Here is a 138,190-nt window from a genome sequence, read left to right on the forward strand (position 1 = left end):
GGTTCAATCCCAGGACCCTGGGATCATGACCCGAGCTGAAGGCAGAGGCTTTAACTCACTGAGCCACCCAGGTGCCCCTATAAAGAACTTCTTAAACTCAACACCCAAAGCACAAATAATCCAATCAAGAAATGGGCAGAAGACATGAACAGACATTTCTCCAAGACAGACATCCAAATGGCCAATAGATAAGTGAAAAAGTGCTCAACATCACTCGACATCAGGGAAATACATATCAAAACCACAATGAGATACCACCTCACACCAGTCAGAATGGCTAAAATTAACAAGTCAAGAAATGACAGGTGTTGGTGAGGACATGGAGAAAAGGGAACCCTCCTATATTGTTAATGGAAAGCAAGCTGGTGCAGCCAGTCTAGTAAACAGTATGAAGCTTCCTCAAAAAGTTGAAAAAAGAGCTACTGTATGACCTAGCAATCACACTACTGGGTATTTACTCAAAAGAAACAAATGTAGTGATCTAAAGGGGCACGTGTACCCCAGTGTTTATAGCAGCAATGCCCTCAATAGCCAAACTATGGAAAGAGCCCAGATGTCCAACAACAGATGAATGGATAAAGAAGATGAGGTATAGATATACAATGGAATACTACTCAGCCATCAAAAAAGTGAAATTGTGCCATTTGCAACAACATGGATGGAACTAGAGGGTATTATGCTAAGCGAAATAAGTCAATCAAAGAAAGACAATTATCATATGATCTCTCTGATATGAGGAATCTGAGAAACAAAACAGAATATAGGGGAAGAGGAAAAAATAAAACAAGACAAAAGCAGAGAGGGAGACAAACCATAAGAGACTCTTAATTATGGGAAACAAACTGAGGGTTGCTGGAGGGGAGCGGGTAACTGGGTGATGGACATTAAGGAGGGCACGTGATGTCAATTGCCAAACTATGGAAAGAACCTAGATGTCCATCAACAGATGAATGGATAAAGATGTGGTATATATATAAAGGGAATACTATGCAGCCATCAAAAGAAATGAAATCTTGCCATTTGCGACGACGTGGATGGAACTAGAGGGTATTATGCCTAGCAAAATAAGTCAATTGGAGAAAGACAATTATCATATGATCTCCCCGATATGAGGAAGTAGAGAGACAACGTGGGGGGTTTGGGGGGCAGGAAAAGAATAAATGAAACAAGATGGGATCAGGAGGGAGACAAACCATAAGAGACTCTTAATGTCACAAAACAAACTGAGGGTGGCTGGGGGGAGGGGGGTAGGGAGAGAGTGGTGGGGTTATGGACACTGGGGAGGGTATGTGCTATGGTGAGTGCTGTGAAGTGTGTAAACCTGGCGATTCACAGACCTGTACCCCTGGGGCTAATAATACATTATATGTTTATAAAAAAATTAATAATAAAAAAAAGAAGCACTAGGTACCTGGGTGGAGCAGAAAGCCAAGACTGAACTTGGGAACCGTAAAAATTAATAGAAAATTATATCTGAATACAGTTTATTTGAATAGTATAGCACAAAATAAAAATACCATGGTGGTTAAAAAAAAAAAAAGAAAGGAGGGCACGTGATGTAATGAGCACTGGGTGTTATGTAAGACTGATGAATCACTGACCTCTGCCTCTGAAACCAATAATACCTTATATGTTAATTAATTGAATTTGATTTTTTTTTTTTTAAGTACATTCAGTGGCGCCTTGGTGGCTTAGTCGGTTAAGTGCCTGACTCTTGGTTTCGGCTCAGGCTGTGATCTCCTGGTGATGAGATCATGTCTCAGATCAGGCTCCATGCTCAGCGCAGAGCCTGCCAGAGATTCTCTTTCCCTCTGCCCCTCCCCCTGCAAAATAAAGAAATAAAATGAAATCTTTAAAAAGCACGTTCAAAGGACAAATCCTATGTGATTCCACGTATACGAGGGCCCCTAGAGTCAGATTCAATGAGGTGGAAAGTCAGATGGTGGGTGCGGGGGGATGGGGAGGAAGAATGGGGAGTTATGGTGTTTCAAGGGGACAAGGTTTCAGTCTGGGAAGATGGAAAGTTCTGGAGAGGGATGGTGGTGAGGCTTGCACCAAATTGTGAATGTGCTTCATGCCACCGAATTGTGCACTTAAAAATGGCTAAGGGTGGGTGGATGGGGGCACCTGGTGGCTCAGTGGGTTGAGCCTCTGCCTTCGGCTCAGGTCATTGTCTCGGGGTCCTCGGAGCCAGCCCTGCATCAGGCTCTCTGCTCAGCAGGAAGTCTGCTTCCCCCTCTCCCTCTCCCTGCCTCTTTGCCTACTTGTGATCTCTCTCTCTGTCAAATACATTCTAAAAAAAATTTTTTTTAAAAGATTTTATTCAGGGGTGCCTGGGTGGCTCAGTGAGTTAGAGCCTCTACCTTCAGCTCAGGTCATGATCCCAGCATCCTGGGATCGAGCCCCGCATCGGGCTTTCTGCTCAGCACGGAGCCTGCTTCCCCCTCTCTCTGCCTGCCTTTCTGCCTACTTGTGGTCTCTGTCTTTCAAATAAATAAATAAAAATAAAATATTAAAAAAAAAAGATTTTATTCATTTATTTGACAGAGATCACAGGTAGGCAGAGAGGCAGGCAGAGAGAGAGGAGGAAGCAGGCTCCCCGCTGAGCAGAGAGCCATGGGGCTCGATCCCAGGACTCTGGGATCATGACCTGAGCCGAAGGCAGAGGCTTTAACCTACTGAGCCACCCAGGCACCCCAATTCTAATTTTTTTTTAAATGGCTAAGGGGCAAATGTCATTTTATGTCCATTCACCACAATTTTTTTTAAAAACTAAAGTGCAAAGAAGCAATTTTCACATGCTTTATCTGCCAGCTTGGACCTCGCTGGGTCCTGAAAGTGAGCAGAGCCGGCAGGTGCAGCCAGCCCCGCCTCCCGGAGGCCCGGATGTCCCAGTGGGGACCAGAGTATCCCTCCTGGCAGCGCCCACTGCAGAGCCAGGCTCTCGCCACCCCATGCGGGGGCTCAGTCCCTCTTCATTGCTTCTGCCCACCCCACACCCAAGCAAGGGTTCCCGGACGGACAGTGTGTGCACATTCCGGGGAGATGGGAAAGGGATCTCACGGAAGCCATTACTGCATGCAGTGTGTCCACGCTATGCTCATGACAGTGACCTCTGGATAAAATCTATGAGGGTGTGAGTGAGTGTGTGTGTGTGTGAAAGAGAAAGAGAGAGATGACTCCCATGAGGTGCTGAACATGGTGCTTTAAACACTGTTTTTAGAATTATATCATGATTCCTGAACTTGAACATCAGCTTCCTGCTAAACTACACCTGTTTCCTCCCCTGTCGCCACTCCTGCCCCCAGGCTGCTCAGAACAGCAGCGCCAGCCCGAGCCCCCGAATGCTGGCGGCTCCCGCTCCCCTGGCGTCCTCGGTCCTCCATGGCCTCTCCAGTCCCAGGGGAGATGCTCAGCAGAACCAGTCGCCCTCTGAGAAGGAAGGCAGGAGCAGGTGCTCCTCACCCAGGGCCCCAGGGGCAAGACCAGGCTTGCAGCTGTGGGGGAAGACGGTTGAGCTGTGGATGCCAACCACAGCAGGACAGTTGGCCAATGGCCCGCTGGGAGAGAGCCCCCTGGAGTAACAGCCATGGGCCTTGGAGAGAAGGTTCAGGCAGAGGACCAGGCCACTTGGGCCACGGAACACTGGGATACCCACTGCCAGCAAGAAAGACTGGGGGCTCCTCCAGGGAGCTCAAGGCTGCAGGTCCTTTGACTCTGAGGGCAAATGAGGCCAGGGACAGGTCAGGTGGGCTCTGAGGCCCCCTGGGGGCAGAGCCCTGGCCCCAAGTCATGCTGGCCCCTGCTGCTGCTGGGCTTGGCTGTGGGCACCCAGGGCCGGCTGCCCCCAACGACAGTAGCCCCACCGAACAGCACCCCAGAGCCCAGAGCCCCAGCAGGAAGCAGCTCTCGGAGCCTGTGGGACAGGTAAGGGACTGAGTGAGTCATGGGGGTGAGGGAGGAGAGCGTCTTTGCAGCCAGAACTGGGCCTGGGACACTGAGCGGCTATGAGGGGGACAAGAAAGACGAGGAAAAAGAATCAGTGAGAAGAGAGGCAGCCTGGACAGACTCTGGCTTTATTTAAAGTGTTGACATTTTATCCAGGGTATAGTTGTTTGCATTTTTTTTTACTATTGCATTAAAATATTATTTATCTTATTTATTGCACTTTCTGGCACTCCGAAATTTTGCACCCAAGGCTAGCGGCTCACTCACCTCACTTTGGTCTTCTGGGTAGGGAAGAAATAGGAGGCAGGGGCAGGATATCCATGTGGGTGGTGGGCGCTATGGCTGTGCCAGGGTGCCCAGGCCACTTCCTTTACGCTGATGAGTCACCTCCTTGTCCTTCTCCTGCTGGGCAGGAGCCACCCCCTGGAGCACTAGGGTGCAGGCTCCAGTCGATGCTTCCTACCTCAGAGTGGGCCTTCCCTGCTGTCCCCAGGTCACTGGACCCTCCGCCAAGCATCTTCAGCCAGAGCCGCCTCCTGCAACCCACCCCCTAAGAACTCAAGCCACCCAGGGTGCAATCTCCTCCATGGGAAAGGCCCCCGAGAGGGTCTTTTGGGGGGCCACGGTCAGCCCCCACTTGCTGATTGAACCCAGCCCCCACCTCTCATGTATGGTTGGGAAGTCCCTGGACAAAGTGCCAAGCGTCTGGGTCCGTTCACGATAACGGGTGACACAACAGCACCTTCATTGTGGGCACTAATCCCTTTAGGGGCAGAATGTCCCTGAACAGCCCCACAAGGCACAGCCCACTGTTATCCCCATTTTAGGGGATGAGGTCCAGAGAGCTAAGGGGATCTGCTCAGTGTCATACAGCTGGTGCAGACTCCAACACTCAAATCCAATGGCCTGCAGCTGTTCCCACCCCGATCTCCTAACTTGGGGGGCTGACATGTCTGCTCCTCGAAGTCCCAGCCGCCTACCCTGCAAAGCGATGGGTCCCAATTGGGTGAGGGCCTTGTAGTCTGACACCCACCCCAGGGATGCTGGTGTCATCGTGGTGAAGGGCTAGAAGAGGATGAGATGTGTCTGTTCTGTACTAGCAGGCCAGCCATGGAGGGTGGGTCAGCACCTGTGGGGGTCGGGCAAGGACTGGGATCTCAGCATCCGGCAGGGTCCAGGGAAACACAAAGAGAGAGATGGAGCCCCATGCAGGGTCAGGCCTTGTGCTGGGGCCAGGATCCCAGGGGAGGAAGATTTGGCCCCAGCTCAAGGTCCCTCGGGAGAGGGGCAGGTGAAACAGTAACCACACACAAGGACGGTGGCAAAGGGGTACCAGCACAGAACGCCCGAGAAGCTCCCAGTGGTCTGCAGGGCTGGAAGGAGTGGGCACTGGGGCCAAGATGGTCTGAGAAAAAGCCAAACAGGTGACCAGTGCCTGACCTGGCGGACCCACCTCAGAGAACAGATTTCATCTGGGGCATCCTGGGGAATGTTTGCAAGGAAAGGACATGACCAGACTTGGGTGATTGAGGGTGGGAATCCGGGGCTAGAAAGACTTGGAGAAGTGTGTGGCGGGTTCCCTGGCAGAGTGCACAGGTCCTTGGAGATTGAGGAGGTGGGAGTAACAGGAAAGGGAGGAGCCAGGATGTCCCCCTGGGTTTTTTGCTAGCCAGTTAATGGAACGCTGCGACAGCACCAGTGTGTCCTGTATCTTAACAAAATGGTCCAAGAGAAGGGGTGTCTGCAAGGCCTTGGTCTCGCCCAAGGAGGTCCACTCACTTTCCTGACACTCAGGGCCGGTGGATATAGAGAGAATGGGCCCAAAACAAGGGGCTCACGTGCCATCTTGAGGACAGACCGATAGACCATTTTAGAGCAGTAAGGTGGGAGGAGGGAAATGACCAAGCTGGTTTCACAGATAAAACGCTGTTGGCCAGTGATGGGATGTCTCCAGGCAAAGGAAGTAGCCAAGGCTGAGAGGAGAGTGAGGTGCGCAGGCCATGTCAGAGATTGGGGGAGGGGAGAGGGAGACTGGTGGCAGACCGCAGGGGGTTTCACGCACTGGTGCTTTTTCCTGAGGTCCTTGAGGGACTTACGTAGGAGACTCGCAGAGTCAGATTTGTGTCTTGGGAAAATGGCTCCGGATTTTTTGACGTCAGATTAGAGCTGCAGAGAGAGGGCTGTCCACACAATGACCAAGCTCACCTGTGAAACTGGCAAGTGAATTTAAAGTGATGGTGCCAGAGGGTTGACGGAGGAGGACTGGGCATTCTCATGGATGGTCAGTGGGAGACGAAATTCTTGGAACAATGACACCATGTGTCAAAATTCATAAAAACCTGCATTCCTTTTAACCAAGTAATTCCACTCCTAGAAATTTATCTTGAGGAAATAATGAGAATTTGAGCTAAATATTGTATGTGTGTTTAGAGGAAAAAGTAGAAACACCCTCAAAGTCCAACGATAAGAGAAGGTAAAATTAACTGTGGCATATCATGGAAGAGAATAATAAACGATATATAGAGATAGAGATATAGAGATAGGTATTTGGTGGCTATAATAACATATTAAAGATTTCTATTTTTATTTTACTTTAATTTATACAGAGTAAAATTCCCTGTTTTTGGTATAGTAGCTGTAAATTTTAATAAAATCATAGAGTCATGTAACTAGCACTACAATCAAGATAGAGAACATTTCCATCACCCCCCAAAATTTCCATGTTTCCTTTTGGTAATCAGTCCCTTTCTGGGCCCCAACCATGGCAACCACTGATCTCTCTGTGACCCTATAGTTTTGCCTTTTCCAAACTATCATATACATGGAATAGTACAGTATATAACCTTTTCATAAATTAAACTTTTTATTTTGAAATCATTGTAGATTCACATGTAGTTGTAAGAAACAACGCAGGGGCCCCAGGTCCCCTTCACCTGGTTTCCCCCAAAGCCACCCAGGCACCCCAATTCTCTCTGTGTTTTGTATTTGTCAGTCTGGTAAACATTTCTCAAAGCTGTTAAACTTTGAAGAACCAGCTTTTGGTTTTACTGGTTCTCTTTATTGTTTTTTACTCTCTAATTCATTTATTTCTACTCTAATCATTATTATTTCCTTCCTTCTGCAAGCTTTGGAATTAACTTGCTCTTCTTTTTCTATTTCCTTAAGGTAGACTTAAGTTATTGGTTTGAAATCTTTCTTCTTTTTTTTTTTTTTTAAAGATTTTTAAATTTATTTATTTGACAGACAGAGATCACAAGTAGGCAGAGAGGCAGGCAGAGAGAGAGAGGAGGAAGCAGGCTCCCTGCTGAGCAGAGAGCCCGATGTGGGGCTCCATCCCAGGACCCTGAGATCATGACCTGAGCCGAAGGCAGAGGCTTTAACCCACTGAGCCATCCGGTGCCCCTCTTTCTTCTTTTTTAATAGAGACATTTTTATAGCTATAAATTTTCCTTAGAGCAGCCCTGTCACTGAATCCCATAGGTTTTAATGTGTTAGGTTTTCTTTTCATTCATCTCAAAGTATCTTTTAATTTCACTTGTAGTTTCTTCTTTGACCCATTGATAACTTAAGACCGTGTTGTTTATTATTTTAACTACTCTAAATACCTCATATAAGTGGAATCATGTGGTATTTGTGCACCAGCATGACACAAGAGTTCCAATTTCTCGACATCCTTACCAACAATAGTTTCCCAGTTTTTTTTTAAAGATTTTATTTATTTATTTGACAGACAGAGATCACAATTAGGTAGAGAGAGGCAGGCGGGGGGGGGGGTGAAATGCAGGCTCTCCACTGAGCAGAGAGCTGGATGTGGGGCTCCACCCCAGGACCCTGGGATCATGACCTGAGCCGAAGGCAGAGCCTTTAACCCACTAAGCCACCCAGGCACCCCCCTAGTTTGTTTGTTTGTTTGTTTGTTTTTAAAGATTTTATTTATTTATTTGACAGAGAGACCACAAGAAGGCAGAGAGGCAGGCAGAGAGAGGGGGATGGGGGGAAGCAGGCTCCCCGAGAAGCAGAGAGCCCGATGCAGGGCTAGATCCCAGGACGCTGAGATCACGACCCGAGCCGAAGGCAGAAGCCCAACCCGCTAAGCCACCCAGGCGCCCCCTTAGTTTGTTTTTTTAATAGTAGCCATCCCAATGAGTGTGAGGTGGTGTCTCATTGTAGTCTTAATTTGCATTTACCTAATGACTAATAATATTGAGTATCTTTCATGTGCTTATTGACCATTTGTATATCTTCTTTGGAGAAATGCCTGTTCAAGTCCTTTGCTCATTTTTGAATTGGGTTGCTTGTTTTTTTCTTGAGTTTTAAGAGTTCCCTATATATTCTAGATATTAACCTTTCATTACATATATGATTTGCAAATATCTTCTTTCATTCTGTGGGTTGCTTTTTTACCCTGCGGATACCATCATTTAATATACAAAATTTTGAATTTTTCATGAAGTCCAGCTTGTCTAGTTTTTCTTTTGTTGCCTGTGCCTTCAGTGTCTTATCCAAGAAATCACTGCCAATCCAATGTTGTAAAACTTTTGGCCTATGTTTTCTTCTAAGAATGTTATTGTTTTAGCTCTTATATTTATGTCTTGCATTCATTTTGAGTTCATTTTTGTCTCTGATGTTAGGTAAGAGTCCAACTTCATTCTTCTGCATGTGAATATCTATGTTTCCCAGTACCATTTGTTGAAAAGACTGTCCTTCCCCCATTGAATGGTCTTGGCACCCTTGTCAAAAATCATTTGATTTTATGCATGAGAGTTTATTTCTGGGCTCTCTGTTCTATTTATTCCATTGGTCTGTATTTACGTCAATACCACACTTTCTTGATTATTGTAGATTTATAGTAAGTCTCAAAGTCTTATACTGTCATTTCTCTGACTTTGCTCTTTCCTTTCAATATGTTGAAAGGAAATGTTAATCAGTTTGCCAATATCAACAAAATAATTTGCTGGGAATTTGATTAGGATTGCATTGAAGCTACAGATTTGGCTTGAGGGTTGAGTAGTGAGAGCACTCATGGTCACATGTGACAAGATGAAGACAGAAAAAGAGCTGGGTTGGGGGAACAGTGGTCAGTCTCATTTGGGTATGGTGAATTTGAGATTCCTGTTGAACATCCAGCTGAAGATGGTCAGTAGCAATTTAGGAAGAGTCAAGGAGAGGGTTTGGAGCTGAAATAGACTCAAGCCTCACCAAATGGGCAGTAGTGGGAATCCACAATGTAGGAAGATGGCAAAGAAGGAGGACCCAGGGTGCTGGTCAGGGAGTCAGCTGTCATGCATGGGCAGGGGTGAAAGGGAGGTCAGGGGAGGAGAATGGGAGGTCTCAGGTACCAACAGGAAGAGAGTCACTGAAAAGAGAGGCTGACTCTATGTTGCATCCTGTAAAGACATAATGTACAGCAGGAATTGGGAAAATACCAGGAAGAGGGCCTTGTTAGCCTTGACCTGAGAATTTTCAGGGAGAGATGAAGATGAAAGCCAGGGAGGCCCTCCATGTCTCAGGATATGAAACAGTGCCTGGAGCTACTGTTGGATGGATAGATGGGTAAGTGGATGGTTGGTTGGAAGGATGATAGATGGATGAACACATGGATAGGTGGACAGAAAAACAGTGGTCTGAGAGATCAGAGAAAAAACTTCATCAAAGAAGTGGGACTGCATTGTGCCTTGATGTGTAGAGAAAAAGTGGGGGGTCTTCACATGGGAGAACTATGAGTCAGGAATGTCCCAGCCCCAGATCAACCAGTAGGCCCAGAGAGGAAGCCACCTGGCTGGACCATGGGAAATTTTAGGAGAGGAACCCGTGGAAGCTCTATGTGAGGCTCAGCGATTTACTGAACACTTACTCCATGCAGTGTCACCATCAGCACTGAGGATTAGGAGATGACCAGGACAGCCTTGGAAAGGGGAGAAATATAAAAGGCATGGGTGGCATCTACCTCAATCAGGGGGTTGGGCATGGGGACACCTCTGGGCTGTGGGGTCATCCAGGTGTGTCACAGCCTCTAGGAGGCTGACTGCCCAGCCCCACTGCTACAGCCTTATGCCCATCACAGGTTCCTATTCTGGCCTGGGCCCCATGGGGCAGGCCCCAGGTGCTGGCCCGGTGGGTTTTGGCCCGAAACTCAGTCACCCTGGTATGTTTTCAGTGACGGAACCCAGCTCACCGTCCTAGGTAAGTGGCTCTCACATTTCTCACATTTCCCCACCCCTCTGTTGTCTTGGGAAAGTTAGTTTTCTTTGGGGGCTGCTTCCTGTCCACTCTCCCAACCTTAAGAACAGAGCCCCTAGCAGGTCTGTGGGATCTGGGGGAAGTGGATTGGCCTGAGGGAACCAGCAGGAAGGACCCAATGGTACAAACATTTACCTTTAGAATCTGACAGTTGAATGTGTTCAGATTCCAGGGGCCTAGGCTGGCGGGGGGGGGGGGGTGGTTATCCAAAAATGGAGGCTCCTTCCCTCCTTCCAGGGCAGACAGCTGTGTGGGGTCTGAGGCTGGTCCTGACTAGGGGTCGTGGGGCAGCCTTACATAGAGTCCCTTCGGGTCTTGGCCAAGGGCTTAATAACATCCAGGCTAGGAGGGCCACATAGGAGACTGGGGACATGGCTGGGGCTTGTGAATCCAGCCTCTGGGGACACAGAGGGGCAGTCTGAGGGGAAGCCCATGGGAGGGGGACAGGACAGTCTGGTTTGCTCTAGGCTGAAGTGCTGAGGACCTCTGCTAGGCCACGAGGACACAGGCACAGAGACACGAGTGATGCAGGCCAGGGTGACCAGAAACACAGCCCTCCTAGGACATTGGTCAGAAAGGAGCAGGTCCCATGGGGCAGAGCCTTACCAGTCCCTGGAGCCCCATAACCCTCAGGTGTCTCACCTGTCCAATGGCTGGCCTCCTGTTGGAAGGCAGGGACAGAGCCGTTCCTGAGAGTGACAGGGTCTCCATGCCCCACTGGGCGCAGGCCTCAGGACCTCCCCACACACCATCAGAGCTGTCCTGGCAGGCTGGGTAGGGGACTCCAGTTCACAGGGCAAGTATCTGGATCTGGAAAAATGAAGTGATATGGGGGCCAGATGCTGGCCTGCAGAAGAAACTGAGGCCGCAGAAGCACTTCTCTCACATCTGGGAGAGGTGACATGGCAGAGCTGCTGGGAGCCTCAGGGGCTGCCTGCTGTCCAGGGCTGGAGTCGAAAGGAGGGTCTCATGGTAGACCAGCATGGACACCATGGGAACAGTCACAGAGGCTGTAGGTAAGGGAAGGGCCGCCCAACACTTTGACTCTGCCTGCATCTTTCACTCTCCCTTCTGTCCACATAGGTCAGCCCAAGTCCACACCCTTGGTCACGCTCTTCCTGACATTCTCTGAGATCACAGCCAACAAGGCCACCCTGGTGTGCCTCATCAGTGACTTCTACCCCAGCAGCATGACGGTGGCCTGGAAGGCAGATGGCAGCCCCATCACCCAGGGCGTGGAGACCACCAAGCCCTCCAAACAGAGCAACAACAAGTACGTGGCCAGCAGCTACCTGAGCCTGTCGCCTGACAAGTGGAAATCTCACAGCAGCTTCAGCTGCCTGGTCACGCACGAGGGCAAAACCGTGGAGAAGAAGGTGGTCCCTTCACAGTGCCCTTAGGTCCCCGACACCCTCCCCTACCCAGCGGGGCCTGGAGCCACAGGACCTCCAGGACGATCTACCCTCCCCCCAGAGTCATCCCAGCCCTTCTCCCTGTATCCAGTCAATAAAATGCTCTTTATTCAATCAGAAATTGTGCTCTCAGCTCATTGCGTTTCAAACACTTGGTGTCCTCAAATGTGAACACGATTCTTTTCACCCCACGGGAAAGGAGTCAACAGAGGCATTGTCACGTTTCTGGGAGGGGAACTTTCACTCTCACCCAGAATCGCCAGAGAATATTCCAGAACAGGAGATACCAACAGCAAAACCAAGATAGGCCATCCTCCACCATGTCTCCATGCTTACTTTTCTTGCATGGACCACATCGGTCACCACCAGTACCAAAGCTCACTGCTTCTGGTTCCCTGTGGACTCTTGGATAACATCTGAGCTCCTCCCTGGACCTAGGGCCTTGCCATCAGGGACTAGCTCCTTTCTGAGATGTCCACTCTCCTTTCTTTATGCCCCCCTCATTGCCATGTTTTGGCTGGTTTTCTACCCCATATACATATTTCCTATTGTCAGCCTAGAGCATTCACCCTTCCTTAGGTTACCCCCTGCTCCTGCCTCCCCAGGAACACTGTCCTGTGCCCTACCTACAGATGTCTCTGTTGCACTCAGTACTGGACCCTCAGTCCCTGGACCCTAGTCACTCAATCCCACACTGCGACTGAGAACTCCTCCTCCTCCCACATGTGTCATCGGGTCCCAGCTGTATTCAGGGTCCCTGGGAGGCGGGGACACCTTAGAGTCCAATCCACCACTGACCCCACCACAAGCACTGAACCAAAATGTCCATGGGTAGTCACTGTGGCCGTGAGTTCAACGTCAAGTTTACATTCTGGATTGTGTGCTGGACAACTGTGAACCATGAGCCGGCTCACCTTCTTAGGAGTTGGCAATGGGCCCTGAGAACCAGGAAGACTGCTGTGCTAGGAGCTAGCTCAGGACCTCGGGACCCAGCTCCATGTCCCACAGACAGACTGGACACGTGCACACGCACGGTCAGGTCGCATGCACACGCTAGTACACATGCATGCCTGCTATTGCACACATGGCCAGGCTGGGCACATGTCTAGGATGTGTGGTGGCATCCAGAAGCCTCCATGGGCCTCCGCTCAGCCAAGGACACAGGCCCCATCATGTCTGTGGTGGAAACAGGTGTGTCGGCTCTGCCAGGTGGCATTCGCCAAGTAAGCAGAGCCACACACAGAGCTCCTTCCAGGAAGCTACCTGGGATGGGATATGTCACTCAGACACTCCCCACTGCCCCTCCATGGCTCAGGACGGAGGGAAGCTCACCCCCCAAGGACCTGAGGATGTGGGTGGGGAGGGAGCCCCCTCTCAAGCTCCCATGGGCCAGACCAGCCCCCACAAGGAGGATGCTAGACCTTGAGCTTCCCAAGCAGCTGCAGGTGGGCCTGGATTTGGGGAGGCGGCCGTGTGCTGCCAGGGGCGACAGAGGGTTTGTGTTCCAGGCTATGTTACCATGTGATGTGTTCAGCGGAGGGACCCAGGCGACTGTGCTCTCTCTCTCTTTGGGAATCAAAGTGAAATTTTGACTTGAATTTCTCTCCTTTCCATTCAGTCTAGGACTGGGATCTAAATACTCTGGCATTCTGGAAACTTCACCTTTTTGTCTGGCCATCTCACCCCCTGTAGCCTATTCCCACTCTGCAGCACCTGGTGGGGACAGGATGGGCCAGTTCCCGTGACCCCTTCCTGCCCTCGTCGCTGGGACTCAGATCTGCTTCTCCAGTTGACCATCCTCGCTGGCCTCTGGGATAGAAGGAATCTTCAGTTTTCCCTATGGGGTAGTTTCAATTTTACCCAGAATAGCCAAAAGAATATTCCAGGATAGAATACAGGCCAGCAGGACAGGACAGCTCACCTTCTGCTCCTTCCCTATGCTTACCATTCTTGTGTGGGCCATGTCCCACCCCGAGCGGTCTCCGGGCTAATGGCTAAGCTCCTCCCTGGAATCCTGGGGTCTCACTGGCTGGGAAGGGAGGAGAGCCTGAAAGACAGACACCATGTTAAAGACAGAAGGACCAAGCTGGACAGACAGAAACCCTGCATGAAGACACTAGGGAGAGTTACCTGGGGGAGATCTCAGGCAGACCAATGCTGGAGGACAGATGGATTTCTCAAGGATCTCTAAGGGCTCAAGGCTGATGCAAGCCAGGAACAGGGCAGCTCAGGGGTCGGATGGCTCAGGGGTGGGATGAGGAAAGGTTAACTTGCAGAGGGACCGAGACTAAAGAGAGGGTGCCAGGGCTCCCCCAGCTGAGGCACTGGGATGCTCCCGACAGGCCTGGAGGGCTTTTTCCAAGGCTCACGCCTGTCATCCCCAGCCCTGCTCCAGGCACCCAATTAGCTCTCAATAAAATGTCCTTTTGTCAATCAGAAATCATGCTCTCTGCTAATTTCTTTGGGTCTCATATTTGATTAGCAGCCTCTCCAGGATTCTCAGGGTGATGTGCACGAGATTGAGGTAGGAAAGTAGCCCAAGAGGAGCGGCCCACACTCTCCTTGGGGCATCTCTCGGGATATGAGGAGTCTGGTCACTAGAACCTCTGTCTCTCTGTCCTCTTCTTCTACCATTCCTCCTCCAGCACAGAACCATGCCCATTTCCAGCTATCTCTCTGGTCGGAGGGGCCATGGCTGTGACCTCCGGATAAGCTCTTCCTCCCTGACCTTGTGGGGACCCTCTACACCCTGGTGTCCTCTCTTTCCTCAGCCTGGAAACCCTGCTCTGACCTGGGCCCCCTCTGCTCCTGGCCCTTGTACCCCTATGCACTCCTCCCCCCACCCCACCCAGCTCTGCTTCTGTTCACTTCACCCCCTCCCCATCGCTCCCTCAGGCTGGACCACCCATAGGGTCCAGGACACTGCAGTAGTTCGGCTTCACAGGCTCTTGAATCTGGGGGTCACTTGGATTCCTCACCGGATGTAGGTTCAGAGATGTAAGAGGAATAGGAGGAAGCCAGGAAGAAAGTGTTGCACATAAGGCCTGCTGGGAGGTTTGGGCACCTGCAAAAGCTCTGAGCTTCCCAGAAACCAGTGCAAGGAGGGAAATAGGTGCCCCCCCAATTTCTCTGCTGGAGGGAAACCAGTGTCTCAATGCCGAGGCCAGGTATCTGACCTGTTTCACCCGAGACCTCTCCAGGGATGGGACTCCGGCTCGGACACGCACACAGATAACCATCCAGCAGCCTCAGGTTACAGCAATGACCTTGAGGACGATTCCGCTGCCTCTGCATGGGGAACCCCCTGTGTTCCTGTCTCCATTATTGCCAGGTCACCATAGTCTGGTGGGGCAGTTACAGTCCCTTAATTTGGCCCAGTGCATCCCTGCCAGGCAAGCTTCTGCCCCTGGACCCAGAATGGACCCTTGGCGCCAAGTCCCAGTGCCCCACACCCACTGCAGGCCCAACCCATACCCACTCTGCCTGTTGGCCCCTTGGCTACTCCGGGCCTATGAGCCACTCCCCCAATTGTGCCCCAGCTTTGCCAAAGAAAGATGGGGTAGGGCCCAGGTGTGAGGTTCAGAAAGTCACCTGCCATCTTCTGGGGGCCAGGAGAGGCATCGCTTATTCAGAATTCTCTCCACTCAACCCTGGAAGTCACTGGGAAAAGCACGGTCCATCTGGGGACGTTCTGGGTGGCACCATGGGGTTCTGGGGGCCTGGGGTTCCAGATAACCTCGGACATGACGGGTGGTGAATAGACCCGGCCCCAGCACCCACAGCCCTTCATGTTGGGCCCCTGGGCTCCCGCTCCCGCCTGCATTCTGGGGGGTTAAAGGGAGATGGGCCAGGTGTGTCACTGTGGGAGGTGGCCACGGATGAGTTGACAGTGATCCCTTGGCTGAGTACTGCTTGAGGCTCGTGTTTGACCTCATGTGATGCACCGAGCAGCCCGGAAGGCAAGTACCCATACCCCACACCTGACAGGGAGACTGAGGCTTCCCGAGCGCTGGCGGCCTGCCGAGCTCTTTCTCTGGTCAGGTGGTCAGAGTCACAGAGATGATGGGCACCCAGGCCTCTCCCTCACCCCAAGGTCACCCTCTTTCCTGGAGAAGTCACAACTATGCCAGGCCAGGAGAAGATGCTGAACACACAGACCCTGTCTATCTCTAGAGATCAGAGATACCCTTAAGGCTCTGTGGGGTGGGAGGATCGGGGCTCCTCGGCTCTCTGGTCTCAGAACTGGAACATGCTGAGTGTGGCAGCAGGGGTGTCCCTGTGCATGAGTGGGGGTGGGGTGTGTGTGTGTGTGTGTGTGTGTCAGCGTCTGGAGCTGCAGGTATGACCACCTGTGAGTGTGGGGTGTGGGTTTGTGCCTATCCCTTTGCACCTCACGGACAACTTCCTAGGGACAGGGTCAGTCAGTCACCACAGGGCCTCTCTGGACCACAGCCACGGACCCAGGGGTCTCCTACCTACTCCCCGGCTTCTGCTAGGCCTGCAGCCTCAGGGAGGCACTGGTCCCTTCCTGACCCTCTCCAGAGGCCTCCTCCCTCTGACTCTCAAGTTCCCAGGGCAGGCTCCACGCTCTTGTCCTCTCAGCAAGGGGACGTCTCAGCAGGCCCATGAACCCTCCAGCATGCTGAGTGTGAGCTCCCCCGGAGGCCTGAGATTGGAGGATGTCAGAGCCTGTCAGCCGGCCCCTCGAGGGCCACAGTCTCCTGAACAAAGCAGGGGCAGGTGTTGTGTGCCCATTTCACAGATGAGAGAGCCGAGGCTCTGATAATGGGCCGGGGGGCTTGGGGTGCAGCCTGGGGTCACAAGGTGAGTTCCTGCTGTCCTTGCCCCTCAGGCTCTTTCCTCAGCTCCACTCTCCTATGTGACATGTCACACATTCACTCACACCCTCCTTTATTCAACAATCCCTCAGTGAGCACTGCTGTGGGCCAGGGCTGGCAGCAAGGAGATGAGAAAGAGCTCATGGCCAGGGACAGCCATGGAGACCACTGCTGACCCCACTCTCATCCTCGAGCCCCTGGATCAGCTCTCAGCCCAGGGAGCATCTGATGAACCTCAAGCTTCTTCCTGCTCACATAGAATAAGACGGAACCAACAGAAATGCGTGCTGAGTGCCCGCAGCGGCCGTCACTGGCCACTATTCTGGGCACGTCACCGTCCCTCATGGACCCTTGACGTCCCTGTTAGGACTGTCATAGCCCATTTCACTGAAGGTCACTGCGCATGAGGGTTGCACTGGGGCTGCCCTGCCCAGGTAAGAGCAGGGTCATCCCTCCCTGGAAGGAGTGATGGCCCTGGGGCACCAGGCAGGCAAGTCCATGCAGGATGGAGAAGAGGGACAGGTCCTGGGAGGGGGGCTTGACCTGGCCCTGCCTGCCTAGTTGTAGGACCCAGGGCAGTCCCGTCACTAGGGGTCTCTTTCCTCTGGAGGCCTGGGCTGAAAGACAGGACCAGGACTGAGTCAGATGGGGGAAGGAAGCTGTCACTTCCTTCTCAGCCCAAAAGACAGAGCCCAGAATAGCCTCAGGCTGGGGAGGGTAGAGGATCAGTTGGTCACCTGGGACCACAGCAACCAAATTCTGTTTGGCCGGGAATGCCACAAGTGATGGCCTCCCCCAGAGCATCTAGGCTCAGGGAAGGCTCTGGGTGAAGGGGAGGAACCTGCGTCCTGGATTTCCCTGGACATTCCCAGTTCAGGCCTGTGTCCCGGTGTGGTTTTTTTTTTTTAAGATTTTATTTATTTATTTAGCAGAGAGATAGCACAAGTAGGCAGGGAGTAGGGGAGTCTGGGGGTCATGCACAGTAAGCAAATGTGGTCTGGCGACAGCAACAACTTCTGTAACCTCAAAACAGGGCCTGGGAGCTAAACCCCCAGGGCTGGAAGGACAGAGGTAGGAAGAGCATCCTGGGGGGTGCAGCATGAGCAAAGGTGCAGAGGGGAACAGTAGCACCCCTCAGCTGGTGCTCTCCAGTTCCACTGAAGCCCCCTGACCCCTCCACCTTGAAGACCCCAACCTCCTGTCTCCCATGCCACCTGGCCTGCCATCCTGTTCACCACCCAGAAAGCCCTTGGATTCTGTGCCATGTGGTTGGGTCCTGCCCTGGGGAGGAAGGAGAATCAGACACAGTGACCACTGGGCAGAGAAGGGACACGCCAAGGATGCTGGGAAACAGGCCGGGGCAGGGTCCCAGGGGCATGCGGGAGTTCTCTGGGGTGGAGGAGTGGTCAGTGCCGTAGGTCAGGGACAGACGGGGCAAGAGACAGAACATGTATGCTGAGCCCAGCTGGTGGGCTGGAGTGTCCAGAGCCCAGGAGCCTAGCAGAGGGGCAGGGGCAGAGCCCTGAAGGCCTCAGCACTGACTAGAGCTTTGGTTGCAAAAGCAACTGATCCCTGAGACCCTAATGAGTGGCTTATTGTTCCTGTAGCACTTATGAAACATGGGGCACATGGTATTCAGCTGAGCCCCTCAGGGATTCTGTGAGGCTGCCAGCCAGAATCATCGTCCCATTTCACCAGTAGGGAAACTGAGGCTCAAAAGGGTTAATATCCCAGAGTGAGCCGGAGCAGCTCCTGTGACTCCCAGCCTGGGGCCTCCCATCTGATGGATGGGGAAACTGAGGCCAGCAGAGGACGGGGCCCGCCTGAGCTCACACAGGGGTGCTCTGTGTGGAGAGCTGCCCTCTGCCAGGCACCAGACATGCTCACATGCGGTGACTCCCTCTATCACTCTGCAGCCCCAACTCCCTCTCAGGGTGCAGAAAGGAGGCCCAAGTGTGGATGTCAGGCTGAGCCAGGAGTGCAGACCCCAGTGACAGTCTCTCTGACCCATGGGTGAGAGGAGGGAAGGCCAGAAGGCAAAAGGCCTCAGGGAGACTCTGCAGTGGGAGCCCAGCTCCAGGGTCAGGCAGGCAGGGGTCCCCACCCACACACAAGCCTTCTCCGCCCTTGACCTTGGGTGATTTGCATCCCCTCTGTGGGCCTCAGTTTCCTCCTCTGTACAAGGGGGAGATAATTCGCCTCTTCCCCACAGGGTCGGTGTGGGGATTTGAGACGATGTCTGTGGTGTCCCTGACCCATGGTGACCCTCATTAACCACCAACAATTGCTGTCATCTCCTGGGCTCTTGCCCAAGGGACACCTCTGACATGCTGTGTGACCCTGGGCAAGTTGCTTCCCCTTTCTGCACCCTAGCCTTCCCCTCTGCTCAAGGACAACTGGGTGAGAGGTTCCAAGGGCCAGCCTGCTAGGAAACCATAAGATTCCTAAATGAAGGCATTGGTTAAGGAGGCCCTGGGCCTGCCAGGACCCTGAGGCCTGAAGCAGAATGGAGGTGGGCCAAGTTGCCTTCCCCAACTCTGATGGCTTTGCAGGCCACCTTGGGAACCCCCAGGCTAAAGTTAATCCTAACTTTGACCTAAACTAGAACTCAAAGTGATAAATGGGGAGCAGTATGGGGAAGAGAAACTGAGCCCGTGGTCAGTGGGGCATGGGACAGGTGACAAACAGAGCCAGGTGCGGCCCAGGAAGGGGACAGGGCAGACTGAGGGCTAGAGCTAAATGTTAGTGCTGCTCATAGCAGGGAGGAACAGAGCCCTCCCCCTACGCCTAGCCTCCTCCCCCACCACTCCCGTGCCTGGTGCTACCCCCTGGCTGCCTCCCTGGGCTCCAATCTGAATCCTGGAATCCTGGAGGTCCGGACGCCAGGGACTCTGACCTTCTCCTTCCAGGACCTTCATGGACAAAGGAAAAACTGCTGCCCCCATGGGGTGCAGCCAGCCCTTCCTGGATGTGCAGACACTATCTCATCCTTGGCTCAGTACCTGGGAACCACAAGGCTCCCAGTAAACAGTGTGAATGAGGGAAGGAAGGCAGAGATGGGTGAGTAGATAGATGTGTGTGTGGGTGAGTGATTGATGGATGTGCGGGTGGATGAATGGATGGTCGGTGGGTGGGTGTGTGAACAGATGGAGAGACGGGTGGGTGGCTGATGGATGTGCGGGTGGTTGGGGGGTGTGTGGGTGGATTAATGAATAGGTAGATGAGCGTGTGGGTTGGATTGGTGGGTTCATGGATAGGTTAGTTATTGGATGGGTGAATGGATGGACAATAGTTGGGTGGGTGGGTAGATCTCAACCATGAGAAACACAGACACTTGGTGCCTGGCAGCTCTGTGCCTGAACCCAACACTTGGGTTCTGATGCTGATGCTGACTTGAGGCTGACCTTGGCATTGTCATTACCCTAATGTCTCTAAGCCTTGTCCCCTCACAGGCAACCAAGATGTGGGTCAGTACCTGCCCTGCACACCTCACCAGCCCAGCTGCTGGGAAGTCAACTGAAAGGACAGACAGGCACGAAGGTGCTTTAAGATCCCTAGAGGGCTTCCCAGGAGCACTCTCAGTTTGGAAGGACCTTGCAGGTCACTGAGTTGATCCCCTGGAGTTGGATCACAGCTTGTGGGAAGACCCCGAGCTTGGAGCCCAGACAGACCTGGGTTCTAGTCCTGACTCCACCACTTTCCAAATGCATGACCTTGTACAGGTGACTGAGACCATATACTGGTTCCAAACAAAGTAGACTTTGGGACAAAAATTATTACAAGAGACAAAAAAAAATATTATATATTGATGAAAGGGTCAATTGGCAAAAAAAATATAACAATTAACATATACATATCTTACTGCAGAGCCCAAAATCTATGAAGTGAGAACTGATAGAACTGAAGGGAGAAATAAACAATTCTGCAATTATAAAATTATAAATTCTACAACTATACTTGGAGAATTCTATGCTCCACTATCAATAATGGATAGAAGGGGGGCTCCTGGGTGGCTCAGTGGGTTGGGCCTCTGCCTTCGGCTCAGGTCATGATCCCAGAGTCCTGGGATCGAGCCCCACATCGGGCTCTCTGCTCAGCAGGGAGCCTGCTTCCTCCTCTCTCTGCCTGCCTCTCTGCCTACTTGTAATCTCTGTCTGTCAAATAAAATAAATAAAATCTTTAAAAAAAATAATGGATAGAAGGTCTAGACAGGATTAATAAGAACATAGAGGAGTGGAGCTGAACTGAGTCACCTGGGTGACTCAGTTCATTAAGTGTCCAGCTCTTGATTTTGGCTCAGGTCATGATCTCAGGGTAGTTAGATGAAGCCCCACATCAGGCTGCACGCTGGGCATGGAGCCTACTTAAGATTCTCTCTCCCCCTCCTCTCCTTTCTCTCTTAAAAAAAAAAATAGGGGAACTACATAACAATATAAAACACATCTAATAAGACATATCTAATAACTACAAACCTCACAAAAATGTATAGAACATTCCATCTGACAATAGAACACACAATTTTCTCAAGTGCACATGGAACATTCTCCAGAATAGACTGTTAGCTATAAAATAAATCTCACTAATTTAAAAGAATTAAATCAATACAAAGTATCTTCTCTAACTTCCTTGGAATAAAACTAGAGATAAATAATAGAGGACATTTTGTGAATTCACAGCTATGTGGAAAGTGAACAACACACTCCTAAGTCATCAATGGGTCAAAGAAAAAAAAAATCACAGCTGATATTGAAAATATTTTGGGACGAATAAAAATAAAGCCTAAGCTGAGATCATGACCTGAGCCGAAACCAAGATTCGGTTGCTTAACTGACTGGGCCACCCAGGCACCCCAGTCATTTGTATTTCTATGCATTAGCAATGAGCAAACAAAAAAAGGAAATTAAGACAATTCCATTTACAACAACATCAGAAAGGACAAAATACTTAGGAAAACTATGAAATGTTGCTGAAAGAAATTTAAAAAGACCTACTAAATAAATGGAAAGACATTCCAACGCATCTGGTCACAGACTGGCAACTTGCTCTTGTCAAGACGGCAACACTACCCAAATCGCTCTGCAGGTTTAACAACCCTACCCAAATCCCAGTGGCCTTGTCCGCTATGGAAATGGAAAAGCTGATCCTGAAACTCATATGGAAATGCAAGGACCCTGAAAGGCCCCCCCCCCAAAAAAAAAAGAAAGAAAGAAAAAAGAAAAAGAAAAAGAAATCTTGAAAAAGAAGAACAAAGATGGAGGGCTCACACCTTCCAATCTCAAAGCTTATTAAAAGCTACAGGAAACAATACCATGCAGTATTGGCCCAAGGATCAAGGCAATGGAGTTGAGAGTCTGGAAAGAAAACCACACCTGTGGCCAGCTGATTGTTTTCCAATACTTCACCTTAGAGCAGTTTTAGGCTCACAGCAAAACTGAGAGGAAGGTGCAGACGTTTCCCACTTGCCCCCTCCCTGTCACACGCAGTACCTCCACTGTGACTACCTCCCCGCCCCCCTACCTCCACCCCTGCCCCCGAGCGGTAATGGGCTCTCAATGTCATGGCCTTGTTACCCAAAGCCCGCAGTCCACACTAAAGCTCCCTTTTGGTGTCGTGCCTTCAAAGGTTTGGGAGTCAGGGGCGCCTGGGTGGCTCAGTTGGTTAAGCCTCTGCCTTCAGCTCAGGCCATGATCCCAGGGTCCTGGGATGGAGCCCTGCATTGTGCTCCCTGCTCAACAGGAAGCCTGCTTCTCCGTCTCCCACTCCCCTGCTTCTCCTTCTACTTCTCACTCGCTGTGTCTCTCTCTGTCAAGTAAATAAATAAAAATAAAATCTTAAAAAAAAAAAAAAAGGTTTGGGAGTCAGCCAAAGGACCTGGAGGAACTAATCTTGGGAGGAAAGAACCAGGCCTGGGGAGATATTTCTCTCTTACCTCGGGGCCATCCTGGCACAAAGGTTTGGGGTCCCTCTGGGGCCCCAGAACTTCAGGCCCAGGTGGAGGCAATCGAGTGTGTTGAGCTCAGCTCAGCACGAGGGAGAATCACCTTATTTGTTTTCTGAGTTTCTTTTAAAATACAGTTTATTCATCTTGGCCTTTAGTTTAAAAATAACAACAGCTCAGTCAAGTAATGTAGAAAGTACAGAAAAGCAAACAGGAGAAAAAAATTCACCCCTCATCCTTCACCCAGAAGAGCCACTGCTGATGTTGTGATGTACTTTCTCTGTTCTAACCGTGCACTAGAAGGACCATGACGCCTGTTCAGAAAATATATCTGTGAACTTTGAAAAGTAGTAACAAAATCACTATTACGTCCCACCTACAAATCAGAATGTGCCCAGGACCTCAGCAGTCCCTGGGTCAACCGTCCCATTACTCCTTCCCGCAGTGTCATGTCTCTGTGCCCTTGAACCACTTCTCAGCTTCGCCTGGCTTTGAACTTCCCAGAGATCTAGTGAGACTGCGTGTGTTTTCTCTCTCTCTCTCTTTCTTTCTCTCTCTCTCTCTCTCTCTCTCCACAGCGTCTCTGCTCTCCAGCCCGTTGCTGTGATGAGGATCCTTTGTTCGGCTGAGCTGGTGCAGAGGAGCCACCACCTGGTCACACCTGGTCCTGGGCGACACTGGGCAGGTGTGCCCGAGCTCCAGAGCCAGCCACAGACACCTGTGGAGCCCGGAGTGAGGCTTTCTCTGGGGCCCTGGCACTGGACATTTTCATTTATTCTCTTTTTAAAATGGAGACAGCTTAGGGTTTGTTTGTTTTTTGTGGTTTTTTTTTTTTCCTGATTACAAAAAGAAATTTAAGGATTCTTTTAAAAAAGAAAACAGAGGGAAGCCTGGGTGGCTTAGCTGCTTAAGCGTCTCCTTCCGCTGAAGTCATGATCCTGGGATCCTGGCATCAAGTCCCTGGTAGGGCTCCCTGCTCAGCATGGATTCTGCTTCTTCCTCTGCCCCTCCCCCTGCTCATGCTCTCTCCCCCTCTTCAAATAAATAAATAAAATCTTTTCAGAAATTAAAAAAGTAAGCAGCAGAAAAGTATAAAGAATTGGCCAGCACAGCCTGGAAATTGTGCTGGTCTTATCAGGTGTACTTCCTTCCAGACCTGACCTTGCATTTCACACAGACAACAATTAGACGGTAGATGATAGATGACAGATGATGGACAAGAGATGATAGACAGATGATAGGTGATTGATAGACAATAGACGAGAGCTAGATGGAGACCTTCTTTTGTCACCAAACAGCACAGCCACAGAGGGGTGGGGAAACTGGGCGTGCATCACCCTTGTGAGCGGGAGGCTCTAATGACACTCAGGCAGCCTGTCTTGGGTCCCACCAGTGCCACCATTCCATACAAGACGCATCCAACGCCCTGGCCTCCTTCCCTGTGCACCAGACCCACCACAGACCTCGGGTTGACCATCACCACATGGATAGAAGGTCATGCCTGTCTAACCCTTTGGAATCATGTTATAGACCGACTTCCAGAAAGGCAGCACATACCTCCCACCCATCCCTCAGAGCCTGGAAGTCTTGCCTAGATCCTGAGGAAGGTACAGCTGGGGCGTGGACAGAGACACACCTGAGGACACTGTCCTCCCACCAGTCCCACTCTGATCTCAGCTCTTCCCTGAGTCAGGGGGCAGAGGGGGCTCTGAGACCTCTTTCCAGTTCCTTGGGGCACCCGCCATGGGGTAACCCCTCCTCAGGAGGTCTCGGACCCCTCTCCCCAGTGATTACTCTGTGTCTCATTGGCAGGACCGAGCTCCAGGTAGGAGGAGAAGGCTCAGGGCTGTGAGCTCGGCCTCTGGCTGGTCTCAGGGGGCTGGGAGGGTATGAATGCTGGAATGGGGGGCTGTGGGCCAGGAGCTGTGGAACCCACATGCATGGGGCTCCGGGAAGGCACAGAGGCCCTGCTGGTGGTCCCCATAGTCAGGACCCAAGGAAGGGACTTGGTCCCCTCTGCCCCAGATAACACACAGCCCCTCCGTTTCTGAGGCCAGAGGCCCATCTGGCCTTCTTGGGGCAGCTGCCCTTGATGTGGAGGTTGGAGGGGAGACCTCCAGCATCAGGGCCTGGTGCCTCCATCCTGGTAGGGAAGGGTATTAGAGCCTGGGCTGACCTTAGAGACTGGGTTCCACATACCCATCTTTCTCAGGAGAAACTGAGGCCCACAGCGGGCGAAGGGCTTGCCTGGGCCCCACTATGAGCCTGGCTACCAGCCCCAAAGCCCTGTGCTCTCTCTCACATGGTGCTGGTATGTCCTTGGCCCTGAAAGCACCGCCCCCTCACTCCACTGGGCTCCAGCTCTGTGACCTGTACCCTATGACTCAGCATTGCTTCTGGACTGTGGAACTGAAGACATTTAAGCACATCCTGGCTCAGCTGGCACTTGTCATTGGGTAAATCAGTAAAGAGAAACCTCACTAAAGCAGACTTCAGAGGATAAAGGAGAGGCTGGAACCAAGAACCCTACTACTCAATGTCAATTTCAGGAAGCATGGTCAGTTACAGATCTCCGCAGAAAAATCATCAATGGAAAAGAATAATCAATTACAGGCCCCAAAAGGACCAGACTTACCTTGAATCTTCTGTAAGAAATCCACTACCTCTGCAACTCAGCCAACCAGATACCATCTTCAGCCTCCTCTCTGCCACTCCTCCTTTCAGGCCTGGGGGAGCAGAGTGAGCCCACTCCCCCACACCCAACATCCCAGGTCCCTTTTGACAGGCCAGCCCTACCCTCCTAGCACTGCCCCAGCCCAAGGAGTCTCAGGTCCATGCCTGAGAGAGGAGTTTGGGCCTATCAGGAGTTGATGGCCCAGCGGTCAGGAGCCCCAGCCAGGAGGTCACCGTGCACAACACAGAAACGTCACCCACACAGGGACATCACCACCTCCCCTGGCTATTCTCCACGTGCTGCACAGTGTCCCAGATACATTCCTGGCCAAGACATCCCAAGGGTCTCTGTACAGTGTCCTCTCTCTCTCTCACACTCTTACACACACACACACACACACACACACACACACACACACACACACACACACAAACACACACACACATCCCAGTTCCCAGGATCCCGCCAGAACTCAGAGGCTGGGCCTTCTCCCAGGCAGGAGCTGGAGCAGTAGAGCTGGCTGTCTCTTACCCCTCACTCCCTCACACACAGGGTGCACAGCCTACCATGTGGGAAGAAGGGACGGGGAAGAGGAATTTCCAGACCAGAGGGACCCTGAGAGGGGTCTCCTCCATGCTAGATGGGGTGGGGCACCACAGAAATACCAAGAACGCTGACACAGATGTGGTACACACAGAAACATCAAATTTTAACCTGTGGTCAACCAACTCAGATCTTTCCCTAAGAGAAGAAAAACAACTAGTCGGGGCACCTGGGCTCAGTTGGTTAAGTGGCTGCCCTCAGTTCAGGTCATGATCTCAGGGTCCTAGGATCAAGCCCCACGTTATCAGGCTTGCTGCTCAGTGGGGGGCCTGTTTCTCCCTCTCCTTCTGTCCCTCCTCCCACTTCTCTCTCTCTCTCTCTCAAAATAAATAAATAAATAAAATATTTTTTAAAAAAGAAAGAAAAACAATTGGTCAAACTGGACTCCCTTCGTTCCTGCCCTTGCCCCATAGTCCCATGCTTTCCCTACTTTCCAGGAAGAAACCCAACATCTTTCAATCTTCAAGTAGAAGGTGATCTTCTCTGAAGCCTTGCCTGCTATAGGGCCTGGACATGGCTGTGGCCTCAGAGACCACATCCCAGAGCAAAGTTCCAGTGAGTGGCAGAGGCCAGAACAAACAACATGTTCTACTGTAATATGTGGCATGATGAGTTCCTTAAAGAAAGGAAGGGGTTAAGAGGGAGAGAGTGACAACTGTTGGTTTAGATGGATGGTCAGAAGAGGCCACTCCTGAAGAAAGTGAGAGGACCAGCCCAAGTAGGCGACTAGGGAAGGGTGCTCCCTACAGAAGGAACAGTAAGTACAAAGGCCCTGGGGTGAGGTGTACCTGACAAATTGCAGGAACAGCCAGGAGGCCAGTGTGGCCCCATCCAGGGAAGAGCAGGAGGCAGGAGAGGGAGCCAGTGTGTCCCTGGAGCCCTGCAGTTTATGCTGAGCGCCTTGCATTTTACTCCAGGTTCTCAAATGTACCCGAACATCACAGGGCCATATCTTGCTCCTTCTAACTTCGTACACAGATAAGGACTGAGCAGGATGGCTCCGTGTGTGAATAGATAGCACAGTACTGGCCATCCCGGTAGATGGATGAACACTGGGGCCGTTCTGGTTCCTCCTCCACAAACACTGGCCCGGGGAACCCTGGCGGGTCTTCCGTGCACACACCAGCGCTTCTGGGGGGCACATACCAGACCTGGAACCGCAGGAGCCGAGGGCCTCTGTATTCCTGCAACTGCAGGGACATGGGGCATCTATGGTCACTTTTACTTTGAGCTGCAGCTGGCTCTCATTTGCAGCTCAGAGACAGGCCACAGCCCGGGTCCCCATGTTCCCGCCCTTCCTTGGATTGTTGACGCTCACAGGTCGCTGCCCCCACGGTGAGCATCCCCCCGCGGCACTGGGAACCCTGATAAATCCCCCTGGCATCAATCGGAGGTCACTAAACCCCCCGATCCTGGTCCCCATTCTCCCCGCCTAGTATGACCCTGGACTCTCGAGCCTCAGTTCCCGTGGCGTCACTCGGAGGTCCCGAGCCCACCCCACCGTCCTGGTCTCCGCTTGTTTCTGTCCGTGCCCGCGCGAGCCCTTCCCTGCTCTTCTAACGATAGGTCAGAGACTCCTGGTGGCCGAGGAGGGTGAGGCGAGTCCCGGAGCCCAGGCGAGTTCCGTGGATAGGAATATGTTTCAGTCATGGTTTGAATGATTTCTCACTAGGCTGATACTTGCCCTTGCAGACAGGCTGCTGCTTTTTCTGCAGCTAAATTCTTTTAGAAAGGTTATCCCTGGGACGCCTGGGTGGCTCAGTCAGTTAGACATCTGCCTTTAGCTCAGGTCATGATCCCAGGGTGCTGGGATCTAGTCCCACATCGGGCTCCCTGCTCAGCGAGGAGTCTGTTGCTCCCCCTGCTTGTGCTCGCTCTCTCTCTGACAAATAAGTTAATAAAATCTTAAAAAAAAAAAAAAAAGATTTTGCCTATTGGGGGAATGCCCCTAGAACTTCATGGTAACCATGGAACCCATTTTACTGACCAGGTGCTTCAACAAGTGGTATGGCCAGTTTTACCACACTTCCACCGTGCAGACCATCCTCAATCCTCACAGTTAGCTGAACACACTAATGGCACTGTTAAGACACGACTAGCCAAATTTGTAGAGACAAATACACGTACAAATTTGTGGAGACAAATACAAATACATGGCCGAAAACATTGCCATTGGACCTTTTAAATCTCAGATCTACCCCCTTTGGAACGTGTAGACTCTCACCGTTTGATATAATCCTGGGACCTCAAATGCACTTGGCACCAGTCTCCTTGACCCACAATTGATAAAAGAGATCTATTTCGGTATTGTAAAGGTTTAGTTGCTTCTATTAAAAATAACCGTACTTCGGTAGAACAGTCTTTTCACTGTGCACTCCCAAGAGATGAAGTTCTTAACCAGCGTGACTTGCAGGCTGGGGATTTTGTCTGTTGGAAAAGACACCTCCGGAAAGACTCTTCAACCTTGCCAGAAAGGTCCTTATCAGGTAATGCGAGCCATCCCTCATGCCACCAAACTCCAGGGAACAGACTCTTGGATTCACGTGACATGTAAAGAAAGCACCAAACCTTCTCTGAACCTGCACAGCATCTGGTGACCTAGAATTGAAGCAGACGACATCTGACGAGACCACTTTGCCAAGATATCCAGACCAGGCCTGTTAGAAGGTTCCAGATTCGCAGAAGTTTCTTTTTTCAACTGGACCGTTGAATGACTCTGGATTCTTATCCAGGTTCATGGTTTCTGAGTTTATTAGACTGTATCATGGATAATACATTCCGTTCCAGTTTGAGATAACAGTACTGTTCTAAAATGTCCTCCAAATTTTGCTGTTTTGCGAAAAATTCATCCGCTATTGCTTCACGTTTGTGCCTGCATTACATCATCTCAAACGCACTTGATTAATTGCAAGAAAGCGTGCTTTTGCAGTATTCATTATTTTGCTTTCATGGCTGCTTTAAGTGGGGACTTCCAAGAGGCATATGTGACGCCAAGTTTGCCTCTACAAGGGGAACTTTTCTCCCTTAAGTTGAAATAAGTGCCAACAAATATATTTAGTTGGTTGCTTTCAGACCTAGGACTCGGGAGTTTAAAACCTTTGGCTCATGATGCAATTTGGAATTGTCTGTGACTTTTGATTCTGTACTTGTTGGCTGTCAAACCTTTGTAAAAATGGTTTACCCAAAGGAGGAGATGGTCTCCAGGGCTTAGGATCTCGGTAAGTATGGACTACAGATGGGAAGTGCCTGAGAGTTCTCTTGCTTCCCCTCCTTGTTACCCGAACATGGTCTCAGTAGGTTTCCAATCGGTACAATTTCTCTCCAACGTGACACATGACATCCAGGAAAGGACTTTCCTGGCACCAGGGGACAAAAGGCCAATGAATTTAAGAAAATCTGACTTTTGGTCAGCAATGCTTTCAGAGAAAGATCTTGATCAAAAAGAAGGAAATGGGATAATTGGTAAAGGGAAAACCTCGCTGAGATGGAGTTGGGAAGCCAGAAGAGGGAAGCTCTGGTGCCATACCACTTGATCAAAAGTTGTCAATTACAGGGGTGCCAGGTGGCTCAGTCGTTAAGCATCTGCCTTCTGCTCAGGTCATGATCCCAGGGTCCTGGGATGGAGCCCAGCATCAGGATCCCTGCTCAGTGGGAAGCCTGCTTCTCCCTCTCCCACTCCCCCTGCTTGTACTCACTCTTTCTGTCAAATAAATAAATAAAATCTTTTTTAAAAAGTTGTCAATTACAGATTTTTCTCCCCCACCCCCAAAGAAGAATCCTCAGTAGGAAAGAATCATCAATCACAGGCCCACAGGAAAAGACATACATTTCACACAAAAAATCAACTACCCCAGCAACTCAAGCAGTGAAAAACGGCCATCACCTTGAGCTCTTGCCTTTCTCCAATGGACTTTCATTTAAAACAGTCCTTCCCAACTTCCTCTTTCTTTTCCATGAAATAATGTTCCTCTGCTTTGTTTGGTGGACTAGCCTATGATTTTTGCCATAACTTACTTGTGCCGAATTACAGTTCTCTGCTCTACATAATGCCATTTTTGCTGGTAAAATAACAGTGACTGCCTTATTTTGAAGGTCAACAAATTAAAGTGGCAAAAACAGGTTTTATACAGGCACTACTGCAATAGGGGCAAAGAGACTTAGTATAGAGAGAAGTTCAATTCAAACACAGCATTGGCAAGAGAGCATTTGTTGCCAAAGAGCGGGGTGAGGGGCAGTGGATGGAAGATTACTAAGAGGGGACACCATGGGTAAGGAGGATTCTGGCTAACCCGACCTAACCCAGATTCTTTGCTGAAGACAAGCTAGGGCGATCAGACTTCGCCTGGGGGATGGCGGAGGAGGGGGAACACAGTCAATATCAAAGCTGAGGGATTCTGGTAAAACTAACTTCGGAGGGTTCTTGCTAAAAAAAAAAAAGATTTTATTTTTTTTAAAGGTTTTATTTATTTGACAGAGAATACAAGCAGGCAGAGAGGCAGGCAGAGAGAGAGAGAGAGAGGAAGGGAAGCAGGCTCCCTGCTGAGCAGAGAGCCTGGTGTGGGGCTCGATACCAGGACCCTGGGATCATGACCTGAGCCAAAGGCAGAGGCTTTAACCCACAGAGCCACCCAGGTGCCCCTAAAAAACAGATTTTAGATGAAGTGGCCTGGGTGGCTCCGTCAGTTAAGTGTCCGACTCTTGATCTCACCTTGGGTCTTGGTCTCAGGGCCTTGAGTTCAAGCCCGGTGTTGGGCTCCATGCTAGGTGTAGACCCTACTTAAAACAAAACAAAACAAAACAAAAAAACAGATTTTAGAAGGAAATGTACACATGGGCCTAGGCGAAGGTTCATGAGCCTGACTACAGTTTTAATACATCTAGTTTTAGATTGTAGGGAAAAGGAGGGAGGGCTGTTACAATGCCTACACAGGCACCTGGCTGGCTCTGTTGATTGAACAGGCAAATCTTGATCTCGGGGTTGTGAGTTCAAGCCCTACGTTGGATATAGAGATAACTTAAAAAATAAAATCTTCAAAGTAGGGGCACCTGGTTGCTCAGTCAGTTAAGCATCTGACTCTTGATTTTGGCTCAGGTACTGATCTCATGGTTGTGAGAGCAAGCCCCATGTTGGGCTCCATGCTAGACATGGAACCTGGTTGAGATTTCTATCTCTGCCCCTCCCCCCACCCACCTCCCTCTCCCCCACGTGCCTGCTCTCTCTCTGTCTTTAAAAATAACTGAATAGACTGATGACTCACAGACCTGTACCCCTGAAACAAATAATACATTGTACGTTAATAAATAAAATAGAATAAAAAATTTAAAATTGAATAAAATCTTAAAAGTAGATAAGTAAACAAATGCATGTATGTTCATGTAGAAGCAAGAAAGAAATGCTGGGAACTACTGTTTTCTGTGCCGGTTCGCTGGCTGCAGCTGGTGCTTATTGCTTCCACTGCCCGTTCTGTATTCCCTTGGCCTTCGCCAAGCAACTCAGCAGGCCTGGCTACCTTGTCCAGTGCAGTAATCCAAATCTCCTTTCTGGAGGATCTAGGACATGAGCCCTTCTGACCGAGGGAGGCAGGAGTATTTGGCATGAACCGTCCTCTCAGGATGAAGGTACCCTGAGGCCCTCGGAGCTCCACATTCCTCCCAGCTCCCAATACTGACAGGCTGATCACCCACGCCTGTTGTGCCCTGGCGTGAGATGCCCACAGTGGCCAAGGGGGCGGTCTCTTACTGTGTCCTTGGAAAAAGCATGCTTCTCTTGGGAACAAAAGCTTCTCAACTAGCAGAGCCTGAAGTTGTGTGTATGGGAAACACATCTTGCTGCTGGCGTCCCAGCCTGTAAATCCTGGCTAGGGGGTGAAGCGGCCCCACTTTCTCTGCTACACGTTTTTGGGTTCCAAGCATCATTGTGCTGTATTCCAAGAACATAATCTGTACTTCGGCCTAGCCCAGCATGTGTGCACTTTTTTTCCATGTGTCCTTGGAAAGAATGTGTGTTCTGCACTTGGCATGCTCTGCTCCATGGATGGCTGTGAGGTCAACTGTCTTGTTCAAGTCCTCTCTAGACTTTTTCATTCACAGCCCTCTTCTTCTATAAGTTACTGGTAGAGATGTGTAAAAATCTAGTAGCACCCGTGCATGTAGTAAGAGCCTCCAGGCTTGGCCTCCTGTGACCCCAGACCTGGAGGTGGGCTTCCCCCACAGAGGTCTGGCTTCAGACCAGTGGGCATGGCTGAAGCAAAAGGGAGAGGAGATGGTGTGAAGAGGCGGGAGGGGAGGCAGCTACTGGACATCCCATAGGCTGGGGAGCACCTGGCCTGTGAGCCAGCTCCTTCTTCCAGTAGCTCTATGGGACAGGCTCCTGGCGCCCCCTGGTGGCCTCTTGCTTCACATCTGATACTTAGCCTCTGGAAAGCACTGAGGTCTCAGACAAGGGGACCCCCCTGTTGCCCCAGCCCAGTTCTCCTCTGTCCCCGTGAATTGGCAGGTCTCTTCATCTCCCTCCCTTTCACTCCCCTGCTCCAGGTACTCTGGGGAAACAGACCCTTGCCCGCATTCTCAACATCGGTACCTGAGAACACAAAACACTAAGGTCTCCCGTTACAATCTTGAAACGGACTCCAGGCTCTTCACTTTACTCTATGGACCAGCTTTCCCTCAAGAGTCCTGCTGGGCCCTGGCTCCATCACACTGGAAAGAAACCAAGGACGAGGTGAGCTTCAGTCACTGTAAGGATCTGAGAGCTCTGGCTATCTTGGGCAGGGGCCAGGCTGTGGAGGGTGAGGGCTCAGGCAAAACTGTAGTTGGGGTTGCCCGGGGGGCTTGCAAAGTCAATTTTAGGAGATATGTAAATATGCCAGGTCTTGAGATGATGTGAAAGTGTCACCGTGAGACACAGAGGAGGACAGTCACCCTATCTTGGACCCATTGTCTCTTTTCATTCTCCACTGAGGTGTTGGCCCTCACCCTGAACATGGCCTTCTTCCCTGGTCCAGCTGCACCTAACACCTACAGTACAGCACAGAACCAGGAAGGGCGCAGTGGGGGAACCTGGCCTTCTCAGAGTAGCTAACCCTGGAGAAAGATGCCCCATCTTCAGCCCATGTTCTTTCTGTGGGTGGCAGACAACAGTCCCCTGAAGGGCACCCTTTCTCTCTTCCTGCCAGAGGAAGGCATGTTTGGGAACATAGGGTTCAGCGTGGCGGGGGCATGGAGGGCCTGGGTGAGGACGAAGGGTCACATCTGGAAGGGCCTACAGGCTGGCCTCAACAGAGGTTTACATAGAAACCAACAGGGGTTGGGGTGCCTGGGTGGCTCAGTGGGTTAAAGCCTCTGCCTTCGGCTCAGGTCGTGATCTCAGGGTCCTAGGATCGAACCCCTCATCAGACTCTCTGCTTAGCAGGGAGCCTGCTTCCTCCTCTCTCTCTGCCTGCCTCTCTGCATACTTGTGATCTCTGTCAAATAAATAAATAAAATCTTTAAAAAAGAAAGAAAGAAAGAAAGAAAGAAAGAAAGAAACCAACAGGGGTGTTTGAGGAAGGGAGCGACCCCACCCAACTGAGTCAGAATGATTACTCGGACACGGAGTGGAAGTCAGGTCAGTGATGGGAGGCCCTGCAGTGGGCTGGCGGTGGACAGCAGCAGCCCTGAGTAGGAGCAATCAAGTGACAGGAGGAGGTGGCTTTGAGAGAGTAAGGCCCAGACTTGGGGTGGGGAAGAGTGAATGAGAAGGCAGGAGAGGAGGTGGTGTCTGGCTCTTGGCTTGAGATCAGCAAGTCTGGAGAGAAGAACAGGTGAATGTGTGCTGAAAAAAAAAACCCTTGCTATGCACAACAGGCAGGAGTAAGTCCCCTTCACACAGCACAGGCTCCAGTCTCCAGCCCACCTTGAGACATGGTGGCAGGTCCCTTCCCTCCAGGACTCGGGTTAAAAGGAAGATGGACAGAGAGGGAGGCCCCTATAGGGGAACACCCAAGATGGGCCATCAGAGGGAGGGAGAGGCATTGGGCTTTATTTATAAGACCCACAAACCCCTACCAGCCTCCAGGAAGGCAACTGTGCCCCCTTTCTACCCCCAGCACAAGCCTAGGACAGCTCTTTACTTTTGGGGGTGCCTGCAGTCCTGGGAGAAGACCCACACAGAACCACACAAGGGGCCACTTCCTTTTCCAAGAGGCAATGTGAGAGTTACATAAGGAGCATTATTACTTGGCTGTTTGTGACTCACTCTCACTTCAGGGATTCCAGGACCTGGAAGACCTAAGTGAGGTCCAGAAGGCAGAAACAGTGGTGCTTCCAGTGATCTCCAGGGAGAAGGTGAAGCCTGGCTAAGGGTGTTGGCAAAGGGAAGCAGGGACTGAAAGACACTTCACTTAGGGGAACTCTGGTAACAACATTTCACGTGTTTGCAGGCAGCCACCAGAAGGCACTTCTAGACCTCAGAAGGCAGGCAACCCCAGGGGGGAGGCCGTGGACCCTGGACAGTCTTCAGTATGTGCTCCCCACCAGCATTCTGAGTGTGTGCATGGTAGGCATGGTCCACGTCCTGACACCCCAATTCCACACTCACCAGGCAGCCTTCTGATGCAGTGGCCTGGGTCATTAGATACTGAAGATGGGGCTGTCTGACAAGAAAAGGGCTTCTCTTTCCCCATCCCCAGTAATTCTGTGCATTGGCATTCTGGCAAATATATATATCCACCTTGTGTGACATTGGCGAACGTCCACTTGTCCCCAAGGGCTGAGCAGCTCCGAGCGGACAGAAAATACTTGGTTTTCACTTTGGACTGTGGTGACTAAACCACTTGCCACCTGAAAAGTCCTGCCAAGAGCTGCCCAAGGCTGCAGCAGAACCTCCAGAATTCTCCCTTCCCACGGCTGCTGGGGCGATCTGACAGCAAGGCACCTCATTTATGCTACAGTCATGGCCTCTGTTTCCCCACTTGCCACAGGAGGGGCCGAGTGACCATATTCTCGAGCCTCTGCAATTGTGACAGTGCTTCCCCCTACCACCACAGGAGAAGGGGAAGGGGGAAGGCTGACCAGGGAAGTCACCTGGGACAGACAGGTGATGGGGGTGGAGGTTATGCAATCAGGGTTCCCGCTTCTCATCCAGATGACTATACACGTTGACTTGGGGAGTGTGGGGAGGGATCTGTGAGGTCTAATTCTTTGCTACATCTGGCAATTTTTTTCTAAAAAGTAAGCAACAATGTACCATTCCATGTTATGTTGAAAGAACTTTGGGAGTGAGAATCGAAAATTGAAATATTTCAATCCTCTTCGCCCCCAGTTTGCCATGCAAGTTTGTATGTCTGACTCCTCTGAGTTCCACAGGGCTGTGAGGGGGCATCAGCCAGGAGCGCTGCAGCCAGAGGCTGACTTCAAGAGTGGGCTCAGGACAGAGCCTGGCATTGACCAAGGCAGGAAGGAGCAGGTGTGCCCAACGACAGACCCTCAGGATCCCCAGAAATAATACTCCACACGTGGTGAATAACTCCTAGAGATGGGGCTTAAATGAGCATGGCCTCTTCTGGGTTAAGTGAGTTCATCTATATAAAAACATAAGCATGAAGATATCTTGCATAAAAAGAAAAAGAATTATAGAATCAGAAAATAAAATCCAACACTTTGCTGTTTATAAGTTATACAGCAAAATATACACACAAATTTTGAAAATAAAACGCTGAGTGAAAGTAACTCTCATGCAGATGCAAACTGAAAAAAGCAAGGGGCTTCAATTATGGTATCTGGAAAAGAAAAATGTAAGCTAGAAGCATTCAAAGAGGCAAAGAGGGCAGAGAAAGGCACAATTTTTCAACATAGTACTATTAAATATATATGCTCCAAATATCCTGGTACTTACTTAGTGATACCCTATTTCTCAAAAAGGATTTGAGGAAACTGCAGATCACATCTAACATTGCAACAACGAACATAAAATAGAAACAACTGAAGTGAAACAGAAATAACAAAGTAAAAAACACAAAATCAGACTATGATCTGATCGTGTCAGTGAGTGCTCCTAACTGTTTTGGGGCTCACAGAGCCTTTCCAGAATGTGGGAAATGCTACATGTCCCCCCACCCCCCGACCCTGAACAATCCATTCATGTTCATAACCCCCAGCTTTGTTCCACCCCCTATGCCGACTCTACAATAGACCTGCGCGCCCCTGGACTCCTGGGCCGTCTGCAGACCCCAGGTTAAGAAATGTAAAGTAAACAACAGAGAAAGTATGAACTTGAATAAAGTAATTTAAAAACAAGTTAACAAATAGAACGGATGGAGTACAAACCCATTTCTTGAGAGTACACAAATGCTTTATAAAAACCGATCATATCTTCAGGCCCAGCGTTGTTCTATGAACACTTAGAAATGTTGATATCACAGCACAGTAAGAAAGAATGGCAATGACCTATGCACTCATCACTTGGAAGTACAGAAAAAATAACAACCTTTGGGCCAAAAGGCAATTCCTCATATAACAAGAACTTGCATGTGTCAAGTTGAAAGAGTGCAGAAAAAGCTCTAAGAAAAAAGTCCTAGACCAGAGTACCTGCATTTACTAGAAACGTTAAAAATATGATTAGCTACAGCTAAATAAATTCAGAAATATAAAATATGAAGTTAAAAAAAAAGAGCAGACAATACATACACTTGGACAAAACCATCCAATTAGTGAACAAAACCGAAAACCGAAGCTTTATAACACTCAACATCCACCATAAGAAGGAAAAAAAAAAGTAAGACAAACAAAAACAACAACTAAATCCAAGGACAATTAAAATATTACCAGGATGTTCTCTTGTAATACTATACTGTTCCAGAACCTAAATAAATTGAAGGATTTGAAAATATATAAAATGGTGCGGGAATGCGAACAGAAGGGACTAGGTCCTGCTCAGTCTTTGAAAAGTACCTGGTTCCACCATGGTTATGGGAGAATCTGTCCACCCTTCCGAAAAGGGGGTCTCAATGTTACATAAATTGTCAAGAGGAAGGAGAAGACAGGGGTCAGGGGATGAGGAGGAGGAAAAAGTGCATATCCTAAAATGCAAGAAGGGCATAAAATGAGCTAAGGGAAGCCGGGAGACAAGGGAGCATCCAGGCAGGGTGGCCTGAAGCCCCTGTGGTCTGTCCCAAAGGAGCAAGCCAGATCGGCTGAAATGGAGGCTTATTCACAGAACAGCCCCTGAGGGTTGGTTTTAAGGAGAGTGGTGGCATGTGCAAAAAGATGCTTTAGGAAAATCAATTTGGCTGGGGCGTGCAGAAGCACACGGAGAGACATCAAAGGTAGGAAACTGATGACTGCCAGGCGAGACAGGCCTGGCCAAGGCGAGGCCAAATGGGGGTGCCAAGGAGGTAGATCTTGGAGGGGGGGCTGCTGTTCCACCCACGCTGAGCAGGGGTCTCAGTTCTCTCTGCACTTTTAGTAAGTGACTGCAGACCCTCAGTGCAGGCCACCTGCAGACAATAGGTGGGGCCAGCTGGTCAGGCTGGTCTAGCTGGTGGTACGGTAGGTTCCAGGAGACCCGGGTGCTGGCTCGAGGTTTCACACATTCATGCAACAGAGAAGAGCTGGACAGGAGCAGCTGCTGTCCCCATGGCTGGGACGCCCGCTGTCATCCCCCCAGCTGGAGACCTGGCCTTTTAAAGTCTCCAGCCTGCCAAGCTCCACTTACTAAGTAACCATTACTTGTCCATTTGTATTCATCAAAACAATACATGACTGCCAAGCTGAGCTTCTGATGAGCTGAAACAGCCAGTTTTCCCATGACAGGGGGTCATGGGATCCCAGTCATAAACTTTTGGAAAACTTCAGAATCGCTCAGACTGGCACTGAGGAGCCTGGGGGAAGGCAGTACCAAAGAGATCCCGGTGGACACACGAAGGCCCAAGGACCAGGGCCAGACACCTCTCAACCAGCCAGACACGGTGCGGCCCGTGCCAATTCCTGGCAGAAGGGAGGCGTGGGGACTGAGACAGAATGGCCACCTTCAAATTCTGCTCATGCCAAGCACATCTGGGAGACGCTGGGGTCTCATGATGCCCAGCATAGGGCTCACACCCTGGCTACGTTCTAGAACATTCTAATCACCTAGGGAGCTTTAAAAACACACCACTGTCTGAGCCCCACCTCTGGGGATGCCAACCAAATTGGTCTAGGCAGGCAGCAGGCAATGGTACTTTTTGAGCAAAGCCTGAGGAGAGGAGAGAAGCATGGGGATGCAGGCCGCACAGACCACACTGCTGCTGGGGAGAGCTTCAGGATGGCATCTGGAAAGGGTCCCTGTGTGGGAGGTGGCCCCACAGGGCACCCACAGCCCCGGGGGCAGGCTGGAGGGGGTGAGGGAAAGCCTGAGCCCTGGTTCAATGAGAGGGTGGGCTGCAGGCCCTGGCATCCAGGGAACCAGCAGGGGTGCCTCTCCGGCCTTTAGGAAATAGATCTCTGGGTAGGGCAAGGGTCCCTCTGAGTCTCCATCCTCAACTGCCAGTTGCCAAAGCACTTCCTGGCTGGTTTCATTCTGAACAGGAGTCAGCCAGGTCCCAATAGCCCCATCTCACAGACTGAGAAACAGAGCCTTGGAGCTTCCTCAAGGTCACACAAGTAGGAGGAACGGAACTGGGATCTGAACTGGGACCTCTGACTGAATGGCCATGCTTCCCACGTCCCCCAGCACTGCAGAGCCACTGGACCAGAAACCGGCCATGGGGCCGACCGAGGCACGCTGTGGTCTGGGGAGCCCTAGGTCTTGTGGAGAGGTTATAACTGGAGGGCACTAATGCCTTAGGCCAGGCTGAGTCAAAGCCAAGGTCAAATGTCCTCTGGCCTACAGGACCAAACCTCTACGGTCCTATGAAAAGAGCCATCCGCCAGAAACTATTCTTATTCTAACCCAGAACAGGGATCAAGAGACCATGCCAGGGGCTTGCCACCCTCTTCCCCAACCCCAGAATGAGTCCTTTCAGACCCTCCCTTTCTTCTGTAACCTGTTGTTGGTTGTCCCCAGCAATGCTCAAGCCAGGTGGAAGATTCCATTTTGCTGTTAACCTATCTACTTCCGGATTCATTTTTCTTTAGCAGATTTGGACTGTGAGCATAGTTCTGTCTTCTCAAAGTGCCAGACAGCAGCTGACGTTAGAGAGTCCATCTGACATTTTTGTGTTTCACTCAACTTTCTCCCTCTGTTTATTCTTCTGGATTTTGACAAAGGCAAAGAGATGGCAAAACCCAATCTCCCAGGCTTGGGAGTCAAATGTGAATGACTTCAAGGCCAGGTCTCTTTTGGGGTGTGCCTCTGTTTCAGGGGCCTTCCCATTACTCCACCCTCCCTGCCACTCAGTAAACCGGCTGCGTGTGGGGCGCCCAGGGGTCCATGAGGGGGCCTGGCTGCTAGCATGTGTGGCCAGAAGCGCTGGGGGTGGCACATTTCCATCTGGCCCTGGGATCAGGGAGGTGGGCAGGGTCTTCCAGACAAGGCGATGGGGTGTGGGTTCCATCTGGGAAAGGGTCTCAAGCTTTGGTGTGAGTTCCTCCTTCTAGAGCTTCTCCCCAGCATGGATTTTCTGATGCCGAATAAGGTGTGAGCTTCCCCTGAAGGACTTGCCACATTTGTTACACTCGTAGGGCTTCTCTCTGGTGTGGGTTTTATAGTGCTCAATAAGGGCTGACCTGTGCCGGAAGGCTTTGCCACACTCGTTGCATGCGTAAGGTTTTTTTCCGGTGTGGATTCTCTGGTGCTGAATGAGGGCAGAGCTGTGGCAGAAGGCCTTCCCACACTGGCCACACTCATAGGGCTTCTCCCCAGTGTGGATGCGCTGGTGCTCAATGAGGGAGGAGCTCTGGCTGAAAGCTTTCCCACACTTATGGCATTTGTAGGGTTTTTCACCGGTGTGGGTCTTACGATGTTCAATGAGGTTGGAGCTCTGGCTGAAGGCCTTCCCACACTCTTCACATTTGTAAGGTTTCTTCCCAGTGTGAATCCTCTGGTGCCGAATGAGGTGGGACCTGTGACAAAAGGCTTTTCCACAGAGATCGCATTCGTGAGGTTTCTTGAGCGTGTGGATTTTCCGATGCTGGCTCAGGCCGGAGCTCTGGTTGAAGGATTTCCCACATTCCTTACACTGATAAGGTTTCTCCCCTGTATGGATTCTCTCGTGTTTTCTGAGACTTGAGCTCCGGCTGAAATCCTTCCCACATTCCCTACACTCGTATGGTCTCTTTCCAGTGTGGGTTTTCTGGTGTTGCGTGAGGGCTGAGCTCTGGCGAAAGGCTTTTCCGCATTCCCGACATTCATAGGGCTTCTCCCCAGTGTGGATGATCTGATGTCTGAGAAGGTGTGAGCTCTGGCTGAAGGCCTTCCCACACTCACAGCACTCATAGGGCTTCTCCCCAGTGTGAATCACCAGGTGCCTGAGGAGGTGTGAGCTCTGGCTGAAGGCCTTCCCACATTCCCGACATGCATAGGGTTTTGCGGGTGGTACAGTTCTGTGAGGCTCGTTAGGTCCTGAGTGTGCCCTGTTCGCCTTCTCACAATTGTGTTTACTGGGTTCCTCTCCACTGTGGATTATCTGACACATACTAAGGTCTGATTTCTGGAAGAAGGTTGGGCTGAAGATGTCATCATCCTGGGGTCTGTTCACCGGGGGGGTACTCTGATGCTGAACAGGGCTTGAGCATAGGCTGAAATTGCCCTCATAATCGTCATGTTCCTCGTCTTGCTCCCCAAGAGGGATCTCCTTATAAATAACAGCCATTTGCTCTAAACCTCTTTCCTGAAGAAAAGGGTCCCCCAGGTCCTCCTCTGGGAAGAGTCCTTGCTGCATCTCTAAGCTGTCCCCAAACACAAAGGTCTCACCAAACTTGGCTGCTGGGGGAACCTCCATTGTGAATCTAGTGTCACCCCCAATGGCTGTATTTCTTGAAAATCGTCTTCTTAAGGGCACTTACTGTTCTCCCAATCTGAGAAGAAAACAAGGGACATTGTCAAGTCTGCAGATCAGGCACCTAGGACGTACCTCCTGCCTATGCCAGAATCTATCGTGGACCAAACGAAATAGGTATGAGATCCAAGCTGGCCCTTGAGATGATCCCCACTGAGTTAGAGAAAAGTCTGATTTATCAGAAACACTACAAAGAAGATGAACAGAATCAAGTGCTATACCATGGGATCTAGAATCTAAAGACTGAAGGTGTTCAGAAAGGTAGACAAGAACAGAAGTGGAGCCACTGTGGAAAGGGGGCAAGGTTCTGGCTAATGGAGGATCTTGACGATGGCAGTTTTTGAGAGAGTACAAACTTCCCTCCTCTACTAGGTTAGCTGCAGCCCCTCCAATCAGGTGCCCAAGCCACAACCCTGGGAGTCAGCCTAGATCTTCCCCCTCTCTCACCCCATACGTCTAGTCTGTCCATTTCCTGAGGCTCTATTAAGGGGTCTCTGTCTCTCTGTCAGTCTGCAGCTCAGGCCTCATGCAATTCCCCAGGATCACTTCAATGCTCACCTCCCAAATGACCACCGACCCCCAGCTTCTACTCCTCCCTCAAGTCTGTTCTCTACCTTGACACCAGCATCAAATACCCCAAACACAGGCCCAATCATCTGCCTCAGGATCTCGCGGCAGCCAAAAGCCTTCACAAAGCCCTTCACGCCAGCCCCAGCTCCAGCCTCTCCTTCCACATAGCCCTAGCTGCTGCTTCATCCTCCTAACAGGTTCCCCTCCCGTCTCAGATCGCCACTGGCTCATCTTCCCAGACTCAGTCTTAGTATCTCTTTTTCTGCACCCTAAGTCTAGTGATCTCAGGCTCACGGACCTGCACAGCTCGGTGCATGTGTCCATCAAAGCACTCACAACCCTGGATAGCAAACATGCTGCCTGAGAGCTCCCTGGGGGCAAGTACTGTGCTCCTTCAACATGAAGCCCCCAGGCCCGAGCACAACAGGACAATCTCCACACACAGTGGTTGCATAAATACATGACTGAATGGAAGAAAAGTCATGTTTTGGGGCACCTGGGTGGCTCAGTGGGTTAAGCCTCTGCCTTCGGCTCAGGTCATGATCCCAGGGTCCTGGGATCAAGCCCCGCATCGGGCTCTCTGCTCGGCAGGGAGCTTGCTTCCCTTCCTCTCTCTCTGCCTGCCTCTCTGCCTCCTTGTGATCTCTGTCTGTTAAATAAATAAATAATAAAAAAAATCTTAAAAAAAAATTCATGTTTTCCTGCTAGAACTGATGGCTACACTTTTTGGGGGGGGGCACAGAACTCTATTCAAATAAATCATCTGGGAGATACAAATAAATAAAAGATAAAAGCAGAGGTGCTCCAGTTAATGGGGGTTGTTTTCATAGGGACATGGACGGATCCCGGAACACCCCCCATTCCACTGTGGTAGCCTCCGAGAGAGTCTCTGGGGACCTCATTCAGAAATTGCTGTGCAAGGGGCTCCCAGGTGGCTCAGTGAGTTAACCCCCTGTCTTCAGCTCAGGTCATGATCTCGGGGTCCTGGGATCGAGCCCCGCATCGGGCTCTCTGCTCGGCAGGGAGCTTGCTTCCCTTCCTCTCTCTCTGCCTGCCCCTCTGCCTATTTGTGATCTCTCTTTCTGTCAAATAAATAAAAAATAAAATCTTAAAAAAAAAAAACAGAAATTGCTGTGCAAGCTGAAGGGAAACCCCAGGAATCATGATAATGATAATAGCTCATGTTTATTGAGCATCTACTATGTGCTAGGCACTACTAGACCTTCTATAAGTACATGTGCATTTAATCCTCACAATTCTATATACAAAGGTACTATTAGCAGTACACTTAAGTGTAGACAAGCAGCTCAAAAACACACTAAATTAATCAGCATAGTCGCAATGGAACTCATTCCTATTTGGAAAGGATTTTTTTTTTTATGAATAATCAGGCGGTACGAAGGCCAGGTGTGGAAAAAAAGCACACAACTGAAGTATTCTCAAAAATTCTTTGATCACTTAACTCCCCTTCCTCTCTTCTTCAGCAGCCAGAATCTACCATCCTTCAGGTTCTCTAGATTGATCTCATTGGGTCTAACAACCCACCGATTTCATCCTGGCTCTCCACTTCTAGTCCACCCTTCCCTGTCTAGCTTAGACTCTATTGTGGATTGAACCATAGACTCTGACCAGCATCACGTTCCTCACCTCCTTGCCCTGCTGCAACCAGCCGCCAAATACCAAAGCTCTCCGTCAATTCCTCCTAAGATGTTAAATGTTGCCAAAGAAAATCATAGGACTGTGTACTGCACCGAGACAAATTTCAAGTTTCCAATTCCAGCTGGGACTTCAGCATCTTCAGCTCTTCCATCCAGTGACCTCCTTATGGCCAATCCCTCTCTGCTCAGACCTCACTTTCCCACCCCTTTTGGCAGTGCTCACCAAAAGCTCCCGTCTCAAAACCCTTCATTTCAGAAGTTGCAAATTGGCAGCCTGAGGATCCTGCCACAGACGCGTTTTGTTTGGCTCGGGAAAGAGTTGGAACCTTTTCTTTTTGTTTGACTTAGCTGCCAATACTGGAAACTCTGTAGGTTTCAGGCTTTCTCTTGAAGACCTGGAAGATGTGATAAAACGGGTCTACCCTGTCATTAAACCCACCTTGCATACCTAAACGCCTCAAGATTTTGAGCCCCCCATCCCCTTTCCCACCTCCTTCTTTACTCCCTTCATTTCTGAAAGTTCTTCCCCCCACCCCCCGTTTTAAAGCTCTCCGATCCCTTTTTCTTGGCATCTGTGATTACAACTCTTCTTCCACCCACCTGTTAAATCCTGATGTTTCCAAGGTTCCCTCCTTAGGGGTTTCCCATTCCCACTATAGACCACCTACATGCTGAAGTCTCCACGCTGTTTACAAAGTTGGCGATCCTTTATCTGTCCTCAACAATGTCTTAAATATTTTGGGACCGAAGATCCCAAGGTCTGGAACCCCAACTTCCCACCTCTCTCGGGGCCTTCCTTGGCTCCTCCTGTATCCGTCACCCTATACTTCGGGGAGCCCTCGGGGCCTGGGCACCCGGGAAACCCTCGGTCCGGTCAGGGTTTCCTGGCTGGAGGCCCGCGGGCGGCTGCGGACACGCACACGCCGCTGGAGCGGCGACGCGGAGCCCCTACAGGCTTCCCACCGATGGGGGACGCCCACACCCAGGGCCACCGGAGGGACAGGTGGTCACACTGGCTGACGCGGAGCCACTCACCTGGGCCGGGGCGTGGCCGCTCACCTGGGCCGGGGCGGGGCCGCGGGCGGGCGGGGCGGGGCCGCACCAGAGCTGCTCCAACCCGCGGCCGACCCGGCCTCGCTCAGAGGCAGCTGCTGACGCGGAGCCCGCGGCGGCCTGAGAGCCCGGAGCCCCGCCCCCCACCCGCGGGCACTTCCGGGACCGCTCTAGGCCGCGTGGAGGTTCCTACGTCTCGGTGCTCCTGCGGCACCTGGCGTTCGCGCGCTTAGGCGCCACGATTCTAGGCTCTAGGACTGGGACTGGTGGTCTCTGGGCGATTCCCAGAACAAATCCTGGCCTTGGGGGGAGACAGCTGGTTAGCAGTTGGCGGGAGTGCAGAAGAGGCAACTGAGGCCAGGAAGGGCGGGCGGGCGGGCGGGCGTAGAGCCGCAGGCAGGCGGCCAAGTTCCCGCTGCACTTGCCCTGGGGGTGGGGGCGAGCCGGAGGCCACGCGGGCGGCGGGGGTCTTCGGGAGAAGGGAAGGGGTTCCTAGAGCTGTGGAGCCTGTCACCCCGCGCAGGCCCAGGGGTCCTGCATGATTCACCCTTCCTGGGTAACCCTGGTCCTGCCTGCCGAGCTGGTACCAGCAGAGACAGACGAGAAGGGGCCGAGTGAGGGCCCAGGAGACAGCTGGGAGTGGAGGCTGGACCGTGGAGACCCGGAACTCCAGTGCATGTGAGGGATGACCTCCAGACATAGGCGGCTCTTAAAGGAACCAGGAGGGAAGAACAGCGTGTTTTTGAAGCCCGCTCCAACACCTCCCAACCCCCACCATACACCCAGACGCTCAGCTCCGCTTCTAATAAGGATTGCTCCCCCACCCAGTGCCCCCCACTCGGCCCAGTTGCTCAGGTACAGCCTCCCCCGCCTGTGGGAGAACTGGTCAGGGAGAGGGGCACAGGTCTACCACTGGTGACCAGTAGAACACACATTCCTAATGGGAGAGATGCTGCCCAGGGGCACCTGGGTGGCTCAGTCAGTTAAGCGGCTGCCTTCAGCTCAGGTCATGATGCCAGGGTCGTGGGATAGGGTCCCACATCAGACTCCCTGCTCAGCGGGGAGTCTGCTGCTTCCTCTTCCTCTGCCTGCTGCTCTGCCTACTTGTGATCTCTTTCTGTCAAATAAATAAATAAAAACACTTAGAAAGATAGAGATGCTGCCACCTGCAATGAGCACCCTCTGGCTCTGGGGTGCCTCCGAGTGGCCCCACCCCACATACATACTCATACCTCCTCCATGCCCCATCAAGGAGTAAGCAGGGGCTCCATAAGGACCCAGTCCAGCCACCCCTTGAGCGCTGAACCACAACCAGCCATGCAGAGCTAGGAGCAGCAAGAGCTGGTTCCTTTTTCTCTTCCTCCAGCTCCTCAGGTCACAGGAAGCCCAGGCCACCAGTCTAAGCCCCTTGGGGACCAGTGGAGAGGCTGGACCCCACCCCAAGGATCTCAGGTGCTTCCTCTTATGTAACAATCCCCAGAATCCCTACCCCCACACTCCCAGTCACTTTTTCAGCAGGAATTTCATGGCCCTCAGAATTGTTACTGTTCATGTGTTTGATATTATTTTTTTTACATGTTTAATATTGTTAACCCGTTTTACAGAGGAGAAAATTCAAGGTTTAGAGAAAGAGGGGGGCCCAAGATCAGAGCGCAGGAATGAGAGGCAGACAAGAAGCACTCAGCCCACGCTCCACCCCTAGGATGTGTAAGCCACAGAGCAGTAATAATCTGCGTCGTCCTCAGGCTGCACGGGGCTGATGGTCAGGATGCAGGCATTGTGAGCGGCGTCTGTGGCTGCCGAGAAGCGGTCAGGGATGTCAGGGGGCCGGTGGTAGTCGTCCTCTGAGCGGTAGTAGAGGAGGTATCGGGGGGCACTGCCTGCCCGTTGCTGATACCAAGACACGCCATACTCCCCGATGGTGGCATGGCGGGGGCTGAGCATGCAGGAGAGTTGGGCCACTTGGCCTGGAAAGACCAGCAGTGCATCTGGCTGGGGCAAGACTGGCTGAGAGACTGAGAGAGAGAGAGACTCATGGGCTCCTTTCTTCCTGTCCCCAGCTCACAAAGGCTTGGTCTCTCTCCAAGGAGACTCTGACTCCCGAAAGGCTCATAGACCCGTGCATAGAATTGAGATGGCTGGGGCACAAAGCTGACAACCCCCAAGTCCTCATTTGTGCTATGTTCCCAAGAATCTGTGTTCAGTTGAGCACCTAGAGTTCAGAGTGTGGGACTGGTGGCCTCTGGGTCCTTCTCTGCCAGCCCCCATTCCTTACCCCTCAGTCACACTGGCTCTTCCGGACTCTGGCTACTGCCACCACCCAGAAGCCTCCTGGGCTGTCCCATCCATCAGGTCAACCTCAGACAACTGGCTGCTGGGAATCTTGTCAAGGATAGTTTGTCTTTGAGGCCCTTGGGGTAGCTTCCCACGTGAAAAACTAAAAAGGTGACCGACCAATTCCAATCTCTTCTAAGACCCCAAAGAATCAGAATCTGAAGGGATCCTAACAATCTGCTTGTTCCCCATTCACAAATGGGGAAACTGAGGCCCACACCGAGAAGTGACATGCCCCGGGTCTAGGGTAGAATTATTTGTAGCCAGTTCTCCCCTCCACCTTAATGCCCCTTCTAGAACCCTCCCACTGCCCACATCGATTTGCTTCCTTGCAGGGGCCTTCTGGAGCCCGTGCCACCCCCCACCCGACCCCAGGTGAGCCAGGCCTGGGGGAGCTCACCAGACAGGAGTGTCCCAGTCAGAAGGAGGGCCAGATGCCAGCAGGCCATGGCCAGAGGCAGGGAGGCAGACAGGAGTTGCTCTGTTGGGAGTGTCCCAGGTGCTTCAGAGCACATGCAGGGGAAGCCCCTGGACCATGACAAGGCATGCAAATCAGCCCATTGACTGGGGGTGGGGGCATGGGGGTACAGTGGCTAGGGCCCAACGGCGGGCCCTATCTTCTCAAATGTGGATGGCCTGGCCCCACAGGGCCTCCTGAGAACAGAAATCAACACATACACGTGCAATTACAGTGGGTAGATGCTTTTTTATTGAGGTGTAACTCACGTAGGGTAAGGTGCACAGATTTTAAGTGTATGCCTTGATGATTTTCTTAATATTTTAATTTATTTTAGAGAGAGAGAATAGGGGAGGAGCAGGGGGAGAAGGAGAAGCAGACTCTATGCTGAGCGTGGAGCCTGACGTGGGGCTCGATCCCATGACCCTGAAACCATCACCTGAGCCTCAACCAAGGGTCAGATACTTGACCGACTGTACTACCCAGGCACCCCTGGCTTGATAATTTTATTTATACTTATACCCTGCAGCCTCTACTCAGATGACAATTTAGAATGTTTCCATCTCCCCAGAAGGTTCCCTCATGTGCCTTCCCCATCAGTAACAGGCTCTCTAACCCCAAGGGTAACCGTCATTCTGACTTCAATCACTTTGATCAACTTTGCTTGCTCTAGAACGCCAACTCTAGGGAATGGCAGTGTGTTCCTGTTGCTCCTCCTTCTTCTGTTCAGCGCTATAAGAGTCACCCATATGTGTACAGTGGTGTCTAATTCATTCTCATAGTTGTATGTGGATAGACCACGGCAAAGCCAGACCTTTGCCATTCTCCTGTTAATAGACAATTGGGTGCTTTCCAGTCTTTAGCCATTACAAATAAAACTGCTGGTGCACCTGTGTTCTCATTTCTTCTGGTAGACACCCAGGACAGAAGTTGCTGGACGGAGGGAACATGCGCATTTATCTCTAGTAGATAACTACTAGTGTTCCCAACGGGGTTGTACGGATCTTGTGCCCCCCGTCAGCGGGTGGGAGAAGTCCGGAGACATCCTCACTAGCACTTGACATGGTCAGCTCCTTTAACTTGCCAGACCAAGGCGCCTGGGTGGCTCAGTCGGTTAAGCATCTGCCTTCGGCTGGGGTCATGATCCCAGGTCTTGGGCTCCCTGCTCCATGGGAAGCCAGCTTCTCCCTCTCCCACCCCTCCTGCTTGTGTTCTCTCTCTCGTTGTGTCTCTCTCTGTCAAATAGATAAATAAGATCTTAAAAAAAAAAAAAATAGAGATAAACTACAAGGCTCTCTCTCGCCTTCTGCCTGCTGACCCAGTGGGTACTTCCTCACATGTCCCTCTGTGGTGCCGCATGCCCCATGCTCTAGAGATCTGTGGGGAACAAACTCTTTTCTCAAAGGCAATCTCCTGGCCTGCTGGCCTTAGCATACCTAAATAATTATAAAAGTAATTAAAACAGCACGTTCTCATTAGCTCAAAGCCTTGAGAGCTCCCTTGGGGGAAGTTATGAAGCCCCACCTCCCCAAATGGGTCCCATTCTGTCTCTAACATCTCCTTAGGGCATCTCCAAGACACTCAAGTTCAAAAACTCCTTCATGGCAGCACTGGAAATGAACCCTTGAGACAACAAGGATGGTTGTTGGAGCTGAGGCTTCGGGGTTCTGCATGGACATTCTTCTGGAATTTGGTTGCCGCCGCTCCTGACCTGTGGTCTGCTGGGCACAGGTCCCCAGGGACAGTGGTGTCCAGTGTTTAAATAAATCTGTGAAATACTATTTGTTGGCACAGTCCTCATTCTGAGCACCTGCAGCATTCTGAGCACCAAGGTAGCACTTTTTAAAAAAAAAAAAGATTTTATTTCTTTATTTGACAGAGAGAGAGATCACAAGTAGGCAGAGAGTCAGGCAGAAAGAGAGGGGGAAACAGGCTCCCCACCGAGCAGAGAGCCCGATTCGGGGCTCGATCCCAGGCCCCTGAGATTATGACCTGAGCCGAAGGCAGCGGCTTAATCCACTGAGCCACCCAGGCACCCCTACCCCTTTTTTTAATACATAATTTTTAAAAAGATTTTATTTGTTAGAGAGAGAGAGAGAAGGAACACAAGCCACAGGGGAGCTGGAGAGGGAGAAGGGGGCTCCCAGGGAGCCTGATGTGGGGCTCAATCCCAGGACACTGGGGTCATGGGCTGAGCTGAAGGCAGACGCTTAACGACTGAGCCACCCAGGTGCCACACCCCCCCAAAGTAGCACTTTAAAGTGTTACCATGTTTAAGGGGCGTCTGGCTGGCTCAGTCGGTAGAGCATGCAACTCTTAATCTCAGGGATCAAACCCCACACTGGGTGTGGAGTCTACTAAGAAATAAAAGAACAGAAAAGAAAGAAGAAAAGAGAAAGAAAGAAAAGAAGGGAAGAAAGAGAAAGAAGGAAGGAAGGAAGGGGGAAGGGAAAGAAAAGAAAAGAAAAGAAAAGAAAAGAAAAGAAAAGAAAAGAAAAGAGAAAAGAAAAGAAAAGAAAAGAAAAAGAAAAGAAAAGAGTTACCACGTTTAATCCTCATGAGGACTCTGCTGAGCCATGTTCTTACTGCCCACCCCCCACGGGGGGGAGCACTGAGCTGAGTGCTGGGTGAGCTTCATGGAGGATCCAGTCCTCCTCCGGAGTCAGTGACCCAGCGGGCAGGACAAATAGCCTAATCACCCTGGTGGGGGGTGAGGGAGGCGGTGCATTTCTAAAACCTTCGGGAAAGGGAGCTGGCAAAGGTCAGAAGCCTGCTCCAGAAACCTACCTGGCCCTCTGGCTGAAGGAGTCTGGTAGGGGCTCATGGAGAGGGGGCAGGAGACAGAAACCGAGAGACAGAGAGGGTGCTAAGGGGGAGGAAGGAAAGAAGATGATGAAGAGAAGAGAAAGGGGGAGAGAAAGTCAAAGAAAGGATGGGCATGGACGGAGAGGCAGAGAAACACAATATCCTGTCCACCAGTGTCTATCCTGGCTTTATGCGTAACTGCAAAAAACTGAGAACTATCCAAACAATAGCAGGTAAATGGATCAACACACAGGCATACCCCGGCAATGGGGCCCTCCTCAGCAGCAAGAAGGAACAAGCTGTTGAGTGACTTGCGTGCTGAGTGAGAGAAACCAGACTCCAAAGGCTCCATGCTGCATGATTCCCTTTACACAATTCTGGAAAAGGCAGCGGCAGGACACAGAGCCATGGTGGCCAGAGGCTGGCACGGACTACAAAGGGGCATAAAGGAATTTGGGGGCTGGGGATGAGGGAAATGATCTGCCTCCCGAATGCGGTGATGGTTCTATGAGATTTGTCAAAACTCGAAAACATGAAAAAGTGAATTTTACTGTATGTAAATCATAGCTCGAGAAACTTGCCCAAACAAGGAGAGAAACAAGGACAGAAGGAAAGAGAGGGGAGGGTGGAGGTGAGCAGAAAGGCAGAGAGGGCAAGGAAGTGAGGACAGGGAAGGGGGCCTTGAGAAGGTAGGATCACAAGGGTGCTGAGAATCCCCCTGCTTCCATCAGGCCACAGCCCTACCTGCTCATAGTATTTTTCCCAGGACCAGGGGCCCTGATCCAGGAATCTCCCCGCTTTCAGCCTGGGAGCTCCATCTCTCTCTACTGGTGGGGGGATGTGGTCTTGGGCCATCCCTGGACCACAAGCCTTGAACCCCCATTGCAGCCCTGCCTTAGGGAGTGCCTGTACTCCTGCACCAGATCCTGTTACCGGGATACTGTGGGGTGGGGGAAGGCATTTCCTGCCTAGATGACTTGGCAGCTCCCACTGCCATGGAGACCAACTTGGAAGCTGGGAGGGCCTCAGTCTCCTCGGGCTGCTCTGAACCAGCGGGCAGGAGGAAGAGGAAGCCAAAGGGACCCCTTTAGACTGGTGGAGTCTAGACCTAAGGGTGGCCAAGCAAGGACCTAAGCCCAGATCCACCCACCCATTCCCACACACACACACAATTTCCTGGCAGTGCCATCCCTCCCCATTAGATCTCAGCCCTAGATCCTTCCATAGTTGGAAAGTCAGAGATTGGGGGATCAAAGCCCCCACATCTGTCTTCTCTCTCCTACAGCCATGTTTATCAAAGTGATGTTTGGAGGTAAGTGGGGTCCCCTATCCCTACAGATGGGTAGGGGGGGTGGTACATTCAGAGGCTTCCTTCCCTCTGACCTGGGGGAGATTAGGGAGGCAGTGTGGGGTAGGGGGATGCACTTGTGTAAGAGGATGGGGGAAGGTTAGGGAAACAGCTCTATGAGGAGGCAGAGAGAGTGCTTGGAGTCCGTTGTGGGGCAACCCTGATGGCTGGGGCCTGGGAAATTCTCATGGCTCCTCTAGAGGACCAACCACCAAGTCACCATGGGGTGTGTTGTTGAACTACACAATCTGTAATTCGGTGGGTTGTCAAGCTTCAGGGTACATGAGGCACCTAAAGCTCTGGCCACAGTTGCAGATTTCCCGACTTCCAGTGGCAGGTGGGGCTAGGGTGGGAGGTGAGGTCCTGTGCAGAGGCAGCACTGCGTGCAGGAGACAAGAGCAGTCTGCCCTGGTCACTGACACCTCAAGAGATGGATGGAGGAAGGTATAGGCTCAATAATGGAGCCCTATTCTCTGCTCTGGTTAGAGAAGAGATGGAAGGGAGACAGATGGTCCCAGATTGGGGGAAGGAGGGGTCGAATTTACTGACCTCTGCCCCACCCCTACAGCTGGCTGCTGGGAGCTGGTGAACACCTGGTGCAGCCCCGTGACCCTCACAGCCCACTTGAGGCAGAGGGGGCAGGTGCCCCCGGATGGTGAGGGGGCAGGGAGGGGTGCTGGGGAGGAGGGGCCAAGGGCCCCCAGGCAGAGATGCCAGCCCTGCCTTGCCTCCCTTTCTGCCTTCCCAGCAATCATTGCCCTCCTGGCTGAGGACGGGCACTTGGTGAGTCTGGATGAGGGACTGGAGGAGGGGGCTTCCCCGGCCCCTTCGACGGGCAGCCCCCTACTGCAAGAGCGTGGAACCTATGTCCTCGTGCAGATCTTCAGTAAGTGGGGCCCAAGATCTCCCCCTGGAGTTATGTTGGAATGAGGGAAGGGGCCAGCAGTTGAAACCACCCGAGGCCCTGGGCAGCCCCCCCACCTTTGGCCAGGACCTAGCCCTGACCCTTTCCATCCAATGCCTTGTCGGCCCCAGCCAGGCCCAGCAAACAGGTCCAGAGTGAGAGGTGGGGGTGGGAACTAGCAGGCTGGTCAGGAATTGGTCTTCCTCCTCCACAGAGGGGGAGGGTGGGGCCCCCACCCGCTATGAGTCCCTCCTGGAGAACCTGGATGACCAGTATCCAGAGCTCGCAGGTGAGTGTCACGGTTGAGCCCCAGGGGGAGGGCGCACCTTTTCCCCAGCACCCATAGGTAGGGCTTCCTGGGCCTTCCAGAGGAGCTTCGCCACCTGTCAGGCCTACACCCTGCAAGTGATGGCCGGAAGAGGCGCACGAGCACTAGGCGTGGGCACCAGGAGCAAGGTCCCCTTTCAAGGCCACGAAGGATGGGCTCCCTGCCATCCAGGACCCGCTAGCTGGGGCCAGAAGCCAGCCAGGTAAGGAGGAGACACAGACACCTGGGGGGATGCTCAAACCCAAAGTCCCAGGGGACAGGTTTATGTGTGCCGATAGACCACAACCACCATCCCCTGCACCCCACAAACACACACACACACATACATAAATACCAACAAGGTGGAACACATTGGCCCGAAAGACATGCCCAACACTCCACTTGACTCTGAGCACCCAAGTTCAGGAACGTCCTCCGTGGCCTAGAGATATCAAACAGAGCCTAGCACACAGTAGGTGCTCAAGGCAGGGCTGATGCACTCAATGAAGGCAGCAGCCCAGAGCACGTGATTGTAAGGTCTGCCTTGGCTGTGCAGGGCCTGCTCATCTGTTCCAGCAGGTCCTGTGATCTGGCACATCACAGCCAAGTGGCTGAGCTGGACTCCGATCCAAGGGGGTTAGCCGTGACCTCTACCGTGTGATTGGGCCCAAAGAGCCGCCCAGGGCCATTCTTCTTGCAGAATCTGGACTTACGAAGAAGTTGCATCAGCCAGAGGGGCAAGGTCATGGAGCAGCTGTGAGGGCACCATGGGGGGGTGGCCCCCAAAATGTGGGTGCAGAGAAAGGGATCCAGAGGCAGAGACGAGGGTGAAGGGAGAGCAAGCAGCCCTGAGAGCAGAAGACAACAAACAGGCTTGTCCAGGGATTCCAGTCCCCCGCGTCAGATGCCCTTAGGGGTCCAGGCTAATGCCTCACTCCTCTCTGGACTGTCCAAGGTCATCAGATTACAACAGTCCTCCTCCCCGGCCCCCACCCAGGATGTCAGCTTAAGGTAAAGCAATTCAACCGCACAGATGGACGTCCGGTGATGCTCTTTGACCCCACCCCAGCAGCCAGGCTAGTGAGAGGGCACACGGCAGGCTACAGTCTAAAATAAACTCTTTTAATTGCACATCTGTGTCTCCGGTCATTTGCGGGGTGAGAAACCCCCTCCTCACTCCCAATCCCAGCTACGTGGGTACAATCTGACGTCATGGTCCAGCTGTCGGTGAAGGGGGGAGGGCGGGTGGGAGGGTGCAGGGCTGGCTCATGGATCTGCACCAGTCTGCACCTGTCTCTTCAGGGCAGGGAGCTCAGACCTGCAGAGAGAGAGGGGTGGCACGGGCCAGTGGTCAGCCTGCAGGTACAACACTAAGGGCCGTCCTTCCCACTCCGGCCTGGGTCGGGGCTGCCCGCTCACCGTGGTTGTATTTGCACTGCTTCAAGGCCTCGCTGAAGCCCTCACACAGGGACAGGTCACTCTGAGTGGTGGAGCAGTCCAGGAACTGCTTGATCTCGTAGGCGCAGGGCCCCATCTGCAGGGGCTGGGGGCCAGGCCGGATGGGAGCCTAGCGTATGGCACAGGAGGCAGCAAAGTCGGCTCCAGGTTGGCACCCAGAAATGGGCTCCAACGCTGGGGGCCGCCAGCCTCTCCCCACACCCCCAGCCCAGGTGCCCCTGGGCTCCCTGGCAGGCTGAGTGACTCAGGGGCTAGCCTGCCCTGTCTAGCCCCAGCTGCTCTGAGAATCAGGAGCCCACAGCCCTTTCAAAACGACTCAGCTGATGCTAGTGCTAGTATGGACAGCATTTTCCAATTCCCTCATAATGGGCTCACTGAGTAGGCAGGGCCTGAGAGATGGGAGAAGGCTCTAGAAAAGCTAAGCGTTGTGCTTATACTATTGGAGTATAAGCCCCACCCCTCCAAGTACTAGCGACTTACAGGCTCAGCCAAAGTAATCCTCATGACCCCTGACCCTGCCACTAAGCCACATTTGGCTCAGGACTAATGGGGTGCCCAGTAGGGCATCAGTGAGCAGGAAATGGGGCTCAGACCTGCTGCTGGCTACCCCTTGCCCTTGGGATGCGGGGACTACAGGGCGGAACCTGGGAATGGGGAGAGCTGGGGCTCAGAACTTCAACATCCCTCCACTAGGGTTAGGTTACCTTGAGCCACTCTCTGAATCGCTAAGTGCTTTGGTTTCCCCATTTTTAAAAGGCTGCTTGGTCCCTAGAAGTCTAGGGACCTTGGCCTCAGGAAAGGGGCTAGGAGAGCCTGCCTGTGATCAACAGGGGGCTAAAAGCAGAGAGAGGGATAAGACCCTTCTTGGAAAAGTCCTGGGCCTGAGGCAGCTCTGAAGGCGCCAGGGCACTTCTCGCTGGACAGTCCAGCAGCTTCCTACTAGTGTGACCTTTATGGGAAGTCGGCCTCAGTTTCTCCCGAGCCCGCTGCTCACCTGCTGGGCGGCAGGCTGGGCGGGCTCTGAGCTTCCCCCGCTGAAGGCTCCGGTCAGGGCACTACCCACGACGTGTCCCACAGCCGAGCCCACGGCCACCCCAGCGGCCGTGGACGCCATCTGCGCCATCAAGCCGGGCTGGCCCGACGAGGCGGGGGCCGGTGCAGGGGCCGAGGGCGGCGGGTGCGCGGGCGGGTGAACAGTGCGGCTGCGGGGTGGGGGGTAAGTAGGGTTAATCGCGGCCGGACCCCTGAACTGGGGCCCCAGGGGCCCGCAGCTCCTGGACACGAACTCCGTCCTCCCCCTCCTCCCCTCTTCGCCCACCCTCTTAAGACACGCGGTTGCGGCACCCCCGCCCCTCCCCCCACCAAGATGGCGCAGCAGCCGCCAAGGTCAAGCTATTGCGCCCTTGCGCGGGAGTGCCTACGCTTCCCTAGCCCCCTCCCCAACCGCTCCTGTCCCGCTCACACCTGGCTGGCCGGGCGGTCGCGCTTCGGCTCCCCCGGGGCATGATGGTGGCGGTGAGACGCGGCCAAGCGCAATCAGAGACGCCGACAGTGACAGCGGTTCTGTCTCGGGGACGAACGCGGCACCGCTAAACACTGCGGGCGCAAGGGGGCGGAGCCTAGGGGACACGCCTCCAGAGGGAGTGACTGAGCGTGGGGCGGTGCTCACCTTCACGCGGGTCTCCGGGACTTGTCTCTCAAAGCGTTACCTCGCCTCAGCACCCTTCTTACCTGGAAGTGTTATCCTGCGCTCTCTGCGCCTGGCCCGAGCTGTGTGGGCCCTAGGGACTCAGGCCAATGCTGCAAAGTGCCGAGGGCTGACCCCGCGGCGATGGGCCAAGTCCCTTCAAAAACCACCGCTGAGGGCACCCGGGTGGCTCAGTCATTAAGCGTATGCCTTTGGCTGGGGTCATGACCCCAGGGTCCTGGCATCGAGTCCCACAATGGGCTTCCTGCTTGGTGGGAAGTCTGCTTCTCCCTTTCCCACTCCCCTCGTTTGTGTTCCCTCTCTCGCTGTCTCTCTGTCAAATAAATAAATAAAATCTTAAAAAAAAAAAAAAAATCCGGGGCGCCTGGGTGGCTCAGTGGGTTAAGGCCTCTGCCTTCGGCTCCGGTCGTGATCCCGGGGTCCTGGGATCGAGTGCCGCGTCGGGCTCTCTCCTTGGCAGGGAGCCTGCCTCCTCCTCTCTCTCTGCCTGCCTCTCTGCCTACTTGTGATCTCTGTCAAATAAACAAATAAAATATTAAAAAAAGAAAGGAAAAAAAGTGACATTAGAGACTTAAAAAAAAAAAATCCACCACCGCGGAGCCCAGGGACTGGAGTTGGTTGCTGTCCGATCGCCAGGGAAGAAATAGACAGGGAGGCGACCGGATGAAGCCAGCAAGGGAGGGGCACCAGGCGCCAGACCAGGCTTTGGTTCCCCTCCTACGGACTGGGTTTACCCCTACGACTCGACCTCAGGGTCCCCTGGCCGGGATAGAGGGGAACAGAGCTGGGAAGAAATACCCGAAGGCCCGGCGGGATTCTTTCTCAGAGCTCCCGCCAGGGGGCGCCCGGAGCCCCTCTTCGACTCCCCGGTTCAAGTGCGCGGCAACCCTGCGAAGCCTTGCCCAGTACCCTCCTCCGGTGGGATGACCGCCCCCTCCATTTCGCCCAGCACCCCGCCTGACACCCTAACCCTCAAAACGGACGCAGCGCGGGACACTGACAGCGTTTACGGGACATACAAGCAGCATGCCCATTCCAAAGGTGCCCAGAGGCATTTGAATCCTGTGGCCTCGCGATTTTACCACCTTGGTTCCAGGCCAAGGGAAGGGTGGAGGCACGGATTTAGGACGCTTCCCAGCCCTTCAGGAACTTGAGGTTTATGTTTTTTTCTGAGTGATTTCTCGGTGACCATATTATTACCCTTGGACTGAGAGGAGCTCTGATTTCTTTACCCTCCCCTATCACTGTCCCATGTGCCATGGGGTGGGAGGTAGGTACAGGGCTTGTGGCACCAGGATTGTAGGGAGGATGAAATCACCCCAAGCAAAAGTGAGTCACTTTAAAGAAAGATTGCTAACACTTGAGGTCTGTGTTCTCTTTCCTCTCCTGTCCCTCTAGGAGCCTTCCTGGAGAGGCTATGAGGACTCCCGGGACTGGGACCAGGAGGGAGGGGTTGAGTGCATCTGATTGCCCTCCTCTCCCTCTTTGACTCTTTCCCTTACTCGGCCCAGACTGGGTGCCCACAGTCTCACCTTGCAGCTTCTCAGGCCCCTGCCTGGCAGGATGGGAGCCACTGCCTGGGTCTGGGCTCTACATGGTTGCCCATGATGGAGCAGATTGCCTTAGTGAAGTGACCAGGCCCCAGGTCATAAGAGCAGAGGATCCCTTCCAGAATATGGACACCACCCTCTCCTTTGATTTTCACCTCCTTTCTCTCAGATCTCACGGGCCTGGCCTCTAGGGCCCCTGTGGAACAGATTAGTCTCTTGGACAGCTGGTGCCCCACTCAGACACCATCCCCCCACCTACCTCAGCCTGCTGATAGCACCCTCCCTCTTCACCCCTCCTCTTGCCTGCTGGTCTGGGAAAGCCTGATCTGGTCCCTTCCTCTTGGGCCCTCAGTTTTTCCATTTATAAATTGTAGTTCTGTTCCAAGCTGGGGGGTTGGCCAGCCTCCTCCTTATGCCTCATTTTCCCTTGAGACACATCCTGGTATCAGAAGGGCTGTTGCGCATCTTCCAGATGGATCAGCTAAGGCTGTAAGGGGTTAGAACTTGCCCATGGGAACAACCACCTGTCATAGGCTAGCAATAGGTCAGAGGTCAAGCCACCAGGGAGACCAGCTAGGGAAAGCCTTCCAAAGGTGGGGGGTAGGGACCAGAAGGAGCGAAACCCAACTTCTCTCAGACTCCCCATAGCACAGCGGGGAAACTGAGGCCCGGAGTTGCACCAGCTAGCTTGGGTCACCCAGCACTGGGCCTCAGAGACCTCAGGGTCCGCCCGACCCCGGGAAGGACTGGGTCTCCGGCCCCCGCCCCACCCGGGCCAGCCGCTCCCCGACCACTTCCCCCACCCTGGCGGCGGCCACCGCGGGGAGAGTTTAGAACAAAAGGCACGAGGGGCGGGGCCGGGGCGGGCCGGAGGCGGGGCGAAGGCTATAAGGGGCGGTGGCCCGGCGCGGCCCAGCAGGCCCAGCAGCCCCGGGGCGGATGGCACGGGCCGCCGGGTTTCGCGGCGCGGTCCTGCGCGCCCTCCTGCTCCCGCTGCTGCTGTTGCTGCTCCCGCCGCCGCCGCTGCTGGCCCGGGCCCCGCGGTCCCTGGTGAGTGCCCGCCGCTGGTCGGCCGCTCCTCGCCGAGGGGGTGCCGGGCACGCGGGCTGGGCCCAGGGGCCGAGCTGGACCCACGGGGGGTCCGGGGTAGCCTGGAGAGGCCCATTACCCGAAATGCTTTCTGGGTTCCTGTGAACATGAAAGATAGTGAGCTTTCCGTCCCTGGAGGTGTGCAAGTGGAGCCTGCGCCGGGATCGCTCCGGCTGGTGAGGCGGGACTCTGCGCTAGACTAGCACGCCCCTTCCCAGCGTGGGGACCTGCTCCTTGGTGGCCGCAGCTGCAGATGCTGGGCTGTGTGCTGGGCCAGGTAGCAGAGGGAGTGGTTACAGGGCCTCCTATTCATTGCGGGGACAAAGACTCAGGCTGGTGTCAGCCTCCAGGTGTGTGGTCTCCGTGAGCACACCTACACCCGTGCAATGAGCTGGAGCATTAAGGAAGAGCTGGGAGGGCAACACTGCCCTGGGGCACATGGAGTCTGAGCCCAGAAGAAGTGGCACCACCTGGGCACCTACAGGTTTGGGAGGTGTGAAACCAGGACAGAATGAGCATGAGAGCTCCAGGGAGGGTGTGTGTGTGTGTTCGTGCATGCGACAGAAAAGAAGAGCCGAGAGTGGGCCGCAGAAACCCTCAGAAAGGAAGGGGATGGGGAGAGAAAGGGAAGAGAGAAGAATGTGTGATTAGGAGAGAAGACAGTCTGGGTGAGAGGGCAGCAGAGTGACCAGAGGAAGGGCAGTCACGGGATGTTGTGTGAGAGCCTGTGTGCCCAGCTGGAGCCTCGAGGGACCACTCACAAGGGTGGCCCGGCAGAACCCGGGCAACTGCAGGCCCACAGGCCCCTTGGACCTCAGCTGGGGCATCCAGACAGCTCAGGCCGGGATGGGAGCATTAGCAGGTGCCACAGGCAGGAGTCGTGGGATGGTCTGGTGAGGTGGGAGATCTGACCAGCCAGGTCCCCTCTGTCCACTCACACCAGCTCTGCCCTGGCCAGCCTTGCCCCATCCTGGCTGGGAGCAAAAGAGGATAGGATGGGTAGGTTAAAGAAGGGGGGGCACCTCAGTCCGGAGGCTCTTCCTCTTCCCCAACTCCTCCCAGTCCCCTTGAGCTTGGGTCAGAGTCTGGAATCCCCATGGGTAGCCCCTGGGTTTAGGAGTTGGATATCTGGTTTGAACCATGTGCCCTAGGTGAGTCCTGTTGTGTCTTCGGACCCCACCCCTCCATCTTGGTTGAGAGGGGGTGGATAACAATGCCCACTGCCGGACACCTAGGATTAAATGAGGTCATGGGAGGAGAGGGCACGGCCAGTCATGCTGGACACACACTTGTCACCTGTGGCTGCCACTTTGACGCTCGTGCAGGGTCAGTCGGGGCCGGGTCTGAGCTGGGCTGTTGTCTATCACTCCGCAGATATGCAGGGAGCACTTGGGGTTGCTTTCGCCGTGTTTATCCGCAGGCTGCCGTGTCGGCAGGGCCAGGAAAGCTCTGTAAATATTTATCCACCCCAGTTCGCAGCTTTTAGGCTTGATGAAAGTCCCGCAGCCCAGTGGGACTGATGCTGTGTTCCCTCCTGGAGCCAGTGGGGGAGGCGGGCAGTAGATGGACCTGCTTGTTGCCTGGTGTACAACTTGGGTGGGCTGCTTGACCTCTCTGAGCCTCACCTTAGAATGGTGTGGTGATGCTCCCCATTCTTTCCCACAGTCTGACCACGTGCCCTCCTATCACGGTCGCCTCCTGCTGACTGTAGAAGGCAGAGCTGTTATTCACAAGACCCATTGGACCAATAGCAAACTGACACTCAGAGAGGGGCAAAACTAGCCTGGTCTTACCCAGCAGTTTTCTGGTTCGGGGTCCTTTATCTCCCCTCTACGGGGTGCCTCCCATTTTCTAGATTAGAAGTTGACCCAGGTGCTGACCCCAAGCCTCTAGCTCAGCCAGGACAGGGAGTCACCTCAGAAGTTCCTCAAGTATGTTTGAGGCTGTGGTTTGGTGCCCCCAAGAGGAAGGCGGGGGTGAGTGAGCTCAGTGCCCACCACACGTCAAGCCCAGGAGAGGCTCCTGATTGAGGAAAAGGAGAAGGGAAGGCATCAGAAAAAGAAATACTTCTCAGGAATGTGGGTTTTGGAGATCGGCCAAGAGTTGAAGAGGTGAGGGGAGGCGGCACGAGCCCCAGGTCTAGGCCCAGCTCTTCTCTGACTTGCTGTGTGACCCTGAGCAAAGTCCTTGACCTCTCTGGGCTCTTGTTTCTTCCTCTGAGAAATGTGCTGGTGCCTGCTCCGCAACTCTCCCAGGGGTGTAGATGAGACCAGGCATGGTCAGTGCCTATTACCCCACCTCACTGAATCCCAGCAGCCTCGGAAGAACGAAGCACACCAATCTTAGGGATCAGCAAGGGGCTTTGTGCCAGGCCTTGCAGTTAAGGTGCCTGATCCTGGGCCAGAAAAGACTCAGAAAGATGAAGCGTGGGAGGTCTGCAGTTCAGGGAGCATGTGTCCCATTCCAGTAATGGGGAAACTGAGGCCAAGAGCCATTAAATGATGGACTCCAAACCCCAAATACTGGAAAGGAAACCTTGATTCTAGCACCTCCTGCTCACTCACTCCAAGACCAGTGAGTGTGACATGGGCAATGAGCCTGAGCCTCTGGCTTTGGGGGAGATGCTGCACCACTCCCTCTTCTCTGGGCCTGCAGGCTCCCTGCTGCTAGGTACAATTCCTGTTTATGATTTAGTCTGAGAACTTTGGGGGAGCTGGCCCCCAGGCGAGTGCTGGGAGCTGTAGCACAGCTGGAGAGAGCAGCTCTCTGTGGGAAGGCCCACAGGGGCAAGGAGCTGGGCCAGGGAAGAGGCTACAGTAGGCAGTAGAGAAGAAGGTTATTTAAAGCCCTCTGCTGTGGTGCCATCCTCAATGGACAGAGAAGTCACAGCTAAAAGAGGGAAGAGACTTCCCTCCAGGGTGACCGTGACATAGGACTGGACCTATGTCACTGGGCCTATCTCAGACTGTGGCTCTTTCTGTTGGACTGAGAGTACCATGTTCCAGGGGTCTGGGCATGGATCTAGAGCTTCATGAGGACAAAAGAGGAAGGGATGGTGTGTGTGTCCATTACTCACCCTCACTCCATGGCCCGCTGCTCCAGGCCTCACGGGAGGGCAGAGAAGATGAGAAAATTCGGTACAGAGATGTGAAGAGACCTGGTAGGCTGGGCTCTGGGCTCTGGGCTCCCAGGGAATAACCCAGTCTTGCCCGTTCCAGAGTTGGGGGAAGGAATCTGTTTATCCAGAAAGTCAAAGGGGGCAGTGTGGGGAAGAGAAGGGGCAGGCTCCCATGGCTTGGCACACAGACCTGGGATCCACATCTGCAGCGTGAGACCTCGCATGTGTATCTTCCCCATCTTACCGGGGGTGTTGGGGTGGAGGTTCAGCGAGCTGATGGGGGGCCTGGAAAGTAGCAGGTGCTTAATAATTTTCCCATTCCTTCTCTACTGTCACCAAGGTGAGGCCAGCCTGAATCCCTCCTCCGGGGGAAGGGTGGCTCCAGCTTGAAGAATACAGCCAGGTAGCAGGTAGGGAGTGGGTTATGAGCACAGAGGGCCTACCACCTGCCAGCTGTTCCCCGGGCAAATTGCTTAACTGCTCTGGGCTCTGTTTTCTCATCTGAGAAATGGGCGATGAGGACAATGGAGTTAGTGAGAGATCCCACCAGGGGCTAAGAGCATGTCTGTGAACTGTTGGTGGGGTCCAAGTCTAGATACAGGTGGACTGCACATGAGAAGTACTTACCTAGCAATAAGTCCAGTCGTGATGGAAACCTACAAGCCAGTGAGGCTGGGCCCTGCCAGAGAACCCACCAACCATTCAGGAAGCAAGCTCTGAAATTAGAAAGCTGGTCTGAAATTAGAAAGACTTCTTCTCATACCCCAGGTAGCTGTGGCCCCTGGGTGTTCAGAAGACCCCTTCCTAATGGGGTGTTCTTGGAGTTGAGTCTGGGTGGCTCTGGGAGGTTGAATTATTGGTAGCTCTGGAATTGGGACACTGGGGGTGCTGGGACAGTGATCAGAGTCCTGGGATGCCTAGAGCCTGGGCGAGCTGCCAGAGGCTAAGGGCGAGGGTGGAGCCTGGGTGGCCTGGCTACCACCCCAAATATGGCTGTGGGGAGGCCCCAGCCTCCCGCCCAGACCTGTCAGTCCTAACACTTAGTCCCTAACAAACAGCATGGCTCCGTCCTAGCCTCCCCTTTGCCTCCTGCCTGGGACACCAGAGTCTGTGTCTGGCCCTGCCTGTGCCCTTGCTGGGTGACCTTGAAGGGTCTCCCAACCTCCTGGAGCTTCTGCTGTTTTTAAGGCATGAGAACTGTGACGTCCCCCCTACCCCCGCCCCGACCCTGGAGGTTGCAGAGGGTGGGAGCTCCAGGTCAGAATTCAACACCCCTTTGTGGTGCTGGGGCTCCAGCAGGGCAGGGCTGGGTGGGGCTGGGCAATTGGTAATGGTCTGTTTCCCCCTGCCCACACATGGATCTCCACTGGGGAGGTATTCTCCCCATTTTTCAGGTGAGCACATCAAGGCTGCATTGCAGGGCTACAGCTCTTCCACACTGGGGAGGGGTGGTGGTGGGTGTCGGAGCCCGCTCACCTAATTGGAGAGGGCAGAGTTGGTGGGGGTTGGCGGGGAGGCTGGAAGAAAGGAAAGAGAAAAAGTGGGGGCCAGTTGGTGGAGCAGGAAGAGCTTTCCTGGCCTTTCCTTGAAAGCTTTGTAAGATCTATTGGCTAAGTGTGGAGAGTAGTCAGGCGCCTCACTGTAGTAGTCAGTACACCTTACTGGCCCAGGGGGCTGGATAGGCAGCCCAGGCCCTCCTGTAGTGGGCAGGAAGGTAGCAGGGTGCCTTGGAACAAGGCCTCAGCAAATCTGAGCCTGTCCATGCCGAAGGGCCCTGCTGTGCGATGACTTGTACCCCTCGCTCTCAGTTTGCCCATCCATAAAGTGGGCTGGGGCTGCACATGGGTATGCTGATGGGCTGCGAGGACCCAGGGCCGGATTAAGCCTTGCTGTCCTATCTCCTGCCCAGGATGCACACCGCCGCCACCCTCTGAGGAAGGGGTCACAGCCCTGGCATGAAGCAGCTCCCGGCAGCCTGGCACCTGCCCCTACTGCCCAGGAGAGTCCCCGGCCTGCCAGCAGCCCCAAACCCCCCCGCTGCGGTGTGCCTGACCCGCCTGATGGGTTGAGTGCCCGCAACCGACAAAAGCGGTTTGTGCTGTCAGGCGGGCGCTGGGAAAAAACGGACCTCACCTACAGGTAGGGGCCAGTGGCCATGCAAGCAGATTCTAGACGTCTCCACAAACCTGCGTGTCTGTGTGGGAACAGCCACCCTCTTCTGCTTCTTGACACACGTGCTGGAGCTAGATCTCTGTGGTTAACAGACCTTTGTGTCCACTGACCCCCGAAGTCATCCGTGGACCGACTCCCTGAACCCCAACTTAGATGCACACACAGGCAGCACTCTATATGGCCATGCCTGCCCGCGGAGGGGGCCGTAGCTCTGTTAACACAGGAAAAGGCTACAGCTGGTGGCTCCCTTGATATGCAGGGGCATGGCCTTCCATCACCCAGGCAACCTCTAGTGGGGACCTAGAAAGTGCCGGGCCTTGGGATTCTGTGGTAGTTGGAGGAGACATGGCCTATCCTCTCGGGGAGCTAGGCATTAGCCATGTCATTGTTCAGACCTATCATGAGAGCTTGGAGTCCATGCGGGTGGGAACCACAGTGAGCAAGCAGGACAGGTAACCTGGGCAGTGATGCAGAAGCTGAGGCTTCTCCTGCAGGTGAGGTGGGGAGTTTCCCCAGGACAGAAGGCACATGAAGGATGATGGTGTCAGAGCTCAGAAATGTCCTGGGTGGGGAACTGAATCCAAGATGGGGGCCAGGGGCTGGGGTGCCCCCCCATAGCAAGTGGCACAGTCAGGTCTAGAAAGTGGGTCCTGGGGCTCCTCCTGGTTCTGCGTTCTTTCCATCAAATGCAGACACCTGTGTGCACCAAAGGACATACAAACCCATACAAAGATGTTGCCCTGTGGAAGAGGGACTGCAGCTGAGGCCCAGAGCACACCTGGCTTGTGTCCCCCCTGCATGCCTCCCCGCTGAGCATCCAGGGGCAACTCCTGGCCCATCAGCCAGCAGGGAGGTGTCCCAAGCGAGGCCCAGGCCCCTCCTCCTCCCCCCAGGATCCTCCGGTTCCCATGGCAGCTGGTGCGGGAGCAGGTGCGGCAGACGGTAGCAGAGGCCCTGCAGGTGTGGAGCGAGGTGACGCCACTCACCTTCACCGAGGTGCATGAGGGCCACGCTGACATCACGATCGACTTCACCAGGTGAACCAGTGGCCTGAGAACCCACGGGGAGCTCATTCCACCTATCAGCGGTGGCTGACTCTGCCCCACCCACCCACAGGTACTGGCATGGGGACAACCTGCCATTTGATGGGCCCGGGGGAATCCTGGCTCACGCCTTTTTCCCCAAGACCCACCGAGAAGGAGATGTCCACTTCGACTATGACGAGACCTGGACTATCGGGAACAACCAGGGTATGGGCTAGGGACCCGCTTTCCAGCTGGGGCAAGTGAAGATCATAGCCAATGGGGACAAGTCCTTGAGCTGGGTTCTGGAGCCTGGGTATCTTGCAGCAGGAAGTTCGGGGATTGCGGGGCTATCTCCCTTTTCCAGGCACAGACCTCCTGCAGGTGGCAGCCCATGAATTTGGCCATGTGCTGGGGCTGCAGCACACCACGGCTGCTAAGGCACTTATGTCCCCTTTCTACACCTTCCGCTACCCACTGAGCCTCAGTCCAGATGACCGCAGGGGCATCCAGCACCTCTACGGGCGACCACGGCCAGCCCCCACCTCCAGGCCCCCAGCCGTGGGCCCCCAGGCCGGGGTGGACACCAACGAGATTGCCCCGCTGGAGGTGAGGCCCCACTCTCAGCTCCCTTTGCCCTCCGTGGTTCCGATGCGGGCTCTTTCTCAGCCCCTCTCTCCCGCACCAGCCGGAAGCCCCGCCGGATGCCTGTGAGGCCACCTTTGATGCAGTCTCTACCATCCGTGGCGAGCTCTTCTTCTTCAAGGCGGGCTTCGTGTGGCGGCTGCGTGGGGGCCGGCTGCAGCCTGGCTACCCTGCGCTGGCTTCTCGCCACTGGCAGGGACTGCCCAGCCCCGTGGATGCAGCCTTTGAAGATGCCCAGGGCCACATCTGGTTCTTCCAAGGTGAGGGGGACTGGGGGGTCTGCTCAGGAGACTACTGGGAGCCAGGAGCATCATGGCCAAGGAGAGGGCCAGTCAGCCGGCCTGCCAGCCAGCCAGCCATACTGGGCAGAGTGCCCTGAGGGTGGTTATGGGTGATTAGCATGACTGCCCTAGAGATGAGGTCTCTGGGGAGTAGATGGGGGGCAGTGTCACCTGAGGACCCAGCGTGAAAAAGGCAGAGCAGGGATTCGATCTGGTTCTGGCAACCCCAGACCCTGTGCTGTAACTTTCACCTGGGAGAGACAGGAGCCTGGAACATTCTAGGTGGCAGGGACTTCAGCCACAGAGGCTCAAGCCTGCTGCGGCAAGGGTGGGGCCCAGGGACTTGTCAGAAGTGCTTGTCACAGGTAGCTAAATGCCAGGGGAAGGAGTGGGGGAGCTCAGGAGACCTCCTTCCTGTTTAGAAGGACCTTCCCCACTTGGGACCTCCAGAGCATGCAGCACCTCAGCGTATTTATCCCCACTGGCTCTAACTTCCCTCTGGGGACAAGGGTGTCAAATGGGATTACTGGCCCGAGTGTTTTATGGACAAGGAAACTGACGCTGGGGAAGGTCTGTGGCGGTGGTGGTGGCCACGTGGGTCCACACTGGCCAGGTACAGCCGTCTGGCAGCTCCATTGCAACCTCCCTTCTCTGGCAGGTGCTCAATACTGGGTGTACAATGGCGAGAAGCCAGTCCTGGGCCCTGCACCCCTCTCTGAGCTGGGCCTGCTGGGGTCCCCCATCCAGGCCGCCTTGGCCTGGGGCCCTGAGAAGAACAAGATCTACTTCTTCGGAGGCGGAGACTATTGGCGCTTCCACCTCAGCACCCGCCGGGTAGACAGCCCTGTGCCCCGCCGGGCCACTGACTGGCGAGGGGTGCCCCCGGAGATTGACGCCGCCTTCCGGGATGCTGACGGTGCGTTGGGGTAGAGTGGCTGGCTGGTACGAGTGGTGCCAGAGCCGCACCTCCCTCCCAGTGGTTGGCTGGGCATTAGCTCCTCATCGCAGGTCCTCTGTCCAGAGCTTTCCCCATCCACCCTCCTCCTTGTGCCAGGGCAGTGCTCTGCCCCCATGCTGCAGATGGGAAGCTGAGGGCCAGAGTCATAATTCGTAAAATAATAACTGCTGCAAGCTGAGGACTGATGATGTTCTGGGCACGGTGCTAAACTTCTGGTGTGTCTCCTGCAGTTCTCAGACCAGCCCTCTGACCTAACACTTTCTTTCTTTCTTTTTCTTTTTTTTTTAAGAGTTTATTTATTTATTTGACAGACAGAGATCACAAGCAGGCAGAGAGGCAGGCAGAGAGAGAGGAAGGGAAGCAGGCCTCCCGCTGAGCAGAGAGCCCAATTCGGGGTTCAATCCCAGGACCCGGGGATCATGACCTGAGCTGAAGGCAGAGGCTTTAACCCACTGAGCCACCCAGGCACCCCGACCTGACACTTTCTACAAAGCCAGTTTTCAGAGGGGCAAACAGAGGTTCAGGGGATGAGGTCCCTAACTGGGCCTCTCAGGTGGATCTTGGGGAGCCAAGCCTCCCACCCAAGCAGTTCCTGCCGTTTAGCACGGAACCACCGGGCTGGCTTCCCACAATCTCAAAGGACTAGAACAGGACTGACGTTCATTCCACTACTTTCTCTCCTGTACTCTCAAGCTTGCTTCTGTGCTGTCCTACCTCGGGACCTGCTGGCAGAGCTATCCTGTGGTGGCTCTGGGGCTCTGAGTCACCCACATGGTACACCTTATCTCAGGACATCTGCCTATAGTCGCTGGCATGTATAGGAATAGACTGACATGGCAGGAAGGGAGGCGGTGGTGTCTGGGGAGGGGAGGGAGACTTGCTTTCCTGAGAGGTAGGGTTTGAGTTTCTGAGACTCCAGGCATCTGTGAAGCTGGACAATAGTCCAGCTCAGACCTGGGGAAAGGTAGGATTCTGAAGGATGGAAGGTTCTGGAATGGCCACGCTGGGACCTGCAGGTTTCAAGGAGTGCAACAGTGGTCAAGCCCCGGCAATCTGACCTCCCCCTTTGCCTGGGCCTGGACACATTCTGACTGGCAGGTGCAGGGCCCAGTGTCTACCCACGCCAGCCTGACCCTCCTCTCTCCTCAGGCTATGCCTACTTTCTGCGAGGTCGCCTCTATTGGAAGTTCGACCCTGTGAAGGTGAAAGCCTTGGAGGGCTTCCCCCGCCTCGTGGGCCCTGACTTCTTCGGCTGTACCGAGCCTGCCAACACTTTCCACTAACCTCGACTTCGATGCTCTCAGGGCTCCTGACCCCTGCCAGACCACTGGTCTGGGGTAGAGACCAGTGGCCATCTTTGTGGCTGTGGGTACAGGCACAGGATGGAACCTGTGTTTCCTCAGGGGGGTTGGGGGTGCAGGGAGGCGCCATGCAGGTCGTGGTCACCTGCCAGCAACTGTCTCAGACTGGGCAAGGAGACTCTGGTGTTACTTGAGGGTGACAGTGGTCTTGGGCCAGCCCCACCCAACCTGTGCAGGTCACAGTCAAACCCTGCTGCCCTCAGTCTCCATCCCTGTCCCTCAGGTTAGCACCTCAGCAGGGCTGGGGGAGCTGAAGCCCTCATCCTGTCCCTGCTGTGAGGTCCCTGCGGGGTGCTGGCATGTGGTGGGGGAGACTTCTGCCTTTTCCTGAGAGGTCAGCTCCGGGTAGGTGTTTGGAACTGGCTCCCTTCTAGCTGATGATCCTAATGATGTGTTCCCCAGGATCCAGGCCAAAAGGTCCAGAGTCAGCTTGGGGCCGGGGGGGCAGGGGGGGGGTTCCTGCTGGAGACCCCGGGCCCTGGAAGCCCCAGCATACCTCAATCCTGGCTTGGGCTAGATCCTTCCCAGCCCTCATTCCAGCACTGGGACCCTCCGAAGTCATGTAAATGTGTGTACAGTGTGTACAAAGCCTTTTTTTTTTTTTTTCTACTGAGTACTGTCATTAAATATGGTTATTTTCTACTTGCCTGCCTGAGTTCTTTCTGTAACTATGAGGCCAGGAGGGGAAAAGAGCTGGGGAGGTGGGAGCCTCCTGTCCTAGGAGCCAGGGTCACAGCCTACTCCATCCACCGCACCCACCCAAGCTTCTGCCCTTGGGGACCAAGGCAATGCCTAGGGCTCCTCTTGCTCCATTCCTTCATTTTGTCTGGCTGGACACCTGGAGTGGCTTTGCAATTGATTCCAGGCTTCCCCGATGGCCCCTTGGGGCATCCTCCACCAAGTGGTGGTCACTTTATCTGATCCTGTCCCACCCTAGCCCCCATCCTCTAATACTATGTTTCACACTGCTGTCTTTGAGAACAAAACTCAATGGTTAGCACAGCCGATCCCACCCAACTCTGAAGGGTCACCTTGCCCGGCCAGCCAGCCTCACCTATCACAGCTGCAATTGTATTAGACTGAACCACGTGAAATTGTCAGTGGTGGGCTGTTCTTGACCTGCTGTGTTGTGCAGCCAGACACACGGATGCTTTGATGCTTTCAACAGTGTTAGCTCCACTCCCAGCTCTAAGCTCTGCAGGCCAGGGCTATCGAGTTTCGCTCACCACCCCACAGCTGCGCCTGTTGTAGTCACAAAGTGCAGAGTTAAGGAAGGAATGGAGAAGTTTGCCAGCCAAACCAAATACCACCTGGGCCTTGGAATGCTGCCAAGCCTGGGGAAACTTTGCCCATGCCACTCCCCCACCCAGTGTTGTCATTCCACCCATCTCCACAGCCGCAGGAACAGCTGTGGGCCCGGAAATAGGGTATCTGTTCCTAGGATCTTCTTATCTACTCAACTACACTGGGTTTTTCTGGGTGGGGAAACTGAGGCACAGATAGCTCTGGCCTCCTACTGGCCTCAGGCCCCATTTCACTCCTCCTCCACTGAACTGAGTTCTACTCCCAGCAGTGAGGCTGGGAAAACCACCGCTTGAGTCAGGGCCTCGGCTGCTATTTCTGTCCCTGAGAAGTTCTGCCAGGTACCTCTACTTGGGAAGCAGCCTGGAGGAAAAACGGGTCGTGGTTCCTTTAAAGGGCCCGAGGGGGCGCGCCCCGGCCTTTTGTTTGGGCGGCGGCGGCGGCGCGCGCGTCAGCGTCAACGCCCCGCGCATGCGCACTGAGGGCGGCCTGGTCGTCGTCTGCGGCGGCGGCTGAGGACCCCGGCGGTGACTGAGGACCCCGGTGGCGGCACGAGCACCGGATCGGCCCGCCTGTCGCCTCCCGGCCTCGGCTCTCCTCAGCTCGGCACGCCCCGGCTCCTCCTCAGTCCTCCCCATCCCTCGCAGCCCGGCCCCGGCCGCCCGTCTCCGCCGCCGCAATGATGATGATGGCGCTGAGCAAGACCTTCGGGCAGAAGCCTGTCAAGTTCCAGCTGGAGGACGATGGCGAGTTCTACATGATCGGCTCTGAGGTAGCCCGCGGCGCGTCCTCGTCCTCCGGCTCCGGCCCAGCGGGAGCCTCGGGGCGGGTCTGCGCGCCGGGAACGCGCATCTCCATTCATCGCGGTGGGCGGGCGCGCGGGCGGGGGGGGGGTTGCCGTAGGAAGGAGCGGGGCGGGGCCTGTTTGACTCCGCCCCGCGCACCTCCTCGTTCGGGGTTTGCTTACTCTGTTCGCTATGGTGGGGGGCGCGCACCGCGGCCAGGGCTTAGGGCACCACGAGGAACCACTGGTTCCGCCCTGAGTTGGTACAACTCCAGGCAGCCGCCGAGAAACAGGATGTTTCGGTTAGCCCCTGGGGCGCCTAGGGGAGTGATTTTGAAAGCTTCACATGCATCCCTCCTCCATTGCTACGTCTGGGATCCCGAAATTGCAGGTTGGAAACGGGGTTTACTGATGTCTCATGCCTCATTGTGTTGGTTACTTTTATTCACCAATGAGAAAATAGGGAGGAGGATGCTTTCTTTTGCGCGGATGAGGCCCCAGTCCCTGAGCTAGATCAATCAACAGTTCCGAAGAAATTGACACTTGGACTATCCTGAACTTACTTTGAATTTTCAGGGAGAGATTCTAAATATTTTCAGTTCTTAACCGGAAGTGACAGCATTTTGTTGAAACAGCTGAACAGCGGACTTTAGGAAAACCCTACAATTGGTCTTTCTGTGGGAGTTTGTACTAAAAACTAAGCTTTTTTCTAGATTGCCTCAGACTAGCCCTTTTTGATCCAAAAGTAATCCCCAGCTAGTGTGTAATTGGGGATATGCAGTTCAGATGTGCAAATACTAAGCCATAGAGTCTTTTTTGGGTAATGAGATAAGTGCCAGTCCTGGAGAACTAAAACAGTTACAAGATGCCCGGGGTTGTTGCTCCTTGTGGCAGTGTTCAGAATCATATGCCAGCATTTCCTTCCCGTTTTTTAAAATAATGGGGGATTTAAGTCTTTGATTGAACGTATGATTGAACGTAGCGTGAATGAATGGAGCCTCATGATGGTCACACTGAGGCTTTGAGGACACCCCGTGATTCCTGGCTTGTTTTAGTTGTATCAGGTTAGGAGACCAGTGTCATCAGTAGCATCAGGACTTTAGTGTCCATTTTTCACCAACTTTTATAAAACAAAAAGGGCAGGATTTATCCATCAACTTTTCATGTTATCACATCAGTGCTGCTCTTCAGACATAGCGGGGAAGCGAAGTCCATGCCTGTCCATGTGCCACAGCTCAGAATGGTCCTCAGTGACCTGTAGGAAGTGCCCAAATGCAGGATACAGGGCATTTAAGGAGTTTCTCTATGGTACTGGATACATTGTTTAAAGAAGCCCTTACCTGATCTAATGGGCAGGAAAAGCACTCAGTTTGGCCCTGACTCTGGGTGGATGCTACTTTTGAAAAGCAAGCTTTCATTTATTAGGTGGAGTATATTGAGAGATGGGAAGGCGGAGGTCTGGTTCCAGCTCTGCTCTGCCTCCTTACTTTTCTCATGTGTGTGAGAGATGCTTAGACTCAGTGGTCTCTAAGATCTTCCCCATAACACCTCTTGGTGTCTCGAAGGCTAATTGTAGTCTTCTCTTGCAGCCCTGTTGAGTGAGAATTGTCTTGAGACCCAGTCTGTAGAAACCTAGATGGGAGAGGGGAGAGCTGTCTGCTCTCTTGGGCCAGGCTGAACAGTTGTCAGACCTCTGGAGGTCTGGGAAGGATTCAAGATCAGGAGGCTGACTATTGATAACCAGTAGCTCCTGTGACAATGTTGGGTAGATGGGCTCTGAGCCCTTTCCCCTTGGAAGGGTTGCGTCGACCATAGCAACACCACTGGGGTTGCCTGGGAGGCAACTGCAGTTGCAGCAAGCCTGTGTGTCACTGTTTTCCTGCCATCTTCAGGCAGCTGTGTTCGCCAAGCCAGAGTAACAGAGCTGACGGGACCCTAAGAAGTCCCCAGGTTCACACCTTCTTATTGTATTTTATTTAAGATTATATATTTATTTATTTATTCGGCAGAGGGAGACACAGCAAGAGAAGAAACACAAGCAGGGGGAGCGGGAGAGGGAGAAGCAGGCTTCCCACTGAGCAGGGAGCCCCATGCAGGGCTTGATCCCAGGGATCAAGGGATGATGACCCTAGCTGAAGTCAGACGCTTAACTGACTGAGCCACCCAGGCGCTCCTTATTTATTTATTTTTTAAGACTTATTTACTTATTTGAGAGAGAAAGAGAGCAGGAACAGAGTGGGAGGAGCAGAGGGAGAGGAAGAGAGAATCTCAAGCAGACTCCCTGCTCAGCACAGAGCCCGACTCAGGGCTCCATCTCACAATTCTGAGATCCTGATCTGAGCCAAAACCAGGAGCCAGGCGCTTAACTGACTGCACCATCTGTGCGCCCCAACCTTCATTTTATGTTTCACCCTCCAGAGAGGGTGAAGGCTGGTGTAGGGGAAAGCCAGGAAGGCAAACCCTAGTCTCCCAAGTTCCAAAGGGGTCTTGGGGAGGATGTAAGTGTCCTGGAGCCCTAGAGGACCCGCAGAGTAATAGTGGAGGGCATTGTTGTCAATTTCTTTCCAAAAACCTAGTGGAAACTATCTGTTTGCCCCTGAATAGTAATGATACTCAGCCATATAATGCAGAGAGGGGTCTGTGCCTTCTATATGAAGCATGAGCGACTGACTGCCTGTGGCCACTCCTTTATCAGGCTGTTCGGCAGCCCTGGTTGTCAATTGTAACAATCTTTGATTCGTGAAAATGGGAGAAACCCATTTTAATTTAACAAATATATCGTGCAGTTAGGTAAATGGAAAAAATAATAGAAATGGCACTCCGTGGGGCAAAGTTCAGAGTTGCTGCCTGTTTGACAGATGAGTGAGGAGACCCAGGAAAGGGCAGGGCTTCCCACCACCAGTGGAGCCACACATGGCACTCAGTCTACTGACCATCCCCTGCTAGGGGACCCAAGAGGTCTTTTTTGCACTGTCAGTGAAATAATTGAGTTTCTTGATGAAAACTTGGAGACTAGATTTCATTTCATTAAGGAAGTCATACTTTGACTATCTGGGGCAGACAAGCTGAAGCAGTTGTTTGGGGTAGTAATGATTTATATAGCAATCTGGTGATTGCCAGTAAGTGCTTTTTAAACTCTTCGGAAAATTCCTTTGGTGTCCCTGGTTTGAGTTTTGTTACTAAACAAAGCAACAGGGGCTGTGGGGGAAATTATCCTGCATCTGTCTAAAATTAAAAGACCTTTTTGGTGTTTATTAGATCGTAAAAATATCAAAGTCTTGTTCTTAGGATAAAAGAAAGTCAAAGAGGCCTTACATTTCTGGAAAAGGCCCAGGATCCTCAGTCTAAAATCAAAATCCCTGCGAGCTCCTCAGTGAGCTCTGGGAGCCTGCATGAGAAGCGTCCTGTCAGGCCTTTCAGAACGTGGTCCTGTCTTCAGGAGGCAGATGTTGTGGCCCCTGCCACGAGGGGCAGATGGGGGCCAGATGTGCACTGCTGTTGAACCCTCGAAGTCAGCAGAATGTGTTTTTAAGGCTGCGGAAAGCCCAGGGCCCGGAGGCTAACTCATGTTCAATTTGTCACTCAGCTGGACAGAGCCTCTGCACCACGACCCTCTCTTTCTGCATTGAGGTGTGACCCTCATAATGAGCCTTCTTGCTTTACTCATAGGTGGGAAACTACCTCCGTATGTTCCGAGGTTCTCTGTACAAGAGATACCCCTCGCTCTGGAGGCGACTAGCCACTGTGGAAGAGAGGAAGAAAATAGTTGCATCGTCACATGGTAAAAAAACAAAACCTAACACTAAGGGTGCGTCTTCACGAGGGTTTGTAAACCTGTTTCAAAACCACTCGCTTATGTCATGAAGATAAAACGTTTTCACTCCAGAGTGTCTTCACTGCAGCCCTGACCTTAGCGGGGCAGGGTCGCCCCGGGGCTCGCCACACAGCTCAGGCGAGACAGCCAGCGGTCCCCCTGTCAGGTATTTTTAGCAGGGCCTGTGGGGGCGTGAGGGCGGCAGGGCCGGGACTCGAGTGGGTGCTGTGAAGACATGTTGGTCTCAAAACGTTTTAGGAATGCTGTGATGCTCTGCCATCTGCCGTGGGCGTGTCGCCATCGTCACCCTCCATGCAGCCCGAGCGGTGGGTGGTGGCCCCAGCGCCCACTCCCCTCTGGGGCTTTCACCGCTTCGCTTCCCAGAGCACATCCATCCCGTAGCACCTCATCCTGGCAGCCAGCGTGCTAGTGCTCTCGTGCATGTCCCTGCTTGGTGTGCCTGAGGTGTGCCTGGGACCTGCTGGCTGAGCTGCCCAACACTCGAGACACGGGTGGGCTTTGGCAGTGGCAGCTCTGCGCAGGGCCAGAAGATGCTCTGCAGATGCTCGGAGGGCTCTGGCGGGAGCATCTCTCTGTACCTTCCAGTTTGGATGCGGCGCAACATGTGAACTTGGCAGTGACGCCTTACACAGAGCTGCCCCGGGCCTGGGTCAAGACTCTGCCTAAAGCCGTGCATGCGTGCGTGTGTGCATGCGTGCGTGTGTGTGTGTGTGTCCGTGCACGTGCGTGCGTGTCCGTCTGCCCTGTGTCCGTAGGTGCTGCTGTGGTCTTGTCCACTGTGGGCAAAGTAGTGGTTCTTTTAATGCAGGAGCCGGAGCTGCTTTTTTTTATCTGCTGCTATAACATTGCCACTCATTCGCTTTAAAAAAGTCTCCTTTTTGTCCTCTGTCTGCCCCCTGCCCCCCAGTGGAGCACCAATCACTAACGCAGTGAGTTCCTAGCTTTGCGTTCACCCTGGCAAGCCTCAAGTGAAAAGTCTCAGTGACTCTTCTGCCTTTTGCTTCAAAGACACCTTCGCCATAACCGATTTGTTTCTCCAGGAGAAGCCAGTTGGGATGCGCAGACAGCTAGCATCTCTTGACCGAGGTTCCCCGAAGAGCTCTGGGTCGAGTTGCCTAGCTTCTGTCCTGCTTCCCAGACGGCACGCGCCGACTGGCGCAGGGCCAGGCATTCATGTTTGGTGTGAAGCAGCTCTTTCTAACTCTCTGGGCTCTTGTCTTAAAAGAAAAGTATTTTTCATCTTTCATTCCATCTCTCTACTTTGCTTCGTGTCGTGGATTGCCGTGGTGTCAGACCTCTTCCCACTGGTGGTATTACTCTGGAGCCTTCCTTCCCCACCCCCTGCCCCGGAGAGAACTGGTTGGCTGTGCTACGCTGTAGCTGCTGCTGCCCCGTGCGCTTCCTCTGTGCCGGTGCTCCTGGCACAAATTAGTGCGTGTCAGTCCTCTGGGAGTGTTGACTCAGTAGGACCCCCAAAGCACTCCATCCAGATCGCCCTTTTGGAAGAGGCCAACATTTAGCAGTAGTAAGGGTGACACCTGCTTGTCCCTCCTCGTGCATGTGAGGACCTTGATGTGCCGCATCGATTGGCTGCTGCTCCCCGCTATCCCGCCAGCAGGGTGACCGCAGCGGTGTCTCTGCTTACAGATCACGGCTACACGACCCTGGCCACCAGCGTGACGCTGTTAAAAGCCTCAGAGGTGGAAGAGATTCTCGATGGCAATGACGAGAAGTACAAGGCGGTGTCCATCAGCACGGAGCCCCCCACCTACCTCAGGTAGTGCACCCCCCGGCCAGGGCATGCTCTTGGGACGACACCCACAGGTATTTTTCTCCTACTCCAGAACTGACTGTGATTCAGCTGAGCTGAAATACTTTTCAAAGATGTATTTATTTGAGAGTGGGAGAAAGAGTGAAGGCACAAGTGTGCACTTGCACATCCAGGGTGTGGGGTGGGGCAGAGGGAGGAGGAGAGAGAGTCTTTTTTAAGCAGACTCCCTGCTGAGCCTGGAGCCAGATGCAGGGCTCGATCTCAGGACCTGAGATCACAACCTGAGCTGAAACCAAGAGTCAGAAGCTGCACTCATTGCTCCACCCAAGCGCTGCTGAACCAAAATACTTTGCAACACTTTACCCACTGTGCTAACAAATTGTCTTAGCCAGGTTTCCAAGTTTCTTCTGTGTCCGTGGAGTTTCTGAGAAACATAGGCCAAGTCTTGGCTTCTGGAAAGCCATTAGGAATGCTTTGAAGGTGGGACTAATCTGTTCGAAAAATGAGTGGCCTGATAAATTCACAAAAGAAACGAACAATAGATTTTAAGATTTATTTATTCTTTTAGAGAGACAGAGTGCGCACACGTACAAGCCTTGGGGATGGAAGGGAGAGGGAGGGAGAGAATCTCAAGCAGACTCTGCGCTGAGTGCTGGGGGGCTTGAGCCCATGACCCTGCGATCATGACCTGAGCAGAAATCAACTGCTGAATGTTTAACTGATGGAGCCACCTAGGCGCCCATGAACGATAGATTTTAATGTATGAGTTCAGAACCTTTGAGAGTATTTACAGTAAGGATTAGGTAAGTAATTGGACGGTGGTTACGTTATAGAGTCTGTTTGTTCAGATTTACTTTTTAATTTTTTATCTTGTTTTTCATTTTCATAGGTAGGTTTTTTTTTTTTAATTTATTTATTTGACAGACAGAGATTATAGGTAGGCAGAGAGGCAGGCAGAGACAGAAGGGGAAGCAGGCTCCCCACCGAGCAGAGAGCCTAATACGGGACTTGATCCCAGGTCCCTGGGCTCATGACCTGAGCCAAAGGTAGAGGCTTAACCCACTGAGCCACCCAGGTGCCCCCATAGGTAATTTTATTTGGTTTTTATTCATTCAGGTTTATAAGAGAAACCTGGATACTCCAGTATCTAAATAGGTAAAGAGTGGGCCCCCCCCAGAAACACAAGGAGTAAACAAATAGAGGAGACGATGTTTGTCCCTGTGTAGTGTTTAGAATTCAAAGTAAAACAAATAAAGGACTAGCGACATAAAGAACCAGGGAAGGTAAGCTAGAGCTCGCACACTCAGGCACCCTGCAGAGGCTTTGTACAAGGCCATGGTGATGACACCAAACCTGTTTTCATTCTCTGGCCCATTAATGTCACCGCTGGGAGTGTGTCCCAGACAAATAATTTAAAAGTCCGCCACCAGCAGAAACCATAATATGCACCAGAGGCACTTGGTAGCATCAGGAGTAGTAACGGACGATATGGAGCCCCTTGGGCATCCAGCCTTAGGGAGAGGCCAAGCAAGAAAAGGTGCGGCCAGCTGAGTAGGCTAGGGTGTGACATCCTAGGACATAGACCGGGGCAGACTATCCTCAAACCAGATAGACTGGGATATCGGTGACTGTTTAGGTTGTAATTAAATAGACCCTGCGGCAACCAGAAACATGGCTTCGAGTGCATGAACTGTACAGAATACCTCTGTTACCCTCTCAGTTCTCAAGAACACATGCATTTAGATGCACAAAACCCCTGCGGGCACTGAGAGGGGGTGGGAAGGGTTATTGTTTTGAGTGATGCTGTATGGAAAAATGCTTTCTTTCCAGATTTTCTTTCAACTTTACCATTGGGTCGTTTTTCTGATCCTCCCACCCCCACCCCCACCTAAAGGTGACACACATCCTACTTGGCCAGTGTTGCATGTGTGCTCTGCAGATTTTTCTTTCCCTCTGGGGATGTGGTAAGAGCATAAGGATGGCTAGACTTTCCTAGGGAAGTGGCAGAAGGAAATTATGTACATATGGCTGGGGCTTTCAAGTCCGCACATGTCAGCCAGGAACCTTTTATGGGGCAGTAAACACTTCTTGATGATCATGTCGTATGAGGAACAGCTGAGGGAATAGAGTACTGTAGTTACCCCAGAGCCCAAAACTACTGGGAGGGGGGGCTCCTGGGTGACTTGGTTAAGTGGGCGACTGTTAATCTCAGCTCAGGTCTAGCTCTCAGGGTCAGGAGTTCCAGCCCCACATTGGGCTCCACACTGGGCATGGCCTACTTAAAAACAAAACAAAACAAAACTGCTGGGAGTGTTGGGGGTAGAAGTTGAGTGAAGCTGGTTTCCTTGGGCTCTGTGCTCAGGAAGTGCCTTTCCACTGCCCAGTCACCTCCATAGGAAGACTGGGGCCTCCCTTCCTTGTCACTGGATGGGTCAGGCCCAGGCTGGATGTCCCCTCTTGGGCAGACCTACATGTTGCAGAAGAAAGGTTGAATCCCTTGAGCCAGATTCTTGGATTCAGTGTCTGGCTTACTCCCTGTGTCTGGGACAGGATTTGCACACTCCTCGAGACAGCTCCCTGACAGAGGGGCATGGCAGAGCAACCCAGGCCTGGGAATGAATGGGATCTCTGCTGAGATAAGGCAGGATTTTTCTAGCAAAGGAGGAACCACAATGCCAGGTCTGGGAGGCTCGGGAAAGAAGTGGTGGTTTTGACCTGAGGTTCCCAAATATAGGGCCAGCTGCACCAGCATCGCCCAGGGAAGTTGTAAAGAACTTGTATTCCTGGGCCCTCCTCAGAAATCAGAGTCCCTTGATGCAGGTGGGGCTCGGAGATTTCCTACCAGAAATTTTGCACTTTTTTTTTTTTTTTAAGATTTTATTTATTTATCTGACAGAGAGAGAGACAGCAAGAAAGGGAACACAAGCAGGGGGAGTCGGGGAGGGAGAAGCAGGCTTCCCGCAGAGCAGGGAGCCGATGTGGGACTCAGTCCCAGGACCCGGGATCCTGACCTGAACCGAAGGCAGACGCTTAACGACTGGGCCACCCAGGTACCCCAGTTTTGAACCCTTATGTGAATCTTTGCAGCCAGGATTCAAAACCACTGGCCCATATGGACTGTGGTAGGGCACCCCAGTCTTGCTGTCCCAGCTGTAAGCTCTGCCCAAATTAGTTGCACGTTCCTCCTTTGCTCAGGCCTCTGGTATGTGGTAAGGCAGGTCATCAGATCAGAGTAAGATGTGGGTATGGGAGACTTGATAAGAGTCCCAGCCAGGAGTTTGGTACTCTTCATCTCTCCCTGCCTCACCCTCAGAAAACGGGCGCTCCGCAATGGCTGCATTGAAGGTGCAAGTGGCCCCAGCTTTAGAAAAGGAAAGAGTCAAAGGGCCTGCGGCCCGGCAGGTTATGGCCACTGCTTCTGCCTCCACCATCCCATGGAAAGAAGGGCTGCCAGCCGCGTCTCCCTGCCCCTCCTGTGAGGACACCGAGGGGAGGGGAATCGAGCAGTTGCTGTCCTGTTCTCAGAACTGTAGCACACAGTCATTGAAGGAGACGCGGTGTGGCCATTGGGGATATAAAAGCAAATGACACACAGTCGCTGCCTTCACGTTGCTCAGACTCACTAGGGAAGGTGGCCTTGAGAATGAATAAGTGATACACAGGGCACGGTGGGAAAGTACTTGCCTTTCAGACTAACCCAGCCCTGGAGTCTCGGCTTAAAATAGCCTTCTGGTATTTTCCTAGTAGTAAGAGGAGCCTGTAATTTGTAGAGAGTAGTGAGTCCTTTATGGTAGGTCACTTAAATTACTTGGAGCCTCACTTTCTAGAAAGTTTTTACTAACACAGCTTCTCATCCGCCCTGCTGGTATGGAAACCTGGAAGCCAGAAGTGTTGCCTTGTCCATCTCAAGCTGGCCTGTGTATCTAAAAGAACAGCCTGATTTTGTCTCTCCTTTCTTCTGACTCCTCGGGGACTCCTAGCCGTCCTTGAGTGCAGTCAGTTCTCACAGAGCATGCCGGCCCCTGGGATCAGGACTGTCTCCATGTCCCACCTGTCCAGCCCTGCCAAGCCCACAGCCTGTCCAAGTTTCCTCTCTTCTGCCACCTGTGCACTTCTGGACATGCCCTCCCCATTCCAGTTACTCCCCTATCCCAACTCCCAGTGAGCCCCAACTCAGTGCACAAGGCTCCCCTCCAAGGTCTTTTCTCCTGGAAGCTGCCATCTCATGCACGTTCCCTCCGGATGGGACAGTGCTTCCTGCGAGTTCTGCCTGGCAGGTACCGTGTTACACTGCGACTCGGGCACTGGTCTGGGAGCTGCTCTGCTGTCTGGGGTCCCTGCACCCTTTGTCTAGCCCGGGTGCCTCTGAATTGGTGCCAGTTGGAGCCTGAGGAGTAGACATGTGCAGAATCTGGGGTGCTTAGGGGCCCCCACAGGGTCCTGGAACCCGGCAGGGGTGCAGTAGGTGTCCACTGACCATGACTTGGAGCCATGGCCAGTAATGGGCTCCTAGACTGAGCAGGGGCGTTTCTCGCATCTCCCTAGGGAACAGAAAGCCAAGAGGAACAGTCAGTGGGTGCCCACCTTGCCCAACAGCTCCCACCATCTGGACGCTGTGCCCTGCTCCACGACCATCAACAGGAACCGCATGGGCCGGGACAAGAAGAGAACCTTCCCTCTGTGGTGAGCATGCCTCAAACCCTTCCCCGCCATGGATTCCACCTCAGTTTTAGCCTCTTCCCTCTGCTTTGACCTTGTGTTCCCTAAATCGCTATGCTGCCTTCTCGAAACTTGTCCCCCTCGGCTTCGAGGACAGCCAGTGTCCGGCTTGCTGCTGCTCCAAGGCTCTGCCTGCTTTAGTCTCACTGCTCTCTCCTGTCCCCAGCACCTCCAGTGGTGCTCCTTAAGGTGCAGCCCTTGGATCTTCCCTTGTGGTTTCAGATGCCATCCCGCTGAGAACCCTCTGGTTTGTTCCCTGCGGCCGCTGGAGCAGATCACCACAAGCTGGGTGGCTTAAAACAACGCACGTGTATTTCTCACAGTTCGGGGGCAGGAGTTTCAGTGCAGCAAAATCAAGGTGTTGGCTGGACCCTCCTCCCTCTGGAGGCTCTTGGGGGAAGCAGTTCCTGCCTGTTTTGGCCCATGGTGGCTTGTGGTTGCATCACCAGTATGTGCCCCAGTGGGCACAGGGCCTCCTCGTCTGAGTGTGCGAAGTCTCCCTGTCTTCTCTTAAAAGGACGCTTGTGAGGTGCTTCAGGGTTACTTGCAGAATCTTCTCCTCTTAAGATCCTTAATTAAATTTGCAAAGTCCCCTCTCCCCCCTTTTGCCATATAATGATCACAGGTTCTAGAGATTAGGACTAGATGTCTTTTGGGAGGCATTTTTTTTTTTTAAAGATTTTATTTATTTATTTGACAGACAGAGATCACAAGTAGGCAGAGAAGCGGGCAGAGAGAGAGGGGGAAGCAGGCTCCCTGCTGAGCAGAGAGCCCGATGCGGGACTGGATCCCAGGACCCTGAGATCATGACCTGAGCCGAAGGCAGCGGCTTAACCCACTGAGCCACCCAGGCGCCCTTGGGAGGCATTTTTTAAGTGTCCACCCCCACTTTCATCTCTGCAGCCCGGCCTCACCCCTACACACTGTCCTCAGGTGTCTGTCACATGCTGTTCGCAGACTGTCCAACCCAGGACATAGTAATCCCAGCCTTCCTGTGCTCAGGCCCAAACCCCAGAACTCTTCCTTCTTCTCATGCCCCAGAGCTAGTCTCAGCAGATTCCTGCCTTCTCAGCCTTCCAAGTGTCCGGAATTGTACCACCCTCAGCCAGCCCCCCACTCAGATGTGGGCCCCCTCGCCCCAGGGCAGATGGTGCCGCTCCTGTTGCAGGTCTTCCAGATGCCCCGTCACGTGTCTGCCAGGGCTGGAGTCCTTATAGCGGCTACCGCTCTCTGGCTCCCTCTCTCGCTGCCCTCACTCTGCCTCAGGCATATGAACCTCCATGCTGCCTTCAGAGCCACCCAGAAGCTTCTGCCCTGTAGTTACCTCTGCCAAGAGTTCACCCCTTGCCAACATCTGCATCGCTGACCCCTTTTCCCTCTTCCTTCACTTTTCTCTTTCCTTCCTTTCGCTTTTTGACGTCACTTCCTCAGCACTGCTTTCCCCCCTTTAAAACAGCCACCCTTGTCCCTTTCCCTATCCGTGCTTCCTAGAGCCTTGGTGTCTGGCCTTTGTTTGTCTGTCACCTTTGCCCCACCTGAGAGCAGGTGTCAGCCCTCTGTATTCCACAGACTCCCTTAGGGTCCCCTTACCCTCCGGCATCTTCCCCATCCCCTTCCCCACCCCAGTCTGTTCCCTCTTTGTCTACCTAAAATACGGTTATGACCACAGAACTGCCTTGCTTTGGATTCTCCTGGGGCTCCCTCAGGGAAGAGGCTGGATTCCGTAGCCTGAGGTGGAGAAGCGTGGGTACTTGGACACCTGTAGCCTCTCTGCATTCCCCACGCTGCTTCCCCTCTTCCTTCCAGTCTGCACTCCGCCTCCAGCGCTCTGGCTTTTACTCCCCCAACAGCTCCTCACTGCTCCTGCCCCTTGGCTTTTGCTCAAGTATTCTTCTTCTGGAAATATGATTCCTTTCCTACAGTTTTCTGTGAAAATTCTGCCTGCTCTGGGGCTTAAATCTCCTTTCCTTTGGGGTGCATCAGGGTTATAGCTCACTGCCCACGGCCGCAACTCCTTCTCCCTTCCCTATATGTCCTTGAAGTGTGAGCTCTGCCCTTGTGGCTGCAGGACCCCTGCTGGCTCGTCTCTGCCAGCTCAGCTCTCACTCAATGAGTCGCCATAAGAAGTGGGCTTTTCCCCTCTGGCCAGGTTCGCAGTGACCAGCAGTGCAGGGAGGGAGGTCCTGAGCGTGGAGAACCACAGCACCCCTTGCTGAATTTGTTGCCACTTCACTTCCAGCTTTGACGACCATGACCCAGCTGTGATCCATGAGAACGCATCCCAGCCTGAGGTGTTGGTCCCCATCCGGCTGGACATGGAGATCGACGGGCAGAAGCTGCGAGATGCCTTTACCTGGAACATGAATGGTAATGTTGGGCTCTGCGCAGCCCAGGCCCGACTGTGGTGGAACGGTCCTTTTTCTTACGTACTGCTTATTGGGATCCTGGACTCTGAACACGACATTCAAAGCTTTGTGGCATAGATGGGGAGGGTGTGGACTCTGCATTCAAATCCTGCTTCTGCCTCCCCATAATCTGAGGGTTGGACCCATGAGCTTCAGGTTCCTTCCTCTCCCACTGAGCGTGGGTGGGTCAGGGGCCAGTCACGATTCAGGCTGTCTGTCCACAGAGCTTGATGATGACCTTGATGCTGCTTAGACCAGTTTGGCCGCATGGCCATCGACAGACCTCCCAGCAGCCCTGTCCACCCCTCTGGTTTTTCACGATGTTCTGTGTGTGTGCTCGTACCTTGCTGGGCCCCATAAGGTCTGTCCTTGCTCTGTTCTTCCTCTTCCCATCCTTGCTTTGTAAGTCCTGGGTCAGGTTCCTGCTTTTCCCTGGCTCCCAAAGTCTGAGCATGACTCCATGCAAAGGAGCAGACAAAAACATAGGAGATGTTCGCTGGAGTGCTGCATTCTCATCCCAACGAGGAAGGAGGATTGCACCTGTGTTTATTTTTTCTTATATTGTTTTCCTGAATCTTTCAGACTTTTTGCAATAAACAGATTATTTATATTTAGATCCAAACCAAACAACAATGAAAAACCCCAGTGAGTATCATTTTTTTAAAAGATTTTATTTATTTATTTGGCAGACAGAGATCACAAGTAGGCAGAGAGGCAGGCAGAGAGAGAGAGAGGAGGAAGCAGGCTCCCCACTAAGCAGAGAGCCCGATGCGGGGCTCAATCCCAGGACCCTGAGATCATGACCTGAGCTGAAGGCAGAGGTTTTAACCCACTGAGGCATCCAGGCGCCCCATGAGTATCATTTTTAAGTGAAGGAAAGTTGAGACTGTCCAGAATCTCACCATCCCTGCTAATAATTTCCCTGCCAGTCATTTGCATGTGCAAACATACTTAACAGACTTGTAGTTATAGTGTAAGTATAATTTTATTTTAATTCACTTATAAGTATCTCTCTGGTTTCTTTGGTCTTCATAATTAGTGCACGATTTTCTGATGCTCAGACTCCTGCTACTGTTAGACCTTTCCATGGCAGAGAACATAATTGCTTACAACTTTGTTCTCCCAGAGGGATTTCCTCAGGGAAGAATGTGTGTAGTTGTTGATACATGGTTGTGTTGAGCTTTCTGTAGGAATCAGGGTGCTTCCTGTGGTCATCTCCTGGCACTTGATGTGCCAGGCCTGAGTCCAAGGGCCTCTGCCCAGCTCTGGGAACAAGACCCAAGAGCCAGGTGCCTGTCATCCAGGGCCCATGGGTTAGTGGGCTAGAGAGAGGATATGGCCAGGGGGAGTTGGGATGAGGGGTTCCAAGAGGTTGTCATGAACATAGACAGGGCAGGTATGGTGCGTTGGTGATACTCCAACATGGGGACAGGACAGCTGATGAGCCCCAGGCCATGGCCAGTGCTGCACAGCCTCTGTTACACCATTCCCGGCTTATCTCCGCTGGTGTGTGTTAGAGTTCATTGTTAATTCATCTTTCTCCCTGTTTCAACCCCTCGAGGTCAGAGAGCTGGGTTTTTTTTATCACTGCTCTTCTTACAACATTTAGCATAGAACCTGGCCATAGGCCATGGCATAGGAACTTAGCTGTTCAAACAGACTCCGTACACGTATTATCATGTTATGCTTCTTCAATAAAATGTAGAAAGCTCAAACTATTTATTTCTACTCCCACCCTATTTTAGAAGGGAGAAGGCATCTTACATGGGAACGCTGGGTACGAAAGAATAAAGCAAATGCAAAAGATGTCATTAGGGAAAATTGGATGAGACAGAAAATGAAATGAGAAGATGCAAAATGAAGCCAGTGTTCTGGTTCATATTCTCAGTTCAGTAGGCGTACGGTGAGGGGAGGGCATGCCACTCGGCCCTTTAGAACTGGGCAGAAAGTGACGGGATGATTGGTTCTGCAGTTCCTGGTGTGGTCAAGATGAGCAGCCACTTGAGGCTCAGAAGCGACAGAATCACAATGTACTGCTTGCATCCAAAAGCACCTTTCCCCCTGGCTCTCAGAAAGAGGATGCTGTATAACGCAGTGAAGACCTGTATCTTTCTGGGAACACTGCCAGGAGTTTCTTTGAGCTGTTCCTCAAAGGAGTCCTCTGGTAACATATCCTATCCCACACTAAGTGTAATTTGGTACAAACCCTTGGAGAACCAAAATAATTTTGTTCTGCAAGCTCTTCATCAGCCCACAGTGGTACTTAGCCTGTCTAAGAGCTGTAATTCTTAATTGGTGATTAGGAAGCTGTGCCCCTGGCATGGGAGTTAAAATTGCATGTTCAGAATCACTGGTGTTCTTTGTGATCATATTTCATTTACTTTGAAATTTCAAGTAACTATGGTGGGTGTGAGATACTTCTATCATATCACCAAGGGACTGAAAATGTTGAGCGCCGTGAATGAACTACATGTCCTCCAGAACCAGGACAGTCTTCAGAACCAGGATTTGGCTCCAAACAAACTTTTTGGAAGGAAGCTGTTAACAATGAATTCAAGGTTATCTTCTCTTAGAAGGACATGGAAGAGAGCTTATGTGAGTCACTGGTGAAGTATGACATCATCTGTCTCAATAGCCAGCCTACTTGGGGTGTGTTAAAATCCTCCAGAAAGGATGAGCTGCTGAACAAGAACATGTGGATGCCAGTGTGGCCCCACCAGGGGCTGAGGGCATCCCAAGGCAGGGCCCTGAGCTGCCCCAGGAGAAGGTGTGGCATCTTCTCCTGCACACAGGCCAGGGGTGACCAGGGCCCTGCAGGTTAACTCTGTGGGGCCTGGCTATAGGAAGCAGGCTCTAGAGATTTGTGTCCATGTGTTCCCTTTGGATGCTTAAAAACCCCAAGTGACAGATTCAGGAAGCCGAGTGGATCCCAGCAACATAAACCCAAAGAAATCCATGCCAAGGCCTATCTTAGTTAAACTTCTGAAAACTAAACCCAACGAAAAGATCTTGTAAGCCGAGAAAAAGAACACCTGACTTAGAGGGAAAGACCTAGGCTGACAGCAGATTTCTCATCCAAAACCACGGAGGCTGGAGGAAATGGCACGTGGTTTTTCGAGCACTGGAAGAAAAGGACTGCCGATCTTGAATCTTACACCCAGTAAAAATATCCTTCAGGAATGAAAGGGAAATCCTCAGATGAAGGAATACTATCACCTAGAGACCTAACCTAAAAGAAGGGAGATGATAGGGCACCTGGGTGGCTCAGTTGGTTAAGTGTTTGCCTTCAGCTCAGGGCATGATCCCAGAGTCCTGGGATCTAGCCCTGCATCAGGCTCCCTGCTCATTGGGGAGTCTCCTCCTTCTACCTCTGCCCCTCCACCTGCTTGTGCTCTCACTCGCTGACTCCCTCTCAAATAAATTTTTTTTTTTTTTTAAAGAAGGAGGGGCACCTGGGTGGCTCAGTCGGTTAAGTGTCTGCGTTTGGCTTGGGTCATGATCTCAGGGTCCTGGGATCAAGCCCTGCATCAGGCTCTGTACTCAGTGGGGAGCCTGCTTCTCCCTCTCACTTCCCCTCTATGTGCGCGTGCTCTATTTCTCTCAAATAAATCTTATCTTAAAAAAGGGTATTATAAAAGAAACTTCGGAACATCATGAAGGAAGAATGAATATGATAAGCAAAGGTACGGGTAAATATAATAAGCTTGCTTTCTCCTCTTGAGTTTTCTAAATATGTTCAACAGTTGATGCAAACATGGTAATGCTGTCTGATGTGGTTCTAAACATATGTAGAGGAAATTTATTAAGATACTTGTATTATAAATGGGGAAATGTAAAGGGATGTGATGAGAGGTAAGGTTTCTATACTTCACTTGAATTGGTAAAAATGAAGAAACCATAGACTGATAAGTTATGTGTATATGATGTTACATATAGAAGGGCACTTGAAAATTCTACACGAAGAGATATGTTCAGAAATACTACAGATAAATCAAAATGGAATCCTAAAAAATGTTCCAAGTAACCCACAGGAAGGCAAGAAAAGAAAACAGGAAAAACAAAAACAAAGTGACAGATGTAAGCCTTAATATGTCAGTAATTACCAGTTAAAAAAAAAGAGATTCTCCGAGTGCATTTTTTTCAACACTTCATTTTTTAAAAAAATATTTTATTTATTTATTTAACAGAGAGAGACTCAACGAGAGAGGGAACACAGGGGGAGTGAGAGAGGGAGAAGCAGGCCTCCCGATGAGCTGGGAGCCCGATGCGGGGCTCAATCCCAGGAGCCCAGGATCATGACCCGAGCCAAAGGCAGATGCCTAATGACTAAGCCACCCATGCGCCCCTCAACACTTCATTTTTTATTTATTTTTATTTTTTGTTTTGTTTTAAAGATTTTATTTATTTATTTGACAGACGGAGATCACAAATAGGCAGAGAAGCAGGCAGAGAGAGAGGAGGGAAGCAGACTCCCTTCTGAGCAGAGAGCCCGGTGTGGGGCTTGATCCCAGGACCCTGGGATCATGACCTGAGCCAAAGGCAGAGGCTTTAACCCATTGAGCCACCCAGGCACCCCAACACTTCATTTTTTAAAGTAACCTCTGCACCCAACATGGGGCTCGAACTCACGACCCCAAGATCAAGAGTCACATGTTCTACCAACTGAGCAGAGTGCATTTTTTAAATGATAGATTATCTACAAGAAACTTATTTCAAATATAATGATATAAGTAAGTTGGATGTAAGAACACAGAAAAGATACATCATTCAGGCATTGGTCAGAAGAAAGCAGAAACGGTAGCATTAGTATCAGATGAGGCAGACTTAAGAGCAAAGCAAATGACCATAGGTAGAGAGATGAAGTACAGTTGTACCCGCTTCTCCATAGGGAATATGTTCCAAGGCCCCCAGTGTGTGCATGAAACTGCAGATAGTGCCTAGTCCGATGTATACCATGTTTTTTCTTATGCATACCTACTTACGGTAAAGTTTATAAACTAGGTACAGTAAGAGATTAACAATAATAGGACAATTTTAACAGTACTGTAATAGAAGTATGAATGTGGTCTCTCTCAGAATACCTTAGTGTACTGTACTCACCCTTGTTCTTGTGATGATTTGAGACGATAAAATGCCTACGTGATGAGATCAAGTGAGCTATAGGGTTAGCCTACTGTGATCTTCTGATGATACCTCAGAAGGAGGGTCATCTGCTTCCAGACCAAAGTTGGCAACAGGTAACAGACTGGAAAGCAAAGCCACAGATAAGGGTTGGGGGGTCTGTAATGATAAAAAGGTCAGTCCGCCAAGACATAGCGATCCTAAATATGTGTGCACCAAACAGCAGAGCCGGAAAAGATGGGAAGCAAAAACAGAACTGAAGGGAGAAACAGACCAATCCACAATTACAGTGCAGACTTTGATATCTCTGTCTCTCAACAACTGATAGAGCAACTAGACAGAAAATGAGCAAGATGAGGGGCACCTGGGTGGCTCAGTGGGTTAAATCCTCTTCCTTCAGCTCAGGTCATGATCCCAGGGTCTTGGGATCGAGCCCCACATTGGGCTCTCTGCTCAGCAGGGAGTTTGCTTCCCCCCCCCCCGCCCCCATCTGTTGCTCTGCCTACTTGTCTCTTTCTCTGTCGAATAAATAAATAAAATATTTTTTTAAAAAAAAGAAAAGAAAATGAGCAAGATAATAGAAACCCACCACCAGCAGCTGACAGTGTCAAGCATTTGTGGAACACTGCATCTGTCACAGCAAAATGCACATACTCTCTTTAACTTCCTATGGGACATACACCATACAAACCATGTCATGGGTCATAAAACAAACCTCAACAAATTTAAAAGAATTGAAATTGTGCATTATGTGTTCTTCAACCAGAAGGGACTCAAATGCTTGTAAACTCAGCAACATGTTTCTAACTAATTCATGGTTCAGAGAGGAAACCTAAAGGGAGATAAGTGGATACATGAACCTGAATGAAAATAATCACGTACCAAAATTGGATACAGCTAAAGTAGTCCTGACAGGGTAATCTGTAGCATCAGAGTTTACAGTAGAAAAGTAGAAAGTTTCAGATTTATAATCTAAGCTCCTGCTTCAAGAATTGAGAAAAAGAAGAGCAAAATAAAACCAAAGCAAGCAGAAGGCTGGGCTTAATAGAGCAGAAATCAACAACATTAAAAACAGAAAAACGATGGAGAAAATTAATGAAATACAGCTGATACTTTGAAAAAGCTCAGTAAAATTGACACACCTAGCAGGACTAACAACAAAAGATGAAAACAAAAATTATCAAGTTCACTACAGACTCGGCAGGTATCAAAAGGGAGTACCACAAAAGCTCTACACACATAAGTTTGACTATTTAGACAAAATGGAGCAATTTCTTGTAAAACATATGCTACCACAGTTCAGTCATTATCAAATAGATAATTTGAATTGCCCTATCACTATTAAGAAATATGATTCATAATTTAAAAACCTCTCCAAAAGGAAATTTCCAGGCACAAATAGTGGCTCTGGAGAATTTTACCAAACATTTATTTTTTATTTATTTATTTATTTATTTGACAGAGAGAGATCACAGTAGACAGAGGCAGGCAGAGAGAGAGAGAGGGAAGCAGGCTCCCCGCCGAGCAGAGAGCCCGACGCGGGACTCGATCCCAGGACCCCGAGACCATGACCCGAGCCGAAGGCAGCGGCTCAACCCACTGAGCCACCCAGGCGCCCTTTACCAAACATTTAAAGAAGAACTAACATAAATTCTCTGCAGTCTTCTCCAGAAAATAGAAGAGGGAACACTTCCCAATGAATTTTACTGCCCCCTCCCATGCATTTCACAAAGCTCATACTACCTTGTTATCAAAACTAAAGACAGTACAGAAATAAATTGTAGACCAGTATCCCTAATGATTATAGACATGAATCCTTTTTTTTTTTTGAAGATTTTATTTATTTATTCAACAGAGAAAGAGAGAGAGGGGGAAGCAGGCTCCCTGCTGTGCAGAGAGCCCGATGTGGGGCTCGATCCCAGGACCCTGAGATCACGACCTGAGCCGAAGGCAGAGGCTTAACCCACTGAGCCACCCAGGTGCCCCATATAGACATAAATCCTTTTTTTTTAAAGTAGGTTTCAGGGACGCCTGGGTGGCTCCATCAGTTAAGCCACTACCTTTGGGTCAGGTCATGATCCCAGGGCCCTGGGATCCAGTCCTGGCATCGCTCCTTGCTCAGTGGGGAGCCTGCTTCTCTCTCTGCCTCTTTCTGCCACACTGCCTGCTTGTGCGTGCACTCTCTGTCTCTCTCTCTCTGACAAATAAATAAATAAAATCCTTAAAGTAGGTTTCGTGCTCAGAACAGAGCCAATGCAGGGCTTGAACTCACAATCCCGAGATCAGGAACTGAGCTAAGATCAAGAGTGAGGCAGAAATGACTGAGCCACCCAGGCGCTGGGACACATAAATCCTTAACAAAAGAGTAGCAAACAGAATTCAGCAATATATAAAAAGAATTGTACACCAATGACCCAAATAGGGTTTGTTATTCTGGGGATGCAAATCTAGTTAAATGTTTGAAAATCAGTCAACATAATCTACCGTATTAACAGACTAAAAAAGAAAAACCAGACGATATCAATTTGTTGCAGAAAAAAAATTAACAAAACAGTCATTCTTGATGAAAACTTGAAGAAAAATGAGACTAGAGGGAAACTACTTCAATATAATAAAGAGTATATACAAAATATCCTATAGCTAACCTACTTAATGGTGAAAGACTGAATGTTTTCTGCCTATGATCAGGGACAAAACAAAGATGTCTGCTCTCATCACTCTTGTACCTAGCCAGTGCAGTTGGGCAAGAAAATTAAAATAAAAACTTACAGATCAGAAAGAAACTGTCCCTGTTTGGGGGTGGCTGGGTGGCTCAGTCAGTTGGGTGCCGACTCTTGATTTTGGCTTGGGTCTTAATCTCAGGGTCCGGGACGCCTGGGTGGCTCAGTTGGTTGAGCAGCTGCCTTCGGCTCAGGTCATGATCCCAGCGTCCTGGGATCGAGTCCCACATCGGGCTCCTTACTCGGCAGGGAGCCTGCTTCTCCCTTGCCTCCGTCTGCCAGTGCTCGCTCGCTCTCTCTCTCTCTCTCTCTCTCTGACAAATAAATAAATAATTTAAAAAATAATATTTAATCTCAGGGTCCTGGGATTGAGCTCCACGTTGGACTCTGCACTCACCAGGGATTCTGCTTCAGGATTATCTCTCTACTTCTGCCCCTCCTCCTGCTCACACACACACTCTCTCTCTAAAATAAATTGTAATAAGTAAATAAGTAAACTCTTCCTATTTGTAGATGACATGATTGCCTACATAGAAAATCCCAAGAGATCTACAAAAAACCTGCTAACACTAATGATGAGCTCAGCAGGGTCATAGGATACAAGATAAACATGCAAAAATCAATTGTATTTCTATGTACTATTGGTGAACAGTGGGCACTCAAAAATATGTTACCATTTACATTCACTCAATAAGAAAAGGAATACTTTGGGGGCACCTGGGCAGTGCGGTTGGTTGAGCAACCAACTCTTTGGCTCAGGTCATGATCTCAGGGTTGTGGCATCAGGCTCCATGTTCAGCACGGAGTCTGCTTGGGATTCTCCCTCTACCCCCATGCACACATGAGTTCTCCATCTCTAAAAATCTTTAAAAAAAGAAAAACAGTACTTTGGTGTAAATCTAGCAGACATTTATAGGACTTATATGCCAAAACTACAAAAACACCAAAAAAACTAATTAAAGAAGATTGAAATAAATGGACAGGCATATCATGTTCATGGATTAGAATACTCAAGATGTCAGTTCCCCTAAATTGATACGCAAGTTGAATGCAATTCCTGTGAGAATTTCAGCAAGACTTTTTGTACATGTAGACAAAATTATCTAAAATTTGAATAGAAAGGTAAAGGAACTAGAAAAACTAAAGCAGTTTTGAAAAAGAATAAACTAGGAGGAATCAGTCTCCCCAGTCTCAAGTCTTAACTTATAGCTACAGTAATCAAGACTGCATGTTACTCAACAGTTATCTCAAACTAAAAAGTTTAGTAATGTTTTGCACATTGTACTCATAGGGTGCTTCATAGGGCACTTCAGCCCTATGCTGCAGTTTCCAAAATTAAACTATGCTTGCTTGCTATATGAGTTACTGATCTTACTGGCTGAGTGTTCTGGGTCTGTCTAGTGGTACTGTTAGGATGGCTGGTCTCTAGCCCTTCTGGCCTAGTGAGGAAATAGTGGGATAAGTTGTTGAGCAGACCTGGTTCCTGATGATGGAATCATGCCATGTACCAATAAGGGGATGCATCCTTTCTTGTTTCTGGCTCATCCCAGAAGGGGTGCATGGCCATTATAGTTTGGGTCACAACAACAGGGCAGAACAGAGAAAACATTCGATCACATGGTACCTTCCTGTAACTGGCCAGTTGCAGATGGCCCAGTGCAAGTTCATAATCTGGTATGGCTACATTTCCAGCATCCAGAGTCCATTTACACCTGCATATTTGTCACCTTGTTATGTGTATGTCCTGCCCTGAGAGAAGTAAGGTCCCTAAAAAGCCACAAGCAGCCTAATATCTCAGGGATTTCTCTTTTGGGAAGGAAGTGGTGAATGATGGTATGCCAGTGGGACGCCGACCTCAAAGTGACTTATCTGGAAGGAGACTGTTATTTTGATCAGACTTCCATAACAAAATACCAGACCGGATGACTTAAACAATAATTTATTTCCTCTCCATTCAGGAGTCTAGAAGTTCCAAATTAAGGTGTCAAAGGATTGTATGTGTGGAATGAGGGCCAGAAGCTGGTGATGCTCTTCCTCCACTTCCTCCTCCAGCCCCATGTCTGGGAGGGTCACCCTCGGTGGTCATTCCCTTCATCCTCAACTTTGTTGGGAAGGTCTAGTAGAGAAGGAAGGGGATGGGGAGGCTAGGGCCAAACATGGTTAAGTTAGGTCCTACAATCAGTTGGCAATTCCTGCCCTTTTTCCTGATTTCAGAGAAGCTGATGACCCCTGAGATGTTTTCAGAAATCCTCTGTGATGACCTGGATTTGAACCCGCTGACATTTGTGCCAGCCATCGCCTCTGCCATCAGACAACAGATAGAATCTTATCCCACGGACAGCATCCTGGAGGACCAGTCAGATCAGCGTGTCATCATTAAGGTGGGCAGTTCTTCACCCTGCTCCGGAGCCTGCCTTGTCCTGGGTGGGTCATAGGGTGCTGAGAGTACATTGAGTCCTTGAACCTCCCTGGCTTTAGGGTCCATACTGTGGAATTGGACTTCTGGAAAGCTATCCTAAAGGTAGCATGTGACTCTTTACCCCAGGAAGGGTTGTGGGCTGTTTTCTCTGAGTAAGAGATGTATTCTGGATGTATTCAGGGCACTGCCAGGTGTTGAGCAGAGCCCGAGTGGTACAGAGGAGATGAAGCCAGCTACCAGGCAGAGCAGGGAAGCCCACAGTGAGATGGACAGCAGTGCCACATTCTTCCTGTGGACTGGCTGGGTCAACCACATTTCCCACTGTCTAGTAACTCACTTCAGTTCTGGAGGAAGATGTTGCCTTACCCATTGTTTTACAGGTGAAGAGCTTGCCACATTAAGAGGTGAAACCATCTGCCCCATACTGCCCAGCTGATAAGTGGTGGTGCTGAGATTTGGGCCTAGGCCTGCCTGCTACAGAGCTTGCGTGGTGTGAGGTGTTATCTCATTGTGCCTTTGATTTGCATTCTGTTGAATATCTATCATGTGCCTTTTGGTCAATTGTAGATCTTTGGAGAAATGTGTTCAAGTTCTTTGCCTGTTTTTAATCAGGTATTTTGTTCTTTTGTTGTTGAGTTTAACAAGTTCTTTATGTTTTGTGGATATCAGCACTCTATCAGATATGTGATTTGCAAATATTTCATCCTGTTCTGTAGGTTACCTTTTTACTCTTTTTTCTTTTTTAATTTTATTTATTTATTTCAGAGAGAGAGAGAGAGAGATCACAAGTAGGCTGAGAGGCAGGCAGAGAGAGGAGGGGAAGCAGGCTCCCTGCTAAGCAGAGAGCCCGATGTGGGGCTGGATCCCAAGACCCCGAGATCATGACCTGAGCCAAAGGCAGAGGCTTAACCCACTGAGCACCCAGGTGCTCTGCCTTTTTACTCTTTTGATGGTGTCCTTTGATGCATAAAAGTTTTTATTTTGATGAAGTCCAGTTTGTTCTTTAATTTGTTCCCTGTGCCCTTGGTCTCATATCTAAGAAATCACTGTCAAATCCAATGCTATGAGGCTTTTTTCTGTTTTCTTTTAATATATTTATAGTTTTACCTCTTACATTTGGGTTCTTATCCATTTTGAGTTAATTTTTATATATGGTGTCAGGTAAGGGTCTAACTTAATTCTTATGTATGTGGATAGCCTGTTTTCCCAGCATCATCTGTGGAAATGACTTTCTTTTCCACATTGAATGGTATTGGCACCATTTGTCAAAAATCATTTGCCTGCATATTTGAGAGTTTATTTCTGGGATTTCTTTTTTTTTTCTTTTAAGATTTTATTTATTTACTGACACAGAGAGAGAGAGATCACAAGTAGGCAGAGAGGCAGGCAGAGAGATAGGGGGAAGCAGGCTCCCTGCTGAGCAGAGAGCCTGATGCGGGGCTTGATCCCAAGACCCTGAGATCATGACCTGAGCCCAAGGCAGAGGCTTAACCCGCTGAGCCACTGAAGCACCCCTATTTCTGGGATTTCTGTTTTATTGGCCTGTGTGTTTGTTTTTATGTCAGTACCACACTGTTTTGATTACGGTAGTTTCTGAAATTAGGATATCTGAGTCTTTCAGCGTTGGTCTTCTTTTTCAAGATTGTTTTTACTCTTCAGGGTCCCTTAGATTCAGTTCAAGATGGATTTTTATTCTATTTCTGCAAGAAACATTGTTGAAATTCTGATGATTGCAATGAATTTGTAAATTGCTTTGGATAGTCTAGACATCTTAATAATACTCTGTCTTCCAGTCCATGAACATGGGATACCTTTTCATTTATTTATGCTCTCTTTAATTTCTTTGAGCAGTTTTTGTTTTCATCATACAGGCCTTTCACCTTTTTGGTTAAGTTAAGTCATAAGTATTTTATTCTTTTTGACGCTGTTCTGAAAGAAATTGCTCTCAATTTTTTTTTCAGATTGTTTATTAGTGTATAGAAATGCAGCTCATAGTTGTGTGTTGACTTTGTATCTTGCTGCTTTGTTGCATTTGTTCTAACAGTTTTTTTGTATGTGATCTTTAAGGTTTTCTATGTATGAGATCATATCATCTATAAATAGAAGTAACCTTCACTTCTTCCTTTTCCAATTGGGATACCTTTTATTTCTTTTTCTTGGCTAGAAATTCCAGTATTCTGTTGACTAGAAATGACAAGAGCAAGCTTCCTTGGCTAGTTCCTGATCTTAAAGGAAAAGCTTTCTGGTTTTACCATTGAGTATGATGTTCATTGTAGGTTTTTCATAGGTGGATTTTATTAAGTTGAAGTTTTTTTCTTTTTGTAGTTTGTTGAGTTTTTTGTATGAAAGTTTGTTAAATTTTGTCAAATGCTTTTTCTGTATTAATTCAGGTGATCTTGTGTTTTTTGTTTTTCAATCTGTTAATATGGTGTGTTACATTAGTCAGTTTTTGTATTGAACCATCTTTGCATTGCTAGAATAAATCCCATTTGGTCATGGCATATAATTCTTTTAATATGCCACAAAATTCAGTTTGCTAGTATTCTGTTAAAGATTTTAACATCAATGTTTATGAAGAATATTGATCTGTAGTTTTCTTTTCTTGTAGTATCTGGCTTTGATATCTGGACAACAAGCTATAAAATGTGTTCTTTCCTCTTCAGTTTTTTTGACAGAATTTGAAAAGGATTGATGCCAGTTCTTCTTTCAGTGTTTCATAAAATTCACCAATGAAGCCATTAGGACCCAGGGCTTTTCTTTGTGGGGAAGTTTTTGTTTACTCATTCAGTCTCCGTACTAGTTGATTTCTTTTTCTTTCTTTCTTTCATTCTTTTTTTTTTTTAAATGTGGGCTTGAACTTGTGACCCAAGATCAAGAATTTCATGTTCTGGGGGGCACCTGGGTGGCTCAGTCAGTTAAACATCTGCCTTCAGCTCAGGTCATGATCCCACGGTCCTGGAATCAAGCCCTGCGTCAGGCTCCCTGCTCAGTGGAGAACCCGCTTCTCCCTCTTCCTCTGCCTGCTGCTCTGCCTGCTTGGGCTCTCTATCTTTCTGTCAAATAAATAAATAAAATCCTTAAACAAAACAAAACAAAACAAAAACAGAATTGCATGTCCTGGGATACCTGGGTGGCTAAGTTGGTTAAGTGTTTACATTTGGCTCAGGTCATGATCCCAGGGTCCTGGGATCAAGTCCTGTGTCAGGCTCCCTGCTTCTTCCTCTCCCTCTGCCTCTGTGCTCTCCCTCTCTCTCTTTCAAATAAATAAATAAAATCTTTTTAAAAAATTAAATTAAATGTAAAAAAATAAAACTAAATAAATTGCATGTGCTACTGATTGAGCCAGCCAGGTACCCCACTGGTTAATTTCTTTTGAGAGAAATACGAATCTGTTTTTCTTAACCCATTTTAGTTTCGTATTTTGGCTGGCCAAGCAGCAGAAAAAGGGCATGACTGAGAGGGAAGGGGAACTTCACAGAGAAATGGGGGCAGTGGGAGCCTCACCTGCATTCTGATGCCTAGTCTCTCATCTCTGAAGGATGGCCCTGAGGACTCTGCCCTGTGCCGAGTCTTGAATCCTCGCCCTGTAACTGTAACCGTAGTGGGGAAGTGGCCTTAGGGATTTAGCCACACCCACCGACATTTTCCAGATAGATGGGGTTGGACATGAGTAGGGTCCTCATGAGTCTGATCAGCTGGCTTCCTGATATTTTTTTCTCAGGATTTTTTTTTTGTGTTGTTTCAAATCCTCATGGAGCTTATGGGCAGCCATATAGGAAGTTGTCAGGCAGTTGAAAATCTGCTGAGAGTTGCCACCATCTCTCCTGACCAGAGGCTTTCTTGGCAACTGGGCAGCTGTGGGGCCCCTTCAGGCCCTCCATCCCACCTGTCGTCCCCCCTCCCCGCCTCAGGTTGAGTTTCTTGCCCGGCTCTGACACGAGGGCTCGCTAGCACCAAGGTCGGACACAGCTGGCCCAGGGAAGTTTTGCTGCTCAAAACACTCCACAGGCCTTCCAGATCCCTTTGTGGAAACTAGAGCCCTCAGGCCCAGCTCTGCCCAGGATCCTTCTCTGCAGGGAGCCCCATAGTCTGCTCTCTGTGTCCATTCAGTTCTTCCTAAAACGCTGCCTTCCCCAGGAGGTCTCAGCCTCCATTCACATATTTAACTTGCTTTGGTGTCTCTTCTCCAGCTGGAATGTCAGCCATGAAGACGGTTTTTTGCCAGTCATACTCACCTTTGCGTTCCCTGTGCCTCTCCTTGACGACACACAATCTGTATTTTTTAATAGATGCAAGTGTTAATGACCAGTTATTGGCAGGGACAGGCCCCCAAGTCTGCGCAGTGCTGCCTGGTGGCCAGGAGGACTCCTGCCGTTGCACCCGGGGCAGGGCCTGCTTGGGTTGCGTGGGAACGGGCTACACCCATTGCTCCTGTTTGATGTTTTTCTGTGGGCTGCCTGCTTTTTCCCATCTTTTTGGTCCCAGCATGCCCTCGGGGCTCACTGGGCATTAGGTTCCTGTTAGGGGAAGAGGCAGCTCTTTTGGTTTTATTCTGCAGACCATCACTGGTCAGTCGCCCAGTATGAGCAGAACACGGAAATGGGAAAAGATGGGGCTTGTTTGCAGTGAGGGAAAAATGGTGTGCGGGGTACAGAGGTGCAAAGCTTTGTGAATGGGGAGAGGGAGTGGGGTCCCATGCTGCTCTGAGGGCAACAGGTGGTCCCCGAGCAGTGGCCACCCTGATCTTTGTCTTAAAAAGCTGAGCACGAAGGGATAGTAGCATGGATGGGCAGGTGCATGGTGGCCTGCTTAGCTGGAGAGCACTGTGGGGTGGTCCCAACCCCACAGAGCCATAGGAGGAGCCTCGTGGGCACAGTGCCCAGAGAACCCAGCCAGACCTTGATGAGTCCTTCCTGTTTCAGAGCAGGCCTGCTCATCTGTGGCATGATGCGTAAAGGTAGGGGTTCTGACTGTGGTTGTCGGTGGGGAGCTCCTGTGGCTCAGGCTGTGTCTCATCTCGGTCTGGGGGCTGCACAGCCACAGCTTGGACCCTCTCCTGGTGCCAGGTTGCATGTCAGGATGTTTGCTGGGAGCATGGCGGGCTGGGCTGGCCGTGGGCCTCTGCTACCTGCCCCCAGGCTTTGTGCTACGGGCTGTTCGAGTGGGATGTGGGTCTGTGATCACACTTAACTAAGCAAGATGGGTGACTCTGCCAGGTCTTAGCCACAACCCCTCAGCAGGTACACGGTGTCATCTCCGTTTTCTAGATGGGAATCTGTGTGGCCAGAAGGACAAGGGCCAGCCCCGGTTCTCAGCTAGTAAGCTGTGGGCAAGGTCCAGCCCGGTCCGGCAGCTCCCCAGTCAGCTGTCTCACCTCTTCGAGGCCTCCCGAGGTTGGGTGCGGTTCTGACTCCTCTTCCTTGTGTTCTTTGGTTCTTGCCTCAGCTGAACATCCACGTGGGAAACATTTCACTGGTGGACCAATTTGAGTGGGACATGTCGGAGAAGGAGAACTCACCAGAGAAATTTGCCTTGAAGCTGTGCTCAGAGCTGGGGCTGGGCGGGGAGTTCGTCACCACCATTGCCTACAGCATCCGGGGACAGCTGAGCTGGCATCAGAAGACCTATGCCTTCAGGTAGGAGACCAGATGCGGCCCGCCCTCATTCCTTTGCAAACCTGTTTTGGGGAAAAGACGTCTCCCTACGTGCGGTGATGCTTTCGGGTCTCTCTGGAGCCTTGGCCAGCTCAGCAGCCCTTTGGTGGCTCACTCCTCCCGCCTCTTGTGTGTCAGCGTCAGGGCTCCCCATCCTCATCACGGTGGGGGGTGATTCTATCCCCTCTGTACCCAGTAGTGCCCCCCCCAACTGCATACAGCCACACTCTGCTGCCCCGCCACCTCTGTGCTTTTGCCCAGACTCTTCCCTCCGTCGGGGGTGGACTGCCCACCCCAGGAGCTGTCATCTGGTGGACTTGCCTTCTGTCTCATATAAGGGCTGCTCCTCGGGAGAGTCAGGGATCTCCAGCAGTTTATTTTTACTGTTATATCTCACCATTGTTAAGTCAGAGGCTAGTCGAGTGCCCAGATCGGCAGGACCCCATACTGGGGGTCGTGAAAGATAAAGAGCCACATCCAGGCTGCCTGTGAAAGGTGGAAGTGTAAACAGAACATTCCAGTCCTGTGTCCTTTGTGGCAGTGTGGGGGTGGACCAGGGGATGGCAGCTTCTGGAGAGGCAGATGTGGCTTTCCCATTGATGGTGGCCCCGGAGTGCAGAGTGGGTGGGTTGACGAGTGATCACGGGGAGTAGAGATTGCCCGCTGCGGAACTGTTCCCTGAGCTCCTTTTCCCCTGGGGAAAGTGCATTCTGGGGGTAGTGATGAGTATCCTGCATCAAAACAGGATGTTAGCATTTATTCTGCTCATAACTGTCATCGTCTACATTTGGCGATCATTACTCAGGGATAGCAGCTTAAAATGGCCCATGAGGAGCCAGTGCGAAGGTCTTTTGGCAAAGATATGACAGTTAACGGAGCTCGTGAGTATGTTTTTGTCTCAGCTGATTTTCCCAGAAATCCCAGGAGACTGACTGCTTTCTGACTGGTTCCTGTATATCTGAGAAAGAGAGAAGGAGTGACCATACACTTTCGGGGCTTGAGGATCCTGGCCCTGGGAAACCACTGAGCTCTGGGGGGATGTCCACGCGCCGCCTGCACTCCCAGCATCTGGGCTGAGACAGCACGCATGTCCCCTCCCATAACCTCCTAGCAGCCCTGCCATCCAGGTGGTCCTGCTGCACAGACAGGGTCCAGGCCCTGCCTGGGAGGAGGCATCAGTGAGCTGCGATGCGGCGGCGTCAGGCCCTTGTGAGAGTCTGGTTGGAGGTGCGGGCCTACATGTCCGTTCATGCTGTACCTGAGCCAAGGCCGATAGGCCTGAAAAACCGATCTGGGGTGGCCTCACTTGCTGGAGTGCCCCTCCCCCAGGTCCTGGGAGATGGTGATGTGGTACAGGTTGTGGGAGTGACACCGACCCCAGATACCTCATCCCCCAGATGCTGATCGGGTCAGAATCCACATTCTGACCAGCAGATGCTATGGGCTGGGGGTGCTCATGCTGCTCAGAGCAGAAGGACCCTGAGGGTGGTGGCATCCTCCTGCTCTGATCCCGGGGCGATCCCAGGTAACCTCCCAAAGCCCCTGCCGAGGCTTCAGGTCGTTGGTGGTGTGCCAGACAGCTCCCAGAGCAGGCCCCCTTGGGAGTCCCTGGTGGCGGCAGGTCAGGACTTATAGATGGCCCCCACGCCCCCATCTCAGAAGCCACTTAATAAGTTCCAGCCGGCTGGACGGGGAGCATTCCAGAGCCCCAGCCCGCTGCGATCTGCAGGCTGTCATGCTGAGTGTGCAGGTTTCTCGTCCTGGGGGTAGAGGGCAGGGCCGCTGACTGGAGACTGGGGTAAGCACATACCCCCTTGCCAGCAGCCCCAGCAGGCCAGGCTGGCGGAACGCAGCCTGTCTGGATCTGAGAGACACCCCAGTGTCTCTTTTTTTTTTTTTTTTTTTAAGATTTTATTTTATTTATTTGTCAGAGAGAGTGAGCACAGGCAGACAGAGAGGCAGGCAGAGGCAGAGGGAGAAGCAGGCTCCCTGCTGAGCAAGGAGCCCGATGTGGGACTCGATCCCAGGACGCTGGGATCATGACCTGAGCCGAAGGCAGCCGCTTAACCAACTGAGCCACCCAGGCGTCCCACCCCAGTGTCTCTTTTGCATTGGGACGGCTGCTTGTGATTTCCCAGCTGACCAGGCCTGTGCTCCTCATGCTAGGCCTGGCCTGTTGTGTGTGCTGTGTGTGGTGTGGGCAGCTGGACTCTGGAGAGAGTTTGCAAGACAGGAACGGGAGCTTAGGGTCAGAAGCTGGCTTGACGTAGGTTTCATCGTCCAGGGGACGACTGTGGCCTTCTAAAGCAATCAAGGGAGGGGACTGCAACTTCTCTCTCTTGCCCCTGACCCACATTGTCACCACTGCACCACGTCATCCTTTGGGAGCTCTGACCACTCTTGACTCTCCCCAGGGAGCCTGGTGTCGGTCAGTCTTTCTGGGGGAAAGGCTGTGTACTGGAAGTAGAGTGAGCTGTCACGTCCCCAGGGCCAGGGGCCACTTGGTCTGTGGAGGGTGGGATCAGGAACCCAGGCCTGGTCTCTGCTACACCCAAAGCTTGGCAACCGCTGAGTCACATGACTCCTTCAAAGGGGCTTGAAATCCGGGGCCTCCGTCATCCCATGTTATAAATGCTCTGAACTCCCTCCAGCTGGTCCTGTCTGTCTGCCCCCGGACCAAGCCCAGTGTCCGGCTGTGGTGCCATCCGCAGTGATGGTGGCACTGAATCGTGTCCACAGTGGAGCAGGGCAGGCTGCTGGTCACGGGGCATGTGTGAGCAGAGGCAGACAAGTCTCAGGAGCTAGGCCAGAGGACAGGCTGCTTCCCTCCAGCCATGGGACGGGCAGGCCTGATGTGGGCAAGCGTGAGGGGGGAGCATGGCATGTAACAAATGGATAGGGGGCCCCAGACTCCTAGCAGGAGGGGGACAGGGCTCCACCAGGGTAAGGGCCTGGGCCGACTGGCACATGGGAGGCTGTCAGATACCCAAACCTGCAAGCTGCTACCTGTGAGGAATGTTGTGTCACTGTAGTTGCTGGCCAGTCCCGTGGCTACAGTTGGGTGCAGAGAAGAAATAGCACCCTGTCCAGCACAGGAGACTTGTGTGTGGCCACTGAAAGTACTGGAGGCTGCAGGCCCAGGGTAGGGAACATGAGACCCCAGGGTGGGGAGGGAGGACAGACTGTTGGCCAGGAGGAAGCCAGGGATAGGGGAGGGGTCAGAGAACTTGGGAGCTGGGCCCGATGGGGGACAGAGAGGCAGTGTCCCTGGTGCACATCGGGGTTGGGAGACGCCAGGGTCATTTTAGACTTGTTGACCAGGAGCCACACAGGTTCCTCCTGGAACCCTGCCTAGCTGCCGGTGGCAGCATTTGCTTGCCTGCTTACCTGCTTTGAGAACCACTTCCTGGAGGTACAGTGCATGTATGGTGCAGTCCAGCCAGCTAGCACGGGCTCTGTAGGATCCGCAGAGCCCCAGCTGTCACAGCTGGCAGGCCTTTCGTCACCCCCAGCAAGCCTGGCCCCCTTTCGCCATTGCCCTGCCCCCATGGCGCTCAGCCCCAGGCGACAACTGATCTGCTTTCCATCAGCTTGCCTCTTCTGGGTACTCAGTATAAATAGAATCCCAGATCACGTGGTCTTTTGTGGCTGACTTCTCAGTGTCGCTTCTCCCTATGGCAGCCTGTATCAGAGCTTCGTTCCTTTTGGGGGCTGAGAGATATCTTGTCATACAGATGACCATATTTTATCTACCTAGTCAGCCGTTGAGGGACAGTGGGCTGTTGTCCCTTTAGGGCTGTTGTTAAGGGTAGTGGGGTGAGCATTCATTTTTGTTTCAGTGCCTCTTTTCAGTGCCCTTGGGTAGGTGCTAGGAGGGGAATTGCTGGGTCACGTGATAGTTGTGTTGAGCACTTGGAGGGAGGGCCCGACTGCTTTCCAGAGCCCGCCCCCCCATTTTACTTCCCGGCCAGCAGAGCCAGGCTTCTGGTATCTCACTTTTGAATCTAGCCCTCCTAGGGCAGTGGGGTAGGGTGAACTCGGTGGTTTGGATTTGCATTTCCCTGACCACTGATGACCTTGGGCATTTGTACATTGCCTTTGACAAAATGGCTGCTCAGGTCCCCTGTTTTTTAATGGGGTCATTTGCATTTTTATTACTGAGTTGTAAGTGTTCTTTATATATTCTAGATAGGAGTCCTTATCAGAGATAGGATTTGCAAATATTTTCTCCCACTTTACGGTTGTCTTTCCACTTTCATGACAGTGTCCTTCAAAACACAAAAGTTTTTTGTCTTTTTTTTTTTTTTTAGTTATTTGTTTTGGTTTGGTTTGGTTTTGGATTGGTTGGTTGGTTTTTCCCAGTAATCTCCACACCCAACCTGGGGCTTTAACCTACAGCCGGGAGACCCAAAATCTCGTGTGGCACCGACTGAGCCAGCCAGGTGCCCCGAAACACAGAAGTTTTAATGTAGTCCAGTTTATTTTTTCTTTTGTTGCCTGTGCTTTTTTTTTTAAGATTTTAAGTAATCACTACATCCAGCGTGGGGTTCAAACTCACAGCCCCAAGATCAAGAGTTGCATGTTCCACTGACTGAGTCAGCGCAGCACCCCCATGGTCCTTTTTTTTAACGTGACACCTATGAAACCACTGCCTAACCCAGGACCATATGTTGGAAAGACTGCTCTCTCCCCATCGCGTGGGCTTCCGCACCATGTAAAAATCCGTTGACCACGAAGAGGGTGGTGGTGTCGGGTTTTGTCCCCTGCCCACTCCCAGTTGAGCAGCCATGGGTAGGTCATTTCCCTCCAAGACTCTGTCCTTCTCATTTGTGAAGTGGGCCTAGTAGTGTTTCCTGGCTTTTGTGTCATGCAAGGGCATAAAAGTGAGATCACAGCAAGACAGCCCTACAAGCTGTGGCCCAGGGCCCTCTGTCACCTCAGCTATAGCCCTCCCCTGCCTGGGCTCTGTGTCCTGACCTGGACTCTGCAAGAAGGTAGGAGCATCTGGGGTCCCAGGTGACCTCGAAGCCGTGATGTGGAATCCCCTCAGAGGAGGAGTGGGAGGCAAGGTGGCTCTCCCCACCTTTGTGTTTGTCCCAGACCCGAGGCAGGCCTGCTGGCCCAAAGCCCATTCTTACAGGGTTGGATCGAGCAGTTCTTATTTTAGAACAAACCCACAGGAGTGGAATCTTTCCAGAGCCAAGGGGAGGTAAACAAAGGGGCCTCCAGAACCTACTCACGAGCTCTTTTTTAAATTAAGAGGAAAACATGTTTTGCTCCCCTCAGTGTGGGCTTGGCGCCTTTCATGTCTGTCCTCCCGAGGAAGGCGGCAGCTGGGAGGCCTTGAGGTGCAGGATGATGTTTGGGTCTGTGGCTGGGTGGTTTAGGATTGCCAAACCACGGCCCTGGCTGCAGAACAGCTGTCAGGAGCTGCTGAGGAGGCTCGGCCTCGGGGAACCTCGGGTGGGGGCTTGGCGCATCCACTGGCCTCTGAGTCACCAGCACAAGCTCGGGCTTCAGGGACTAGCTTCAGCAGCAGGAGGTGAACCCCACTCCTACAGAGGAGACGGGGGGAGCCCTGGGTTATGGTGAGAGCCTTAGCCCATGTCTGCTCACGTTCCTTGAGACTCTGGGATGAGGAGAAGAGCACAAGGGAGGCGAGAGCTGGCCCTCGGCTGCTATGTGCCCACTGGACACCCCTCTCCAGTGGGCCACTCACACAACCTTGAGCACCAGTTACAGGGAGACTCTGTGACAAGGCTCCTGGCCCCTGGGGAGCCCCTTCCCAATGCCAACATAGTGGGCATACGTTGGCTGGTTTAAATAACAGTAAAGCTCTGAAAAGTTCCACAGCCGTGATATTGTTCCTGGCTTCCAGATGAAATATCAAAACCAGCAATGCCCAGAGCGAACAGTGTTCCGCAGGGGGGCAGACACGTGATAGGACTGCAGTGGAGGGGGCTGGCCTTCTGGGGGTGCTGAGCCTTGGCGAACAGGTGCAGGCCACCCAGCTGGAGGAGAGAGAAAAGGGCCTGGTGAGGTGACGGTGGTGACAGGGGAAGGGGCTGGGAGAGGTCACTGTGAGGGCCATGCTCTGAGGCTTGGAAACCATGGCCTGGAGAGGTAGCAGCTCAGCTGAATCCTCCCTCCAGTGGTGTCTGCTCCTCTCCTCCCCACGCCCATGCTGTGTCTCCTTGGCAAGAAGGGGCTTAGGTGGCCATCAGAGTGGTCATTGAGAGGCTACGGAGTGTAGTGATTTGGAGACAAGGGTCCCAGGCCCAACTATCTACCTTAGGCAAATAGCCCAGTTCTCTGGGGCTTAGTTGGGCCGGTGAAGTGGGCTGAAGGGCAAGTGTGCAGACTATTCAGGAATAGGCCGGCCCAGCGGCCTTCAGTGGGATGAGGCATCGAGGCTGGTGGGTCCTGGCCCTGGACACTGAGTGGGATAGACTGCCCTCCCCTGCCTCCCCAGCAGCGCTCGTCATGGGGAATGCCCTCCCCAGGCTTATAGACAGAGACACCTAGGCAGCAATCAAGGGCGTGTTTGAGAGTGCTTTGAAGAGAGGCCGTTGTTGGGGGGGCCTGGCATCTCCAGTGACTCTGCCTTCAGGTCTGAGTGACAGGTGATGACCGGGCCACTCCTCTCAGGAATGCTGTTCTGAGGAGCCAGGCATGGAAATGGCCCAGTAGGGAGGAGACAGAGGAGGGAGCAGGAAAGGCGTGGGCCTTCCTGCCATGGCCTGGCTCCAGCATTCTGGCAGGGGGTGGACACTATTTCTGGGGGCGTTTCTAGCTGCTACTCTGTGAACTCAGCAGTCACTACCCGCCCCACCCCACACCACCCCGGCCCACAGTGAGAACCCCCTACCCACGGTGGAGATTGCCATCCGGAACACAGGGGATGCTGACCAGTGGTGCCCGCTGCTGGAGACTCTGACAGACGCCGAGATGGAAAAGAAGATCCGTGACCAGGACAGGAACACAAGGTATCCCCACCCCCACCCCCCCAGGCCCCTTACAGCTGGCTCTGACCAAAGGCACTGTCTTGAAGGCAGGTGAGGGATGCGATGACCTGGTTTTGGGGGGAACCGAGTTACCAAAGGCAGGCCCCTGGGTGGGTTTCCCTGCAGGGAACAAAAATAAGCCCTCGGGTTGGGTCTGACCACAGTCCAGACCTACACATCTGGAGCCCTGGAGAGGTAGGCGGGACCTGAGCAAGCTGGAGTGAGGGCAGACTCAGGACCTCCAGCAGCAGACAGGCACAGGCTGAGTGGGGCTGGGGATCTTCCCTCTTACCATCCATGTCCTGTCTCTGTCCCCATTCCCCCGGCTGCACTAGAGATCCCTGGGGGGCTCTGGGTTACTCCTTCTCTCCTCCTGCAGGCGTATGAGGCGTCTTGCCAACACTGCCCCAGCCTGGTAACCAGCCTGTTGGTGCATGGCTCCCACGGAGCGTTCAGAAGATTGGACCGCCTCTCCTTCATCTCCTGGCAAGGAGGGAGGCAAAGGGGGCAGGCCGGGGCCATCCTGAGGAGCATGGGGTGTGGGGAGAGCTTCCGGTCACCCTCCCCTGGGCACACATTCCAGTTTCTGAGCCCCAGTCCCCACCCAAGTCCCTGGTCAGAAAGAGGCCTCATTTTTGGATTGTGTTTTGTTTTTGTATAGGAGCCCCAGGTAGGGCTAGCAACACTTTTTAAATAAAGACAACAGGTCATGTTCCATTTTTTCAAAGTGGTAGCATAAAAATAAGGGACAAGGAGCAGGGTCTGGCTGGGTGGTATATGGCCAAGGCCAGCACACCAGGCCTCTCGCCCTTCTGTGCCTCAGAGCCCCAGGTGGGCAGGTGGGGGCTGATAAGGCTGCATCCAAGGCCCTCAGGCCCTTAGCCCGCTACCCACCACCTGTGTCATCCTCCAACGAACAGAAGTGAGGCCATGAGGTTCAGAGGGCAGGGGGCCGGCTTGCCTGTCAGTGACAGCCCCACCCTGTTCCAGCTCCACCCCGGCTGGAGCCCTGAGCCCGGCCAGCAACTCTCTCAGGTGGGTCTCAAGTGTAAGACATGTGGAGCGGCATGCCTGCCTAGGGCTGGGGTGGGGGGTTGTGGTGTGTTGAGAAGGGAGGAACAGCCCTGGGCCTCTCCTCAGCTCTGCATCCTTGTCTCATGGGGAAATGTCCCCACTCTACAGAAGGCACGTGGTCTCCACAAGGGTGTCACGTGCGGGTCTCCTCACGGAGCAAAGCAGTGCTTGGTGAACTGGGCCCATGGCTGCAGTCTTGCCGAAGAGAACAGACCCCAACACCGGGTGGCTGCCATTAGCTCCTGCCGCGTCTTCCCTGTTGGGTCAGGGCACCTCTGCTCCCCGGGCATGGCAGGAGCATGGTGCCACCTGGCTCCCAACCTGAGCCCCACACTGGCCAAGGGCAGAGCTCTTGAGTAGGAATTGGGGTCTTGGTTGCCAGGATATAGGGGTAGATGGGCCTGGCGCTCTGGGCTGAGGTTCCTATGATCACGTCCTGGGACATGACAGCTCCTAGCTCCTGGGGAGTTTATATTCAGGCCCACTGCCCTTCATCCAGGAGTGCAACTTGCTGGAGCGAAGTTGGGCTTCACTGGAAGGCCCTGAACAAAGAGGAAGATTCCAGGACCAGGCTCCCCTGGCTTTGGAGACAAGTGGGCTCCATTGCTGAAGGGTTTGCTTGGTCCATGTGCCCCTGCAACTGGTGGGATGGACTGAATACTGCCCGCCTCAGCCCCTCTGGGCAACCCAGCCCAGTGCTCCTACAGAGCCAGCTGCAACTCCACACGGTTTCCCTACAAAATTAAGGTCAGACTCCATGATGAATACTTGTGTCATCCGTGAACGTGACAGCCTAGGGCTGGAGGAACGCCTTTGCTGCTGATCATCCAGGAATCAACTGTAATTCTGACTAGTCTAGGGCAATGAGGAAAGTTGGCCAGGTTGTCTGGTACCTGCTTTACCAAAGAAAAAAGTGAGCTGTGGTATCAGATCAGGCTCCTATGGTCCTCAGCTACAAACATCAGGGAGAGAACTTTGCAGAACTCTGCCGAGGTGAAAATTTCTCAAAGCTTTGGGGTTGCAGAAAGAGCAGAGGACCCCGGTCTTGGCCCTCTCCTGCACCTGACCCCATGGAGCCTCGGCCAAGTCCCTTGGCTGCTCAGCTGGAAAGTGGGGCGAAGGTCCACTTGTTGCCCATGAGGGACAGAAGGAGCCAAGTGAGGCGTCAGCCAGGGTACCATGGGCAGGAGCCCCTTCAGACTAGGCCTGGCATGATGGGCACATCCCAGTCCTGGCCCCAGCCAATGAGACCTGGCCAACCCCTTTGCTGCCTGGCCTGGAGCAGAGATCAGTACAGGTGGGATTTGCCCAAGGCTCCATCAAGGTGTTGGCAAAGCTGGAGTAAGAACACTGAGTATGCCATCTGTGAGCTCAAAGCTGCTGGGCAACTGTGGGCAGGTTCTTGACTCCCTTTGGGCCTCCCATCCTACCACCTACAGTTGGTCTGAGAGAGCAGGCCAGGGTTGGTGGCCCTAGGTCAAGGCCATCAACACCTGCCCAGCATGGAAGGATGTGGCCAGCCAAGGCAGGGAGCCAGTGCTGCGGGCAACGAGATGCAGGTCGTTCTGTTTATTTGAGTGGGCCCTGGGCACCAGCCCAGTTTCCAGGACAGGCTGCTCTCCCGTAATCGGGAGTTAGGGGTAGAATGGAGGCCTGCCAGAGGCCAGGAAAACAGGCCGTTGGGGCTGGCCCTGGGTAGGGTCATTGCTGCAGGGGTCCTGGCTCCTCCTCCGGGAGGGGCAGGTAATTGGGGTCCTCCTGTGGGGCATCCAGTAGCAGCTTCCTGTAGGGAGGGGCCCACACTGAGCTGAGGCCAGCGGGCGTTCCCTCTGGTGTAGGGAGCCATCTGAGGGAGGGTAGCAGAATTATCTCTAGCACTCACAGGAAACTGGGGGTCAGCAGCAGCCTCTTTCCTCCAGGCTGGTTGGGGAAGACGTCCTCTAGGAAGTAGTAAATGTGGCCCACAGCAATCCCTGTAGGAGAACCCTGGATGGCTGAGGCCACTCTCCACGGTCCAGAGCCCGAGGCCCTCACAGCCTACTCCCTGCCTCCATGCGCAGGCAGGCCAAGCAACCTCAGGCCCCAGAGTATGAGTACCCAATGTTCTGCACAGACTGCCAGCACAGGGTTGACCTTGAAGGACAGGCTTACCTGGCCCAGAAGTGGGCAGGACGTGGGGGGTGGGGGGGCTGAGTACATGGGAGGAATAGGAGCCAAGGCTGGCACCTTGACACACCTATCCCCACCCCTGGTCAGGACCCACATGAGCATCAGTACACCTGAAGATGGGGAACCCATAGCTGGCTGGGTTGTTCAGGGGCCAAGAGAACAAAGGAGCTAGAAGATCCAGAAGAGGGAGTGGGAGGACAAGTAGAGTCCTCCCAAAGACCATCAGGTACCAGATGGCCTGTTTGGGGAGGGCGGATGCACAGGCAGGCTCACCCAGCAGATCCACGAGAATGGAGTTGCCCAACAGCAGAGAGAAACCCATGAGCGCCCAGGGCAGGAATGGTGCCTGGAAGGTGAGGAGGCCGAAGAAGTTGACTCTCACTTGGGGGTTGCGGCGGCTCCATACATACACCAGCATGACTGTGAGTGCCTGGCCCAAGAAGAACAGGCTGCCCAGGAGCCCCAGCAGCTGAGCCAGAGTCAAGGTGCTGGAGGCCGCCTCCTGGTGCAGGCTTCAGAGCTCCTGCCCAGGGCCCCTCAGACTTGCTAACGCCCTGGAATCCTCCTTAGTTTCCCTTCCCTCATCACCCCTCTGTGCCCTTCCAGTCAAGGCCACACTATGGCTTCAGGCCCCACAAGTGATCTGCCGCCTTGTCCACCCCCAGCCTCCAAACACTGCCCGTCATTGCCCCAGTTTCTCCTGACAATGGGCATGCAGGGCTCAGCCCCCAAGCGCGCCACCCGGCTCCCCTGCACATTGCCCTGTGGTATTTTGTGTACAGCATTGAAGAGCTGGCGCTGACATCCGGAGCTGAGTCCACTATGTACGGTAAATGCATCCTAAACTGGAGGGAGCGACTCTGTCGCTCACCGGCCAGTACAGGCTGGACCAGAGGCACTGCGGCCTTAATTTCAGAGCCCTAGAAAGGATACGGTCATGAGGACACCCCCGAAAAGGAACATGAAGACGAAGTCAGCCGTGCGGCCGCGGAACGAGCCCTCCTCCAGCATGCGGCAGTAGCGGAACCTGCGGCGTCCGTAAAGGAAGTGCCACCAGGCAGAGCCTCAGTTTCCCCACAGCGCGCATCCCCCAGCCCGGCGACCCGCCCACCGCTCCACGCTTGGGTCCGCGCGGTACAGGATACACGAAGAGCATGTTGAAGAAGAAGCTGAATCCCAGGGGCCCAAAGAAGAGGAAGTTGGTGACGAGCCTCCAGACCTACAGAGATGGGAAGGAAGGCGGGAGGTCAGGCGCAGGGCAGGCAGGGCCCGGCAGTCAGGTGCCATGGGCGGGGCCGCCTCACCTGGAACTTCCGGAACACGAGGTGTGGGTTGAAATAGAGCTGGAAGGGGCTGAGGAGCTCCAGCTGCTGCGGAACCAGGGACGCGTCAGGTGGTGCCCCCGGGAACGCAGCGGTAACCATGACGACACCCCTCCCGGACTGCAGCCACGGAGATGCCCCCACCCGTCTAGCCAGCTTACCACAGCAGCGGTGGTAAGGACGCAGGCCGCGGTGTAGGCCCGCGTCACCGCGGGCACCTGCAGGAACTCGGCCATCAACCACTGCCACGCCATTGAAACTTCTTTGACACGCGTGGCCCAACCTGCTGCGCGCTCTTTAACCCGCCTCTAAAGCCCGCCTCACTCTCGAATTCGGCCAATCTGCGTCGGAGGCGCCGCGCGCCCAGGGTCGGGGGAGGGACCCTGGGCTAGGTAACCAATAGGAGGAGGAAGCGGGAAGCCGGGGGCGGGACAGGGGAGTGGGCGGGTCGGAACTCGGGACCAAAGAACAGGCCCCACGGTTGAGCACGTGGCGGTTGTTGTGACGGCTGGCGTGGCGGCGCGGGAGAACGTGTGACCAATGAGAAACGGGTCGCTTCGCGGCAAGCTAGAGAGAACCAATAGCGAGGACCCACAAGATTTGGGGGGCGGGGCTGAGAGTACTCCGCGAGTGAAGAGGAGAAAAGACCGCGGAACTGCGAGACCGGAAGCGGCGGCGTCACGCTGGGCGGTGGGCAAGGCGGAACCAACGCGAGTCTGGTCTTGGAGGCTCTGTGAGTCCACCTAGCGCCGCCAAACACTTGGTCTCGTCCTTCTCTCCTGCTAACAACCAAATACAGTGCCACCTGACCCTTAACAGAAGAGGCGATCAGCACTGTGTCCAGCCGCCCCACCCCCGTACCCCCGCTGCAGTCCACTTGACCCCACGCCGACTCCTGTGGGCAGTCTTCGAACCCAAAACGCCAGAGTGCCAACACCGGCCAGAGCAAGTGAACGGGCTGGAGAGGGCCTCTTCATTTTTTTTTTTTTTCTTTAAGATTTTATTTATTTGACAGCACGTGCACAAGCGGGGGGAGCCGGGAGAGGCAGAAGCAGGCTCCCCCACGGAGCAGGGAGCCCGACTGGGGGCTCGATTCCAGGACCCTGAGATCATGACCTGTGCGGAAGGCAGACGTCTTAACCAGCTGAGCCACCCAGGCACCCCGTTTTCATCATTTTGATGGAAAAGAGAAACTCCATTTATTCATTCATTAAGTCCACTGTTTATTGAACACAGGCTGTGTGCCAGGCGCTTTTCTGCATGTGGGAGATACAGCAGCCAAGAAAAGATGAGGAGACAGGTAGTCATAGGCCCATACTAATATGAGAGCTTGTAGTTCCCACGACAGTAAACTGACGCAAATAATGCCAAGACTGGAGGGTTGGGTCCTGAGCCATCACTGCAGGTGGGGTGATCTGAGAAGCCTCTGCAAGCAAGTGACGAGCAAGTGACGCTTGATTGTCACTTTATTTTTTTTTTTTTAAGATTTATTTATTTGACAGACAGAGATCACAAGTAGGCAGAGAGAGAGGAGGAAGCAGGCTCCCCGCCGAGCCGAGAGCCGGGTGTGGAACTCGATCCCAGGACCCTGGGATCATGACCTGAGCCAAAGGCAGAGGCTTTAACCCACTGAGCCACCCAGGCGCCCTTGATTGCCACTTTAAAAAGACCCCTGTGGGGGCATCTGAGTGGCTCAGCGGGTTAAGCCTCTGCCTTCGGCTCAGGTCATGGTCCCAGCGTCCTGGGATCGAGCCCCGCATCGGTCTCTCCGCTCATGGGGGAGCCTGCTTCCTCCTCTCTCTCTGCCTGCTTCTGCCTGCTTGTGATCTCTGTCAAATAAATAAATAAAATTAAAAAAAAAAAAAAAAGACCCCTGTGGCTGCTGCAAGGACAGTAAACTGCCTGAAGAATCTGCCAGCAGGGGAGGCTGCAAGGCACCACGGTGGCTTGGGCAGGGTGGAGCCTGGAGCATGGGGGAGGGGTGGGAAGCACTTTTGCCCATTGATGGGACAGAGCTGTGAGAGAGCAATCAAGGGTGACTTGAAGGTCTGAGCCACATGGTGGATGGATGGTGGTGGCCTTTACCAAGATGAAAAACGCTTGGGGAAAAGGAGGGCAGATGGAATCCCATTATGGCCCTGTTGAGTTTGGGGCGTCTGTGTGACGTCCACCTGGAGAAATCTAAGGGTGGTGTTGGGGGAGAGATTGGCCAGGCAGTCCAGTTGTGGATATCAGTCCTCTGTACACCAGTGGCCTGTGTAGTCTTGGGCCCGTGTGAGGCATCCAAGGGGTGAGGCTAAAGGGAGAGAAGATGAGGCCCCGCCTGGGCGGCTTACCGTTCAGTGGTCAGAGAAGGCAGACCTGGCCAGCGAGGCCCAGGGAGGCTGGAGAGGGCTTCTAGGAGCTGAGCCAAGAAAGGGCTTCAGGAGCAAGGCAGTGAGAAGCTCACAGAGATGAGGCCCGGGAACGGTGGGATGCAGCCATGCCAAAGCCCCTATGGGCAGGATTCTGGAGGATAGGAGGAAGAGGAAGGTGCCCAAACAGATGTGCCTTTACCAACATGGGGAGCTCAGGTGTGGACGTAACTGTAGAAGACAAAGAATGCCCTGGGCCAGGGCAGTGAGGTCCCCCGAGGAGACTGGAAAGTCTGAGAACCAGCTGACAGAGTTATCTCAGGTGGATCCTTAGAAAATAAGTGTGCTAAGAGGGGTTCCCTAGGGAGTGGCTCAAGGAGTCCCCAGGGGACAGGAGCAGAGGGAGGGGCTGAAAGCATGAAAGGGAGCTGTGCATTTGGCTCCGGAGTGAAACAGGTCTGGCCTGATTAACAGTGGGAATTAGACTAACATGCTGAGAGTTTGGGTGGTGGGACCCTCCCCCTTAGATGGCCTCCATTGTCCAGCAAAGCAGCCAAGGTCATGTTTGAGGTGGGCCCAGTGGAGTAGATCCCATCCAGGTGGAGGCAGGGCTGCAGACGCCAGGGCTGGCACGCGCCAGGCAGGAAAGCCATCCTGGGAGGTCAGGTTTCATGTCAGTGTGGGGAAGCAGGGGTATTCCTGCCTCCAGGCACCCAGCAAGCTCTAGGCCCTCCACTCAGGGTCAGGCCAGGGGTAATAGGAGGGGCTGTCGTTGTGGACAGGGGCATCTGTCTCCCCTCTGATTGGGGCTGATAAGGCAGGCGCCTGGCTTAGGGACAGACAGAGAAGCACATTCCCCAGGGAGCCCGGGAGGCTGGGACAGGTGGGGACATCCAGGGGAACAGTGGCTGGATTTTAGGGCAGATTCTCCCTCCTCAGAACCCTGGCTATTCGCAGGGGGAAACTGAGCCCCAGTAGGAGGCACAGCAGGGTCTGAGGCAGACCTCCGTCACCAGTCCAGGCTCTTCCTGTCAGTCGCAGGCCCAGGGCGGTTCCACTTCTTGCCTCAGGCACCTGCAGACAGTTACTTAGGGAGAGGAACCCTGGACTCCCCATGGTCCCAGGGGCCTAGAGATGTGGGCAGGCAGCCTGACGTCTATGGGGCTGCTGGTCTGAGTGGGGGTTGGGGGGTGAGGGGTGCCAGCTGGGCCCACCCTCCCTCTTGGGCTGAGGATGAAGCTGAAGGAGGGCCTGTGGTCCCTGGGCCGGGTGACAACGAGCCCTGCTCCTTAAGCTGCCTCTCTGGCCTTGCTGTGTTTTCCTTTTGACATGAACCTGCCCCTTTCAGACCCTGGGCCTCCTCCATCAGGGGGGCTTTCCCTCAGGGGCTGGGAGCTCAGTGCCAACCCCCTTCCTGCACATGGGTCCCCAACTGTGGTGGGAAGACCGCCCCCACAACTCCAGTCAGCCCCTCCCAGGAGCAGCTGTGTCCCCGTTGGCCCTTCCTGTCTGGGTCATGGTGTATTTTTAGCACCAAATCCGGAACCTACTCGGCAGCAGCTGCCTGTGGCCGGAGTGCAAGAACAATAAACCGTCCAGGTGGGCTCTGTCAGGCCAGGGCTGGCCTTCTGAGCTTGGTAGCAGATTCCAGACTTTCCAGGAATTAGCAGGTCTCGGGTGGATGGGAAGGGAGGAGGCAGCTTGGGGCTGAGGAAGAGTAGCATGAGCCAGGCCCATCTGGGGAAGAGTCTGTGCAAAGATCCTGAGGTGCCATGGTGCGGGTGCAGAGAGAGGCAGAAGGCATGGCAAGGAAGAGGGGCTGTATGCACTGTGAGGCTGAGCAGGACTGTAGAGGCTGCGGTCCCTGCCCTGAAGGGCAATGAGGAGCCCTCTGAGAGTTTTCAGCATGGTGGTACGTGCCAGTCAGATGGCAGCTCTCGGGAGGAAGAAGGAGACGAGAAGCGCTCATCTGAGTGGAGAAGGATGGCAGCTGGCCTGCATTAGAGGTGAGTGACAAAGGGAGGAGGTGGAGGGGCACCTGGGTGGCTCAGTGGGTTAAAGCCTCTGCCTTCGGCTCAGGTCATGATCCCAGGGTCCTGGGATTGAGCCCCACATCGGGCTCTCTGCTTAGCAGGGAGCCTGTTTCCCCCTTTCTCTCCGTCTGCCTCTCTGCCTACTTGTGATCTCTGTCTGTCAAATAAATAAATTAAAAAAAAAATAAAGTGTTCTGTAACTATATGCTACAATTATTAAAAAAAAAAAAAAAGGGAGGAGGTGGAAGCCACAAACCTTCGTGAGTGATTGGCAGACAGGTGAGTGTCGGGGAGGGCCAGATTTCAGAGGGAAACCTCCCACTGGCTTGGGACATGTCAAGTCGGGTGCTGTGGGACATGACCACCTCAGGGAAGCCCTCCCTCCCTGGCCACTCCAGCTTGGTTCTCCCAGCCCTTGTCACCTATAGCACGGGTAGGTGCCTCAGCTCACCATGCTCTCTATGCCTGGAAGTCCTCGGTGATCTTTGAGCCTCAAGAAGGCCGAGACCTGTGTTCCAGTGCTGGATCTGCGGCCTGGGGGCTGGCACTGAGACCTGACCCTGCCAGGTGGGCCTCTGTGTCCTGGTCTGTGAAATGGGCTAGTGGGAAGAGCCCATCTGTAGAGCCTCCTTCAACTGTAGTCTGTCCTGCTGTGAGGAGTATCAGATTTCTGGGCAGGGGCCCCTTCCTGGGACACAGTCATGGCTGCCCCTCGTGCCCCCCCCCACCCCCCGCCCCTGCAAGGCTGGTCTCTACCCTGAAAGAGCGAGAATGCACCAAGGCAGGACTCTCTCCCCGAGGCTGGTTTTCTTGCCTGCCTCCTCCTGGTCCAGAGATCTCCCAGGGCTGCAGTGGGGAACATTCACAGAGGAACATTCACAGAGGCCTCAAGGGCCTGGGAGGGAGGCAGTAGAGTCTGTCTTTGGTGGGGATAAGGGGAAAGATACCGACATTGTGCAGGGAGGGCCAAGAGTCGTGGGCTTGCTGAGGAAGGATTGCCGGGAGGGCAGGAAGACTCTGGACAATGACAGTGGAGAGGGCACGCAAGGCCAGGAGAATGCCTTGAGCAAAGGTGTGGAAACATGGAGAATCCATGTCTCAGGCCACCTGGGTGGCTCAGTCGTTAAGCATCTGCCTTCAGCTCAGGTGATGATCCCGAGGTCCTGGAATCGAGCCCCACATCGGGCTCCCTGCTGAGCAGAGAGCCTACTTCTCTCTCTCCTGCGCCCCCTGCTTGTGCTCTTTCTTTCATTCTGTCAAACAAATGAATAAAATCTTTAAATTAAAAAAAAAAAAAAAGAATCCATGTCTCATGGGCGGCAAGGACAAGTGGGGGCCTGAGAGCCAAGGTTGGAGCCAGTCGCCACGGTCAGAACAGTGGCTCAGCGACCCCCTCACCGGATTCTGCACCCCCTCACTGAAGCCCCTCAGTGGGTTCCTGGACCCAGTTCCGATGCATGTGTGTGGGGCGTGTGTGTGTGTGTTCAAGCTTCCCCACATCAACAAGCAACCAGACCCCAACAGGGTGTCCGAGAATTCCACTCAATTCTAACACTCCACCCTGAGATAGCATCAGATTCCACAGGCTAAGGGCTCAGTCCTCCCAAGATCACCCCGCACTTCAGGGGGAGTCCAAAGGTTATACTTCTCGGCTCTATATCAAAGGTTCCCACAAACCCCCTTTGGGCTCCACTAATTTGCTAGAGCGACTCACAGAACTCAGGAAACCTGTTTACTCACTAGATTACTGGTTTAAGTCAAAAGATATTAAAGGGTACCAATTGGGGCGCCTGACTGGCTCAGTCAGAAGAGGCTGCCACTCTTGATCTTGGGTTTGTAAGCTCAAGCACCACACTGGGCGTAGAGATTACTTAAAAACAAAACAAAAACAAAAACAAAAAAGGCGATCCATCAACAGCCACAGGGAGAGATACCTAATGTGAGGTCCCAAACAAAGGCGCTTCTGCCCTCGTGGAAGTTGGAGTTCTGCACCGGGCCACATGGAAGCCTTCCGGTTCCCCAACCGGGAAGCTCTCGGAACCCCATCCTTCTGGAGGCTTCACTACCTAGGCACAAATGATGAAAGTGTGGGCTGCTGATGCTTGAATCCACCTTTAGCTCTTCTCCTCCCCCACCCCATGTGTCAGGGCCTGGGACTGCAAGCTCCACCCCTTTATTCAAAGGTGGTTTCCCTGGCAACCGGCCCCCATCCTTAAGTGTTTTCGGAAAAGTCACCTGCTTAACATAAACCCAGCTGTGATGGAAAGGACCTTGTTATGAGTAATAAGAACCCCATTTCACCTTCATGGCTCAGAAGAGCCTTCAGGAATTGATGAGAGAACAAGTATTAGAACACAAGAGGCTCCTCTTGCTCTTACCCCCCAGGAATTCCAAGGATTTGGGAAGCTGTCAGCAAGGAACTGTGGATAAAGATCTAATAAATATGAGAAATATATTTTGGTCATCTGAAAGACCAAATCTCTCTCTCTCTCTCTTTTTTTTTAAGATTTTATTTATTTGACAGACAGAGATCACAAGTAGGCAGAGAGACAGGCAGAGAGAGGGGGAAGCAGGCTCCCCGCCGAGCAGAGAGCCCGATGTGGGGCTTGATCCCAGGACCCTGAGATCATGACCTGAACTGAAGGCAGAGGCTTAACCCACTGAGCCACCCAGGCGCCCCCCAAATATATCTCTTATCTATCACACACTATCACATGGCCACCTTACCAAGGAGGTTATTTTTTTTAAATATATTTTTTAAGATTTTATTTCTTTATTTGGCAAACAGATCACAAGTAGGCAGAGAGGCAGGCAGAGAGAGATGGGTAAGCAGGATCCCCGCTGAGCAGAGAGCCTGATGCGATGTGGGGCTCGATCCCAGGATCCTGGGATCATGACCTGAGCTGAAGGCAGAGGCTTTAACCCACTGAGCCACCCAGGTGCCCCTCAAGGAGGTTATTATTACAGATGAGGAAATGAGCTCAGAGAGATTAAGTCACCTACTTGAGGACACTCAGCTAGAGAGAGAGGAACCAAGACACCAAGATGCCCTTGCTGGCTTTGCCATCATGAAGAGGGATGGAAAGGGCTGGTGGCAGTGAGCTGCCCTACTCCTAGATCTTATCATAGGGCACAGGGGAGTTCAGTGTGGGGAGTGAGGGACATCACCTGCAGGTGTCTGTGGAAGGTGGCCTACCCACCCACCTCCACCCAGCCAGCATCTCACAGCCTCAGACAGTTCTCCAGCCAGAGTTTGAAGGCAAAACCTCCTTGCCGCCTCTGGGCTTCTGGAGTGTCTCCATCATAAGCAGCCCCCCAACACCGCGATACTCCCCTGCTGAGCAGTGTGGGTGCCTGGCTCTCTGCCTGGGCTTCAGGGTCACTGTGTCTGACCCTAGATGGCCCGATGGGCGCATCCTTTCCCAGCTGGTCCCTTCCCAGCTGTCTTGATCCTCAGCAAGTGCCCTTAATTCCCACTTCCTTCTGTGGCTACTGCCGGAATGTCAAAGCCACCTCCGGCCAGCCACTCAGGAGTCCCCAGAGCATCTGGCGGAGACTCTCCCTGGCCTCAGCTATTTTGGGGCTCAGCGCTGTGGGTGGTGTTTTGGGAGAAGCGGGAAATCCGCTTGTCAGAGTCAGCTGCATGGCAGGGCCACAATGCCCGTTCACCCAGACAGGAGGAGCGCAAGACTCCGTAAAAAGACGGGATAGCCCCGTGAGTGTGTGCTGCTTGTCTGAACATGGGGCGGGGTGGGTTGGCGGGTGGCGCACAAAACGTGGCTGTGGTTTGTGCGGCCCTGACGTGAGTGTGCGGAACCCGGGGCCACACTGTCCTACAGTCTTCCTGCTCCTTACAGGATCATCAGGCCGTGCTGGCCTGTGGCCTGTCTGCCTGTGGCCTGTCTGCCTGTGGCCTGTCTGCCTGTGGCCATGGCCTGTCAGCACCGTGGCCCTGCCACCAGAATTCCACTTCCCTGCCCTTGGTTTACCCCAGCCACTGGGGCCTCGTTAACAAAACAAAAGCAAAATGAAAACGGCAAGATTTGGTGCAAGAGGGAACACTGACTTCGAATGAGAACTGAAACAAAACAAACACTACATTCATAAAAGCTGACAAATGCCGCCCAACATCATAAAACCCAGAAAAAAATCCCTCCATCTTGAGAAGCATGTGGCCAGATGACCTGCTGTGGCAGGTCAGGCAGGGACTGGTCACTGGCCAGGCCCTTGAAAGGGCCCCTCGGGGCAGTGGAGGTGGGGGGAGGGGTCCAGGAAGGGGTGAGGGGGTACCCAGGAAGGGCTGGGCTGCCTTTTCAGCTTCCACATCCCCACCCTGGTAACGGGTGGCCACAGGGGAGTGGCCGCTTTGGTGCCCTCCCCTCTCCTTCCCTGGGCCATGCTGGGAGGAGGGCCTCTCCTCCACAAGGAATGCAGGCATCAGCGCTTCAGACTTTGGCCTGACCACCCCCCCAGCCCCCCACCTCCCACCCTCCCCTCCAGATGTGGACACAGCTGTATTTTTTGAGCAGCCAACCACAAGGACATTCTTTCCTTCTAATTACGATGGCTTCAAATTTCCTAGCCGCAAGGGTCTCATTGTCCTGTCCTCAAATATCAGAGGGTGGCCAGGAGGGGCCGCTTTGACTGGTTGTAGCCCGCCCGCCCTCCCTCCCTCCCTTCCTTCCTTCTCTTCTTTCTTTGAACCATCAAATTGGAAATGAGACGCAGAGCTGGAATGGATGCCTGCCAGCTCTGAGGAGGAGGGTGAAGCAGGATTCGGGGGTAGGGCCTGTGGGCCTTGCCTTCTACACCCCTGCCCCCGCTGGGGATGTCCAGCTATGCTACTGCCCCCTCTGTGTTCACACAGCCAAGGGCATGTCTGGGACAAGCGTGAGGGTCAAGAGAGGGCCAGATGCCTGTCCTCAGGATGCTCAGTGCAGGGAAGGTCAACAGACACACACAGGGGCCTGAAGACACAATGCCTGTGCAGTGGGCAGGCCAGGGGTTATGATGTCCGCATTTTACAGGTAAGCAGACAGAGACTCAGAGAGAGGCGGGAGCTCTTAGAGCTGCAGAAGCCCCACTGGGTGTTGGCTGCACCCAGTGCTTGGTGACTGCCCGCTGCCACTCTCTCAGCCTGGTGTCCAAGGTCAGCAGGCCTCCCAACGTTTGCCCCCATACCTCCCTGGGAGGCTTCTGGGGTGGGGCAGAGGTGTCAGTCCAGGTGGGAGGAACAGGAAAGACTGAAAGGAGGAAGGGCCTTTGAGTGGCCTTGAACCAGGAGTTAAAGTCCCACTCTGCAGCACTTTTGGGAAATGGAGGCCCAGAGAGGCAAAGAGGTAGGCCCAGAACGTGTCAGCCCTAAGTCAGGTGCCAGGTACCTCAGCCTGGACTAGTAGTGGTCCACGCACCACTCAGCGCTAGTGATGGCCTGGCCTTCTGGCCTGAGCCCTGGAGGAGAGGCCAAGGGGCCCTGGGTCCAAACTGAGCACCCGTTCCAGGGGAAAAGGCACTAGCTCGGTGGAGCCCGCAACGGCACAACCTGGGGTTTGTCGCCTCCTCGTGGCCAGAGCGGGTAGCGGCGGCATCGTGGAAATCTCGGGAACCCAGCAGGGCGGGGCAGGCTGAATGGGGGTCTGGAGGCCCCATCTCTGGTACGCCGTCCCCCCCTCCCCCAGCTCTGCGCCAGCGCTGGGACAACAGGCAGAGGCATTTTCTGGGACAGGCCAGGTGGGGGTAAAGGGCAGCAGAGCCGGCAGGCAGGGGGTGGGTCACAGACTTCCATGGGAGTTTTACTGGCTTTTCTGTATTGATTATTATTTTTTAAATTTAAATTCAGTTGGGGCGCCTGGGTGGCTCAGGGGGTTAAAGCCTCTGCCTTCGGCTCAGGTCATGATCTCAGGGTCCTGGAATCGAGCCCCGCATCAGGCTCTCTGCTCAATGGGAAACCTGCTTCCTCCTCTCTCTCTGCCTGCCTCTCTGCCTACCTGTGATCTCTGTCAAATAAATAAATAAAATCTTAAAAAAATTTTTAATTCAGTTAATTAACATATAATGTAGTATTGGTTTCAGAGGTATAGGCCTGTGATTCATCAGTCTTATATAACACCCAGTGCTCATTATATCACATGCCCTCCCAATGTCCATCACCCAGTTACACCCCCCCACCCCCCGCCCCAAGCAAGCCTCAGTTTGCTTCCTATGATTAAGAGTCTCTTGGGAGGGTTGCCTGGGTGGCTCAGTGGGTTAAAGCGCTGCCTTCGGCTCAGGTCATGATCCCAGCATCCTGGGATCGAGCCCCGCATCAGGGAGCCTGCTTCCTCCCTTCTCTCTCCGCCTGCCTCTCTGCCTACTTGTGATCTGTCTGTCAAATAAATAAATAAAATCTTTAAAAAAGAGTCTCTTGGGACGCCTGGGTGGCTCAGTTGGTTAAGAGGCTGTCTTTGGCTTATATCATGATCCCAGGGTCCTGGGATCAAGCCTGCTTCTCCCTCTGTTATCTGCTCCCCCTGCTTGTGCGTGCTTTCTCTTTCTCTGCTCCCCTCTGGCAAATAAATAAATAAAATCTAAAGAAAAGAAAAAGTCTCTCATGATTTGTCTCCCTCTGGTTTTGTCTTGTTTCATTTTTTCCTCTCTCCCACTATGATCCCCTGCCTTGTTTCTTAAATTCCACATATCCGTGAGATCATAAGATAATTGTTTTTCTCTGATTGATTTATTTTGCTTAGCATAATACCCTCTAGTTCCATCCACATTGTTGCATGTACTGTTTATTTTTATTTTATTTTATTTTATTTTAATTTTTTTAAAATTTATTTGACAGAAAGAGACATAGCGAGAGAGAGGGGACACAAGCAGGGGGAGTGGGAGAGGGAGAAGCAGACTTCCTGCCCAGCAGGGAGCCCAATGTGGGGCTCCGATCCTAACCAACTGAGCCACTGAGGTGCCCTGTATTCATTAATTTTAGTGTGAGCATCATTCCTCCCTGCTTCCTGCTGAGTGCCAGGGGCAGATCCAGGCCCACTCTGGGCCTCAGTTTCCCTATCTCTAGAGTGAAAGGCTCTAGCTTGTAGGAGGGGGCATGGAGGCGTGGCCTCGCACCCAGTTGTACCCAGCTGGAGGCCAGCCCCTGATCTACACTAGCCACCGGTAGGTGTCTTTTGTGAGTGGCTGGTGGTGGCTGTGGCAGGTTACCCCTCCTCCCCTGCCCCTCAATTCCACCTTCTCAGGAGACCCACTAGGTGAGAATCAGATGCAGAAACCCAAGAGCTGGAAGAGTCAAGTGGTGTTCTTTCTACACTCCCCCCAACTCTTTTGTGGTTTGCTGGCACTACTGGAGTTGGGCAGGCAGGCCTCTCCTATCTGGCAGGATCTGCCTGGCTGACTTGGATCTAAGGACTTCTGCAGGGCCGTTGCAGATCCACACTTGACCTTGTGGAGTCTAAGGGGATGTGGGAAATACAGGCAAAAGAAAAAAAAAATTCCTTACTACTTACAACCCACTGATAAGTCCTTGAAACAGTCAGAGTAACCTTCCTCTGGGAGCTCAGCGGCCTATACGTTAATATTTTGCTAAGGGCAAAAGGCCCAACCCCCCAGGATCCTGTAAGATCTAAAAATTCCTTTGGAAACGGCCTTTATCTCTTCTCCTCAAGATATACATTTGCACTCTCCCCCAAGCACATCTGAAGGATCTCATGACTAGGGCTTTACTAGGCAGTAATAAATGACCTTTTCCTAATGGCCCCTAGCCTCTCAAGGTCCTTGAAACCTTGGTTCCAAATTCTGTACAGACTTAAAATCTCACTAACCCCCTCCCAACTTGAAAGTCTATAATCAGCCACTGGTCACAAGCCCAGTGCAGCTCTTTCTGACCACGGGTCCTGTCCCCGTGATTTAATAAAACCACCTTTTTGCACCCAAGATGCCTCAAGAATTCTTTCTTCACCGCTGGCTCTGAACCCCAATCATGTCTCCACCATCAGGGACTTGTTTGCAAAGGAGACTGAAACCTCCCACAAGGCAGTTGCTGAGAGGATTAGCATACAGCCCTGGGGCCACCCACTGCTCACACCTTGACCTTCATACTCAAGGTTAAACTCCTAGTTAATGTTTGCTGAGGAGAAACCTCAAGCTTCCTGGGTTAAGGATAATAATTAAGGGTTCCCTGGACTGCTCAGTCACTGAGCGGCTGCCTTCTGGTCAGGTCATGAACCCAGGGTTCTGGGATCGAGCCCGGAATCAGGCTCCCGTTCAGCGGGGAGCGTGCTTCTCCTTCTCCCTCTGCCTGCTGCTCTGCCTACTTGTGCTCTCTCTCTTTGTCAAATGAATAAATATAATCTTTTTAAAAAATAATAAATAAATAAAATCCTCAGGATGCGTGGGTGGTTCAGTTGGTTAAGCCTCTGCCTTTGACTCTGGGTTGTGATCCCAGGGTCCTGGGATGGAATCCCTCATAGGGCTTCTTTGCTCAGTGGGAAGCCTGCTTCTTCCTCTGCCTGCCACTCCCACTGCTTGTGCTCACTCTGACAAAACAATAAAATCTTTAAAAATAAAAATAAAATTTTTATGAAGGCTTCATAGTCTGTGCAATTTTCTGCAACTTTATTCATGCCTTGTTAGGAGTCACCTAACTTTATGTTAATGCTGTTCTTCTATTCATCACTTTCCACGGATGACCGGCATTCTCGGGTCAACCACAAATCATTCTCAGGACAAACCACAGATGACTGACATCTGTCAGTTAACAGTATGCTGCATTTGTGAACAGAAGTTCTTGAGCATGGGATTAAGGGTTCTTATTTTCAGGCAGACCCAGGAGAGGAACTGTTGGAATTTGCTGGCTTGCCAGGTGTTTGCAACTCCCATTTTCTAGATATGCCCAGATGGCTCTCCAGCGTCATTGCACCCATCTACATTTTCATCAACAGTGAGTGTTCCAGCCGATCCTTACTGCCTTGGTATTGTCAGAATGAAGCTGCCAGTCTGTTGAGTGGGACATAATATTCTGTTGTCGATCCAGTTTGCATTTCCTCATTGCTGATACAGGCGAGAATCTTTTCATGTTTTTTTGGCCACTTCCGTTTATATTCTATACATTCCTGGTTCATAGACTTTGCCCATTGTCTTGTTTTATTCCGAATACTAATACTTTTTTGGTCCTATGCTTGTGGACACCTTCGCTAATGTGGTAGCTTTTAGTCTCACATTTTTATGGTTATCTTTTAACATAGATTTTTAATTTTATAATTTTTTAAAAAAATTTTTATTTACTTGACAGAGGTCACAAGTAGGCAGAGAGGCAGGCAGAGAGAGAGGGGGGAAGCAGGCTCCCGCTGAGCAGGGAGCCCGATGTGGGGCTCGATCCCAGGACCCTGAGGTCATGACCTGAGCCGAAGGCAGAGGCTTTAACCCACTGAGCTACCCAGGCGCCCCAATTTTATAACTTTATTATTACTGTTTTTTAAGTAGGCTCCAAGCCCATCATGGGGCTTAAATTCATGACCCCGAGATTAAGAGTTGCATGCTCTAACACTGAGCCAGTCAGGTGCCACTTGATTTTTAGTTTTAATGATATTAAATCCTCATAAGAAACCTGTATGTTTTATCCTCACTTATCCTGAGGTTATTGTAGAAGCTGCTTTTAGGCAACCAACTTGCGCAATGGACACCTGAGTAGGGTGTCACACAGTGACCACCTACCCCCTGGGTGAATACAAGCAGGCCCATTGAGTGACCCACCTCAAAATATGTTTAAGCCCTAGCTGACCAGCACAGCTATTTGCAGGGGAAAAAAAATTTTTTTTGAACAATAACAACAAAAAAAGAAAGAAAGCTATTTAAATATTAGCAACTGAAACCAACAATGTGTTAATAGCAACAATGACAACACTATGAGCAAGTTGTGTTTATCCTAAGAATTAAAGGATTAATTATCCTTAGAAACTCTATTGATGTAACTGAGCTCATAAACAGTACAGTAGAACCCATATGATCATTGCAACAGGTGCAGAAAACACATGCAATTAGCAACTGCTACTACTTTATTTATTTTTCCTTAATAATGCATGGTGTTTTTAGAAAAACCTTTTAAAAAGATTTTTATTTATTTATTTGTCAGAAAGAGAGCACAAGCACAGGGAGCAGCAGGAAGTGGGAGAAGCAGACTCCCTGCTGAGCAGGGAGCGGGGACTGGGGCTTGATCCCAGGACTCTGGGATCATCCCCTGAGCCTAAGGCAGAAGCCCAACAGACTGAGCCACCCATACGTTCCAATGTTTTTAGAAATTTTTTTTAGAGCAGAGCAGCAGGGACTGTTGGGTGGCTCAGTCAGTTAAACAACCCACTCTTGATTTTGGCTCAAGTCATGATCTCAGGGTCTTGCAATGGCATCCCCAGTTGGGTGGGTGCTGAGCTGGAAGCCTGCTTGGAATTCTCTCCCTCTGCCCCTCCTCACTCTCACGAGCTCCAGCCCTCTCTTTCTCTCTCTAAAAAAATTTAAAATGTATTATTATTATTATTATTATTAATTCAGGGCAGCAAAAATCAAATAAAAACCAGGCATGAGCAAGAAACTGCAGTCTCCGTTCTGGTGTATGTCTCATCACAGTCTTTGCTCAGAGGGCTTCCTAAGGTCATTTTCGGGTATACGCTTCTATGACCACAAAGAGTGTCTTTGCCAAGTCTGGTTCGGTTTGGCCTTTATCCACGTCCTGGATTCCACGCAGGGTCTGAGAAGCCCTGAGAAATAAAAGATTAACCAGGTCCAGGGAACCCTGTGGTTCCTCACCTCCAAGGGCCAGCCTCTCATGCCATCAACCCCAAACCGGTTCTCCGCTGTGCACCCAAATCACTGGCTCTGCCAGGACTGACGAATGAGAGCGCTCCAGAGACTGGTGGGTCTGCCCTTCAGTCCGATTCTGTCCCTCCACTGGGTCAACGGAGGGGACACCTGGATTGGGGGAGGGTGGGGATGTTGGTGGGAGCAGGGGTAGGTCTCCCGTGCCCTGGTGGTTGGCAGGGGGGCTTGTTGAGGGTAAAAGGAAGCAGGCGAGAGGGGCCAGGAGGGGCAGCGGCGGAGGTCCGAGGGGGAACGAGGCAGCGACTGGCATCACACCGGAGGCGGCAGCAGGAAAAGGTACTAGAGGCCAGGACAGGGTTTCGGCTGAATCTGGAGCTCGCTGGGACTTCCCGGGGCGACTGCAAGGGGTTGGCCATGGTGACCTCGGACCACAGTTCCCTTCCGGTTTGCAGAGATGGGCCCCAGGCTCGGCCGACCAAGGAGTGTGTGGCTTTTCAGCCTCAAAGCTACGGAAAGGGCGGGATGGAAGAAGAACACCGCCTGCCCTTTTGGATCTCGTTCCCAGGTTACCGCCTCAAGCGCCTCATACCCCTTAACCGCCCTCTGCGCCTGCGCAGGTGTCTAGGGCGCGCACTCTGCCCAGAGGCACGCTTTGCTCGGGTCTTTCACTCACTGGGCTGCCCTCGACACCCACTGCGCGTGCGCATCCGCTTCGGGCCTCTAAGGTGGCAAGCGCGTCTACCACGCCCACTGCGCATGCGCTTCCCCAACGTTTCTGGGGTCCTGCCGCAAAGACCGGGTCTCCTTCGGTTCCGCGCGCCTGAGCGTCGGGTCGCGCGGCTACGGCAGCGGCAGTTCTGAATCGCAAACCCGGTGTCGTAGCGAATGCTAGAGAAGTGTGTACGTGCTCGATGCCTTCCTGCGATCGGTAAAGTTCTGAATTCCGAAATTCGGATGAGGGATTGCAGACCGGCGTGAATGCACTGGCGCAGCCCCTCTAGAAGGCTTAGCGGAGGAGTCCGTGTGTAAAAGTAGCTGGTGCTTGTTTGTCCAGTGGAGTTAGGTGCTGGGCTCCGAGGAACATAAGCTGGAGGTCGCGTGCAGGAATGGCCAGGAGGCCAGTGCAGCGGTGCATGGGGTCGGTCACCTGTCTGCAGGAACTGTGGCTGGGCAGCATCCCACGCGAGCAGCCCTCGTGCTGCCCACGTTGTTCTGGAGTCCTCTGGTGGGTCAGACATGCCCGCAGAGACAGCAGCCCTTGGGCACCGCAGTCCTGGTCGCCTCACCCCGCCCCCCCACCCCGCGACTGTTTCCCACCCTCGCCACATCCCCAACCTTCATTTCCTCCTCCACGCTCCCTCTGAGCCCTGTCCTGATGTTCTGCTTCACAGAGAAGTGGGGGCAGCCAGAAGAGAACATCCACGCCACCCACCACCCATCTTTGGGTTCCCCTTCCCTCTTTCCCAGACCCCCGGTCCTCCCACTCCTCTGCCAGCCTGCACTGATTTCCTTCAGATGCCTGCATGGCACATTCCCCTGTGTCCTTCAAGTCCTTGTGCAGATGTTACCTTCACAGGGCCTATTCTCAGACCACACTCTCCAAACACTCCCTCACGCCCTTCCCCGCTCTATCTCTCCATTACACCAGCTGACATACTTTGTGTTTTCCTTGTTCATTTTGTCGTTGCTGGTCTTCCTCCGCTGTAAGGAAGGCTCTGTGAGGTCACGGATTCTGTCGCCTGTTCTATGGCTATATCAGTAGCACCTGGAACAGCTGATTTCTTGTCCACACTAGGGAGGCAAGAAATATCTGTTCACTGAATTGGTAATCACTGGCATAGCTAATGTCATGCTTCTCATGATCAGACACAGGACTAGGCAATCTCCATGCATGATCTCAGTGAATCAATCTTCTGGGGCGCCTAGATGGTGCAGCTAAGCTTCTGACTCTTGGTTTCGGCTCAGTTCTGATCTCAGGGTCCTGAGATCAAGCCCTGTGTGGGGCTTATGTGCAGCATGGAATCTGCTTGAGATTCTCTCTCCCTCTGCCCCTCTGGCTCGTTCTCTCTTTCTCTCTTAATTAACCTTTAAAAAAGATTAACTGCTATCTTGGAGACCCGCCAACATCTTCTGCCCCATGGGCTTTGTGTATGTGTGTGTGTGTGTCTCTCTCTCTTTTTTTTATTATTATTATTTTTTACTAATGTCTGCACTCAACATGGGACTCATACCCCGACCCTGAGATCAAGAGTCACATCTTATTCCAACTGAGCCAGCCAACTCTTGCTGCTTCCTTTTTTTTTTTTTTTAAGATTTTATTTATGTACTTGACAGAGGGAGAGAGAGCACAAAAAGGAGGAGCAGCAGGCAGAGGGAGAGGGAGAAGGGAGAGGGAGCAGACCCAGCTGGGCAAAAAACTGATGTGCTTTCTCCATTTGCTGAGCTACTGTGCTGGCAACGGGGAGGCTGAGGAAGGGGCTCTGGGGTGCAGGATCTTGTCAAAGATCTTGCCACAGGTCTAGAGACAGATCCATCAGAGGACCTGCCCTCAGTTCCCTAAGGCCTAAATAACTTCCTTCTGGAAGCCAGAAGAGGGAGCCAGGTGAGGGCCCAGGACTCCGTCTCACTGGAGTCACGTTGAAGCTCCATGTGGGCTGCATGGAGGTGAACGGTCCACTTAGAAGATCTGCAGGAAGCAGCAAGAGGGGGGCGCCTGGGTGGCTCCATCGGTTCAGCTCAGGTCATGATTCCAGGGTTCTGGGAACAAGCCCCTGCTCAGCAGGGAGACTGCTTCTCCCTCTGCCTGCTGCTTCCCCTGCTTTTGCTCTCTCTCTCGTACATATACAAAAATAAATAAAGTCTTTAAAAAAACAAACAAACAATTGAGCATCCCTAAAAAATATACTGACCTAAGGGGACAGGACCTTAGCATTGAGCTCTCATGGCTGGGTGCTCTGGAGAGTTCTCTCTCCATCTTCAAGGGTGTTGCATGGGGATGAAAACTGTCCTCTGTTGTACCAAGTGTGTGTGGCACACGTGTACCTTGTCTGCCTATCCCCCACCCTGGAGGTAGGCATGATCATTTCCAGGTCCAGTAAAGAAGTGACTCAGAGAGGACGAGGGAGGAGGGGCAGAGTTGGCAGCGGGACCCAAGCATGGCCACCAGTTGTGGCTACTCTCTGCTACTTCATTATGCCCCACAAGTCCCCACACATACAGATCCATGCGGTCCTTCTGTTAGCCGTACTATGAAACAGGCTGGCAAGTGAGAGAAGGAGGCGCAGCCTCTCTGTTGGAGAATGTTTTGCTGGGGCCAGCCACTGGGGCTGGGAAGCTCTAGTCCTGCTAGGGGCAGAGCCTCACTCTCCTGGGGCCCCAGCCCAGAGCATTGTGCCCCAGAACAACAGCAGGCAGGCCTGCCCAGGGACAGCCTGGCACAGAGGGCCACAGACCTGTTGTCTATTTTGGGAAGATGCTGATGGGGGAGAGGGTGGAGGGTGAGGGGGCAGTGGGGTCTGGGACTTGAGAGCAGAGACTGGGGTTCCTCTGCTACCCGCCAGCCATGTGACCTAGGTAACCCCTCCTCTCTTTGCCTCAGTTGGCTTATCTACAAAGTGGAAACATCACTGCGTAGTTCAATTAGATTGCAGTGCTGTGATTGGCAGGTTGCAGCCCTGGGAGGGAGGCGGAAGCTATTAAAGGTCACTCTGTGTCCTCCCCTCTCTCCTCAGATTCAGGGCAGGGTCCTGCTCCTGACCACCTGTGCGGCTGGCATTGGTGGGACTTTTCAATTTGGCTACAACCTCTCCATCATCAATGCCCCGACTTTGGTATGTATTTCCTGTGCCTGCTATCCCCATCCCGGTAGGTGCGGGGGAAGGCTAACAGTTGCCTGCTGTGGGGTTCAAGCCAGCATCCACTTTGTGGTGCTTTCCCCCCCACCGCATCCACCTTCACTGAGATGGCCCACAGGTCCTACAGATGCAGGTTCAAACCCAGCTCTACATCCTCCCTTGAACCTGGATGTCCTCCCGAGTCCCTGATGTCAGCAGATAACTCTACTGTCTGCCTAGCAGGGGACCAGCCTTGACTCTGCCCCTTGCCCCTAAATACCGAGCCCTTCCTAACTACCTCTGGCTAGTCATTTCTCCTTGTGTCTCTGCCATGACTCCAGTTCAGGCCCTGTCTCTCCTTCCTGGATCCCTGGCTTTGCCTCCTCACTGGCCTCGAAAGTTTGACCAAGCCACTCCCCTGCCCAGAAACATTCTGTGGCTCCCCAATGCCTATAGGAATAAGAACAGACTCATCCACCTGAAATTCAAAGCCTCCTTAGACCAGAACCTGTCTACCCGTCCCCTGCCATCATTCCCTGAACCCAACTAGCAAAGCAATTTAAATGCAGGTCCCCAAATGCACACAGCCCTCTCTCTAAGCCTCTTTTGCTTGGGAAGCCCTCTCCGCTGCCCCTGCAGAAGCCCCTCAAGGACCACCCAAACACCATCACCATCCTTCCTTCGACAGCCCCCCCCCCCAACCCCAGGTGGAAGTTGCCCCTCCCTCCCCAGCCCTTCGAGCGGGCTGTCCCCACTCAGGTTGTATGCCGATTGTGTGGGGCCCGTCTCATCCTCCCGCTGGTTTGCTCTCAGTGTCTGAGTCGTCCTTGTGCCCCCAGCACATGGTGTTGACCTGGCCCAGGGGACTTTCTTGGCCTTAGAGACTCCTAATCCACCACATGGATTTCCAGCCGAGGGCAGGAGAGGCTGGGCTTGGTTCCCAGCTCCTCTAGATGGTCCTTCCCCCAGAGCAGGCACGAGGCTGACACCCATTACCCTGAGCCGGCCTGAGCCGAGGGGAGCTGGTCCAACCCCTCTACCCGCTGCCCTCCCCATGTCCTCCCTCACATCCTGCTGGGAGGCCTGAGACCAGTCAGACCCTGAAATGTGTCCGGGACTTGCCCAAGCGCAGTCATTCCTCACCCTGTGGCCTCTGTTCACTTAGCTAGAACTGCAGCTCTGGGGGTAGGGGACTGGGGTGTCCTGACCACCTTCTGCAGCCCTGGCCTGTGGCTAAAGCTATGAGCAAGTCCTTTCACCTCTCTGGGCCTAATTCCGAGTGTAAACAGCGAACAGAGTGACGTGTATCTAACAGAATACCTCTAAGGGCCGTCAAAGTCAGGGTCCCCGGGAAGCAGGCGGCACAGTCCAGATAAGTCAGTAGGTTTAGATGCCACAAGGGACAATTTACAGATTGAGTGTGGCAGAGAGCACACAAGACCAGGGAAAGCTCAGTGACACCAGAGTCATTACCACGCCTGCCCCCAAAGGGACACGTGGAAGGAGCAGTAACCGAAACCAGAAGGAAAGAGACGTGTGGCATAGGACCCTTTGAGAGGAGCGGTGACGTTTGATTGAGTGTCACAGCTGGCCTGAGGGGACCCCCCAGCCTGAGGTGACCTGGACACAGGCACCCCCCCTCCCATCCTACTGGTACTCACCATTGGCCAAGTCCCACAGAAAGCCGGTCAGCTAGGGGCCCACTGATGCAAGCCCTGAGGTTGGGTTCTTGGGCTGAAAGCCAGGGCCCCAGGGGGGTGATCATGGACTCTGTGGGGCAAACAGAGACCGGTCTGCACTAGGCTCCCGGAGACATATGTGAAGGAGACCTGCCTGGTGCACTCACAGAGTAGGAGCTCTGGAGACTCCATCCCTGCCCCCAAAGCCGGGGAGCAATATGGCTGGAGGAAGCCTGGGTGCCTGCTCTGGGGAGGCAGAGCCCTGTCGGGCAGAAGGCCTAGCCTGTCGGGCCTGTTCCTGGGAGGCTGACTGGCTTCTCTGTCCACAGCCCATTCAGGAATTCATCAACGAGACATGGTGGCTGCGGACTGGCCAGCCACTGCCTGACCACCTGGTTCTGTTTGTGTGGTCCCTCATTGTGTCTCTGTACCCCCTGGGGGGCCTCTTTGGAGCCTTGCTTGCCGGGCCCCTGGCTGTCCTGCTGGGAAGGTAAGTGCTTTCTGTGTGTACCCTTGATGAGGGGATGCCCCAGTCTGTAGGCTGAGGAATGTGGGAGAAGGATGTGCCCCTCCGGGCCCAGGCCCAGGCCTGCTCAGCCGCCCCAGCCTCCTACCCTGCCAGAAGTTTCATCACAGAGTCACGTTTCCAAGCTGATTTGGTAGAGGGAGGAGCCTTGTGCTCTGAAGGAGGGAGGATTCCTGGTGTCTAGTTCCATGTCTGCTGGTAAATTTAGGCTCTTCCTGCAAAAGAGAAGGAATTAGCTCTGACCCCCGGGGTGCCTTGGGAGAAGGGCGGCAGAATGGTCAAGTAGGCAGAGTGGTCAAGTAGGCATGCCGACATGAGTAACTTGCTCATGCAAATCTTTGGGGCCCACATGGGGCATCACTGAAATAGTGACTAAGTGCTACTAGGCACTCCCTACCTTAGCGAAGGAGTATCCTATGGGACACAGTGTGTGATGGATACACGGCCACAAGGGGTCCCAGAGTCTGGTGTAGGCACTACTGACAAGTCCAAGGTTATTTCTAATTGAGGATGATAATTCACAGAAGGAGAGTGGTTTTGCTCCAAAACTCTAGGTCTTGCCTTGTGACTCTCCTTTTAGACACCCGCCACAGTCACTTGGAGCACCACAGGCTCTCCTAGGTCTAAAGGGGCGAGTGGCAGAGCCCTTTGCACTTTGCGTGGACCCACTGGCGAACACTGTCCGCGTACTGTCTGTGTTCGAGCTCCCCTCGAAGCTGCCAGGTTTTCAAATCACCTGGTTTGTGTGTGAGAGCATGACACCCAGGGTGGTCCATGTTCTCTCTCCAAAATGGGAATGAGCTCTCTGAGAGTTGCTCATCCCTTCTTAGAGGGAGGGCAGTGATTTCTCATGCCCTTTGGAGGAAATAGGCTGATGGGCGTTAGTCCAGCGAGCCTCAGGAACTTCCCTGATGCGGTGGCTTGAAGTTTCTGGTCTTTGCCATGCTTGTGCCTTACAAGACAGGGGACTCTTCTGGTGCCCGTTGTCCCCGTCCTTTCAGTGTAAAATCATTAGAGAAGTGGGCCAGCAAGACGCCCTATGGAAGGGATTGTGGCCCGAGGTGGGGAGCTACTCTATTCTCAGGCAGGTCAGTAAAGGTGTAATTCTGCCCCTGCTAGGGGAAAGCCAAACGTTTTCGGTGTTGTCTGTGTATGGAAATGAAGCAAAATGCATTTACCAAATAAATACCCCACCCCCAAAGTACTTTATTAATTTACAGCACCAAGGAAACCGTATCTGGTTTTCAGCAGGAGTCACCCGCGGACCAAGTTTGCTATAATCTGTGCCATTCTCCATTCTCTAGACCCAGGCGATCTAGATTAGTTCTTATTCCGTCGCCAATGTGCCACTGGCTTTGGGCAGAACACTGGCCTCCTCTAGGATCCAGCTTCCCCGGCAGAAGCGGGCTCTCCTGAGTACCCTGCGTGACAGCACTTCCGTGCTCAGTATCAGGAATCCCAGAGTCGATGCTTCGGCACGGTTAAGCCATTGACATTTCTAGTGACCACTCCCCGGGCTGCAGACTGTCCCACCGAACTAGCCATGGGCCACCCTGCCATCCTGAAAGTTCTGAGAAGTGACTATAATACATGGGAGAAAATGTGAGAGGATGGTACTTGGCTTTCCAGGCGTCTCTTCCCTTACTCTGAAAGTCCCAGCTCTTCTTCTCTATGGTTTGATTGAGTTGGAGAAATCAGGTGTCAGGCCCCTCATCTTACAGAAGAGTGGGAGGAAAGCGATGCTTCATCTGAAAATACTGTCATTTCAAGCCGTGGTATAGGCTGAAAGGACAGTCACTTGGAGTATGTTGGGAGAGGGGTGTGGGAGTATGCCCTTCAAGGCAAACCACATGTGGTCCTAGGCACACTGGCTAGCGGGCATTTCCGTCTGTGTAGCTTAGACTCTTTTTTTTTTTCAAGATTTTATTTATTTATTTGACAGACACAGCGGGGGAGAGAGAGAGAGAGAACACAAGCAGGGGGAGTGGGAGAGGGGGAAGCAGGCTTCCTGCCGAGCAGGGAGCCCAATGTGGGGCTCGATCCCAGGACTCTGGGATCATGACCTGAGCTGAAGGCAGAGGCTTAATGACTGAGCCACCCAAGCGCCCCTAGCTTAGACTTTTTTTTTTTTTTTAAAGTAAAGCACCTTTATTGAGAGATCGCCACTTTTTTTTTTTTAAGATTTATTTATTTATTTGACAGAGAGAGATCACAAGTAGGCAGAGAGGCAGGCAGAGAGAGAGGAGGAAGCAGGCTTCCCGCTGAGCAGAGAGCCCAATGTGGGGCTCCATCCCAGGACCCTGAGATCATGACCTGAGCCAAAGGCAGAGGCTCAACCCACTGAGCCACCCAGGTGCCCCTCTTTTTTTTTTTTTTTTTTAAGATTTTTAAAATTTATTTATTTGACAGACAGAGATCACAAGTAGGCAGAGAAGCAGGCAGAGAGAGAGGAGGAAGCAGGCTCCCTGCTGAGTAGAGAGCCCATTGCGGGGCTCGATCCCAGGACCCTGAGATCACAACCTGAGCCAAAGGCAGAGGCTTCAACCCACTGAGCCACCCAGGCACCCCCTAGCTTAGACTTCTTGACGCAGGTCATACATGCGCACACACACATCTGATTGGAGCCAGCTGAAGCTGCAAAGAAGGGTCCCTGGGGAAGAGTCCTCCCTCCCCCAGACTGAACCTGAGCCTCTCTTGCCTGCATTCCACTTCCCCTCAGGAAGAAGTCCCTCCTGGTGAATAACGTCTTTGTGGTGGCCGCGGCCACCTTGTTTGGCTTCAGCCGTCGAGCAGGCTCCTTTGAGATGATCGTGCTGGGCAGGCTGCTCATGGGAGTCAGTGCAGGTATTCGGTGGGGGGAGGGCAGTCCATCCTGCCTCCGTATTCCTACTCAGTCATGTAGTCCATTTATTTGTTTGTGTTCTCTTGATTAATTTCATCCATTCATGCATTCTCTTTCTTCACACTTTTCCTTCACGCCCACCTCTCCTTTTGCAAAATGATTATTTTGCAAGATGGTTTATCTCAAAAGGCTCATATAACTGGACCCTTAAAGTGGACATAGAAAGTTGGAAAAGTTGTACAGAGCTGTGAATACGAACATCCCCAAGCCTGTGCTAACAGAAGCCCCGTGTTTGAGCCACACTATAATCCAGGAGCTTCTTGGCAAGCTAAGGTACAAAGATATCAGGATGAGTTCTCAGATCGTCCCTGTGGAGGCAGAGTAGCCTGTTAGGGGCTCCTCAGTTTCTGGGGCTTGTCATGAGTGGAAGCATATTTACCTGGGCTTCCCCCCCCCCAAAGACTTTATTTATTTGACAGAGAGAGACAGTGAGAGAGGGAACACAAGCAGGGGCAGTGGGAGAGGGGGAAGCAGGCTTCCCGATGAGCAGGGAGCCCGATGCCAAACTTGATCCCAGGACCCCAGGATCATGATCTGAGCCAAAGGCAGACACTTAACCCACTAAGCCACCCTGGCGCCCTACCTGGGTTTTTAGAGACACCCATCAGCAAATCCCCTCTTGACTTACTACTGTTTACACAGCCAGGGGTCTCTGTCTGTATTAGTTATCTATTCCTGGGAAAGAAAGTACTCTGAAACTCCGTGGCTATGCACACATCTAGGCTTGAGCATGAATGTCCAGCCCATGTACCTGGGGGAAAGTGCTCCCAAGGAACTCCGAGGAGCCGTGGCCATGACCCCAGCCATCTTCGCTGCCCTGGGGATCGTGATAGGTCAGGTGGTCGGACTCAGGTAAGCACCTCGTCTCCCTGTGTCCTGAGTGGTTTGAGGGATGCCAGAAAAAGCCCTCACCTAAATTTCTCTTCTATCCACTAAGTGTATTAAGGCATTGCTTCTTTGAATTAAGAAATCCTCTTTGTACTGAAATCCTGTCCACACCCATTTGGCCGATACACAAAACGGGTATTAGTCAAACCACCCGTTAGTGTGGTTTGGAAAGACTGGGAAGAGGAGTCACTATGGATAAGGTAGGGCCATGGCCTACCATGGCCCTGCCTTATCCTGGGATCCTACCTAGGATGGGAGGGATCTTGGTGTCCAGACCCAGAGCTGGTTAGAAAGAAGCAAAGAGCAATACAGGTCCTCTGCCCTTGAGAGGGCAGACAGGCAGGGGACTGGGGATGGGGAGGTGGGGGGGGGATTGGGGGGGATTACGGGGCAAGTGTGCAGGGCCCTGGCAAGGAAGCACCTGGTCCCTCCTCTCCTCTGCCTCCCCAGGGAGCTCCTGGGTGACCCAGGGGCCTGGCCCCTGCTGCTGGCCAGCTGCCTGGTGCCTGGGCTGCTCCAGCTTGCCTCCCTCCCTCTGCTCCCTGAGAGCCCACGCTACCTCCTCATTGACCGTGGAGACACCGAGGCCTGCCTGGCAGGTGAGTCCCCAACCTCAGGTCCCCAGACCACCCTTGACCCAGGGACACATCTGTCCAGAGCATGTGAATCCCCATTTCTTGGGTTTCCTTTATCAGGAAAAAGCTGTCCTTCACTTTTTTGCCATGCACCCATCTCTTCAAACGTCTTTTTTTTTTTTTTTAAGATATTATTTATTTATTTGAGACAAAGAGAGATAGGGCACAAGTGGGGAGGAGGGGCAGAGGGAGAGGGAGAAGCAGGCTCCCCTGTGATCAGCTAGTCCCATGCGGGGCTCGATCCCAGGACCCTGAGATCATGACCTGAGCTGAAGGCAGACGCTTAACTGACTGAGACCCCCAGGTGCCCATCTTCAAAACTCTTTATCAGGGCGCCTGAGGGGCTCAGTCAGTTAAGTATCTGCCTTCGGCTCGGGTCATGATCTCAGGGTCCTGGGATCGAGCCAGCCTCCGACTCTGCACTCAGTGGGGAGTCTGCTTCTCCCTCTCCCTCTGCCCCTCTCTGCCATGCTCGCTCGCTCTCTCAAATAAATAAATAAAATCTCTTAAAAAAAAAAAAAAAAAAAAAAAACCTCTTTACCAAGGGGCTGTCCTAAGTGCCAAGGCTGCAGGACAGAGCAGACTCCACCCATGACATCTAGGAACAGCAGGACGGTGCCAATGGAGAGCCCTTCCCTCTACCGCATTTGCAGGATGAAACACCGTGTCACCTGGGTGCTGATGGACTGATTCATTAGCTACGGCCATGATAATGATGCCCAAAAACAATACCAAAAGTCTCTGGCTTAACATAATCCATTAGGGCGTTTTCTACTCATTTACTTGCTAGGCAGGCTGCATGACTGCTGATCTCAGCAGGCAGTCTTGGTGTCTGGGAATCGGCCGATGAGCCAGTCCAGGCTGGTCCGGGCTGGAGCCCGTTCAGTTCTGCCGCACACGCCTCTCTCCTCTCTCTTGGTACCAGTGGGCCTGCCCGGGAATGTTCTCTCTCTCTCTCTCTCTCTTTTTTTTTTAAGATTTATTTATTTAATTAATTGACAGAGAGAGACAGCTAGAGAGGTAACACAAGCAGGGGGAGTGGGAGAGGGAGAAGCAGGCCTCCTGCTGAGCAGGGAGCCCGACGCCGGCTCGATCCCAGGACCCCGGATCATGACTTGAGCCACCAGGCCCCCCGGGAACGTTCTTATTACAGTGATGGCACAGGACCAAGAAAGCAGATCTAGTTGCACGAGTATTTTGCACATCTGTGCTCCCCACGCCCGTGAACAGCCCATCAGCCATGTCACTGAATCCAAAGTCAAGGGACGGGGAGATCAATGGCCTATCCTCTCACATGGCAAGGGCCGTCCATTTAGAGAAAGCTGAGGACCAGGGCCCACTCATGCACCTTCTCAGCTCACCATTGTGATCACAGCTATTACTGATATCCCTCCCCTGTGCGAAACATGCTCAGTGTCAGCCGGGACCCCTCAGTCTCACCCAGTCATGGCATCCGTCTTGCAGTCCAGGATCTTAAGATCACATCAAGTCTCTGTGTGGCTTCTCTTGATCCAGAGACCTAGGAACTAACAACACAAGTCTTCTGCCCCTCTGAACTCAACACACAATGGTGAAAGTAGGACAGTGTAACCAGAACTAGCCCTCATTTCTTTTTTTTTTTTTTTTAAAGATTTTATTTATTTATTTGACAGAGAAAGATCACAAGTAGGCAGAGAGGCAGGCAGAGAGAGAGAGAAGCAGGCTCCATGCTGAGCCAAGAGCCCGATGCAGGGCTTGATCCCAGGACCCTGAGATCATGACCCGAGCCGAAGGCAGTGGCTTAACCCACCGAGCCACCCAGGTGCCTCTAACCCTCATTTCAAAGAGGAGGAGTCAAGCAGTCACCGGTCCTTAACGCTAAGGTGCCCCTGGGAAAATGCTGCCAGATCTCCCTGCTTTGCAGGTAGGGAATGTTCCATGATGAAGTCCTGGCTCTGTCCCCTGGGAGGGGCTTTGAGGCAGTGGTGTGCCCTGGTTCTAGCTTCTGCCCTCTGAGATGTCCATCCTTGACACCTTCTGAAGAGGGCATTGCAAATATACTCCTAGAAAGTTGAGGTACAGAAGTCTTTACATTTCCAATTGTCTCGTTCCCTTTTCATCCGGTGTAGTGGAGCTTTTGTCAATATAATTCTTTCAAAAATGATGTGATTTTTCTATGTATTTGATTGATGTGCCCAAAAGCCACACCCAAAAGTCTTTTTGGGACATGCTTCCCTCTTGAGACTGAATGACTGGAATTTGGGGCATGGTAGGCTGCTGGGGATCAACACCCTTAAGTCCCCCAAATGCCCCTTTTCCAGCCAGGAGTGTCTATGAGGCACTGGCATTAAGCCACACCCTTAATTTGATCATTACCCTGAGTTCATGGCTCACTGGCAGGGCTCTGCACTTGATTTTTTTTTTCTTTTTCTTTTTCTTTTTAAAAGATTTTATTTATTTATTTAACAGAGAGAGAGAAGTCACAAGTAGGCAGAGAGGCAGGCGGGGGGTGGGGTGGGGTGGGGAGCAGGCTTCCTGCTGAGCAGAGAGCCTGATGCCGGGGCTCAATCCCAGGACCCTGAGACCATGACCTGAGCTGAAGGCAGAGGCTTAACCCACTGAACCATGCAGAAGTCCCTTTTTTTTCTTTTCAAAGATTTTATTTATTCATTTGACAGAGAGAGACACAGTGAGAGGGAACACAAGCAGGGTATGTGGGAGAGGGAGAAGCAGGCTTCCCACCAAGCAGGGAGCTTGATGTGGGGCTCAATCCGAGGACCCTAGGATCATGACCTGAGCCGAAGGCAGACGTTTAACAACTGAGCCACCCAGGCACCCCTGGATTTGATAATTGCTT

The 138,190-nt window shown here is 52.5% G+C and overlaps 8 protein-coding genes across 13 annotated transcripts in view; 5 read left to right on the forward strand and 3 right to left on the reverse strand.

The window, feature by feature from the left end:
- Positions 1–3,727: 3,727 nt before the first annotated feature.
- On the forward strand, positions 3,728–11,588 carry LOC308354266 (immunoglobulin lambda-like polypeptide 5; the record flags this gene model as incomplete). Its single annotated transcript, XM_080821618.1, has 3 exons — positions 3,728–3,927; positions 10,013–10,131; positions 11,272–11,588. The coding sequence occupies 3 exons, from the start codon at positions 3,728–3,730 to the stop codon at positions 11,586–11,588; spliced, it is 636 nt and encodes a 211-aa protein (XP_080677744.1).
- A 33,998-nt stretch (positions 11,589–45,586) lies between these two features.
- Positions 45,587–46,671, reverse strand: VPREB3 (V-set pre-B cell surrogate light chain 3; the record flags this gene model as incomplete). The annotated part of the gene is made up of 2 exons (XM_080822194.1): positions 45,587–45,903; positions 46,623–46,671. 2 exons carry the CDS (start codon positions 46,669–46,671, stop codon positions 45,587–45,589), a joined length of 366 nt encoding a protein of 121 aa, XP_080678320.1.
- A 4,100-nt stretch (positions 46,672–50,771) lies between these two features.
- Positions 50,772–52,245, forward strand: LOC308354640 (uncharacterized protein C22orf15; the record flags this gene model as incomplete). Its single annotated transcript, XM_080822218.1, has 5 exons — positions 50,772–50,796; positions 51,401–51,487; positions 51,581–51,718; positions 51,951–52,025; positions 52,106–52,245. The coding sequence occupies 5 exons, from the start codon at positions 50,772–50,774 to the stop codon at positions 52,243–52,245; spliced, it is 465 nt and encodes a 154-aa protein (XP_080678344.1).
- An 899-nt stretch (positions 52,246–53,144) lies between these two features.
- Positions 53,145–55,292, reverse strand: CHCHD10 (coiled-coil-helix-coiled-coil-helix domain containing 10). The gene is made up of 4 exons (XM_080821777.1): positions 54,966–55,292; positions 54,496–54,703; positions 53,463–53,610; positions 53,145–53,361 (listed from the first exon to the last, which is right to left on the reverse strand). The coding sequence occupies exons 1-4, from the start codon at positions 55,004–55,006 to the stop codon at positions 53,342–53,344; spliced, it is 417 nt and encodes a 138-aa protein (XP_080677903.1). The 5' UTR covers positions 55,007–55,292; the 3' UTR covers positions 53,145–53,341.
- A 2,380-nt stretch (positions 55,293–57,672) lies between these two features.
- Positions 57,673–68,047, forward strand: MMP11 (matrix metallopeptidase 11). The gene is made up of 8 exons (XM_080822254.1): positions 57,673–57,809; positions 62,876–63,105; positions 64,032–64,175; positions 64,255–64,388; positions 64,528–64,769; positions 64,849–65,065; positions 65,745–66,002; positions 67,194–68,047. Exons 1-8 carry the CDS (start codon positions 57,699–57,701, stop codon positions 67,325–67,327), a joined length of 1,470 nt encoding a protein of 489 aa, XP_080678380.1. The 5' UTR covers positions 57,673–57,698; the 3' UTR covers positions 67,328–68,047.
- Positions 68,048–69,160: 1,113 nt separating this feature from the next.
- Positions 69,161–105,866, forward strand: SMARCB1 (SWI/SNF related BAF chromatin remodeling complex subunit B1). 2 transcript variants are annotated; one of them, XM_080822256.1, is made up of 9 exons: positions 69,161–69,479; positions 73,161–73,272; positions 74,974–75,103; positions 79,643–79,780; positions 82,056–82,183; positions 92,277–92,443; positions 97,927–98,117; positions 104,990–105,121; positions 105,519–105,866. In XM_080822256.1, exons 1-9 carry the CDS (start codon positions 69,387–69,389, stop codon positions 105,556–105,558), a joined length of 1,131 nt encoding a protein of 376 aa, XP_080678382.1. In that variant the 5' UTR covers positions 69,161–69,386; the 3' UTR covers positions 105,559–105,866. The 2 variants fall into 2 exon arrangements, with proteins under 2 accessions (XP_080678382.1, XP_080678381.1); XM_080822255.1 differs by having other exon boundaries at positions 69,183–69,479; positions 73,161–73,299.
- Positions 105,867–107,754: 1,888 nt separating this feature from the next.
- DERL3 (derlin 3) lies at positions 107,755–110,069 on the reverse strand. Of its 5 annotated transcripts, none has more exons than XM_080822259.1 (7): positions 109,866–110,069; positions 109,687–109,752; positions 109,528–109,601; positions 109,316–109,409; positions 108,656–108,851; positions 108,096–108,186; positions 107,755–107,996 (listed from the first exon to the last, which is right to left on the reverse strand). In XM_080822259.1, exons 1-7 carry the CDS (start codon positions 109,956–109,958, stop codon positions 107,915–107,917), a joined length of 696 nt encoding a protein of 231 aa, XP_080678385.1. In that variant the 5' UTR covers positions 109,959–110,069; the 3' UTR covers positions 107,755–107,914. The 5 variants fall into 5 exon arrangements, with proteins under 5 accessions (XP_080678385.1, XP_080678386.1, XP_080678384.1 ...); XM_080822260.1 differs by having other exon boundaries at positions 107,769–107,996; positions 109,687–109,749; positions 109,866–109,969; XM_080822258.1 differs by lacking the exon at positions 108,096–108,186 and having other exon boundaries at positions 107,769–108,059.
- A 14,895-nt stretch (positions 110,070–124,964) lies between these two features.
- The window catches only part of SLC2A11 (solute carrier family 2 member 11), a gene marked incomplete at its 5' end in the record, with an annotated part of 20,638 nt that continues 7,412 nt past the window's right edge, over positions 124,965–138,190 (forward strand). Inside the window, 6 exons of the mRNA XM_080821662.1 lie at positions 124,965–124,985; positions 128,623–128,721; positions 130,733–130,893; positions 133,649–133,773; positions 134,554–134,683; positions 135,170–135,318. Coding sequence (XP_080677788.1) covers positions 124,965–124,985; positions 128,623–128,721; positions 130,733–130,893; positions 133,649–133,773; positions 134,554–134,683; positions 135,170–135,318 — 685 coding nt within the window. The remainder of the gene's footprint in view (positions 124,986–128,622; positions 128,722–130,732; positions 130,894–133,648; positions 133,774–134,553; positions 134,684–135,169; positions 135,319–138,190) is intronic.

Source organism: Martes martes (assembly GCF_963455335.1).
Source record: "Martes martes genome assembly, chromosome: 13".
Taxonomy (NCBI): domain Eukaryota; kingdom Metazoa; phylum Chordata; class Mammalia; order Carnivora; family Mustelidae; genus Martes; species Martes martes.

What these genes read in the sequence shown, in the direction of transcription:
- MMP11 (XM_080822254.1), top strand. Translation starts at nt 57,699, where the DNA reads ATGGCACGGGCCGCCGGGTTTCGCGGCGCGGTCCTGCGCGCCCTCCTG. An exon ending in GACTATCGGGAACAACCAGG is followed by an intron (nt 64,389 to 64,527) that starts GTATGGGCTAGG and finishes TCCCTTTTCCAG; the next exon opens with GCACAGACCTCCTGCAGGTG. An exon ending in CCACATCTGGTTCTTCCAAG is followed by an intron (nt 65,066 to 65,744) that starts GTGAGGGGGACT and finishes CTTCTCTGGCAG; the next exon opens with GTGCTCAATACTGGGTGTAC.
- SMARCB1 (XM_080822255.1), top strand. Translation starts at nt 69,387, where the DNA reads ATGATGATGATGGCGCTGAGCAAGACCTTCGGGCAGAAGCCTGTCAAG. An exon ending in AAGAGAACCTTCCCTCTGTG is followed by an intron (nt 79,781 to 82,055) that starts GTGAGCATGCCT and finishes CTTCACTTCCAG; the next exon opens with CTTTGACGACCATGACCCAG. An exon ending in ATCAGCGTGTCATCATTAAG is followed by an intron (nt 92,444 to 97,926) that starts GTGGGCAGTTCT and finishes TTCTTGCCTCAG; the next exon opens with CTGAACATCCACGTGGGAAA.
- CHCHD10 (XM_080821777.1), bottom strand. Translation starts at nt 55,006, where the DNA reads ATGCCCCGGGGGAGCCGAAGCGCGACCGCCCGGCCAGCCAG. An exon ending in GCGACCGCCCGGCCAGCCAG is followed by an intron (nt 54,704 to 54,965) that starts GTGTGAGCGGGA and finishes CCCACCCCGCAG; the next exon opens with CCGCACTGTTCACCCGCCCG. An exon ending in GCAGTGCAAATACAACCACG is followed by an intron (nt 53,362 to 53,462) that starts GTGAGCGGGCAG and finishes CTCTCTCTGCAG; the next exon opens with GTCTGAGCTCCCTGCCCTGA.
- DERL3 (XM_080822258.1), bottom strand. Translation starts at nt 109,958, where the DNA reads ATGGCGTGGCAGTGGTTGATGGCCGAGTTCCTGCAGGTGCCCGCGGTG. An exon ending in TCGTGTTCCGGAAGTTCCAG is followed by an intron (nt 109,602 to 109,686) that starts GTGAGGCGGCCC and finishes CCATCTCTGTAG; the next exon opens with GTCTGGAGGCTCGTCACCAA. An exon ending in CATTCTCGTGGATCTGCTGG is followed by an intron (nt 108,060 to 108,655) that starts GTGAGCCTGCCT and finishes ACCCTCCCTCAG; the next exon opens with ATGGCTCCCTACACCAGAGG.